Below are 144,179 nucleotides of genomic sequence, written 5' to 3'. Positions count from 1 at the left end.
CAAGTGTAAGCGTTAGCGGAGGCCAGAGCATTTACTTGTTTAGTAAAGGATAGAGTGGAGCTGAGGTAAAAGCCTAGAGTTTTTACCTCATTGGCCACTTCGATGAGGTTGCCGTCAATTATGAAGGAGGAATATTCATGGCCTAATTTTTTGAGGTTAGAGGGGGTACCCAGGAGGATGAGCTCTGTTTTGTCATCATTCAGGCATAGACCGCGTGTGGCCAACCATGCCTGGATGATGGGTAAACTCTATTCACCAAGGCCAAATCCTTAACGTAATCCCCTGAGAGTGGGAGGAGAATCTGAGTATCATCTACATAGTTGGTGTAGGTGATACCAAGATGGTCCAGATTGTCGAAAAAGGGGCTTAGTGAATATGTTGTACAGAGTAGGAGAGACGCAGGATCCCTGGGGCACCCTGCAGGTAATAGGAATAGGGTCTGCAGCTGCTGAAGGAGAGAAGACCCTCATGGTCCTATCACTTAAAAATGACTCAATCCAGGCTATGGCCTCTTTGGAAAAGTGTGTGGCTGAGTCTAGATGGCTGCATAATACCTTGTGATCCACAAGGTCAAATGCAGCTGAGAGGTCGAGGAGGAGAAGGAGGGCTGATTTTCCCTTGTCCCTTAGCTCGTCAACTTGGGCCTTCAGGTCAATGAGGGCGGTTTTTGTTCAATGTTGGGGACGGAAACCTGATTGACGTGCTCCTAAAAGGTGGTGTAGTTCCAAGTATTTCTGAATTTGTATGTATGCAACTTTGTCTAATATTTTTAAGAGAAAAGGTACTGTCGTGATTGGCCGGCAATTAGTTGGTATTAGAGGGTCTATGATTTGTTTTTTTAACAATGGGAGCACCCACAATTCTTTAAGATTGTTGGGGATGGTGCCAGTCGCGAATGAAGCATTAATGAGCTTAGATATGAAGGGAGCTAGATCCCTAGCTGCATCCTTGATAAGCTGGGCTGGACAAAGGTTGCACTGACAGTTGGAAGGTTTTAGAGAAAGTATGACTTTTTTTACCTCAAGAACAGAGGTTTAGAAAAGTTGAAGCGGGTGGGAGGGATGTCGGAAGGGTTTTGTTAGGAGGGGATGAGGAATTTAGAGATGCTTTTTGTATTGATATTTTATTTTGGAGGGTTGTTACTTTGTTAGAGAGCGCATGTTGGATGTCAAAGCACCAAATTATGTCTTTAGTGCAGGTGTCTGGCATAGGGGTTGGGGTCTCTAGTTCTTTGAGGATCATAAATAATTCCTTCATACTAGAATTGGCTTGAGAGATACGGTTGTTGTAGGATTCACGTTTGGCCAGGCAAATTTCTTTTTTGTAAAGGGATGAGATCTTGGTGAGTTTGGTTCTGTTTGCTTCAGAGTGGAGTAGTCTCCAGGAAGCCTCAGAGTTTCTTTTTTTTTGCCATAAGTTTTTTAGATGTGGTGTGAACTACTTGTTCAGATGGGTTTTAGGCTTACTTGGGAGTGGTCTGTCCAGACTTGAGGGGAGATGGAGGAGCTATTAGTGTAGCAGTTATATTCAGCCACCCAATCTAATATTCTCCCTTTGTTATGAGTAGGAGCGTTGGTTCTTTGGGTCAGGCCAAGTTCAGACAGGATGTTGGCAGTTGTTCACTTCTTGGATCACCCAGGTCAGCCCCACAACCACGGTAAAATCCACAGCGCTCTTCCCAGAGATGTAGTCCGGATACAGCATAGTGCAATCCACACCATACCCGGAGCAGCTGTCATGCTGGTACCTGTGACCCTGACCCCAACACACGCTGGGACCAACCTCCATCACTGCCAACATGACTGCTTCAGGTACCAGTTGTTCACTGAGCTGACTGTGCCCACACAGCTCTCCAAACACAGCACCCAGCTGTTCACTATGCTGACAGCACACACACGCTCTCCTGAAACAGCTTCCAGCTCTGGCTCGGATAGCATTCCATGCTGGGTGCCCCCACCAGATGTTACCTGCCGCTTTTTCTTTTCAGCAGCATTACTATCAGGACACACCTCCTCCTCTGAGGCTCACTTCAAACTCTTAGAGGCGTGCACCGGCGAACCGTTGTACAGTGCATGATGCTGTCCATGACCCTCAATGGCACATCATTTGACATCCTCAGCCATTAACAACGTCACAACATCCTCTCTGATTGGCCGCTGAAGCCTCAATGCCATCATTCGAGCCCCGGCCTCCAAGCTGCAAGGAGCTCTCAAACACTCTCTCAACATTCCAGAGGGAGGCATTCTACAAGCATTCCACAGCACCCAGGCTCACAACACAGGAACAGGGCGGAAAGCAAGAAATAACACATTACACAAAGAAAACAATGAGACAGCTTTCTTCATGATGCACATCTAGGTTTCTCCAAATAAGAGATGATGTGTCTGATTTTTAAGGGCCCCTTCTTAGGCATTCATACTTCCTTGTTTGCATGAAATGTGTTTATAAGCTGCTGAGCCACCTTGAAGACATTTTATGATCCTTGCTGTGTCACATACGAGGCTGGGCTCTGTCCACTTGAAGACCTCTTTCCAACTAAGTAGTGAAAAGGCAGTGTGGTCCTACTTTTTCGCATTAACATTAGGATTTTGGGCAGTAATGGGTTAATGGAAGCACATTGTTCAACCTTCCCCATTTCCAAAATGTTCTTCATGTGTGGTTGCATCATTTTCATGTGAGTTTTGCTGCCGTTTTAACAATTCGTGTGAAAATGTAGATTTTGGGCAGTAATGGGTTAATGACAGCATATTGGTGCACCTTTATCATTTCAAAATGTTCTTCATGTGTGTTTGCATCATTTTCAGGTGATTTTTGCTGCCAGTTTATATGTTAGGGTACGGTTCCGGACAGTTCCGGGTACTTTTTCATGTGAAAATGTAGATTTGGGGCAGTAATGGGTTAATGACAGCATATTGGTGGAGCTTTCTCATTTCAACATGTTCTTCATGTGTGTTTACATCATTTTCAGGTGAGTTTCACTGCCGTTTTATATGTTAGGGTAGCGTTCCGGCCCATTCCGGGAACTTTTTCGTGTTAAAATGTAGATTTTGGGCAGTAATGGGTTAATGACAGCATATTGGTGCACCTTTCTCATTTCAAAAGGTTCTTCATGTGTGTTTCCATTATTTTCAGGTGAGTTTTGCTGATATTTTATATGTTAGGGTACCGTTCCGGCCCGTTCCGGGTACTTTTTCGTGTGAAAATGTAGATTTTGGGCAGCAATGGGTTAATGACAGCATATTGGTGCACCTTTCTCATTTCAAAATGTACTTCATGTGTGTTTGCATCATTTTCAGGTGAGTTTTGCTGCCGTTTTATACATTAGGGTAGCGTTCCGGCCCGTTCCGGGAACTTTTTCGTGTTAAAATGTAGATTTTGGGCAGTAATGGGTTAATGACAACATATTGGTGCACCTTTCTCATTTCAAAATGTTCTGCATGTGTGTTTGCATCATTTTAAGGTGAGTTTTGCTGCCGTTTTATATATTAGGGTACCGTTCCGGCCCGTTCCGGGTACTTTTTAGTGATAAATGTAGATTTTGGGCAGTAATGGGTTAAGGACAGCCTATTGGTGCACCTTTCTCATTTCAAAATGTTCTTCATGTGTGTTTGCATCATTTTCAGGTGATTTGTGATGCCATTTTATATGTTAGGGTACCGTTCCGGCTCGTTCCGGGTACTTTTTCGTGTGAAAAAGTAGATTTTGGGCAGTAATGGGTTAATGACAGCATATTGGTGCACCTTTCTCATTTCAAAATGTACTTCATGTGTGTTTGCATCATTTTCAGGTGAGTTTCGCTGCCGTTTTATATATTAGGGTAGCGTTCCGGCCCGTTCCGGGAACTTTTTCGTGTTAAAATGTAGATTTTTTTTTGCAGTAATGGGTTAATGACAACATATTGGTGCACCTTTCTCATTTCAAAATGTTCTGCATGTGTGTTTGCATCATTTTAAGGTGATTTGTGCTGCCTTTTTATATGTTAGGTTACCGTTCCGGCCATTTCCGGGTACTTTTTCTTGTTAAAATGTAGATGTTGGGCAGTAATGGGTTAATGACAGCCTATTGGTGCACCTTTCTCATTTCAAAATGTTCTTCATGTGTGTTTGCATCATTTTCAGGTGATTTGTGCTGCCAGTTTATATGTTAGGGTACGGTTCCGGCCCGTTACGGGTACTTTTTCGTGTGAAAATGTAGATTTTGGGCAGTCATGTGTTAATGACAGCATATTGGTGGAGCTTTCTCATTTCAACATGTTCTTCATGTGTGTTTGCATCATTTTCAGGTGATTTTTGCTGCCGTTTTATATATTAGAGTAGCGTTCCGGCCCATTCCGGGAACTTTTTCGTGTTAAAATGTAGATTTTGGGCAGTAATGGGTTAATGACAGCATATTGGTGCACCTTTCTCATTTCAAAATGTTCTTCATGTGTGTTTGCATCATTTTCAGGTGATTTTGGCTGGCATTTTATTGTTAGGGTACCGTTCCGGCCTGTTCCGGGTATTTTTTCGTGTGAAAATGTAGATTTTGGGCAGTAATGGGTTAATGACAGCATATTGGTGCACCTTTCTCATTTCAAAAGGTTCTTCATGTGTGTTTCCATTATTTTCAGGTGAGTTTTGCTGATATTTTATATGTTAGGGTACCGTTCCGGCCCGTTCCTGGTACTTTTTCGTTTGAAAATGTAGATTTTGGGCAGTAATGGGTTAATGACAGCATATTGGTGGAGCTTTCTCATTTCAACATTTTCTTCATGTGTGCTTGCATCATTTTCATGTGAGTTTCGCTGCCGTTTTATATATTAGGGTACCGTTCCGGCCCGTTCTGGGTACTTTTTCGTGATAAAATGTAGATTTTGGGCATTAATGGGTTAATGACAACATACTGGTGCTCCTTTCTCATTTCAAAATGTTCTGCATGTGTGTTTGCATCATTTTTAGGTGATTTTTGCTGCCTTTTTATATGTTAGGGTACAGTTCCGGCACGTTCCGGGTACTTATTCGTGTTAAAATGTAGATTTTGGGCAGTAATGGGTTAATGACAGCATATTGGTGGAGCTTTCTCATTTCAACAATTTCAACATGTTCTTCATGTGTGCTTGCATCATTTTCATGTGAGTTTTGCTGCCGTTTTATATATTAGGGTACCGTTCCGGCCCGTTCCGGGTACTTTTTCGTGTTAAAATGTAGATTTTGGGCAGTAATGGGTTAATGACAGCATATTGGTGGAGCTTTCTCATTTCAACATGTTCTTCATGTGTGCTTGCATCATTTTCATGTGAGTTTTGCTGCCGTTTTATATATTAGGGTACCGTTCCGGCCCGTTCCGTGTACTTTTTAGTGATAAAATGTAGATTTTGGGCATTAATGGGTTAATGACAACATATTGGTGCACCTTTCTCATTTCAAAATGTTCTGGATGTGTGTTTGCATCATTTTCAGGTGATTTTTGCTGCCATTTTATATGTTAGGGTACCGTTCCGGCTCGTTCCGGGTACTTTTTCGTGTGAAAATGTAGATTTTGGGCAGTAATGGGTTAATGACAACATATTGGTGCACCTTTCTCATTTCAAAATGTTCTGCATGTGTGTTTGCATCATTTTCAGGTGATTTTTGCTGCCTTTTTATATGTTAGGGTACCGTTCCGGGTACTTTTTCGTGTTAAAATGTAGATTTTGGGCAGTAATGGGTTAATGACAGCCTATTGGTGCACCTTTCCCATTTCAAAATGTTCTTCATGTGTGTTTGCATCATTTTCAGGTGATTTGTGATGCCATTTTATATGTTAGGGTACCGTTCTGGCTCGTTCCGGTTACTTTTTCGTGTGAAAATGTAGATTTTGGGCAGTAATGGGTTAATGACAACATATTGGTGCACCTTTCTCATTTCAAAATGTTCTGCATGTGTGTTTGCATCAATTTCAGGTGATTTTAGCTGCCTTTTTATATGTTAGGGTACCGTTCCGGCCCGTTCCGGGTACTTTTTCGTGTTAAAATGTAGATTTTGGGCAGTAATGGGTTAATGACAGCCTATTGGTGCACCTTTCCCATTTCAAAATGTTCTTCATGTGTGTTTGCATCATTTTCAGGTGATTTGTGATGCCATTTTATATGTTAGGGTATCGTTCCGGCCCGTTCTGTGTACTTTTTCGTGATAAAATGTAGATTTTGGGCAGTAATGGGTTAATGAAAGCATATTGGTGGAGCTTTCTCATTTCAACATGTTCTTCATGTGTGCTTGCATCATTTTCATGTGAGTTTCGCTGCCGTTTTATATATTAGGGTAGCGTTCCGGCCCGTCCGGGTACTTTTTCGTGATAAAATGTAGATTTTGGGCAGTAATGGATTAATGACAGCATATTGGTGGAGCTTTCTCATTTCAACATGTTCTTCATGTGTGCTTGCATCATTTTCATGTGAGTTTCGCTGCCGTTTTATATATTAGGGTACCGTTCCGGCCCGTTCCGGGTACTTTTTCGTGATAAAATGTAGATTTTGGGCAGTAATGGGTTAATGACAACATATTGGTGGAGCTTTCTCATTTCAACATGTTCTTCATGTGTGCTTGCATCATTTTCATGTGAGTTTTGCGGCCGTTTTATATATTAGGGTACCGTTCCGGCCCGTTCCGGGTACTTTTTAGTGATAAAATGTAGATTTTGAGCAGTAATGGGTTAATGACAACATATTGGTGCACCTTTCTCATTTCAAAATGTTCTGCATGTGTGTTTGCATCATTTTCAGGTGATTTTTGCTGCCTTTTTATATGTTAGGGTACCGTTCCGGCCCGTTCCGGGTACTTTTTCATGTTAAAATGTAGATTGTGGGCAGTAATGGGTTAATGACAGCATATTGGTGCACCTTTCTCATTTCAAAATGTTCTTCATGTGTGTTTGCATCATTTTCATGTGAGTTTCGCTGCCGTGTTATATATTAGGGTAGCGTTCCGGCCCGTTCCGAGTACTTTTACGTGATACAATGTAGATTTTGGGCAGTAATGGGTTAATTACAACATATTGGTGCACCTTTCTCATTTCAAAATGTTCTGCATGTGTGTTTGCATCATTTTAAGGTGAGTTTTGCTGCCTTTTTATATATTAGGGTACCGTTCCGGCCCGTTCCGGGTACTTTTTCGTGTGAAAATGTAGATTTTGGGCAGTAATGGGTTAATGACAGCATATTGGTGCACCTTTCTCATTTCAAAATGTTCTTCATGGGTGTTTGCATGATTTTCAGGCGAATTTCGCTGTCGTTTTATATATTAGGGTAGCGTTCCGGCCCGTTCCGGATACTTTTTCGTGTGAAAATGCAGATTTTGGGCAGTAATGGGTTAATGACAGCATATTGGTGGAGCTTTCTCATTTCAACATGTTCTTCATGTGTGTTTACATCATTTTCAGGTGAGTTTCACTGCCGTTTTATATATTAGGGTAGCGTTCCGGCCCATTCCGGGAACTTTTTCGTGTTAAAATGTAGATTTTGGGCAGTAATGGGTTGATGACAGCATATTGGTGCCCCTTTCTCATTTCAAAATGTTCTTCATGTGTGTTTGCATCATTTTCAGGTGATTTTTGCTGGCATTTTATATGTTAGGGTACCGTTCGGGCCCGTTCCGGGTACTTTTTCGTGTGAAAATGTAGATTTTGGGCAGTAATGGGTTAATGACAGCATATTGGTGCACCTTTCTCATTTCAAAAGGTTCTTCATGTGTGTTTCCATTATTTTCAGGTGAGTTTTGCTGATATTTTATATGTTAGGGTACCGTTCCGGCCCGTTCCGGGTACTTTTTCGTGTGAAAATGTAGATTTTGGGCAGCAATGGGTTAATGACAGCATATTGGTGCACCTTTCTCATTTCAAAATGTACTTCATGTGTGTTTGCATCATTTTCAGGTGAGTTTTGCTGCCGTTTTATATATTAGGGTAGCGTTCCGGCCCGTTCCGGGAACTTTTTCGTGTTAAAATGTAGATTTTGGGCAGTAATGGGTTAATGACAACATATTGGTGCACCTTTCTCATTTCAAAATGTTCTGCATGTGTGTTTGCATCATTTTAAGGTGAGTTTTGCTGCCGTTTTATATATTAGGGTACCGTTCCGGCCCGTTCCGGGTACTTTTTAGTGATAAATGTAGATTTTGGGCAGTAATGGGTTAAGGACAGCCTATTGGTGCACCTTTCTCATTTCAAAATGTTCTTCATGTGTGTTTGCATCATTTTCAGGTGATTTGTGATGCCATTTTATATGTTAGGGTACCGTTCCGGCTCGTTCCGGGTACTTTTTCGTGTGAAAAAGTAGATTTTGGGCAGTAATGGGTTAATGACAGCATATTGGTGCACCTTTCTCATTTCAAAATGTACTTCATGTGTGGTTGCATCATTTTCAGGTGAGTTTCGCTGCCGTTTTATATATTAGGGTAGCGTTCCGGCCCGTTCCGGGAACTTTTTCGTGTTAAAATGTAGATTTTGGGCAGTAATGGGTTAATGACAACATATTGGTGCACCTTTCTCATTTCAAAATGTTCTGCATGTGTGTTTGCATCATTTTAAGGTGATTTGTGCTGCCTTTTTATATGTTAGGTTACCGTTCCGGCCATTTCCGGGTACTTTTTCGTGTTAAAATGTAGATGTTGGGCAGTAATGGGTTAATGACAGCCTATTGGTGCACCTTTCTCATTTCAAAATGTTCTTCATGTGTGTTTGCATCATTTTCAGGTGATTTGTGCTGCCAGTTTATATGTTAGGGTACGGTTCCGGCCCGTTACGGGTACTTTTTCGTGTGAAAATGTAGATTTTGGGCAGTCATGTGTTAATGACAGCATATTGGTGGAGCTTTTTCATTTCAACATGTTCTTCATGTGTGTTTGCATCATTTTCAGGTGATTTTTGCTGCCGTTTTATATATTAGAGTAGCGTTCCGGCCCATTCCGGGAACTTTTTCGTGTTAAAATGTAGATTTTGGGCAGTAATGGGTTAATGACAGCATATTGGTGCACCTTTCTCATTTCAAAATGTTCTTCATGTGTGTTTGCATCATTTTCAGGTGATTTTGGCTGGCATTTTATTGTTAGGGTACCGTTCCGGCCTGTTCCGGGTATTTTTTCGTGTGAAAATGTAGATTTTGGGCAGTAATGGGTTAATGACAGCATATTGGTGCACCTTTCTCATTTCAAAAGGTTCTTCATGTGTGTTTCCATTATTTTCAGGTGAGTTTTGCTGATATTTTATATGTTAGGGTACCGTTCCGGCCCGTTCCTGGTACTTTTTCGTTTGAAAATGTAGATTTTGGGCAGTAATGGGTTAATGACAGCATATTGGTGGAGCTTTCTCATTTCAACATTTTCTTCATGTGTGCTTGCATCATTTTCATGTGAGTTTCGCTGCCGTTTTATATATTAGGGTACCGTTCCGGCCCGTTCTGGGTACTTTTTCGTGATAAAATGTAGATTTTGGGCATTAATGGGTTAATGACAACATACTGGTGCTCCTTTCTCATTTCAAAATGTTCTGCATGTGTGTTTGCATCATTTTCAGGTGATTTTTGCTGCCTTTTTATATGTTAGGGTACAGTTCCGGCACGTTCCGGGTACTTATTCGTGTTAAAATGTAGATTTTGGGCAGTAATGGGTTAATGACAGCATATTGGTGGAGCTTTCTCATTTCAACAATTTCAACATGTTCTTCATGTGTGCTTGCATCATTTTCATGTGAGTTTTGCTGCCGTTTTATATATTAGGGTACCGTTCCGGCCCGTTCCGGGTACTTTTTCGTGTTAAAATGTAGATTTTGGGCAGTAATGGGTTAATGACAGCATATTGGTGGAGCTTTCTCATTTCAACATGTTCTTCATGTGTGCTTGCATCATTTTCATGTGAGTTTTGCTGCCGTTTTATATATTAGGGTACCGTTCCGGCCCGTTCCGTGTACTTTTTAGTGATAAAATGTAGATTTTGGGCATTAATGGGTTAATGACAACATATTGGTGCACCTTTCTCATTTCAAAATGTTCTGCATGTGTGTTTGCATCATTTTCAGGTGATTTTTGCTGCCATTTTATATGTTAGGGTACCGTTGCGGCTCGTTCCGGGTACTTTTTCGTGTGAAAATGTAGATTTTGGGCAGTAATGGGTTAATGACAACATATTGGTGCACCTTTCTCATTTCAAAATGTTCTGCATGTGTGTTTGCATCATTTTCAGGTGATTTTTGCTGCCTTTTTATATGTTAGGGTACCGTTCCGGGTACTTTTTCGTGTTAAAATGTAGATTTTGGGCAGTAATGGGTTAATGACAGCCTATTGGTGCACCTTTCCCATTTCAAAATGTTCTTCATGTGTGTTTGCATCATTTTCAGGTGATTTGTGATGCCATTTTATATGTTAGGGTACCGTTCCGGCTCGTTCCGGTTACTTTTTCGTGTGAAAATGTAGATTTTGGGCAGTAATGGGGTAATGACAACATATTGGTGCACCTTTCTCATTTCAAAATGTTCTGCATGTGTGTTTGCATCAATTTCAGGTGATTTTTGCTGCCTTTTTATATGTTAGGGTACCGTTCCGGCCCGTTCCGGGTACTTTTTCGTGTTAAAATGTAGATTTTGGGCAGTAATGGGTTAATGACAGCCTATTGGTGCACCTTTCCCATTTCAAAATGTTCTTCATGTGTGTTTGCATCATTTTCAGGTGATTTGTGATGCCATTTTATATGTTAGGGTATCGTTCCGGCCCGTTCTGTGTACTTTTTTGTGATAAAATGTAGATTTTGGGCAGTAATGGGTTAATGAAAGCATATTGGTGGAGCTTTCTCATTTCAACATGTTCTTCATGTGTGCTTGCATCATTTTCATGTGAGTTTCGCTGCCGTTTTATATATTAGGGTAGCGTTCCGGCCCGTCCGGGTACTTTTTCGTGATAAAATGTAGATTTTGGGCAGTAATGGATTAATGACAGCATATTGGTGGAGCTTTCTCATTTCAACATGTTCTTCATGTGTGCTTGCATCATTTTCATGTGAGTTTCCCTGCCGTTTTATATATTAGGGTACCGTTCCGGCCCGTTCCGGGTACTTTTTCGTGATAAAATGTAGATTTTGGGCAGTAATGGGTTAATGACAACATATTGGTGGAGCTTTCTCATTTCAACATGTTCTTCATGTGTGCTTGCATCATTTTCATGTGAGTTTTGCGGCCGTTTTATATATTAGGGTACCGTTCCGGCCCGTTCCGGGTACTTTTTAGTGATAAAATGTAGATTTTGAGCAGTAATGGGTTAATGACAACATATTGGTGCACCTTTCTCATTTCAAAATGTTCTGCATGTGTGTTTGCATCATTTTCAGGTGATTTTTGCTGCCTTTTTATATGTTAGGGTACCGTTCCGGCCCGTTCCGGGTACTTTTTCATGTTAAAATGTAGATTGTGGGCAGTAATGGGTTAATGACAGCATATTGGTGCACCTTTCTCATTTCAAAATGTTCTTCATGTGTGTTTGCATCATTTTCATGTGAGTTTCGCTGCCGTGTTATATATTAGGGTAGCGTTCCGGCCCGTTCCGAGTACTTTTACGTGATACAATGTAGATTTTGGGCAGTAATGGGTTAATGACAACATATTGGTGCACCTTTCTCATTTCAAAATGTTCTGCATGTGTGTTTGCATCATTTTAAGGTGAGTTTTGCTGCCGTTTTATATATTAGGGTAGCGTTCCGGCCCGTTCCGGGAACTTTTTCGTGTTAAAATGTAGATTTTGGCCAGTAATGGGTTAATGACAACATATTGGTGCACCTTTCTCATTTCAAAATGTTCTGCATGTGTGTTTGCATCATTTTAAGGTGATTTGTGCTGCATTTTTACATGTTAGGTTACCGTTCCGGCCATTTCCGGGAACTTTTTTTTCGTGTTAAAATGTAGATGTTGGGCAGTAATGGGTTAATGACAGCCTATTGGTGCACCTTTCTCATTTCAAAATGTTCTTCATGTGTGTTTGCATCATTTTCAGGTGATTTGTGCTGCCATTTTACATGTTAGAGTACCGTTCCGGCTCGTTCCAGGTACTTTTTCGTGTGAAATTTTAGATTTAGGGCAGTAATGGGTTAATGACAGCATATTGGTGGAGCGTTCTCATTTCAACATGTTCTTCATGTGTGTTTACATCATTTTCATGTGAGTTTTGCTGCGGTTTTATATATTAGGGTAGCGTTCCGGCCTGTTCCGTGTACTTTTTTGTGATAAAATGTAGATTTTGGGCAGTGATGGGTTAAAGACAGCATATTGGTGGAGCTTTCTCATTTCAACATGTTCTTCATGTGTGCTTGCATCATTTTCATGTGAGTTTTGCTGCGGTTTTATATATTAGGGTACCGTTCCGGCCCGTTCCGGGTACTTTTTAGTGATAAAATGTAGATTTTGGGCAGTAATGGGTTAATGACAGCATATTGGTGGAGCTTTCTCATTTCAACATGTTATTCATGTGTGCTTGCATCATTTTCAGGTGAGTTTAGCTGCCATTTTATATATTAGGGTAGCGTTCCGGCCTGTTCCGGGTACTTTTTCGTGATAAAATGTAGATTTTGGGCAGTAATGGGTTAATGACAGCATATTGGTGGAGCTTTCTCATTTCAACATGTTCTTCATGTGTGTTTACATCATTTTCATGTGAGTTTTGCTGTGGTTTTATATATTAGGGTAGCGTTCCGGCGTGTTCCGTGTACTTTTTTGTGATAAAATGTAGATTTTGGGCAGTGATGGGTTAAAGACAGCATATTGGTGGAGCTTTCTCATTTCAACATGTTCTTCATGTGTGCTTGCATCATTTTCATGTGAGTTTTGCTGCGGTTTTATATATTAGGGTACCGTTCCGGCCCGTTCCGGGTACTTTTTAGTGATAAAATGTAGATTTTGGGCAGTAATGGGTTAATGACAGCATATTGGTGGAGCTTTCTCATTTCAACATGTTATTCATGTGTGCTTGCATCATTTTCAGGTGAGTTTAGCTGCCATTTTATATATTAGGGTAGCGTTCCGGCCTGTTCCGGGTACTTTTTCGTGATAAAATGTAGATTTTGGGCAGTAATGGGTTAATGACAGCATATTGGTGGAGCTTTCTCATTTCAACATGTTCTTCATGTGTGCTTGCATCATTTTCATGTGAGTTTCGCTGCCGTTTTATATATTAGGGTAGCGTTCAGGCCCGTTCCGGGTACTTTTTCGTGATAAAATGTAGATTTTGGGCAGTAATGGGTTAATGACAGCATATTGGTGCACCTTTCTCATTTCAAAATGTTCTTCATGGGTGTTTGCATCATTTTCAGGTGAGTTTAGCTGCCGTTTCATATATTAGGGTAGTGTTCCGGCCCGTTCCGGGTACTTTTTCGTGTTAAAATGTAGATTTTGGGCAGTAATGGGTTAATGACAGCATATTGGTGCACCTTTCTCATTTCAAAATGTTCTTCATGTGTGTTTGCATCATTTTCAGGTGATTTTTGTTGCCATTTTACATGTTAGGGTACCGTTACGGCCCGTTCCGGGTACTTTTTCGTGTGAAAATGTAGATTTTGGGCAGTAATGGGTTAATGACAGCATATTGGTGGAGCTTTCTCATTTCAACATGTTCTTCATGTGTGGTTGCATAATTTTCAGGGGATTTTTGCTGCCATTTTATATGTTAGGGTACCGTTCCCGCCAGTTCCGGATACTTTTTAGTGATAAAATGTAGATTTTGGGCAGTAATGGGTTAATGACAGCATATTGGTGGAGCTTTTCCATTTCAACATGTTCTTCATGTGTGTTTGCATAATTTTCAGGTGATTTTTGCTGCCTTTTTATATGTTAGGGTACCGTTCCGGCTCGTTCCGGGTACTTTTTCGTGTGAAAATGTAGATTTTGGGCAGTAATGGGTTAATGACAACATATTGGTGCACCTTTCTCATTTCAAAATGTTCTGCATGTGTGTTTGCATCATTTTCAGGTGATTTTTGCTGCCTTTTTATATGTTAGGGTACCGTTCCGGCCCGTTCCGGGTACTTTTTCGTGTTAAAATGTAGATTTTGGGCAGTAATGGGTTAATGACAGCTTATTGGTGCACCTTTCCCATTTCAAAATGTTCTTCATGTGTGTTTGCATCATTTTCAGGTGATTTGTGATGCCATTTTATATGTTAGGGTATCGTTCCGGCCCGTTCTGTGTACTTTTTCGTGATAAAATGTAGATTTTGGGCAGTAATGGGTTAATGAAAGCATATTGGTGGAGCTTTCTCATTTCAACATGTTCTTCATGTGTGCTTGCATCATTTTCATGTGAGTTTCGCTGCCGTTTTATATATTAGGGTAGCGTTCCGGCCCGTCCGGGTACTTTTTCGTGATAAAATGTAGATTTTGGGCAGTAATGGATTAATGACAGCATATTGGTGGAGCTTTCTCATTTCAACATGTTCTTCATGTGTGCTTGCATCATTTTCATGTGAGTTTCGCTGCCGTTTTATATATTAGGGTACCGTTCCGGCCCGTTCCGGGTACTTTTTCGTGATAAAATGTAGATTTTGGGCAGTAATGGGTTAATGACAACATATTGGTGGAGCTTTCTCATTTCAACATGTTCTTCATGTGTGCTTGCATCATTTTCATGTGAGTTTTGCGGCCGTTTTATATATTAGGGTACCGTTCCGGCCCGTTCCGGGTACTTTTTAGTGATAAAATGTAGATTTTGAGCAGTAATGGGTTAATGACAACATATTGGTGCACCTTTCTCATTTCAAAATGTTCTGCATGTGTGTTTGCATCATTTTCAGGTGATTTTTGCTGCCTTTTTATATGTTAGGGTACCGTTCCGGCCCGTTCCGGGTACTTTTTCATGTTAAAATGTAGATTGTGGGCAGTAATGGGTTAATGACAGCATATTGGTGCACCTTTCTCATTTCAAAATGTTCTTCATGTGTGTTTGCATCATTTTCATGTGAGTTTCGCTGCCGTGTTATATATTAGGGTAGCGTTCCGGCCCGTTCCGAGTACTTTTACGTGATACAATGTAGATTTTGGGCAGTAATGGGTTAATGACAACATATTGGTGCACCTTTCTCATTTCAAAATGTACTTCATGTGTGCTTGCATCATTTTCAGGTGAGTTTCGCTGCCGTTTTATATATTAGGGTAGCGTTCCGGCCCGTTCCGGGAACTTTTTCGTGTTAAAATGTAGATTTTGGCCAGTAATGGGTTAATGACAACATATTGGTGCACCTTTCTCATTTCAAAATGTTCTGCATGTGTGTTTGCATCATTTTCAGGTGATTTTTGCTGCCTTTTTATATGTTAGGGTACCGTTCCGGCCCGTTCCGGGTACTTTTTCATGTTAAAATGTAGATTGTGGGCAGTAATGGGTTAATGACAGCATATTGGTGCACCTTTCTCATTTCAAAATGTTCTTCATGTGTGTTTGCATCATTTTCATGTGAGTTTCGCTGCCGTGTTATATATTAGGGTAGCGTTCCGGCCCGTTCCGAGTACTTTTACGTGATACAATGTAGATTTTGGGCAGTAATGGGTTAATGACAACATATTGGTGCACCTTTCTCATTTCAAAATGTTCTGCATGTGTGTTTGCATCATTTTCAGGTGATTTTTGCTGCCTTTTTATATGTTAGGGTACCGTTCCGGCCCGTTCCGGGTACTTTTTCATGTTAAAATGTAGATTGTGGGCAGTAATGGGTTAATGACAGCATATTGGTGCACCTTTCTCATTTCAAAATGTTCTTCATGTGTGCTTGCTCATTTTCATGTGAGTTTTGCTGCGGTTTTATATATTAGGGTAGCGTTCCGGCCCGTTCCGTGTACTTTTTTGTGATAAAATGTAGATTTTGGGCAGTGATGGGTTAAAGACAGCATATTGGTGGAGCTTTCTCATTTCAAAATGTTCTGCATGTGTGTTTGCATCATTTTAAGGTGAGTTTTGCTGCCGTTTTATATATTAGGGTACCGTTCCGGCCCGTTCCAGGTACTTTTTAGTGATAAAATGTAGATTTTGGGCAGTAATGGGTTAATGACAGCATATTGGTGGAGCTTTCTCATTTCAAAATCTTCTGCATGTGTGTTTGCATCATTTTCAGGTGATTTGTGATGCCGTTTTATATGTTAGGGTACCGTTCCGGTTCGTTCCGGGTACTTTTTCGTGTGAAAATGTAGATTTTGGGCAGTAATGGGTTAATGACAGCATATTGGTGGATCTTTCTCATTTCAAAATGTACTTCATGTGTGTTTGCATCATTTTCAGGTGAGTTTCGCTGCCGTTTTATATATTAGGGTAGCGTTCCGGCCCGTTCCGGGAACTTTTTCGTGTTAAAATGTAGATTTTGGCCAGTAATGGGTTAATGACAACATATTGGTGCACCTTTCTCATTTCAAAATGTTCTGCATGTGTGTTTGCATCATTTTAAGGTGATTTGTGCTGCCTTTTTATATGTTAGGGTACCGTTCCGGCCCGTTCCAGGTACTTTTTAGTGATAAAATGTAGATTTTGGGCAGTAATGGGTTAATGACAGCATATTGGTGGAGCTTTCTCATTTCAAAATGTTCTGCATGTGTGTTTGCATCATTTTAAGGTGAGTTTTGCTGCCGTTTTATATATTAGGGTACCGTTCCGGCCCGTTCCAGGTACTTTTTAGTGATAAAATGTAGATTTTGGGCAGTAATGGGTTAATGACAGCATATTGGTGGAGCTTTCTCATTTCAAAATCTTCTGCATGTGTGTTTGCATCATTTTCAGGTGATTTGTGATGCCGTTTTATATGTTAGGGTACCGTTCCGGTTCGTTCCGGGTACTTTTTCGTGTGAAAATGTAGATTTTGGGCAGTAATGGGTTAATGACAGCATATTGGTGGATCTTTCTCATTTCAAAATGTACTTCATGTGTGTTTGCATCATTTTCAGGTGAGTTTCGCTGCCGTTTTATATATTAGGGTAGCGTTCCGGCCCGTTCCGGGAACTTTTTCGTGTTAAAATGTAGATTTTGGGCAGTAATGGGTTAATGACAGCATATTGGTGGATCTTTCTCATTTCAACATGTTCTTCATGTGTGCTTGCATCATTTTCATGTGAGTTTTGCGGCCGTTTTATATATTAGGGTACCGTTCCGGCCCGTTCCGGGTACTTTTTAGTGATAAAATGTAGATTTTGAGCAGTAATGGGTTAATGACAACATATTGGTGCACCTTTCTCATTTCAAAATGTTCTGCATGTGTGTTTGCATCATTTTCAGGTGATTTTTGCTGCCTTTTTATATGTTAGGGTACCGTTCCGGCCCGTTCCGGGTACTTTTTCATGTTAAAATGTAGATTGTGGGCAGTAATGGGTTAATGACAGCATATTGGTGCACCTTTCTCATTTCAAAATGTTCTTCATGTGTGTTTGCATCATTTTCATGTGAGTTTCGCTGCCGTGTTATATATTAGGGTAGCGTTCCGGCCCGTTCCGAGTACTTTTACGTGATACAATGTAGATTTTGGGCAGTAATGGGTTAATGACAACATATTGGTGCACCTTTCTCATTTCAAAATGTACTTCATGTGTGCTTGCATCATTTTCAGGTGAGTTTCGCTGCCGTTTTATATATTAGGGTAGCGTTCCGGCCCGTTCCGGGAACTTTTTCGTGTTAAAATGTAGATTTTGGCCAGTAATGGGTTAATGACAACATATTGGTGCACCTTTCTCATTTCAAAATGTTCTGCATGTGTGTTTGCATCATTTTCAGGTGATTTTTGCTGCCTTTTTATATGTTAGGGTACCGTTCCGGCCCGTTCCGGGTACTTTTTCATGTTAAAATGTAGATTGTGGGCAGTAATGGGTTAATGACAGCATATTGGTGCACCTTTCTCATTTCAAAATGTTCTTCATGTGTGTTTGCATCATTTTCATGTGAGTTTCGCTGCCGTGTTATATATTAGGGTAGCGTTCCGGCCCGTTCCGAGTACTTTTACGTGATACAATGTAGATTTTGGGCAGTAATGGGTTAATGACAACATATTGGTGCACCTTTCTCATTTCAAAATGTTCTGCATGTGTGTTTGCATCATTTTCAGGTGATTTTTGCTGCCTTTTTATATGTTAGGGTACCGTTCCGGCCCGTTCCGGGTACTTTTTCATGTTAAAATGTAGATTGTGGGCAGTAATGGGTTAATGACAGCATATTGGTGCACCTTTCTCATTTCAAAATGTTCTTCATGTGTGCTTGCTCATTTTCATGTGAGTTTTGCTGCGGTTTTATATATTAGGGTAGCGTTCCGGCCCGTTCCGTGTACTTTTTTGTGATAAAATGTAGATTTTGGGCAGTGATGGGTTAAAGACAGCATATTGGTGGAGCTTTCTCATTTCAAAATGTTCTGCATGTGTGTTTGCATCATTTTAAGGTGAGTTTTGCTGCCGTTTTATATATTAGGGTACCGTTCCGGCCCGTTCCAGGTACTTTTTAGTGATAAAATGTAGATTTTGGGCAGTAATGGGTTAATGACAGCATATTGGTGGAGCTTTCTCATTTCAAAATCTTCTGCATGTGTGTTTGCATCATTTTCAGGTGATTTGTGATGCCGTTTTATATGTTAGGGTACCGTTCCGGTTCGTTCCGGGTACTTTTTCGTGTGAAAATGTAGATTTTGGGCAGTAATGGGTTAATGACAGCATATTGGTGGATCTTTCTCATTTCAAAATGTACTTCATGTGTGTTTGCATCATTTTCAGGTGAGTTTCGCTGCCGTTTTATATATTAGGGTAGCGTTCCGGCCCGTTCCGGGAACTTTTTCGTGTTAAAATGTAGATTTTGGCCAGTAATGGGTTAATGACAACATATTGGTGCACCTTTCTCATTTCAAAATGTTCTGCATGTGTGTTTGCATCATTTTAAGGTGATTTGTGCTGCATTTTTACATGTTAGGTTACCGTTCCGGCCATTTCCGGGAATTTTTTTTTCGTGTTAAAATGTAGATGTTGGGCAGTAATGGGTTAATGACAGCCTATTGGTGCACCTTTCTCATTTCAAAATGTTCTTCATGTGTGTTTGCATCATTTTCAGGTGATTTGTGCTACCATTTTACATGTTAGAGTACCGTTCCGGCTCGTTCCAGGTACTTTTTCGTGTGAAATTTTAGATTTAGGGCAGTAATGGGTTAATGACAGCATATTGGTGGAGCGTTCTCATTTCAACATGTTCTTCATGTGTGTTTACATCATTTTCATGTGAGTTTTGCTGCGGTTTTATATATTAGGGTAGCGTTCCGGCCTGTTCCGTGTACTTTTTTGTGATAAAATGTAGATTTTGGGCAGTGATGGGTTAAAGACAGCATATTGGTGGAGCTTTCTCATTTCAACATGTTCTTCATGTGTGCTTGCATCATTTTCATGTGAGTTTTGCTGCGGTTTTATATATTAGGGTACCGTTCCGGCCCGTTCCGGGTACTTTTTAGTGATAAAATGTAGATTTTGGGCAGTAATGGGTTAATGACAGCATATTGGTGGAGCTTTCTCATTTCAACATGTTATTCATGTGTGCTTGCATCATTTTCAGGTGAGTTTAGCTGCCATTTTATATATTAGGGTAGCGTTCCGGCCTGTTCCGGGTACTTTTTCGTGATAAAATGTAGATTTTGGGCAGTAATGGGTTAATGACAGCATATTGGTGGAGCTTTCTCATTTCAACATGTTCTTCATGTGTGCTTCCATCATTTTCATGTGAGTTTCGCTGCCGTTTTATATATTAGGGTAGCGTTCAGGCCCGTTCCGGGTACTTTTTCGTGATAAAATGTAGATTTTGGGCAGTAATGGGTTAATGACAGCATATTGGTGCACCTTTCTCATTTCAAAATGTTCTTCATGGGTGTTTGCATCATTTTCAGGTGAGTTTAGCTGCCGTTTCATATATTAGGGTAGTGTTCCGGCCCGTTCCGGGTACTTTTTCGTGTTAAAATGTAGATTTTGGGCAGTAATGGGTTAATGACAGCATACTGGTGCACCTTTCTCATTTCAAAATGTTCTTCATGTGTGTTTGCATCATTTTCAGGTGATTTTTGTTGCCATTTTACATGTTAGGGTACCGTTACGGCCCGTTCCGGGTACTTTTTCGTGTGAAAATGTAGATTTTGGGCAGTAATGGGTTAATGACAGCATATTGGTGGAGCTTTCTCATTTCAACATGTTCTTCATGTGTGGTTGCATAATTTTCAGGGGATTTTTGCTGCCATTTTATATGTTAGGGTACCGTTCCCGCCAGTTCCGGATACTTTTTAGTGATAAAATGTAGATTTTGGGCAGTAATGGGTTAATGACAGCATATTGGTGGAGCTTTTCCATTTCAACATGTTATTCATGTGTGCTTGCATCATTTTCAGGTGAGTTTAGCTGCCATTTTATATATTAGGGTAGCGTTCCGGCTCGTTCCGGGTACTTTTTCGTGATAAAATGTAGATTTTGGGCAGTAATGGGTTAATGACAGCATATTGGTGGAGCTTTCTCATTTCAACATGTTCTTCATGTGTGCTTGCATCATTTTCATGTGAGTTTCGCTGCCGTTTTATATATTAGGGTAGCGTTCAGGCCCGTTCCGGGTACTTTTTCGTGATAAAATGTAGATTTTGGGCAGTAATGGGTTAATGACAGCATATTGGTGCACCTTTCTCATTTCAAAATGTTCTTCATGGGTGTTTGCATCATTTTCAGGTGAGTTTAGCTGCCGTTTCATATATTAGGGTAGTGTTCCGGCCCGTTCCGGGTACTTTTTCGTGTTAAAATGTAGATTTTGGGCAGTAATGGGTTAATGACAGCATACTGGTGCACCTTTCTCATTTCAAAATGTTCTTCATGTGTGTTTGCATCATTTTCAGGTGATTTTTGTTGCCATTTTACATGTTAGGGTACCGTTACGGCCCGTTCCGGGTACTTTTTCGTGTGAAAATGTAGATTTTGGGCAGTAATGGGTTAATGACAGCATATTGGTGGAGCTTTCTCATTTCAACATGTTCTTCATGTGTGGTTGCATAATTTTCAGGGGATTTTTGCTGCCATTTTATATGTTAGGGTACCGTTCCCGCCAGTTCCGGATACTTTTTAGTGATAAAATGTAGATTTTGGGCAGTAATGGGTTAATGACAGCATATTGGTGGAGCTTTTCCATTTCAACATGTTCTTCATGTGTGTTTGCATAATTTTCAGGTGATTTTTGCTGCCTTTTTATATGTTAGGGTACCGTTCCGGCTCGTTCCGGGTACTTTTTCGTGTGAAAATGTAGATTTTGGGCAGTAATGGGTTAATGACAAGATATTGGTGCACCTTTCTCATTTCAAAATGTTCTGCATGTGTGTTTGCATCATTTTCAGGTGATTTTTGCTGCCTTTTTATATGTTAGGGTACCGTTCCGGCCCGTTCCGGGTACTTTTTCGTGTTAAAATGTAGATTTTGGGCAGTAATGGGTTAATGACAGCTTATTGGTGCACCTTTCCCATTTCAAAATGTTCTTCATGTGTGTTTGCATCATTTTCAGGTGATTTGTGATGCCATTTTATATGTTAGGGTATCGTTCCGGCCCGTTCTGTGTACTTTTTCGTGATAAAATGTAGATTTTGGGCAGTAATGGGTTAATGAAAGCATATTGGTGGAGCTTTCTCATTTCAACATGTTCTTCATGTGTGCTTGCATCATTTTCATGTGAGTTTCGCTGCCGTTTTATATATTAGGGTAGCGTTCCGGCCCGTCCGGGTACTTTTTCGTGATAAAATGTAGATTTTGGGCAGTAATGGATTAATGACAGCATATTGGTGGAGCTTTCTCATTTCAACATGTTCTTCATGTGTGCTTGCATCATTTTCATGTGAGTTTCGCTGCCGTTTTATATATTAGGGTACCGTTCCGGCCCGTTCCGGGTACTTTTTCGTGATAAAATGTAGATTTTGGGCAGTAATGGGTTAATGACAACATATTGGTGGAGCTTTCTCATTTCAACATGTTCTTCATGTGTGCTTGCATCATTTTCATGTGAGTTTTGCGGCCGTTTTATATATTAGGGTACCGTTCCGGCCCGTTCCGGGTACTTTTTAGTGATAAAATGTAGATTTTGAGCAGTAATGGGTTAATGACAACATATTGGTGCACCTTTCTCATTTCAAAATGTTCTGCATGTGTGTTTGCATCATTTTCAGGTGATTTTTGCTGCCTTTTTATATGTTAGGGTACCGTTCCGGCCCGTTCCGGGTACTTTTTCATGTTAAAATGTAGATTGTGGGCAGTAATGGGTTAATGACAGCATATTGGTGCACCTTTCTCATTTCAAAATGTTCTTCATGTGTGTTTGCATCATTTTCATGTGAGTTTCGCTGCCGTGTTATATATTAGGGTAGCGTTCCGGCCCGTTCCGAGTACTTTTACGTGATACAATGTAGATTTTGGGCAGTAATGGGTTAATGACAACATATTGGTGCACCTTTCTCATTTCAAAATGTACTTCATGTGTGTTTGCATCATTTTCAGGTGAGTTTCGCTGCCGTTTTATATATTAGGGTAGCGTTCCGGCCCGTTCCGGGAACTTTTTCGTGTTAAAATGTAGATTTTGGCCAGTAATGGGTTAATGACAACATATTGGTGCACCTTTCTCATTTCAAAATGTTCTGCATGTGTGTTTGCATCATTTTAAGGTGATTTGTGCTGCATTTTTACATGTTAGGTTACCGTTCCGGCCATTTCCGGGTACTTTTTCGTGTTAAAATGTAGATGTTGGGCAGTAATGGGTTAATGACAGCCTATTGGTGCACCTTTCTCATTTCAAAATGTTCTTCATGTGTGTTTGCATCATTTTCAGGTGATTTGTGCTGCCATTTTACATGTTAGAGTACCGTTCCGGCTCGTTCCAGGTACTTTTTCGTGTGAAATTTTAGATTTAGGGCAGTAATGGGTTAATGACAGCATATTGGTGGAGCGTTCTCATTTCAACATGTTCTTCATGTGTGTTTACATCATTTTCATGTGAGTTTTGCTGCGGTTTTATATATTAGGGTAGCGTTCCGGCCCGTTCCGTGTACTTTTTTGTGATAAAATGTAGATTTTGGGCAGTGATGGGTTAAAGACAGCATATTGGTGGAGCTTTCTCATTTCAACATGTTCTTCATGTGTGCTTGCTCATTTTCATGTGAGTTTTGCTGCGGTTTTATATATTAGGGTAGCGTTCCGGCCCGTTCCGTGTACTTTTTTGTGATAAAATGTAGATTTTGGGCAGTGATGGGTTAAAGACAGCATATTGGTGGAGCTTTCTCATTTCAAAATGTTCTGCATGTGTGTTTGCATCATTTTAAGGTGAGTTTTGCTGCCGTTTTATATATTAGGGTACCGTTCCGGCCCGTTCCAGGTACTTTTTAGTGATAAAATGTAGATTTTGGGCAGTAATGGGTTAATGACAGCATATTGGTGGAGCTTTCTCATTTCAAAATGTTCTGCATGTGTGTTTGCATCATTTTCAGGTGATTTGTGATGCCGTTTTATATGTTAGGGTACCGTTCCGGTTCGTTCCGGGTACTTTTTCGTGTGAAAATGTAGATTTTGGGCAGTAATGGGTTAATGACAGCATATTGGTGGATCTTTCTCATTTCAAAATGTACTTCATGTGTGTTTGAATCATTTTCAGGTGAGTTTCGCTGCCGTTTTATATATTAGGGTAGCGTTCCGGCCCGTTCCGGGAACTTTTTCGTGTTAAAATGTAGATTTTGGCCAGTAATGGGTTAATGACAACATATTGGTGCACCTTTCTCATTTCAAAATGTTCTGCATGTGTGTTTGCATCATTTTAAGGTGATTTGTGCTGCATTTTTACATGTTAGGTTACCGTTCCGGCCATTTCCGGGAACTTTTCTTTCGTGTTAAAATGTAGATGTTGGGCAGTAATGGGTTAATGACAGCCTATTGGTGCACCTTTCTCATTTCAAAATGTTCTTCATGTGTGTTTGCATCATTTTCAGGTGATTTGTGCTGCCATTTTACATGTTAGAGTACCGTTCCGGCTCGTTCCAGGTACTTTTTCGTGTGAAATTTTAGATTTAGGGCAGTAATGGGTTAATGACAGCATATTGGTGGAGCGTTCTCATTTCAACATGTTCTTCATGTGTGTTTACATCATTTTCATGTGAGTTTTGCTGCGGTTTTATATATTAGGGTAGCGTTCCGGCCTGTTCCGTGTACTTTTTTGTGATAAAATGTAGATTTTGGGCAGTGATGGGTTAAAGACAGCATATTGGTGGAGCTTTCTCATTTCAACATGTTCTTCATGTGTGCTTGCATCATTTTCATGTGAGTTTTGCTGCGGTTTTATATATTAGGGTACCGTTCCGGCCCGTTCCGGGTACTTTTTAGTGATAAAATGTAGATTTTGGGCAGTAATGGGTTAATGACAGCATATTGGTGGAGCTTTCTCATTTCAACATGTTATTCATGTGTGCTTGCATCATTTTCAGGTGAGTTTAGCTGCCATTTTATATATTAGGGTAGCGTTCCGGCCTGTTCCGGGTACTTTTTCGTGATAAAATGTAGATTTTGGGCAGTAATGGGTTAATGACAGCATATTGGTGGAGCTTTCTCATTTCAACATGTTCTTCATGTGTGCTTGCATCATTTTCATGTGAGTTTCGCTGCCGTTTTATATATTAGGGTAGCGTTCAGGCCCGTTCCGGGTACTTTTTCGTGATAAAATGTAGATTTTGGGCAGTAATGGGTTAATGACAGCATATTGGTGCACCTTTCTCATTTCAAAATGTTCTTCATGGGTGTTTGCATCATTTTCAGGTGAGTTTAGCTGCCGTTTCATATATTAGGGTAGTGTTCCGGCCCGTTCCGGGTACTTTTTCGTGTTAAAATGTAGATTTTGGGCAGTAATGGGTTAATGACAGCATATTGGTGCACCTTTCTCATTTCAAAATGTTCTTCATGTGTGTTTGCATCATTTTCAGGTGATTTTTGTTGCCATTTTACATGTTAGGGTACCGTTACGGCCCGTTCCGGGTACTTTTTCGTGTGAAAATGTAGATTTTGGGCAGTAATGGGTTAATGACAGCATATTGGTGGAGCTTTCTCATTTCAACATGTTCTTCATGTGTGGTTGCATAATTTTCAGGGGATTATTGCTGCCATTTTATATGTTAGGGTACCGTTCCCGCCAGTTCCGGATACTTTTTAGTGATAAAATGTAGATTTTGGGCAGTAATGGGTTAATGACAGCATATTGGTGGAGCTTTTCCATTTCAACATGTTCTTCATGTGTGTTTGCATAATTTTCAGGTGATTTTTGCTGCCTTTTTATATGTTAGGGTACCGTTCCGGCCCGTTCCGGGTACTTTTTCGTGTTAAAATGTAGATTTTGGGCAGTAATGGGTTAATGACAGCCTATTGGTGCACCTTTCCCATTTCAAAATGTTCTTCATGTGTGTTTGCATCATTTTCAGGTGATTTGTGATGCCATTTTATATGTTAGGGTACCGTTCCGGCTCGTTCCGGGTACTTTTTCGTGTGAAAATGTAGATTTTGGGCAGTAATGGGTTAATGACAACATATTGGTGCACCTTTCTCATTTCAAAATGTTCTGCATGTGTGTTTGCATCATTTTCAGGTGATTTTTGCTGCCTTTTTATATGTTAGGGTACCGTTCCGGCCCGTTCCGGGTACTTTTTCGTGTTAAAATGTAGATTTTGGGCAGTAATGGGTTAATGACAGCTTATTGGTGCACCTTTCCCATTTCAAAATGTTCTTCATGTGTGTTTGCATCATTTTCAGGTGATTTGTGATGCCATTTTATATGTTAGGGTATCGTTCCGGCCCGTTCTGTGTACTTTTTCGTGATAAAATGTAGATTTTGGGCAGTAATGGGTTAATGAAAGCATATTGGTGGAGCTTTCTCATTTCAACATGTTCTTCATGTGTGCTTGCATCATTTTCATGTGAGTTTCGCTGCCGTTTTATATATTAGGGTAGCGTTCCGGCCCGTCCGGGTACTTTTTCGTGATAAAATGTAGATTTTGGGCAGTAATGGATTAATGACAGCATATTGGTGGAGCTTTCTCATTTCAACATGTTCTTCATGTGTGCTTGCATCATTTTCATGTGAGTTTCGCTGCCGTTTTATATATTAGGGTACCGTTCCGGCCCGTTCCGGGTACTTTTTCGTGATAAAATGTAGATTTTGGGCAGTAATGGGTTAATGACAACATATTGGTGGAGCTTTCTCATTTCAACATGTTCTTCATGTGTGCTTGCATCATTTTCATGTGAGTTTTGCGGCCGTTTTATATATTAGGGTACCGTTCCGGCCCGTTCCGGGTACTTTTTAGTGATAAAATGTAGATTTTGAGCAGTAATGGGTTAATGACAACATATTGGTGCACCTTTCTCATTTCAAAATGTTCTGCATGTGTGTTTGCATCATTTTCAGGTGATTTTTGCTGCCTTTTTATATGTTAGGGTACCGTTCCGGCCCGTTCCGGGTACTTTTTCATGTTAAAATGTAGATTGTGGGCAGTAATGGGTTAATGACAGCATATTGGTGCACCTTTCTCATTTCAAAATGTTCTTCATGTGTGTTTGCATCATTTTCATGTGAGTTTCGCTGCCGTGTTATATATTAGGGTAGCGTTCCGGCCCGTTCCGAGTACTTTTACGTGATACAATGTAGATTTTGGGCAGTAATGGGTTAATGACAACATATTGGTGCACCTTTCTCATTTCAAAATGTTTTGCATGTGTGTTTGCATCATTTTAAGGTGAGTTTTGCTGCCGTTTTATATATTAGGGTACCGTTCCGGCCCGTTCCGGGTACTTTTTAGTGATAAAAAGTAGATTTTGGGCAGTAATGGGTTAATGACAACATATTGGTGCACCTTTCTCATTTCAAAATGTTCTGCATGTGTGTTTGCATCATTTTCAGGTGATTTGTGATGCCGTTTTATATGTTAGGGTACCGTTCCGGTTCGTTCCGGGTACTTTTTCGTGTGAAAATGTAGATTTTGGGCAGTAATGGGTTAATGACAGCATATTGGTGGATCTTTCTCATTTCAAAATGTACTTCATGTGTGTTTGCATCATTTTCAGGTGAGTTTCGCTGCCGTTTTATATATTAGGGTAGCGTTCCGGCCCGTTCCGGGAACTTTTTCGTGTTAAAATGTAGATTTTGGCCAGTAATGGGTTAATGACAACATATTGGTGCACCTTTCTCATTTCAAAATGTTCTTCATGTGTGTTTGCATCATTTTCAGGTGATTTGTGCTGCCATTTTACATGTTAGAGTACCGTTCCGGCTCGTTCCAGGTACTTTTTCGTGTGAAATTTTAGATTTAGGGCAGTAATGGGTTAATGACAGCATATTGGTGGAGCGTTCTCATTTCAACATGTTCTTCATGTGTGTTTACATCATTTTCATGTGAGTTTTGCTGCGGTTTTATATATTAGGGTAGCGTTCCGGCCCGTTCCGTGTACTTTTTTGTGATAAAATGTAGATTTTGGGCAGTGATGGGTTAAAGACAGCATATTGGTGGAGCTTTCTCATTTCAACATGTTCTTCATGTGTGCTTGCTCATTTTCATGTGAGTTTTGCTGCGGTTTTATATATTAGGGTAGCGTTCCGGCCCGTTCCGTGTACTTTTTTGTGATAAAATGTAGATTTTGGGCAGTGATGGGTTAAAGACAGCATATTGGTGGAGCTTTCTCATTTCAAAATGTTCTGCATGTGTGTTTGCATCATTTTAAGGTGAGTTTTGCTGCCGTTTTATATATTAGGGTACCGTTCCGGCCCGTTCCAGGTACTTTTTAGTGATAAAATGTAGATTTTGGGCAGTAATGGGTTAATGACAGCATATTGGTGGAGCTTTCTCATTTCAAAATGTTCTGCATGTGTGTTTGCATCATTTTCAGGTGATTTGTGATGCCGTTTTATATGTTAGGGTACCGTTCCGGTTCGTTCCGGGTACTTTTTCGTGTGAAAATGTAGATTTTGGGCAGTAATGGGTTAATGACAGCATATTGGTGGATCTTTCTCATTTCAAAATGTACTTCATGTGTGTTTGCATCATTTTCAGGTGAGTTTTGCTGCCGTTTTATATATTAGGGTAGCGTTCCGGCCCGTTCCGGGAACTTTTTCGTGTTAAAATGTAGATTTTGGCCAGTAATGGGTTAATGACAACATATTGGTGCACCTTTCTCATTTCAAAATGTTCTGCATGTGTGTTTGCATCATTTTAAGGTGATTTGTGCTGCATTTTTACATGTTAGGTTACCGTTCCGGCCATTTCCGGGAACTTTTTTTTCGTGTTAAAATGTAGATGTTGGGCAGTAATGGGTTAATGACAGCCTATTGGTGCACCTTTCTCATTTCAAAATGTTCTTCATGTGTGTTTGCATCATTTTCAGGTGATTTGTGCTGCCATTTTACATGTTAGAGTACCGTTCCGGCTCGTTCCAGGTACTTTTTCGTGTGAAATTTTAGATTTAGGGCAGTAATGGGTTAATGACAGCATATTGGTGGAGCGTTCTCATTTCAACATGTTCTTCATGTGTGTTTACATCATTTTCATGTGAGTTTTGCTGCGGTTTTATATATTAGGGTAGCGTTCCGGCCTGTTCCGTGTACTTTTTTGTGATAAAATGTAGATTTTGGGCAGTGATGGGTTAAAGACAGCATATTGGTGGAGCTTTCTCATTTCAACATGTTCTTCATGTGTGCTTGCATCATTTTCATGTGAGTTTTGCTGCGGTTTTATATATTAGGGTACCGTTCCGGCCCGTTCCGGGTACTTTTTAGTGATAAAATGTAGATTTTGGGCAGTAATGGGTTAATGACAGCATATTGGTGGAGCTTTCTCATTTCAACATGTTATTCATGTGTGCTTGCATCATTTTCAGGTGAGTTTAGCTGCCATTTTATATATTAGGGTAGCGTTCCGGCCTGTTCCGGGTACTTTTTCGTGATAAAATGTAGATTTTGGGCAGTAATGGGTTAATGACAGCATATTGGTGGAGCTTTCTCATTTCAACATGTTCTTCATGTGTGCTTGCATCATTTTCATGTGAGTTTCGCTGCCGTTTTATATATTAGGGTAGCGTTCAGGCCCGTTCCGGGTACTTTTTCGTGATAAAATGTAGATTTTGGGCAGTAATGGGTTAATGACAGCATATTGGTGCATCTTTCTCATTTCAAAATGTTCTTCATGGGTGTTTGCATCATTTTCAGGTGAGTTTAGCTGCCGTTTCATATATTAGGGTAGTGTTCCGGCCCGTTCCGGGTACTTTTTCGTGTTAAAATGTAGATTTTGGGCAGTAATGGGTTAATGACAGCATATTGGTGCACCTTTCTCATTTCAAAATGTTCTTCATGTGTGTTTGCATCATTTTCAGGTGATTTTTGTTGCCATTTTACATGTTAGGGTACCGTTACGGCCCGTTCCGGGTACTTTTTCGTGTGAAAATGTAGATTTTGGGCAGTAATGGGTTAATGACAGCATATTGGTGGAGCTTTCTCATTTCAACATGTTCTTCATGTGTGGTTGCATAATTTTCAGGGGATTTTTGCTGCCATTTTATATGTTAGGGTACCGTTCCCGCCAGTTCCGGATACTTTTTAGTGATAAAATGTAGATTTTGGGCAGTAATGGGTTAATGACAGCATATTGGTGGAGCTTTTCCATTTCAACATGTTCTTCATGTGTGTTTGCATAATTTTCAGGTGATTTTTGCTGCCTTTTTATATGTTAGGGTACCGTTCCGGCCCGTTCCGGGTACTTTTTCGTGTTAAAATGTAGATTTTGGGCAGTAATGGGTTAATGACAGCCTATTGGTGCACCTTTCCCATTTCAAAATGTTCTTCATGTGTGTTTGCATCATTTTCAGGTGATTTGTGATGCCATTTTATATGTTAGGGTACCGTTCCGGCTCGTTCCGGGTACTTTTTCGTGTGAAAATGTAGATTTTGGGCAGTAATGGGTTAATGACAACATATTGGTGCACCTTTCTCATTTCAAAATGTTCTGCATGTGTGTTTGCATCATTTTCAGGTGATTTTTGCTGCCTTTTTATATGTTAGGGTACCGTTCCGGCCCGTTCCGGGTACTTTTTCGTGTTAAAATGTAGATTTTGGGCAGTAATGGGTTAATGACAGCTTATTGGTGCACCTTTCCCATTTCAAAATGTTCTTCATGTGTGTTTGCATCATTTTCAGGTGATTTGTGATGCCATTTTATATGTTAGGGTATCGTTCCGGCCCGTTCTGTGTACTTTTTCGTGATAAAATGTAGATTTTGGGCAGTAATGGGTTAATGAAAGCATATTGGTGGAGCTTTCTCATTTCAACATGTTCTTCATGTGTGCTTGCATCATTTTCATGTGAGTTTCGCTGCCGTTTTATATATTAGGGTAGCGTTCCGGCCCGTCCGGGTACTTTTTCGTGATAAAATGTAGATTTTGGGCAGTAATGGATTAATGACAGCATATTGGTGGAGCTTTCTCATTTCAACATGTTCTTCATGTGTGCTTGCATCATTTTCATGTGAGTTTTGCGGCCGTTTTATATATTAGGGTACCGTTCCGGCCCGTTCCGGGTACTTTTTAGTGATAAAATGTAGATTTTGAGCAGTAATGGGTTAATGACAACATATTGGTGCACCTTTCTCATTTCAAAATGTTCTGCATGTGTGTTTGCATCATTTTCAGGTGATTTTTGCTGCCTTTTTATATGTTAGGGTACCGTTCCGGCCCGTTCCGGGTACTTTTTCATGTTAAAATGTAGATTGTGGGCAGTAATGGGTTAATGACAACATATTGGTGCACCTTTCTCATTTCAAAATGTTCTTCATGTGTGTTTGCATCATTTTCATGTGAGTTTCGCTGCCGTGTTATATATTAGGGTAGCGTTCCGGCCCGTTCCGAGTACTTTTACGTGATACAATGTAGATTTTGGGCAGTAATGGGTTAATGACAACATATTGGTGCACCTTTCTCATTTCAAAATGTTCTGCATGTGTGTTTGCATCATTTTAAGGTGAGTTTTGCTGCCGTTTTATATATTAGGGTACCGTTCCGGCCCGTTCCGGGTACTTTTTAGTGATAAAAAGTAGATTTTGGGCAGTAATGGGTTAATGACAACAAATTGGTGCACCTTTGTCATTTCAAAATGTTCTGCATGTGTGTTTGCATCATTTTCAGGTGATTTGTGATGCCGTTTTATATGTTAGGGTACCGTTCCGGTTCGTTCCGGGTACTTTTTCGTGTGAAAATGTAGATTTTGGGTAGTAATGGGTTAATGACAGCATATTGGTGGATCTTTCTCATTTCAAAATGTACTTCATGTGTGTTTGCATCATTTTCAGGTGAGTTTCGCTGCCGTTTTATATATTAGGGTAGCGTTCCGGCCCGTTCCGGGAACTTTTTCGTGTTAAAATGTAGATTTTGGCCAGTAATGGGTTAATGACAACATATTGGTGCACCTTTCTCATTTCAAAATGTTCTGCATGTGTGTTTGCATCATTTTAAGGTGATTTGTGCTGCATTTTTACATGTTAGGTTACCGTTCCGGCCATTTCCGGGTACTTTTTCGTGTTAAAATGTAGATGTTGGGCAGTAATGGGTTAATGACAGCCTATTGGTGCACCTTTCTCATTTCAAAATGTTCTTCATGTGTGTTTGCATCATTTTCAGGTGATTTGTGCTGCCATTTTACATGTTAGAGTACCGTTCCGGCTCGTTCCAGGTACTTTTTCGTGTGAAATTTTAGATTTAGGGCAGTAATGGGTTAATGACAGCATATTGGTGGAGCGTTCTCATTTCAACATGTTCTTCATGTGTGTTTACATCATTTTCATGTGAGTTTTGCTGCGGTTTTATATATTAGGGTAGCGTTCCGGCCCGTTCCGTGTACTTTTTTGTGATAAAATGTAGATTTTGGGCAGTGATGGGTTAAAGACAGCATATTGGTGGAGCTTTCTCATTTCAACATGTTCTTCATGTGTGCTTGCTCATTTTCATGTGAGTTTTGCTGCGGTTTTATATATTAGGGTAGCGTTCCGGCCCGTTCCGTGTACTTTTTTGTGATAAAATGTAGATTTTGGGCAGTGATGGGTTAAAGACAGCATATTGGTGGAGCTTTCTCATTTCAAAATGTTCTGCATGTGTGTTTGCATCATTTTAAGGTGAGTTTTGCTGCCGTTTTATATATTAGGGTACCGTTCCGGCCCGTTCCAGGTACTTTTTAGTGATAAAATGTAGATTTTGGGCAGTAATGGGTTAATGACAGCATATTGGTGGAGCTTTCTCATTTCAAAATGTTCTGCATGTGTGTTTGCATCATTTTCAGGTGATTTGTGATGCCGTTTTATATGTTAGGGTACCGTTCCGGTTCGTTCCGGGTACTTTTTCGTGTGAAAATGTAGATTTTGGGCAGTAATGGGTTAATGACAGCATATTGGTGGATCTTTCTCATTTCAAAATGTACTTCATGTGTGTTTGCATCATTTTCAGGTGAGTTTCGCTGCCGTTTTATATATTAGGGTAGCATTCCGGCCCGTTCCGGGAACTTTTTCGTGTTAAAATGTAGATTTTGGCCAGTAATGGGTTAATGACAACATATTGGTGCACCTTTCTCATTTCAAAATGTTCTGCATGTGTGTTTGCATCATTTTAAGGTGATTTGTGCTGCATTTTTACATGTTAGGTTACCGTTCCGGCCATTTCCGGGAACTTTTTTTTCGTGTTAAAATGTAGATGTTGGGCAGTAATGGGTTAATGACAGCCTATTGGTGCACCTTTCTCATTTCAAAATGTTCTTCATGTGTGTTTGCATCATTTTCAGGTGATTTGTGCTGCCATTTTACATGTTAGAGTACCGTTCCGGCTCGTTCCAGGTACTTTTTCGTGTGAAATTTTAGATTTAGGGCAGTAATGGGTTAATGACAGCATATTGGTGGAGCGTTCTCATTTCAACATGTTCTTCATGTGTGTTTACATCATTTTCATGTGAGTTTTGCTGCGGTTTTATATATTAGGGTAGCGTTCCGGCCTGTTCCGTGTACTTTTTTGTGATAAAATGTAGATTTTGGGCAGTGATGGGTTAAAGACAGCATATTGGTGGAGCTTTCTCATTTCAACATGTTCTTCATGTGTGCTTGCATCATTTTCATGTGAGTTTTGCTGCGGTTTTATATATTAGGGTACCGTTCCGGCCCGTTCCGGGTACTTTTTAGTGATAAAATGTAGATTTTGGGCAGTAATGGGTTAATGACAGCATATTGGTGGAGCTTTCTCATTTCAACATGTTATTCATGTGTGCTTGCATCATTTTCAGGTGAGTTTAGCTGCCATTTTATATATTAGGGTAGCGTTCCGGCCTGTTCCGGGTACTTTTTCGTGATAAAATGTAGATTTTGGGCAGTAATGGGTTAATGACAGCATATTGGTGGAGCTTTCTCATTTCAACATGTTCTTCATGTGTGCTTGCATCATTTTCATGTGAGTTTCGCTGCCGTTTTATATATTAGGGTAGCGTTCAGGCCCGTTCCGGGTACTTTTTCGTGATAAAATGTAGATTTTGGGCAGTAATGGGTTAATGACAGCATATTGGTGCACCTTTCTCATTTCAAAATGTTCTTCATGGGTGTTTGCATCATTTTCAGGTGAGTTTAGCTGCCGTTTCATATATTAGGGTAGTGTTCCGGCCCGTTCCGGGTACTTTTTCGTGTTAAAATGTAGATTTTGGGCAGTAATGGGTTAATGACAGCATATTGGTGCACCTTTCTCATTTCAAAATGTTCTTCATGTGTGTTTGCATCATTTTCAGGTGATTTTTGTTGCCATTTTACATGTTAGGGTACCGTTACGGCCCGTTCCGGGTACTTTTTCGTGTGAAAATGTAGATTTTGGGCAGTAATGGGTTAATGACAGCATATTGGTGGAGCTTTCTCATTTCAACATGTTCTTCATGTGTGGTTGCATAATTTTCAGGGGATTTTTGCTGCCATTTTATATGTTAGGGTACCGTTCCCGCCAGTTCCGGATACTTTTTAGTGATAAAATGTAGATTTTGGGCAGTAATGGGTTAATGACAGCATATTGGTGGAGCTTTTCCATTTCAACATGTTCTTCATGTGTGTTTGCATAATTTTCAGGTGATTTTTGCTGCCTTTTTATATGTTAGGGTACCGTTCCGGCCCGTTCCGGGTACTTTTTCGTGTTAAAATGTAGATTTTGGGCAGTAATGGGTTAATGACAGCCTATTGGTGCACCTTTCCCATTTCAAAATGTTCTTCATGTGTGTTTGCATCATTTTCAGGTGATTTGTGATGCCATTTTATATGTTAGGGTACCGTTCCGGCTCGTTCCGGGTACTTTTTCGTGTGAAAATGTAGATTTTGGGCAGTAATGGGTTAATGACAACATATTGGTGCACCTTTCTCATTTCAAAATGTTCTGCATGTGTGTTTGCATCATTTTCAGGTGATTTTTGCTGCCTTTTTATATGTTAGGGTACCGTTCCGGCCCGTTCCGGGTACTTTTTCGTGTTAAAATGTAGATTTTGGGCAGTAATGGGTTAATGACAGCTTATTGGTGCACCTTTCCCATTTCAAAATGTTCTTCATGTGTGTTTGCATCATTTTCAGGTGATTTGTGATGCCATTTTATATGTTAGGGTATCGTTCCGGCCCGTTCTGTGTACTTTTTCGTGATAAAATGTAGATTTTGGGCAGTAATGGGTTAATGAAAGCATATTGGTGGAGCTTTCTCATTTCAACATGTTCTTCATGTGTGCTTGCATCATTTTCATGTGAGTTTCGCTGCCGTTTTATATATTAGGGTAGCGTTCCGGCCCGTCCGGGTACTTTTTCGTGATAAAATGTAGATTTTGGGCAGTAATGGATTAATGACAGCATATTGGTGGAGCTTTCTCATTTCAACATGTTCTTCATGTGTGCTTGCATCATTTTCATGTGAGTTTCGCTGCCGTTTTATATATTAGGGTACCGTTCCGGCCCGTTCCGGGTACTTTTTCGTGATAAAATGTAAATTTTTGGGCAGTAATGGGTTAATGACAACATATTGGTGGAGCTTTCTCATTTCAACATGTTCTTCATGTGTGCTTGCATCATTTTCATGTGAGTTTTGCGGCCGTTTTATATATTAGGGTACCGTTCCGGCCCGTTCCGGGTACTTTTTAGTGATAAAATGTAGATTTTGAGCAGTAATGGGTAATGACAACATATTGGTGCACCTTTCTCATTTCAAAATGTTCTGCATGTGTGTTTGCATCATTTTCAGGTGATTTTTGCTGCCTTTTTATATGTTAGGGTACCGTTCCGGCCCGTTCCGGGTACTTTTTCATGTTAAAATGTAGATTGTGGGCAGTAATGGGTTAATGACAGCATATTGGTGCACCTTTCTCATTTCAAAATGTTCTTCATGTGTGTTTGCATCATTTTCATGTGAGTTTCGCTGCCGTGTTATATATTAGGGTAGCGTTCCGGCCCGTTCCGAGTACTTTTACGTGATACAATGTAGATTTTGGGCAGTAATGGGTTAATGACAACATATTGGTGCACCTTTCTCATTTCAAAATGTTTTGCATGTGTGTTTGCATCATTTTAAGGTGAGTTTTGCTGCCGTTTTATATATTAGGGTACCGTTCCGGCCCGTTCCGGGTACTTTTTAGTGATAAAAAGTAGATTTTGGGCAGTAATGGGTTAATGACAACATATTGGTGCACCTTTCTCATTTCAAAATGTTCTGCATGTGTGTTTGCATCATTTTCAGGTGATTTGTGATGCCGTTTTATATGTTAGGGTACCGTTCCGGTTCGTTCCGGGTACTTTTTCGTGTGAAAATGTAGATTTTGGGCAGTAATGGGTTAATGACAGCATATTGGTGGATCTTTCTCATTTCAAAATGTACTTCATGTGTGTTTGCATCATTTTCAGGTGAGTTTCGCTGCCGTTTTATATATTAGGGTAGCGTTCCGGCCCGTTCCGGGAACTTTTTCGTGTTAAAATGTAGATTTTGGCCAGTAATGGGTTAATGACAACATATTGGTGCACCTTTCTCATTTCAAAATGTTCTTCATGTGTGTTTGCATCATTTTCAGGTGATTTGTGCTGCCATTTTACATGTTAGAGTACCGTTCCGGCTCGTTCCAGGTACTTTTTCGTGTGAAATTTTAGATTTAGGGCAGTAATGGGTTAATGACAGCATATTGGTGGAGCGTTCTCATTTCAACATGTTCTTCATGTGTGTTTACATCATTTTCATGTGAGTTTTGCTGCGGTTTTATATATTAGGGTAGCGTTCCGGCCCGTTCCGTGTACTTTTTTGTGATAAAATGTAGATTTTGGGCAGTGATGGGTTAAAGACAGCATATTGGTGGAGCTTTCTCATTTCAACATGTTCTTCATGTGTGCTTGCTCATTTTCATGTGAGTTTTGCTGCGGTTTTATATATTAGGGTAGCGTTCCGGCCCATTCCGTGTACTTTTTTGTGATAAAATGTAGATTTTGGGCAGTGATGGGTTAAAGACAGCATATTGGTGGAGCTTTCTCATTTCAAAATGTTCTGCATGTGTGTTTGCATCATTTTAAGGTGAGTTTTGCTGCCGTTTTATATATTAGGGTACCGTTCCGGCCCGTTCCAGGTACTTTTTAGTGATAAAATGTAGATTTTGGGCAGTAATGGGTTAATGACAGCATATTGGTGGAGCTTTCTCATTTCAAAATGTTCTGCATGTGTGTTTGCATCATTTTCAGGTGATTTGTGATGCCGTTTTATATGTTAGGGTACCGTTCCGGTTCGTTCCGGGTACTTTTTCGTGTGAAAATGTAGATTTTGGGCAGTAATGGGTTAATGACAGCATATTGGTGGATCTTTCTCATTTCAAAATGTACTTCATGTGTGTTTGCATCATTTTCAGGTGAGTTTTGCTGCCGTTTTATATATTAGGGTAGCGTTCCGGCCCGTTCCGGGAACTTTTTCGTGTTAAAATGTAGATTTTGGCCAGTATTGGGTTAATGACAACATATTGGTGCACCTTTCTCATTTCAAAATGTTCTGCATGTGTGTTTGCATCATTTTAAGGTGATTTGTGCTGCATTTTTACATGTTAGGTTACCGTTCCGGCCATTTCCGGGAACTTTTTTTTCGTGTTAAAATGTAGATGTTGGGCAGTAATGGGTTAATGACAGCCTATTGGTGCACCTTTCTCATTTCAAAATGTTCTTCATGTGTGTTTGCATCATTTTCAGGTGATTTGTGCTGCCATTTTACATGTTAGAGTACCGTTCCGGCTCGTTCCAGGTACTTTTTCGTGTGAAATTTTAGATTTAGGGCAGTAATGGGTTAATGACAGCATATTGGTGGAGCGTTCTCATTTCAACATGTTCTTCATGTGTGTTTACATCATTTTCATGTGAGTTTTGCTGCGGTTTTATATATTAGGGTAGCGTTCCGGCCTGTTCCGTGTACTTTTTTGTGATAAAATGTAGATTTTGGGCAGTGATGGGTTAAAGACAGCATATTGGTGGAGCTTTCTCATTTCAACATGTTCTTCATGTGTGCTTGCATCATTTTCATGTGAGTTTTGCTGCGGTTTTATATATTAGGGTACCGTTCCGGCCCGTTCCGGGTACTTTTTAGTGATAAAATGTAGATTTTGGGCAGTAATGGGTTAATGACAGCATATTGGTGGAGCTTTCTCATTTCAACATGTTATTCATGTGTGCTTGCATCATTTTCAGGTGAGTTTAGCTGCCATTTTATATATTAGGGTAGCGTTCCGGCCTGTTCCGGGTACTTTTTCGTGATAAAATGTAGATTTTGGGCAGTAATGGGTTCATGACAGCATATTGGTGGAGCTTTCTCATTTCAACATGTTCTTCATGTGTGCTTGCATCATTTTCATGTGAGTTTCGCTGCCGTTTTATATATTAGGGTAGCGTTCAGGCCCGTTCCGGGTACTTTTTCGTGATAAAATGTAGATTTTGGGCAGTAATGGGTTAATGACAGCATATTGGTGCACCTTTCTCATTTCAAAATGTTCTTCATGGGTGTTTGCATCATTTTCAGGTGAGTTTAGCTGCCGTTTCATATATTAGGGTAGTGTTCCGGCCCGTTCCGGGTACTTTTTCGTGTTAAAATGTAGATTTTGGGCAGTAATGGGTTAATGACAGCATATTGGTGCACCTTTCTCATTTCAAAATGTTCTTCATGTGTGTTTGCATCATTTTCAGGTGATTTTTGTTGCCATTTTACATGTTAGGGTACCGTTACGGCCCGTTCCGGGTACTTTTTCGTGTGAAAATGTAGATTTTGGGCAGTAATGGGTTAATGACAGCATATTGGTGGAGCTTTCTCATTTCAACATGTTCTTCATGTGTGGTTGCATAATTTTCAGGGGATTTTTGCTGCCATTTTATATGTTAGGGTACCGTTCCCGCCAGTTCCGGATACTTTTTAGTGATAAAATGTAGATTTTGGGCAGTAATGGGTTAATGACAGCATATTGGTGGAGCTTTTCCATTTCAACATGTTCTTCATGTGTGTTTGCATAATTTTCAGGTGATTTTTGCTGCCTTTTTATATGTTAGGGTACCGTTCCGGCCCGTTCCGGGTACTTTTTCGTGTTAAAATGTAGATTTTGGGCAGTAATGGGTTAATGACAGCCTATTGGTGCACCTTTCCCATTTCAAAATGTTCTTCATGTGTGTTTGCATAATTTTCAGGTGATTTGTGATGCCATTTTATATGTTAGGGTACCGTTCCGGCTCGTTCCGGGTACTTTTTCGTGTGAAAATGTAGATTTTGGGCAGTAATGGGTTAATGACAACATATTGGTGCACCTTTCTCATTTCAAAATGTTCTGCATGTGTGTTTGCATCATTTTCAGGTGATTTTTGCTGCCTTTTTATATGTTAGGGTACCGTTCCGGCCCGTTCCGGGTACTTTTTCGTGTTAAAATGTAGATTTTGGGCAGTAATGGGTTAATGACAGCTTATTGGTGCACCTTTCCCATTTCAAAATGTTCTTCATGTGTGTTTGCATCATTTTCAGGTGATTTGTGATGCCATTTTATATGTTAGGGTATCGTTCCGGCCCGTTCTGTGTACTTTTTCGTGATAAAATGTAGATTTTGGGCAGTAATGGGTTAATGAAAGCATATTGGTGGAGCTTTCTCATTTCAACATGTTCTTCATGTGTGCTTGCATCATTTTCATGTGAGTTTCGCTGCCGTTTTATATATTAGGGTAGCGTTCCGGCCCGTCCGGGTACTTTTTCGTGATAAAATGTAGATTTTGGGCAGTAATGGATTAATGACAGCATATTGGTGGAGCTTTCTCATTTCAACATGTTCTTCATGTGTGCTTGCATCATTTTCATGTGAGTTTCGCTGCCGTTTTATATATTAAGGTACCGTTCCGGCCCGTTCCGGGTACTTTTTCGTGATAAAATGTAGATTTTGGGCAGTAATGGGTTAATGACAACATATTGGTGGAGCTTTCTCATTTCAACATGTTCTTCATGTGTGCTTGCATCATTTTCATGTGAGTTTTGCGGCCGTTTTATATATTAGGGTACCGTTCCGGCCCGTTCCGGGTACTTTTTAGTGATAAAATGTAGATTTTGAGCAGTAATGGGTTAATGACAACATATTGGTGCACCTTTCTCATTTCAAAATGTTCTGCCTGTGTGTTTGCATCATTTTCAGGTGATTTTTGCTGCCTTTTTATATGTTAGGGTACCGTTCCGGCCCGTTCCGGGTACTTTTTCATGTTAAAATGTAGATTGTGGGCAGTAATGGGTTAATGACAGCATATTGGTGCACCTTTCTCATTTCAAAATGTTCTTCATGTGTGTTTGCATCATTTTCATGTGAGTTTCGCTGCCGTGTTATATATTAGGGTAGCGTTCCGGCCCGTTCCGAGTACTTTTACGTGATACAATGTAGATTTTGGGCAGTAATGGGTTAATGACAACATATTGGTGCACCTTTCTCATTTCAAAATGTTCTGCATGTGTGTTTGCATCATTTTAAGGTGAGTTTTGCTGCCGTTTTATATATTAGGGTACCGTTCCGGCCCGTTCCGGGTACTTTTTAGTGATAAAAAGTAGATTTTGGGCAGTAATGGGTTAATGACAACAAATTGGTGCACCTTTCTCATTTCAAAATGTTCTGCATGTGTGTTTGCATCATTTTCAGGTGATTTGTGATGCCGTTTTATATGTTAGGGTACCGTTCCGGTTCGTTCCGGGTACTTTTTCGTGTGAAAATGTAGATTTTGGGCAGTAATGGGTTAATGACAGCATATTGGTGGATCTTTCTCATTTCAAAATGTACTTCATGTGTGTTTGCATCATTTTCAGGTGAGTTTCGCTGCCGTTTTATATATTAGGGTAGCGTTCCGGCCCGTTCCGGGAACTTTTTCGTGTTAAAATGTAGATTTTGGCCAGTAATGGGTTAATGACAACATATTGGTGCACCTTTCTCATTTCAAAATGTTCTGCATGTGTGTTTGCATCATTTTAAGGTGATTTGTGCTGCATTTTTACATGTTAGGTTACCGTTCCGGCCATTTCCGGGTACTTTTTCGTGTTAAAATGTAGATGTTGGGCAGTAATGGGTTAATGACAGCCTATTGGTGCACCTTTCTCATTTCAAAATGTTCTTCATGTGTGTTTGCATCATTTTCAGGTGATTTGTGCTGCCATTTTACATGTTAGAGTACCGTTCCGGCTCGTTCCAGGTACTTTTTCGTGTGAAATTTTAGATTTAGGGCAGTAATGGGTTAATGACAGCATATTGGTGGAGCGTTCTCATTTCAACATGTTCTTCATGTGTGTTTACATCATTTTCATGTGAGTTTTGCTGCGGTTTTATATATTAGGGTAGCGTTCCGGCCCGTTCCGTGTACTTTTTTGTGATAAAATGTAGATTTTGGGCAGTGATGGGTTAAAGACAGCATATTGGTGGAGCTTTCTCATTTCAACATGTTCTTCATGTGTGCTTGCTCATTTTCATGTGAGTTTTGCTGCGGTTTTATATATTAGGGTAGCGTTCCGGCCCGTTCCGTGTACTTTTTTGTGATAAAATGTAGATTTTGGGCAGTGATGGGTTAAAGACAGCATATTGGTGGAGCTTTCTCATTTCAAAATGTTCTGCATGTGTGTTTGCATCATTTTAAGGTGAGTTTTGCTGCCGTTTTATATATTAGGGTACCGTTCCGGCCCGTTCCAGGTACTTTTTAGTGATAAAATGTAGATTTTGGGCAGTAATGGGTTAATGACAGCATATTGGTGGAGCTTTCTCATTTCAAAATGTTCTGCATGTGTGTTTGCATCATTTTCAGGTGATTTGTGATGCCGTTTTATATGTTAGGGTACCGTTCCGGTTCGTTCCGGGTACTTTTTCGTGTGAAAATGTAGATTTTGGGCAGTAATGGGTTAATGACAGCATATTGGTGGATCTTTCTCATTTCAAAATGTACTTCATGTGTGTTTGCATCATTTTCAGGTGAGTTTCGCTGCCGTTTTATATATTAGGGTAGCGTTCCGGCCCGTTCCGGGAACTTTTTCGTGTTAAAATGTAGATTTTGGCCAGTAATGGGTTAATGACAACATATTGGTGCACCTTTCTCATTTCAAAATGTTCTGCATGTGTGTTTGCATCATTTTAAGGTGATTTGTGCTGCATTTTTACATGTTAGGTTACCGTTCCGGCCATTTCCGGGAACTTTTTTTTCGTGTTAAAATGTAGATGTTGGGCAGTAATGGGTTAATGACAGCCTATTGGTGCACCTTTCTCATTTCAAAATGTTCTTCATGTGTGTTTGCATCATTTTCAGGTGATTTGTGCTGCCATTTTACATGTTAGAGTACCGTTCCGGCTCGTTCCAGGTACTTTTTCGTGTGAAATTTTAGATTTAGGGCAATAATGGGTTAATGACAGCATATTGGTGGAGCGTTCTCATTTCAACATGTTCTTCATGTGTGTTTACATCATTTTCATGTGAGTTTTGCTGCGGTTTTATATATTAGGGTAGCGTTCCGGCCTGTTCCGTGTACTTTTTTGTGATAAAATGTAGATTTTGGGCAGTGATGGGTTAAAGACAGCATATTGGTGGAGCTTTCTCATTTCAACATGTTCTTCATGTGTGCTTGCATCATTTTCATGTGAGTTTTGCTGCGGTTTTATATATTAGGGTACCGTTCCGGCCCGTTCCGGGTACTTTTTAGTGATAAAATGTAGATTTTGGGCAGTAATGGGTTAATGACAGCATATTGGTGGAGCTTTCTCATTTCAACATGTTATTCATGTGTGCTTGCATCATTTTCAGGTGAGTTTAGCTGCCATTTTATATATTAGGGTAGCGTTCCGGCCTGTTCCGGGTACTTTTTCGTGATAAAATGTAGATTTTGGGCAGTAATGGGTTAATGACAGCATATTGGTGGAGCTTTCTCATTTCAACATGTTCTTCATGTGTGCTTGCATCATTTTCATGTGAGTTTCGCTGCCGTTTTATATATTAGGGTAGCGTTCAGGCCCGTTCCGGGTACTTTTTCGTGATAAAATGTAGATTTTGGGCAGTAATGGGTTAATGACAGCATATTGGTGCACCTTTCTCATTTCAAAATGTTCTTCATGGGTGTTTGCATCATTTTCAGGTGAGTTTAGCTGCCGTTTCATATATTAGGGTAGTGTTCCGGCCCGTTCCGGGTACTTTTTTTTGTTAAAATGTAGATTTTGGGCAGTAATGGGTTAATGACAGCATATTGGTGCACCTTTCTCATTTCAAAATGTTCTTCATGTGTGTTTGCATCATTTTCAGGTGATTTTTGTTGCCATTTTACATGTTAGGGTACCGTTACGGCCCGTTCCGGGTACTTTTTCGTGTGAAAATGTAGATTTTGGGCAGTAATGGGTTAATGACAGCATATTGGTGGAGCTTTCTCATTTCAACATGTTCTTCATGTGTGGTTGCATAATTTTCAGGGGATTTTTGCTGCCATTTTATATGTTAGGGTACCGTTCCCGCCAGTTCCGGATACTTTTTAGTGATAAAATGTAGATTTTGGGCAGTAATGGGTTAATGACAGCATATTGGTGGAGCTTTTCCATTTCAACATGTTCTTCATGTGTGTTTGCATAATTTTCAGGTGATTTTTGCTGCCTTTTTATATGTTAGGGTACCGTTCCGGCCCGTTCCGGGTACTTTTTCGTGTTAAAATGTAGATTTTGGGCAGTAATGGGTTAATGACAGCCTATTGGTGCACCTTTCCCATTTCAAAATGTTCTTCATGTGTGTTTGCATCATTTTCAGGTGATTTGTGATGCCATTTTAAATGTTAGGGTACCGTTCCGGCTCGTTCCGGGTACTTTTTCGTGTGAAAATGTAGATTTTGGGCAGTAATGGGTTAATGACAACATATTGGTGCACCTTTCTCATTTCAAAATGTTCTGCATGTGTGTTTGCATCATTTTCAGGTGATTTTTGCTGCCTTTTTATATGTTAGGGTACCGTTCCGGCCCGTTCCGGGTACTTTTTCGTGTTAAAATGTAGATTTTGGGCAGTAATGGGTTAATGACAGCTTATTGGTGCACCTTTCCCATTTCAAAATGTTCTTCATGTGTGTTTGCATCATTTTCAGGTGATTTGTGATGCCATTTTATATGTTAGGGTATCGTTCCGGCCCGTTCTGTGTACTTTTTCGTGATAAAATGTAGATTTTGGGCAGTAATGGGTTAATGAAAGCATATTGGTGGAGCTTTCTCATTTCAACATGTTCTTCATGTGTGCTTGCATCATTTTCATGTGAGTTTCGCTGCCGTTTTATATATTAGGGTAGCGTTCCGGCCCGTCCGGGTACTTTTTCGTGATAAAATGTAGATTTTGGGCAGTAATGGATTAATGACAGCATATTGGTGGAGCTTTCTCATTTCAACATGTTCTTCATGTGTGCTTGCATCATTTTCATGTGAGTTTCGCTGCCGTTTTATATATTAAGGTACCGTTCCGGCCCGTTCCGGGTACTTTTTCGTGATAAAATGTAGATTTTGGGCAGTAATGGGTTAATGACAACATATTGGTGGAGCTTTCTCATTTCAACATGTTCTTCATGTGTGCTTGCATCATTTTCATGTGAGTTTTGCGGCCGTTTTATATATTAGGGTACCGTTCCGGCCCGTTCCGGGTACTTTTTAGTGATAAAATGTAGATTTTGAGCAGTAATGGGTTAATGACAACATATTGGTGCACCTTTCTCATTTCAAAATGTTCTGCATGTGTGTTTGCATCATTTTCAGGTGATTTTTGCTGCCTTTTTATATGTTAGGGTACCGTTCCGGCCCGTTCCGGGTACTTTTTCATGTTAAAATGTAGATTGTGGGCAGTAATGGGTTAATGACAGCATATTGGTGCACCTTTCTCATTTCAAAATGTTCTTCATGTGTGTTTGCATCATTTTCATGTGAGTTTCGCTGCCGTGTTATATATTAGGGTAGCGTTCCGGCCCGTTCCGAGTACTTTTACGTGATACAATGTAGATTTTGGGCAGTAATGGGTTAATGACAACATATTGGTGCACCTTTCTCATTTCAAAATGTTCTGCATGTGTGTTTGCATCATTTTAAGGTGAGTTTTGCTGCCGTTTTATATATTAGGGTACCGTTCCGGCCCGTTCCGGGTACTTTTTAGTGATAAAAAGTAGATTTTGGGCAGTAATGGGTTAATGACAACAAATTGGTGCACCTTTCTCATTTCAAAATGTTCTGCATGTGTGTTTGCATCATTTTCAGGTGATTTGTGATGCCGTTTTATATGTTAGGGTACCGTTCCGGTTCGTTCCGGGTACTTTTTCGTGTGAAAATGTAGATTTTGGGCAGTAATGGGTTAATGACAGCATATTGGTGGATCTTTCTCATTTCAAAATGTACTTCATGTGTGTTTGCATCATTTTCAGGTGAGTTTCGCTGCCGTTTTATATATTAGGGTAGCGTTCCGGCCCGTTCCGGGAACTTTTTCGTGTTAAAATGTAGATTTTGGCCAGTAATGGGTTAATGACAACATATTGGTGCACCTTTCTCATTTCAAAATGTTCTGCATGTGTGTTTGCATCATTTTAAGGTGATTTGTGCTGCATTTTTACATGTTAGGTTACCGTTCCGGCCATTTCCGGGTACTTTTTCGTGTTAAAATGTAGATGTTGGGCAGTAATGGGTTAATGACAGCCTATTGGTGCACCTTTCTCATTTCAAAATGTTCTTCATGTGTGTTTGCATCATTTTCAGGTGATTTGTGCTGCCATTTTACATGTTAGAGTACCGTTCCGGCTCGTTCCAGGTACTTTTTCGTGTGAAATTTTAGATTTAGGGCAGTAATGGGTTAATGACAGCATATTGGTGGAGCGTTCTCATTTCAACATGTTCTTCATGTGTGTTTACATCATTTTCATGTGAGTTTTGCTGCGGTTTTATATATTAGGGTAGCGTTCCGGCCCGTTCCGTGTACTTTTTTGTGATAAAATGTAGATTTTGGGCAGTGATGGGTTAAAGACAGCATATTGGTGGAGCTTTCTCATTTCAACATGTTCTTCATGTGTGCTTGCTCATTTTCATGTGAGTTTTGCTGCGGTTTTATATATTAGGGTAGCGTTCCGGCCCGTTCCGTGTACTTTTTTGTGATAAAATGTAGATTTTGGGCAGTGATGGGTTAAAGACAGCATATTGGTGGAGCTTTCTCATTTCAAAATGTTCTGCATGTGTGTTTGCATCATTTTAAGGTGAGTTTTGCTGCCGTTTTATATATTAGGGTACCGTTCCGGCCCGTTCCAGGTACTTTTTAGTGATAAAATGTAGATTTTGGGCAGTAATGGGTTAATGACAGCATATTGGTGGAGCTTTCTCATTTCAAAATGTTCTGCATGTGTGTTTGCATCATTTTCAGGTGATTTGTGATGCCGTTTTATATGTTAGGGTACCGTTCCGGTTCGTTCCGGGTACTTTTTCGTGTGAAAATGTAGATTTTGGGCAGTAATGGGTTAATGACAGCATATTGGTGGATCTTTCTCATTTCAAAATGTACTTCATGTGTGTTTGCATCATTTTCAGGTGAGTTTCGCTGCCGTTTTATATATTAGGGTAGCGTTCCGGCCCGTTCCGGGAACTTTTTCGTGTTAAAATGTAGATTTTGGCCAGTAATGGGTTAATGACAACATATTGGTGCACCTTTCTCATTTCAAAATGTTCTGCATGTGTGTTTGCATCATTTTAAGGTGATTTGTGCTGCATTTTTACATGTTAGGTTACCGTTCCGGCCATTTCCGGGAACTTTTTTTTCGTGTTAAAATGTAGATGTTGGGCAGTAATGGGTTAATGACAGCCTATTGGTGCACCTTTCTCATTTCAAAATGTTCTTCATGTGTGTTTGCATCATTTTCAGGTGATTTGTGCTGCCATTTTACATGTTAGAGTACCGTTCCGGCTCGTTCCAGGTACTTTTTCGTGTGAAATTTTAGATTTAGGGCAGTAATGGGTTAATGACAGCATATTGGTGGAGCGTTCTCATTTCAACATGTTCTTCATGTGTGTTTACATCATTTTCATGTGAGTTTTGCTGCGGTTTTATATATTAGGGTAGCGTTCCGGCCTGTTCCGTGTACTTTTTTGTGATAAAATGTAGATTTTGGGCAGTGATGGGTTAAAGACAGCATATTGGTGGAGCTTTCTCATTTCAACATGTTCTTCATGTGTGCTTGCATCATTTTCATGTGAGTTTTGCTGCGGTTTTATATATTAGGGTACCGTTCCGGCCCGTTCCGGGTACTTTTTAGTGATAAAATGTAGATTTTGGGCAGTAATGGGTTAATGACAGCATATTGGTGGAGCTTTCTCATTTCAACATGTTATTCATGTGTGCTTGCATCATTTTCAGGTGAGTTTAGCTGCCATTTTATATATTAGGGTAGCGTTCCGGCCTGTTCCGGGTACTTTTTCGTGATAAAATGTAGATTTTGGGCAGTAATGGGTTAATGACAGCATATTGGTGGAGCTTTCTCATTTCAACATGTTCTTCATGTGTGCTTGCATCATTTTCATGTGAGTTTCGCTGCCGTTTTATATATTAGGGTAGCGTTCAGGCCCGTTCCGGGTACTTTTTCGTGATAAAATGTAGATTTTGGGCAGTAATGGGTTAATGACAGCATATTGGTGCACCTTTCTCATTTCAAAATGTTCTTCATGGGTGTTTGCATCATTTTCAGGTGAGTTTAGCTGCCGTTTCATATATTAGGGTAGTGTTCCGGCCCGTTCCGGGTACTTTTTCGTGTTAAAATGTAGATTTTGGGCAGTAATGGGTTAATGACAGCATATTGGTGCACCTTTCTCATTTCAAAATGTTCTTCATGTGTGTTTGCATCATTTTCAGGTGATTTTTGTTGCCATTTTACATGTTAGGGTACCGTTACGGCCCGTTCCGGGTACTTTTTCGTGTGAAAATGTAGATTTTGGGCAGTAATGGGTTAATGACAGCATATTGGTGGAGCTTTCTCATTTCAACATGTTCTTCATGTGTGGTTGCATAATTTTCAGGGGATTTTTGCTGCCATTTTATATGTTAGGGTACCGTTCCCGCCAGTTCCGGATACTTTTTAGTGATAAAATGTAGATTTTGGGCAGTAATGGGTTAATGACAGCATATTGGTGGAGCTTTTCCATTTCAACATGTTCTTCATGTGTGTTTGCATAATTTTCAGGTGATTTTTGCTGCCTTTTTATATGTTAGGGTACCGTTCCGGCCCGTTCCGGGTACTTTTTCGTGTTAAAATGTAGATTTTGGGCAGTAATGGGTTAATGACAGCCTATTGGTGCACCTTTCCCATTTCAAAATGTTCTTCATGTGTGTTTGCATCATTTTCAGGTGATTTGTGATGCCATTTTATATGTTAGGGTACCGTTCCGGCTCGTTCCGGGTACTTTTTCGTGTGAAAATGTAGATTTTGGGCAGTAATGGGTTAATGACAACATATTGGTGCACCTTTCTCATTTCAAAATGTTCTGCATGTGTGTTTGCATCATTTTCAGGTGATTTTTGCTGCCTTTTTATATGTTAGGGTACCGTTCCGGCCCGTTCCGGGTACTTTTTCGTGTTAAAATGTAGATTTTGGGCAGTAATGGGTTAATGACAGCTTATTGGTGCACCTTTCCCATTTCAAAATGTTCTTCATGTGTGTTTGCATCATTTTCAGGTGATTTGTGATGCCATTTTATATGTTAGGGTATCGTTCCGGCCCGTTCTGTGTACTTTTTCGTGATAAAATGTAGATTTTGGGCAGTAATGGGTTAATGAAAGCATATTGGTGGAGCTTTCTCATTTCAACATGTTCTTCATGTGTGCTTGCATCATTTTCATGTGAGTTTCGCTGCCGTTTTATATATTAGGGTAGCGTTCCGGCCCGTCCGGGTACTTTTTCGTGATAAAATGTAGATTTTGGGCAGTAATGGATTAATGACAGCATATTGGTGGAGCTTTCTCATTTCACCATGTTCTTCATGTGTGCTTGCATCATTTTCATGTGAGTTTCGCTGCCGTTTTATATATTAGGGTACCGTTCCGGCCCGTTCCGGGTACTTTTTCGTGATAAAATGTAAATTTTTGGGCAGTAATGGGTTAATGACAACATATTGGTGGAGCTTTCTCATTTCAACATGTTCTTCATGTGTGCTTGCATCATTTTCATGTGAGTTTTGCGGCCGTTTTATATATTAGGGTACCGTTCCGGCCCGTTCCGGGTACTTTTTAGTGATAAAATGTAGATTTTGAGCAGTAATGGGTTAATGACAACATATTGGTGCACCTTTCTCATTTCAAAATGTTCTGCATGTGTGTTTGCATCATTTTCAGGTGATTTTTGCTGCCTTTTTATATGTTAGGGTACCGTTCCGGCCCGTTCCGGGTACTTTTTCATGTTAAAATGTAGATTGTGGGCAGTAATGGGTTAATGACAGCATATTGGTGCACCTTTCTCATTTCAAAATGTTCTTCATGTGTGTTTGCATCATTTTCATGTGAGTTTCGCTGCCGTGTTATATATTAGGGTAGCGTTCCGGCCCGTTCCGAGTACTTTTACGTGATACAATGTAGATTTTGGGCAGTAATGGGTTAATGACAACATATTGGTGCACCTTTCTCATTTCAAAATGTTCTGCATGTGTGTTTGCATCATTTTAAGGTGAGTTTTGCTGCCGTTTTATATATTAGGGTACCGTTCCGGCCCGTTCCGGGTACTTTTTAGTGATAAAAAGTAGATTTTGGGCAGTAATGGGTTAATGACAACATATTGGTGCACCTTTCTCATTTCAAAATGTTCTGCATGTGTGTTTGCATCATTTTCAGGTGATTTGTGATGCCGTTTTATATGTTAGGGTACCGTTCCGGTTCGTTCCGGGTACTTTTTCGTGTGAAAATGTAGATTTTGGGCAGTAATGGGTTAATGACAGCATATTGGTGGATCTTTCTCATTTCAAAATGTACTTCATGTGTGTTTGCATCATTTTCAGGTGAGTTTTGCTGCCGTTTTATATATTAGGGTAGCGTTCCGGCCCGTTCCGGGAACTTTTTCGTGTTAAAATGTAGATTTTGGCCAGTAATGGGTTAATGACAACATATTGGTGCACCTTTCTCATTTCAAAATGTTCTTCATGTGTGTTTGCATCATTTTCAGGTGATTTGTGCTGCCATTTTACATGTTAGAGTACCGTTCCGGCTCGTTCCAGGTACTTTTTCGTGTGAAATTTTAGATTTAGGGCAGTAATGGGTTAATGACAGCATATTGGTGGAGCGTTCTCATTTCAACATGTTCTTCATGTGTGTTTACATCATTTTCATGTGAGTTTTGCTGCGGTTTTATATATTAGGGTAGCGTTCCGGCCCGTTCCGTGTACTTTTTTGTGATAAAATGTAGATTTTGGGCAGTGATGGGTTAAAGACAGCATATCGGTGGAGCTTTCTCATTTCAACATGTTCTTCATGTGTGCTTGCTCATTTTCATGTGAGTTTTGCTGCGGTTTTATATATTAGGGTAGCGTTCCGGCCCGTTCCGTGTACTTTTTTGTGATAAAATGTAGATTTTGGGCAGTGATGGGTTAAAGACAGCATATTGGTGGAGCTTTCTCATTTCAAAATGTTCTGCATGTGTGTTTGCATCATTTTAAGGTGAGTTTTGCTGCCGTTTTATATATTAGGGTACCGTTCCGGCCCGTTCCAGGTACTTTTTAGTGATAAAATGTAGATTTTGGGCAGTAATGGGTTAATGACAGCATATTGGTGGAGCTTTCTCATTTCAAAATGTTCTGCATGTGTGTTTGCATCATTTTCAGGTGATTTGTGATGCCGTTTTATATGTTAGGGTACGTTCCGGTTCGTTCCGGTTACTTTTTCGTGTGAAAATGTAGATTTTGGGCAGTAATGGGTTAATGACAGCATATTGGTGGATCTTTCTCATTTCAAAATGTACTTCATGTGTGTTTGCATCATTTTCAGGTGAGTTTCGCTGCCGTTTTATATATTAGGGTAGCGTTCCGGCCCGTTCCGGGAACTTTTTCGTGTTAAAATGTAGATTTTGGCCAGTAATGGGTTAATGACAACATATTGGTGCACCTTTCTCATTTCAAAATGTTCTGCATGTGTGTTTGCATCATTTTAAGGTGATTTGTGCTGCATTTTTACATGTTAGGTTACCGTTCCGGCCATTTCCGGGAACTTTTTTTTCGTGTTAAAATGTAGATGTTGGGCAGTAATGGGTTAATGACAGCCTATTGGTGCACCTTTCTCATTTCAAAATGTTCTTCATGTGTGTTTGCATCATTTTCAGGTGATTTGTGCTGCCATTTTACATGTTAGAGTACCGTTCCGGCTCGTTCCAGGTACTTTTTCGTGTGAAATTTTAGATTTAGGGCAGTAATGGGTTAATGACAGCATATTGGTGGAGCGTTCTCATTTCAACATGTTCTTCATGTGTGTTTACATCATTTTCATGTGAGTTTTGCTGCGGTTTTATATATTAGGGTACCGTTCCGGCCCGTTCCGGGTACTTTTTAGTGATAAAATGTAGATTTTGGGCAGTAATGGGTTAATGACAGCATATTGGTGGAGCTTTCTCATTTCAACATGTTATTCATGTGTGCTTGCATCATTTTCAGGTGAGTTTAGCTGCCATTTTATATATTAGGGTAGCGTTCCGGCCTGTTCCGGGTACTTTTTCGTGATAAAATGTAGATTTTGGGCAGTAATGGGTTAATGACAGCATATTGGTGGAGCTTTCTCATTTCAACATGTTCTTCATGTGTGCTTGCATCATTTTCATGTGAGTTTCGCTGCCGTTTTATATATTAGGGTAGCGTTCAGGCCCGTTCCGGGTACTTTTTCGTGATAAAATGTAGATTTTGGGCAGTAATGGGTTAATGACAGCATATTGGTGCACCTTTCTCATTTCAAAATGTTCTTCATGGGTGTTTGCATCATTTTCAGGTGAGTTTAGCTGCCGTTTCATATATTAGGGTAGTGTTCCGGCCCGTTCCGGGTACTTTTTCGTGTTAAAATGTAGATTTTGGGCAGTAATGGGTTAATGACAGCATATTGGTGCACCTTTCTCATTTCAAAATGTTCTTCATGTGTGTTTGCATCATTTTCAGGTGATTTGTGTTGCCATTTTACATGTTAGGGTACCGTTACGGCCCGTTCCGGGTACTTTTTCGTGTGAAAATGTAGATTTTGGGCAGTAATGGGTTAATGACAGCATATTGGTGGAGCTTTCTCATTTCAACATGTTCTTCATGTGTGGTTGCATAATTTTCAGGGGATTTTTGCTGCCATTTTATATGTTAGGGTACCGTTCCCGCCAGTTCCGGATACTTTTTAGTGATAAAATGTAGATTTTGGGCAGTAATGGGTTAATGACAGCATATTGGTGGAGCTTTTCCATTTCAACATGTTCTTCATGTGTGTTTGCATAATTTTCAGGTGATTTTTGCTGCCTTTTTATATGTTAGGGTACCGTTCCGGCCCGTTCCGGGTACTTTTTCGTGTTAAAATGTAGATTTTGGGCAGTAATGGGTTAATGACAGCCTATTGGTGCACCTTTCCCATTTCAAAATGTTCTTCATGTGTGTTTGCATCATTTTCAGGTGATTTGTGATGCCATTTTATATGTTAGGGTACCGTTCCGGCTCGTTCCGGGTACTTTTTCGTGTGAAAATGTAGATTTTGGGCAGTAATGGGTTAATGACAGCTTATTGGTGCACCTTTCCCATTTCAAAATGTTCTTCATGTGTGTTTGCATCATTTTCAGGTGATTTGTGATGCCATTTTATATGTTAGGGTATCGTTCCGGCCCGTTCTGTGTACTTTTTCGTGATAAAATGTAGATTTTGGGCAGTAATGGGTTAATGAAAGCATATTGGTGGAGCTTTCTCATTTCAACATGTTCTTCATGTGTGCTTGCATCATTTTCATGTGAGTTTCGCTGCCGTTTTATATATTAGGGTAGCGTTCCGGCCCGTCCGGGTACTTTTTCGTGATAAAATGTAGATTTTGGGCAGTAATGGATTAATGACAGCATATTGGTGGAGCTTTCTCATTTCAACATGTTCTTCATGTGTGCTTGCATCATTTTCATGTGAGTTTCGCTGCCGTTTTATATATTAGGGTACCGTTCCAGCCCGTTCCGGGTACTTTTTCGTGATAAAATGTAGATTTTGGGCAGTAATGGGTTAATGACAACATATTGGTGGAGCTTTCTCATTTCAACATGTTCTTCATGTGTGCTTGCATCATTTTCATGTGAGTTTTGCGGCCGTTTTATATATTAGGGTACCGTTCCGGCCCGTTCCGGGTACTTTTTAGTGATAAAATGTAGATTTTGAGCAGTAATGGGTTAATGACAACATATTGGTGCACCTTTCTCATTTCAAAATGTTCTGCATGTGTGTTTGCATCATTTTCAGGTGATTTTTGCTGCCTTTTTATATGTTAGGGTACCGTTCCGGCCCGTTCCGGGTACTTTTTCATGTTAAAATGTAGATTGTGGGCAGTAATGGGTTAATGACAGCATATTGGTGCACCTTTCTCATTTCAAAATGTTCTTCATGTGTGTTTGCATCATTTTCATGTGAGTTTCGCTGCCGTGTTATATATTAGGGTAGCGTTCCGGCCCGTTCCGAGTACTTTTACGTGATACAATGTAGATTTTGGGCAGTAATGGGTTAATGACAACATATTGGTGCACCTTTCTCATTTCAAAATGTTCTGCATGTGTGTTTGCATCATTTTCAGGTGATTTGTGATGCCGTTTTATATGTTAGGGTACCGTTCCGGTTCGTTCCGGGTACTTTTTCGTGTGAAAATGTAGATTTTGGGCAGTAATGGGTTAATGACAGCATATTGGTGGATCTTTCTCATTTCAAAATGTACTTCATGTGTGTTTGCATCATTTTCAGGTGAGTTTCGCTGCCGTTTTATATATTAGGGTAGCGTTCCGGCCCATTCCGGGAACTTTTTCGTGTTAAAATGTAGATTTTGGCCAGTAATGGGTTAATGACAACATATTGGTGCACCTTTCTCATTTCAAAATGTTCTGCATGTGTGTTTGCATCATTTTAAGGTGATTTGTGCTGCATTTTTACATGTTAGGTTACCGTTCCGGCCATTTCCGGGTACTTTTTCGTGTTAAAATGTAGATGTTGGGCAGTAATGGGTTAATGACAGCCTATTGGTGCACCTTTCTCATTTCAAAATGTTCTTCATGTGTGTTTGCATCATTTTCAGGTGATTTGTGCTGCCATTTTACATGTTAGAGTACCGTTCCGGCTCGTTCCAGGTACTTTTTCGTGTGAAATTTTAGATTTAGGGCAGTAATGGGTTAATGACAGCATATTGGTGGAGCGTTCTCATTTCAACATGTTCTTCATGTGTGTTTACATCATTTTCATGTGAGTTTTGCTGCGGTTTTATATATTAGGGTAGCGTTCCGGCCCGTTCCGTGTACTTTTTTGTGATAAAATGTAGATTTTGGGCAGTGATGGGTTAAAGACAGCATATTGGTGGAGCTTTCTCATTTCAAAATGTTCTGCATGTGTGTTTGCATCATTTTAAGGTGAGTTTTGCTGCCGTTTTATATATTAGGGTACCGTTCCGGCCCGTTCCAGGTACTTTTTAGTGATAAAATGTAGATTTTGGGCAGTAATGGGTTAATGACAGCATATTGGTGGAGCTTTCTCATTTCAAAATGTTCTGCATGTGTGTTTGCATCATTTTCAGGTGATTTGTGATGCCGTTTTATATGTTAGGGTACCGTTCCGGTTCGTTCCGGTTACTTTTTCGTGTGAAAATGTAGATTTTGGGCAGTAATGGGTTAATGACAGCATATTGGTGGATCTTTCTCATTTCAAAATGTACTTCATGTGTGTTTGCATCATTTTCAGGTGAGTTTCGCTGCCGTTTTATATATTAGGGTAGCGTTCCGGCCCGTTCCGGGAACTTTTTCGTGTTAAAATGTAGATTTTGGCCAGTAATGGGTTAATGACAACATATTGGTGCACCTTTCTCATTTCAAAATGTTCTGCATGTGTGTTTGCATCATTTTAAGGTGATTTGTGCTGCATTTTTACATGTTAGGTTACCGTTCCGGCCATTTCCGGGAACTTTTTTTTCGTGTTAAAATGTAGATGTTGGGCAGTAATGGGTTAATGACAGCCTATTGGTGCACCTTTCTCATTTCAAAATGTTCTTCATGTGTGTTTGCATCATTTTCAGGTGATTTGTGCTGCCATTTTACATGTTAGAGTACCGTTCCGGCTCGTTCCAGGTACTTTTTCGTGTGAAATTTTAGATTTAGGGCAGTAATGGGTTAATGACAGCATATTGGTGGAGCGTTCTCATTTCAACATGTTCTTCATGTGTGTTTACATCATTTTCATGTGAGTTTTGCTGCGGTTTTATATATTAGGGTACCGTTCCGGCCCGTTCCGGGTACTTTTTAGTGATAAAATGTAGATTTTGGGCAGTAATGGGTTAATGACAGCATATTGGTGGAGCTTTCTCATTTCAACATGTTATTCATGTGTGCTTGCATCATTTTCAGGTGAGTTTAGCTGCCATTTTATATATTAGGGTAGCGTTCCGGCCTGTTCCGGGTACTTTTTCGTGATAAAATGTAGATTTTGGGCAGTAATGGGTTAATGACAGCATATTGGTGGAGCTTTCTCATTTCAACATGTTCTTCATGTGTGCTTGCATCATTTTCATGTGAGTTTCGCTGCCGTTTTATATATTAGGGTAGCGTTCAGGCCCGTTCCGGGTACTTTTTCGTGATAAAATGTAGATTTTGGGCAGTAATGGGTTAATGACAGCATATTGGTGCACCTTTCTCATTTCAAAATGTTCTTCATGGGTGTTTGCATCATTTTCAGGTGAGTTTAGCTGCCGTTTCATATATTAGGGTAGTGTTCCGGCCCGTTCCGGGTACTTTTTCGTGTTAAAATGTAGATTTTGGGCAGTAATGGGTTAATGACAGCATATTGGTGCACCTTTCTCATTTCAAAATGTTCTTCATGTGTGTTTGCATCATTTTCAGGTGATTTTTGTTGCCATTTTACATGTTAGGGTACCGTTACGGCCCGTTCCGGGTACTTTTTCGTGTGAAAATGTAGATTTTGGGCAGTAATGGGTTAATGACAGCATATTGGTGGAGCTTTCTCATTTCAACATGTTCTTCATGTGTGGTTGCATAATTTTCAGGGGATTTTTGCTGCCATTTTATATGTTAGGGTACCGTTCCCGCCAGTTCCGGATACTTTTTAGTGATAAAATGTAGATTTTGGGCAGTAATGGGTTAATGACAGCATATTGGTGGAGCTTTTCCATTTCAACATGTTCTTCATGTGTGTTTGCATAATTTTCAGGTGATTTTTGCTGCCTTTTTATATGTTAGGGTACCGTTCTGGCCCGCTCCGGGTACTTTTTTGTGATAAAATGTAGATTTTGGGCAGTAATGGCTTAATGACAGCATATTGGTGCACCTTTCTCATTTCATAATAATCTTCATGTGCGTTTGCATCATTTTCAGGTTTTTTTGTTGCCTTTTTATATTTTAGGGGAGCGTACCGGCCCGTTCCGGGTACTTTTTCGTGTGAAAATGTAGATTTTGGGCAGTAATGGGTTAATGATAGCATATTGGTGCACCTTTCTCATTTCAAAATGTTCTTCATGTGTGTTTGCATCATTTTCAGGCGAGTTTCGCTGGAGTTTTATATATTAGGCTACCGTTCTGGGTACTTTTTTGTGTGAAAATGTAGATTTTGTGCAGTAATGAGTTAATGACAGCATATTGGTGCACCTTTCTCATTTAAAAATTTTCTTCATGTGTGTTTGCATCATTTTCAGGTGATTTTTGCTGCCATTTTATATGTTAGGGTACCCTTCCGGACCGTTCCGGGTACTTTTTCGTGACAAAATGTAGATTTTGGGCAGTAATGAGTTAATGACAGCATATTGGTGCACCTTTCTCATTTCAAAATGTTCTTCATGTGTGTTTGCATCATTTTCAGGTAATTTTTGCTGCCTTTTTATATGTTAGGGTACCGTTCCGGCCCGTTCCGGGTACATATTCGTGTGAAAATGTAGATTTTGGGCAGAAATGGGTTAATGACAACATATTGGTGGACCTTTCCCATTTCAAAATGTTCTTCATGTGTGTTTACATCATTTTCAGGTGATTTTTGCTGCCTTCTTATATGTTAGGGTACCGTTCCGGCCCGTTCCGTGTACTTTTTCGTGTGAAAATGTAGATTTTGGCCAGTAATGGGTTAATGACAGCATATTGGTGCACCGTTCTCATTTCAAAATGTTCTTCATGAGTGTTTGCATCATTTTCATGCGACTTTCGCTGGCGTTTTATATATTAGGGTAGCATTCCGGCCCGTTCCGTGTGCTTTTTCGTGATAAAATGTACATTTTGGGCAGTAATGGGTTAATGACAGCCTATTTGTGCACCATTCTCATTTCAAAATGTCCTTCATGTGTGTTTGCATCATTTTCAGGTGAGTTTTGCTGCCATTTTATATCTTAGGATACCGTTCCGGCCTGTTCGGGGTACTTTTTCGTGTGAACATGTAGATTTTGGGCAGTAATGGATTAATGACAGCATATTGGTGGAGCTTTCTCATTTCAACATGTTCTTCATGTGTGCTTGCATCATTTTCATGTGAGTTTAGCTGCCGTTTTATATATTAGGGTACCGTTCCGGCCCGTTCCGGGTACTTTTTCGTGATAAAATGTAGATTTTGGGCAGTAATGGGTTAATGACAACATATTGGTGGAGCTTTCTCATTTCAACATGTTCTTCATGTGTGCTTGCATCATTTTCATGTGAGTTTTGCGGCCGTTTTATATATTAGGGTACCGTTCCGGCCCGTTCCGGGTACTTTTTAGTGATAAAATGTAGATTTTGAGCAGTAATGGGTTAATGACAACATATTGGTGCACCTTTCTCATTTCAAAATGTTCTGCATGTGTGTTTGCATCATTTTCAGGTGATTTTTGCTGCCTTTTTATATGTTAGGGTACCGTTCCGGCCCGTTCCGGGTACTTTTTCATGTTAAAATGTAGATTGTGGGCAGTAATGGGTTAATGACAGCATATTGGTGCACCTTTCTCATTTCAAAATGTTCTTCATGTGTGTTTGCATCATTTTCATGTGAGTTTCGCTGCCGTGTTATATATTAGGGTAGCGTTCCGGCCCGTTCCGAGTACTTTTACGTGATACAATGTAGATTTTGGGCAGTAATGGGTTAATGACAACATATTGGTGCACCTTTCTCATTTCAAAATGTTCTGCATGTGTGTTTGCATCATTTTAAGGTGAGTTTTGCTGCCGTTTTATATATTAGGGTACCGTTCCGGCCCGTTCCGTGTACTTTTTAGTGATAAAAAGTAGATTTTGGGCAGTAATGGGTTAATGACAGCATATTGGTGGATCTTTCTCATTTCAAAATGTACTTCATGTGTGTTTGCATCATTTTCAGGTGAGTTTCGCTGCTGTTTTATATATTAGGGTAGCGTTCCGGCCCGTTCCGGGAACTTTTTCGTGTTAAAATGTAGATTTTGGCCAGTAATGGGTTAATGACAACATATTGGTGCACCTTTCTCATTTCAAAATGTTCTGCATGTGTGTTTGCATCATTTTCAGGTGATTTGTGCTGCATTTTTACATGTTAGGTTACCGTTCCGGCCATTTCCGGGTACTTTTTCGTGTTAAAATGTAGATGTTGGGCAGTAATGGGTTAATGACAGCCTATTGATGCACCTTTCTCATTTCAAAATGTTCTTCATGTGTGTTTGCATCATTTTCAGGTGATTTGTGCTGCCATTTTACATGTTAGAGTACCGTTCCCGCTCGTTCCAGGTACTTTTTCGTGTGAAATTTTAGATTTAGGGCAGTAACGGGTTAATGACAGCATATTGGTGGAGCGTTCTCATTTCAACATGTTCTTCATGTGTGTTTACATCATTTTCATGTGAGTTTTGCTGCGGTTTTATATATTAGGGAAGCGTTCCGGCCCGTTCCGTGTACTTTTTTGTGATAAAATGTAGATTTTGGGCAGTGATGGGTTAAAGACAGCATATTGGTGGAGCTTTCTCATTTCAACATGTTCTTCATGTGTGCTTGCTCATTTTCATGTGAGTTTTGCTGCGGTTTTATATATTAGGGTACCGTTCCGGCCCGTTCCGGGTACTTTTTAGTGATAAAATGTAGATTTTGGGCAGTAATGGGTTAATGACAGCATATTGGTGGAGCTTTCTCATTTCAACATGTTATTCATGTGTGCTTGCATCATTTTCAGGTGAGTTTAGCTGCCATTTTATATATTAGGGTAGCGTTCCGGCCTGTTCCGGGTACTTTTTCGTGATAAAATGTAGATTTTGGGCAGTAATGGGTTAATGACAGCATATTGGTGGAGCTTTCTCATTTCAACATGTTCTTCATGTGTGCTTGCATCATTTTCATGTGAGTTTCACTGCCGTTTTATATATTAGGGTAGCGTTCAGGCCCGTTCCGGGTACTTTTTCGTGATAAAATGTAGATTTTGGGCAGTAATGGTTTAATGACAACATATTGGTGCACCTTTCCCATTTCAAAATGTTCTTCGTGTGTGTTTGCATCATTTTCAGGTGATTTTTGCTGCCTTTTTATATGTTAGGGTACCGTTTTGGACGTTCCGGGTACTTTTTCGTGTGAAAATGTAGATTTTGGGCAGTAATGGGTTAATGATAGCATATTGGTGCACCTTTCTCATTTCAAAATGTTCTTCATGTGTGTTTGCATCATTTTCAGGCGAGTTTCGCTGGAGTTTTATATATTAGGCTACCGTTCTGTGTACTTTTTTGTGTGAAAATGTAGATTTTGTGCAGTAATGAGTTAATGACAGCATATTGGTGCACCTTTCTCATTTAAAAATTTTCTTCATGTGTGTTTGCATCATTTTCAGGTGATTTTTGCTGCCATTTTATATGTTAGGGTACCGTTCCGGACCGTTCCGGGTACTTTTTCGTGACAAAATGTAGATTTTGGGCAGTAATGAGTTAATGACAGCATATTGGTGCACCTTTCTCATTTCAAAATGTTCTTCATGTGTGTTTGCATCATTTTCAGGTAATTTTTGCTGCCTTCTTATATGTTAGGGTACCGTTCCGGCCCGTTCCGTGTACTTTTTCGTGTGAAAATGTAGATTTTGGCCAGTAATGGGTTAATGACAGCATATTGGTGCACCGTTCTCATTTCAAAATGTTCTTCATGAGTGTTTGCATCATTTTCATGCGGCTTTCGCTGGCGTTTTATATATTAGGGTAGCATTCCGGCCCGTTCCGTGTGCTTTTTCGTGATAAAATGTACATTTTGGGAAGTAATGGGTTAATGACAGCCTATTTGTGCACCATTCTCATTTCAAAATGTCCTTCATGTGTGTTTGCATCATTTTCAGGTGAGTTTTGCTGCCATTTTATATCTTAGGATACCGTTCCGGCCTGTTCGGGGTACTTTTTCGTGTGAAAATGTAGATTTTGGGCAGTAATGGATTAATGACAGCATATTGGTGGAGCTTTCTCATTTCAACATGTTCTTCATGTGTGCTTGCATCATTTTCATGTGAGTTTCGCTGCCGTTTTATATATTAGAGTACCGTTCCGGCCCGTTCCGAGTACTTTTTCGTCATAAAATGTAGATTTTGGGCAGTAATGGGTTAATGACAACATATTGGTGGAGCTTTCTCATTTCAACATGTTCTTCATGTGTGCTTGCATCATTTTCATGTGAGTTTTGCGGCCGTTTTATATATAAGGGTACCGTTCCGGCCCGTTCCGGGTACTTTTTAGTGATAAAATGTAGATTTTGAGCAGTAATGGGTTAATGACAACATATTGGTGCACCTTTCTCATTTCAAAATGTTCTGCATGTGTGTTTGCATCATTTTCAGGTGATTTTTGCTGCCTTTTTATATGTTAGGGTACCGTTCCGGCCCGTTCCGGGTACTTTTTCATGTTAAAATGTAGATTGTGGGCAGTAATGGGTTAATGACAGCATATTGGTGCACCTTTCTCATTTCAAAATGTTCTTCATGTGTGTTTGCATCATTTTCAGGTGAGTTTCGCTGCCGTTTTATATATTAGGGTAGCGTTCCGGCCCGTTCCGGGAACTTTTTCGTGTTAAAATGTAGATTTTGGCCAGTAATGGGTTAATGACAACATATTGGTGCACCTTTCTCATTTCAAAATGTTCTGCATGTGTGTTTGCATCATTTTCAGGTGATTTGTGCTGCATTTTTACATGTTAGGTTACCGTTCCGGCCATTTCCGGGTACTTTTTCGTGTTAAAATGTAGATGTTGGGCAGTAATGGGTTAATGACAGCCTATTGATGCACCTTTCTCATTTCAAAATGTTCTTCATGTGTGTTTGCATCATTTTCAGGTGATTTGTGCTGCCATTTTACATGTTAGAGTACCGTTCCGGCTCGTTCCAGGTACTTTTTTGTGTGAAATTTTAGATTTAGGGCAGTAATGGGTTAATGACAGCATATTGGTGGAGCGTTCTCATTTCAACATGTTCTTCATGTGTGTTTACATCATTTTCATGTGAGTTTTGCTGCGGTTTTATATATTAGGGTAGCGTTCCGGCCCGTTCCGGGTGCTTTTTCGTGATAAAATGTAGATTTTGGGCAGTAGTGGGTTAATAACAGCATATTTGTGCACCGTTCTCATTTCGAAATGTTCTTCATGTGTGTTTGCATCATTTTCATGCGAGTTTCACTGGCGTTTTATATATTAGGGTAGCGTTCCGGCCCGTTCCGGGTGCTTTTTCGTGATAAAATGTAGATTTTGGGCAGTAATGGATTAATGACAGCATATTTGTGCACCTTTCTCATTTCAAAATGTCCTTCATGTGTGTTTGCATCATTTTCAGGTGATTTTTGCTGCCTTTTCATATGTTAGGGTACCGATCCCGCCCGTTCCGGGTACTTTTTCGTGATAAAATGTAGATTTCGGGCAGTAATGGGTTAATGACAGCATATTTGTGCACCTTTCTCATTGCAAAATGTCCTTCCTGTGTGTTTGCATCATTTTCAGGTGAGGTTCGCTGCCGTTTTATATATTTGGGTAGCGTTCCGGCCCGTTCCGGGTACTTTTTCGTGATAAAATGTAGATTTTGGGCAGTAATGGGTTAATGACAGCATATTTGTGCACCTTTCTCATTTCAAAATGTTCTTCATGTGTGTTTGCATCATTTTCAGGTGATTTTTGCTGCCATTTTATATGTTAGGGTACTGTTCTGGCCCGCCCTGGGTACTTTTTTGTGATAAAATGTAGATTTTGGGCAGTAATGGGTTAATGACAGCATATTGGTGCACCTTTCACATTTCAAAATGTTCTTCATGTGTGTTTGCATCATTTTCAGGTGTTTTTTGCTGCCTTTTTATATGTTAGGGTACCGTTCCGGCCCGTTCCGGGTACTTTTTCGTGTGAAAATGTAGATTTTGGGCAGTAATGGTTTAATGACAGCCTATTGGTGCACCTTTCACATTTCAAAATGTTCTTCATGTGTGTTTGCATCATTTTCAGGCGAGTTTCGCTGCCGTTTTATGTATTAGGGCAGCGTTCCGGCCCGTTCCGGGTACTTTTTCGTGATAAAATGTAGATTTTGGGCAGTAATGGGTTAATGACAGCATATTGGTGCACCTTTCTCATTTCAAAATGTTTTTCATGTGTGTTTGCATCATTTTCAGGTGATTTTTGCTGCCATTTTATATGTTAGGGTCCCGTTCAGACCCGTTCCGGGTACTTTTTTGTGATAAAATGTAGATTTTGGCCAGTAATGGGATAATGACAACATATTGGTGGAGCTTTCTCATTTCAATATGTTCTTCATGTGTGATTGCATCATTTTCAGGTGAGTTTCACTGGCGTTTTATATATTAGGGAAGTGTTCCGGCCCGTTCCGGGTGCTTTTTCGTGATAAAATGTAGATTTTGGGCAGTAATGGGTTAATGACAGCATATTGGTGCACCTTTCTCATTTCAAAATGTTTTTCATGTGTGTTTGCATCATTTTCAGGTGAGTTTACTGCCGTTTTATATATTAGGGTAGCGTTCCGGCTCGTTCCGGGTTTTTTTTTGTGATAAAATGTAGATTTTGGGCAGTAATGGGTTAATGACAGCATATTGGTGCACCTTTCACATTTCAAAATGTTCTTCATGTGTGATTGCATCATTTTCAGGTGAGTTTCGCTACCGTTTTATATATTAGGGTAGCGTTCCGGCCCGTTCCGGATACTTTTTCGTGTGAAAATGTAGATTTTGGGCAGTAATGGGTTAATGACAGCATATTGGTGCACCATTCTCATTTCAAAATGTTCATCATGTGTGTTTGCATCATTTTCATGCGAGTTTCACTGGCGTTTTATATATTAGGTAGCGTTCCGGCCCGTTCCGGGTGCTTTTTCGTGATAAAATGTAGATTTTGGGCAGTAATGGATTAATGACAGCATATTTGTGCACCTTTCACATTTCAAAATGTTCTTCATGTGTGTTTGCATCATTTTCAGGTGATTTTTGCTGCCTTTTCATATGTTAGGGTACCGTTCCGGCCCGTTCCGGGTACTTTTTCGTGTGAAAATGTAGATTTTGGGCAGTAATGGTTTAATGACAGCCTATTGGTGCACCTTTCACATTTCAAAATGTTCTTCATGTGTGTTTGCATCATTTTCAGGCGAGTTTCGCTGCCGTTTTATGTATTAGGGCAGCGTTCCAGCCCGTTCCGGGTACTTTTTCGTGATAAAATGTAGATTTTGGGCAGTAATGGATTAATAACAGCATATTTGTGCACCTTTCTCATTTCAAAATGTCCTTCATGTGTGTTTGCAAAATTTTCAGGTGATTTTTGCTGCCTTTTCATATGTTAGGGTACCGTTCCGGCCCGTTCCGGGTACTTTTTCGTGATAAAATGTAGATTTCGGGCAGTGATGGGTTAATGACAGCATATTTGTGCACCTTTCTCATTTCAAAATGTCCTTCCTGTGTGTTTGCATCATTTTCAGGCGAGGTTCGCTGCCGTTTTATATATTAGGGTAGCGTTCCGGCCCGTTCCGGGTACTTTTTCGTGATAAAATGTAGATTTTGGGCAGTAATGGGTTAATGACAGCATATTTGTGCACCTTTCTCATTTCAAAATGTTCTTCATGTGTGTTTGCATCATTTTCAGGTGATTTTTGCTGCCATTTTATATGTTAGGGTACTGTTCTGGCCCGCCCTGGGTACTTTTTTGTGATAAAATGTAGATTTTGGGCAGTAATGGGTTAATGACAGCATATTGGTGCACCTTTCCATTTCAAAATGTTCTTCATGTGTGTTTGCATCATTTTCAGGTGTTTTTTGCTGCCTTTTTATATGTTAGGGTACCGTTCCGGGTACTTTTTCGTGTGAAAATGTAGATTTTGGGCAGTAATGGTTTAATGACAGCCTATTGGTGCACCTTTCACATTTCAAAATGTTCTTCATGTGTGTTTGCATCATTTTTAGGCGAGTTTCGCTGCCGTTTTATGTATTAGGGCAGCGTTCCGGCCCGTTCCGGGTACTTTTTCGTGATAAAATGTAGATTTTGGGCAGTAATGGTTTAATGACAGCATATTGGTGCACCTTTCTCATTTCAAAATGTTTTTCATGTGTGTTTGCATCATTTTCAGGTGAGTTTACTGCCGTTTTATATATTAGGGTAGCGTTCCGGCCCGTTCCGGATACTTTTTCGTGTGAAAATGCAGATTTTGGGCAGTAATGGGTTAATGACAGCATATTGGTGCACCTTTCACATTTCAAAATGTTCTTCATGTGTGATTGCATCATTTTCAGGTGAGTTTCGCTGCCGTTTTATATATTAGAGTAGCGTTCCGGCCCGTTCCGGATACTTTTTCGTGTGAAAATGTAGATTTTGGGCAGTAATGGGTTAATGACAGCATATTGTTGCACCTTTCTCATTTCAAAATGTTCTTCATGTGTGTTTGCATCATTTTCATGCGAGTTTCACTGGCGTTTTATATATTAGGGTAGCGTTCCAGCCCGTTCCGGGTTCTTTTTTGCATGATAAAATGTAGATTTTGGGCAGTAATGGATTAATGACAGCATATTTGTGCACATTTCTCATTTCAAAATGTCCTTCATGTGTGTTTGCATCATTTCCAGATGATTTTTGATGCCATTTTATATGTTAGGGTACCGTTGCGGCCCGTTCCGTGTACTTTTTTGTGATAAAATGTAGATTTTGGGCAGTAATGGGTTAATGACAGCATATTGAGGAGCTTCCTCATTTCAACATATTCTTCATGTGTGTTTGCATCATTTTCAGGTGAGTTTCGCTGCCACTTTATATATTAGGATAGCGTTCCGGCCCGTCCCGGGTACTTTTTCGTGATAAAATGTAGATTTTGGGCAGTAATGGGTTAATGACAGCATATTGGTGGAGCTTTCTCATTTCAACATGTTCTTCATGTGTGTTTGCATCATTTTCAGGTGAGTTTCGCTGCCGTTTTATATATTAGGGTAGCGTTCCGGCCCGTTCCGTGTACTTTTTCGTGATAAAATGTAGATTTTGGGCAGTAATGGGTTAATGACAGCATATTGGTGGAGCTTTCTCATTTCATCATATTCTTCATGTGTGTTTGCATCATTTTCAGGTGAGTTTCGCTGCCGTTTTATACATTAGGGTAGCGTTCCGGCCCGTTCCGGGTACTTTTTCTTGAAAAAATGTAGATTTTGGGCAGTAATGGTTTAATGACAATATATTGGTGCACCTTTCCCATTTCAAAATGTTCTTCGTGTGTGTTTGCATCATTTTCAGGTGATTTTTGCTGCCTTTTTATATGTTAGGGTACCGTTTTGGACGTTCCGGGTACTTTTTCGTGTGAAAATGTAGATTTTGGGCAGTAATGGGTTAATGATAGCATATTGGTGCACCTTTCTCATTTCAAAATGTTCTTCATGTGTGTTTGCATCATTTTCAGGCGAGTTTCGCTGGAGTTTTATATATTAGGCTACCGTTCTGGGTACTTTTTTGTGTGAAAATGTAGATTTTGTGCAGTAATGAGTTAATGACAGCATATTGGTGCACCTTTCTCATTTAAAAATTTTCTTCATGTGTGTTTGCATCATTTTCAGGGGATTTTTGCTGCCATTTTATATGTTAGGGTACCGTTCCGGACCGTTCCGGGTACTTTTTCGTGACAAAATGTAGATTTTGGGCAGTAATGAGTTAATGACAGCATATTGGTGCACCTTTTTCATTTCAAAATGTTCTTCATGTGTGTTTGCATCATTTTCAGGTAATTTTTGCTGCCTTTTTATATGTTAGGGTACCGTTCCGGCCCGTTCCGGGTACATATTCGTGTGAAAATGTAGATTTTGGGCAGAAATGGGTTAATGACAACATATTGGTGGACCTTTCCCATTTCAAAATGTTCTTCATGTGTGTTTACATCATTTTCAGGTGATTTTTGCTGCCTTCTTATATGTTAGGGTACCGTTCCGGCCCGTTCCGTGTACTTTTTCGTGTGAAAATGTAGATTTTGGCCAGTAATGGGTTAATGACAGCATATTGGTGCACCGTTCTCATTTCAAAATGTTCTTCATGAGTGTTTGCATCATTTTCATGCGACTTTCGCTGGCGTTTTATATATTAGGGTAGCATTCCGGCCCGTTCCGTGTGCTTTTTCGTGATAAAATGTACATTTTGGGCAGTAATGGGTTAATGACAGCCTATTTGTGCACCATTCTCATTTCAAAATGTCCTTCATGTGTGTTTGCATCATTTTCAGGTGAGTTTTGCTGCCATTTTATATCTTAGGATACCGTTCCGGCCTGTTCGGGGTACTTTTTCGTGTGAAAATGTAGATTTTGGGCAGTAATGGATTAATGACAGCATATTGGTGGAGCTTTCTCATTTCAACATGTTCTTCATGTGTGCTTGCATCATTTTCATGTGAGTTTAGCTGCCGTTTTATATATTAGGGTACCGTTCCGGCCCGTTCCGGGTACTTTTTCGTGATAAAATGTAGATTTTGGGCAGTAATGAGTTAATGACAACATATTGGTGGAGCTTTCTCATTTCAACATGTTCTTCATGTGTGCTTGCATCATTTTCATGTGAGTTTTGCAGCCGTTTTATATATTAGGGTACCGTTCCAGCCCGTTCCGGGTACTTTTTAGTGATAAAATGTAGATTTTGAGCAGTAATGGGTTAATGACAACATATTGGTGCACCTTTCTCATTTCAAAATGTTCTGCATGTGTGTTTGCATCATTTTCAGGTGATTTTTGCTGCCTTTTTATATGTTAGGGTACCGTTCCGGCCCGTTCCGGGTACTTTTTCATGTTAAAATGTAGATTGTGGGCAGTAATGGGTTAATGACAGCATATTGGTGCACCTTTCTCATTTCAAAATGTTCTTCATGTGTGTTTGCATCATTTTCATGTGAGTTTCGCTGCCGTGTTATATATTAGGGTAGCGTTCCGGCCCGTTCCGAGTACTTTTACGTGATACAATGTAGATTTTGGGCAGTAATGGGTTAATGACAACATATTGGTGCACCTTTCTCATTTCAAAATGTTCTGCATGTGTGTTTGCATCATTTTAAGGTGAGTTTTGCTGCCGTTTTATATATTAGGGTACCGTTCCGGCCTGTTCCGTGTACTTTTTAGTGATAAAAAGTAGATTTTGGGCAGTAATGGGTTAATGACAGCATATTGGTGGATCTTTCTCATTTCAAAATGTACTTCATGTGTGTTTGCATCATTTTCAGGTGAGTTTCGCTGCTGTTTTATATATTAGGGTAGCGTTCCGGCCCGTTCCGGGAACTTTTTCGTGTTAAAATGTAGATTTTGGCCAGTAATGGGTTAATGACAACATATTGGTGCACCTTTCTCATTTCAAAATGTTCTGCATGTGTGTTTGCATCATTTTCAGGTGATTTGTGCTGCATTTTTACATGTTAGGTTACCGTTCCGGCCATTTCCGGGTACTTTTTCGTGTTAAAATGTAGATGTTGGGCAGTAATGGGTTAATGACAGCCTATTGATGCACCTTTCTCATTTCAAAATGTTCTTCATGTGTGTTTGCATCATTTTCAGGTGATTTGTGCTGCCATTTTACATGTTAGAGTACCGTTCCCGCTCGTTCCAGGTACTTTTTCGTGTGAAATTTTAGATTTAGGGCAGTAATGGGTTAATGACAGCATATTGGTGGAGCGTTCTCATTTCAACATGTTCTTCATGTGTGTTTACATCATTTTCATGTGAGTTTTGCTGCGGTTTTATATATTAGGGAAGCGTTCCGGCCCGTTCCGTGTACTTTTTTGTGATAAAATGTAGATTTTGGGCAGTGATGGGTTAAAGACAGCATATTGGTGGAGCTTTCTCATTTCAACATGTTCTTCATGTGTGCTTGCTCATTTTCATGTGAGTTTTGCTGCGGTTTTATATATTAGGGTACCGTTCCGGCCCGTTCCGGGTACTTTTTAGTGATAAAATGTAGATTTTGGGCAGTAATGGGTTAATGACAGCATATTGGTGGAGCTTTCTCATTTCAACATGTTATTCATGTGTGCTTGCATCATTTTCAGGTGAGTTTAGCTGCCATTTTATATATTAGGGTAGCGTTCCGGCCTGTTCCGTGTACTTTTTCGTGATAAAATGTAGATTTTGGGCAGTAATGGGTTAATGACAGCATATTGGTGGAGCTTTCTCATTTCAACATGTTCTTCATGTGTGCTTGCATCATTTTCATGTGAGTTTCGCTGCCGTTTTATATATTAGGGTAGCGTTCAGGCCCGTTCCGGGTACTTTTTCGTGATAAAATGTAGATTTTGGGCAGTAATGGGTTAATGACAGCATATTGGTGCACCTTTCTCATTTCAAAATGTTCTTCATGGGTGTTTGCATCATTTTCAGGTGAGTTTAGCTGCCGTTTCATATATTAGGGTAGTGTTCCGGCCCGTTCCGGGTACTTTTTCGTGTTAAAATGTAGATTTTGGGCAGTAATGGGTTAATGACAGCATATTGGTGCACCTTTCTCATTTCAAAATGTTCTTCATGTGTGTTTGCATCATTTTCAGGTGATTTTTGTTGCCATTTTACATGTTAGGGTACCGTTACGGCCCGTTCCGGGTACTTTTTCGTGTGAAAATGTAGATTTTGGGCAGTAATGGGTTAATGACAGCATATTGGTGGAGCTTTCTCATTTCAACATGTTCTTCATGTGTGGTTGCATAATTTTCAGGGGATTTTTGCTGCCATTTTATATGTTAGGGTACCGTTCCCGCCAGTTCCGGATACTTTTTAGTGATAAAATGTAGATTTTGGGCAGTAATGGGTTAATGACAGCATATTGGTGGAGCTTTTCCATTTCAACATGTTCTTCATGTGTGTTTGCATAATTTTCAGGTGATTTTTGCTGCCTTTTTATATGTTAGGGTACCGTTCCGGCCCGTTCCGGGTACTTTTTCGTGTTAAAATGTAGATTTTGGGCAGTAATGGGTTAATGACAGCCTATTGGTGCACCTTTCCCATTTCAAAATGTTCTTCATGTGTGTTTGCATCATTTTCAGGTGATTTGTGATGCCATTTTATATGTTAGGGTACCGTTCCGGCTCGTTCCGGGTACTTTTTCGTGTGAAAATGTAGATTTTGGGCAGTAATGGGTTAATGACAACATATTGGTGCACCTTTCTCATTTCAAAATGTTCTGCATGTGTGTTTGCATCATTTTCAGGTGATTTTTGCTGCCTTTTTATATGTTAGGGTACCGTTCCGGCCCGTTCCGGGTACTTTTTCGTGTTAAAATGTAGATTTTGGGCAGTAATGGGTTAATGACAGCTTATTGGTGCACCTTTCCCATTTCAAAATGTTCTTCATGTGTGTTTGCATCATTTTCAGGTGATTTGTGATGCCATTTTATATGTTAGGGTATCGTTCCGGCCCGTTCTGTGTACTTTTTCGTGATAAAATGTAGATTTTGGGCAGTAATGGGTTAATGAAAGCATATTGGTGGAGCTTTCTCATTTCAACATGTTCTTCATGTGTGCTTGCATCATTTTCATGTGAGTTTCGCTGCCGTTTTATATATTAGGGTAGCGTTCCGGCCCGTCCGGGTACTTTTTCGTGATAAAATGTAGATTTTGGGCAGTAATGGATTAATGACAGCATATTGGTGGAGCTTTCTCATTTCAACATGTTCTTCATGTGTGCTTGCATCATTTTCATGTGAGTTTCGCTGCCGTTTTATATATTAGGGTACCGTTCCGGCCCGTTCCGGGTACTTTTTCGTGATAAAATGTAGATTTTGGGCAGTAATGGGTTAATGACAACATATTGGTGGAGCTTTCTCATTTCAACATGTTCTTCATGTGTGCTTGCATCATTTTCATGTGAGTTTTGCGGCCGTTTTATATATTAGGGTACCGTTCCGGCCCGTTCCGGGTACTTTTTAGTGATAAAATGTAGATTTTGAGCAGTAATGGGTTAATGACAACATATTGGTGCACCTTTCTCATTTCAAAATGTTCTGCATGTGTGTTTGCATCATTTTCAGGTGATTTTTGCTGCCTTTTTATATGTTAGGGTACCGTTCCGGCCCGTTCCGGGTACTTTTTCATGTTAAAATGTAGATTGTGGGCAGTAATGGGTTAATGACAGCATATTGGTGCACCTTTCTCATTTCAAAATGTTCTTCATGTGTGTTTGCATCATTTTCATGTGAGTTTCGCTGCCGTGTTATATATTAGGGTAGCGTTCCGGCCCGTTCCGAGTACTTTTACGTGATACAATGTAGATTTTGGGCAGTAATGGGTTAATGACAACATATTGGTGCACCTTTCTCATTTCAAAATGTTCTGCATGTGTGTTTGCATCATTTTAAGGTGAGTTTTGCTGCCGTTTTATATATTAGGGTACCGTTCCGGCCCGTTCCGGGTACTTTTTAGTGATAAAATGTAGATTTTGGGCAGTAATGGGTTAATGACAGCATATTGGTGGATCTTTCTCATTTCAAAATGTACTTCATGTGTGTTTGCATCATTTTCAGGTGAGTTTCGCTGCCGTTTTATATATTAGGGTAGCGTTCCGGCCCGTTCCGGGAACTTTTTCGTGTTAAAATGTAGATTTTGGCCAGTAATGGGTTAATGACAACATATTGGTGCACCTTTCTCATTTCAAAATGTTCTGCATGTGTGTTTGCATCATTTTAAGGTGATTTGTGCTGCATTTTTACATGTTAGGTTACCGTTCCGGCCATTTCCGGGTACTTTTTCGTGTTAAAATGTAGATGTTGGGCAGTAATGGGTTAATGACAGCCTATTGGTGCACCTTTCTCATTTCAAAATGTTCTTCATGTGTGTTTGCATCATTTTCAGGTGATTTGTGCTGCCATTTTACATGTTAGAGTACCGTTCCGGCTCGTTCCAGGTACTTTTTCGTGTGAAATTTTAGATTTAGGGCAGTAATGGGTTAATGACAGCATATTGGTGGAGCGTTCTCATTTCAACATGTTCTTCATGTGTGTTTACATCATTTTCATGTGAGTTTTGCTGCGGTTTTATATATTAGGGTAGCGTTCCGGCCCGTTCCGTGTACTTTTTTGTGATAAAATGTAGATTTTGGGCAGTGATGGGTTAAAGACAGCATATTGGTGGAGCTTTCTCATTTCAACATGTTCTTCATGTGTGCTTGCTCATTTTCATGTGAGTTTTGCTGCGGTTTTATATATTAGGGTACCGTTCCGGCCCGTTCCGGGTACTTTTTAGTGATAAAATGTAGATTTTGGGCAGTAATGGGTTAATGACAGCATATTGGTGGAGCTTTCTCATTTCAACATGTTATTCATGTGTGCTTGCATCATTTTCAGGTGAGTTTAGCTGCCATTTTATATATTAGGGTAGCGTTCCGGCCTGTTCCGGGTACTTTTTCGTGATAAAATGTAGATTTTGGGCAGTAATGGGTAAATGACAGCATATTGGTGAAGCTTTATCATTTCAACATGTTCTTCATGTGTGCTTGCATCATTTTCATGTGAGTTTCGCTGCCGTTTTATATATTAGGGTAGCGTTCAGGCCCGTTCCGGGTACTTTTTCGTGATAAAATGTAGATTTTGGGCAGTAATGGGTTAATGACAGCATATTGGTGCACCTTTCTCATTTCAAAATGTTCTTCATGGGTGTTTGCATCATTTTCAGGTGAGTTTAGCTGCCGTTTCATATATTAGGGTAGTGTTCCGGCCCGTTCCGGGTACTTTTTCGTATTAAAATGTAGATTTTGGGCAGTAATGGGTTAATGACAGCATATTGGTGCACCTTTCTCATTTCAAAATGTTCTTCATGTGTGTTTGCATCATTTTCAGGTGATTTTTGTTGCCATTTTACATGTTAGGGTACCATTACGGCCCGTTCCGGGTACTTTTTCGTGTGAAAATGTAGATTTTGGGCAGTAATGGGTTAATGACAGCATATTGGTGGAGCTTTCTCATTTCAACATGTTCTTCATGTGTGTTTGCATAATTTTCAGGGGATTTTTGCTGCCATTTTATATGTTAGGGTACCGTTCCCGCCAGTTCCGGATACTTTTTAGTGATAAAATGTAGATTTTGGGCAGTAATGGGTTAATGACAGCATATTGGTGGATCTTTCTCATTTCAAAATGTACTTCATGTGTGTTTGCATCATTTTCAGGTGAGTTTCGCTGCCGTTTTATATATTAGGGTAGCGTTCCGGCCCGTTCCGGGAACTTTTTCGTGTTAAAATGTAGATTTTGGCCAGTAATGGGTTAATGACAACATATTGGTGCACCTTTCTCATTTCAAAATGTTCTGCATGTGTGTTTGCATTATTTTAAGGTGATTTGTGCTGCATTTTTACATGTTAGGTTACCGTTCCGGCCATTTCCGGGTACTTTTTCGTGTTAAAATGTAGATGTTGGGCAGTAATGGGTTAATGACAGCCTATTGGTGCACCTTTCTCATTTCAAAATGTTCTTCATGTGTGTTTGCATCATTTTCAGGTGATTTGTGCTGCCATTTTACATGTTAGAGTACCGTTCCGGCTCGTTCCAGGTACTTTTTCGTGTGAAATTTTAGATTTAGGGCAGTAATGGGTTAATGACAGCATATTGGTGGAGCGTTCTCATTTCAACATGTTCTTCATGTGTGTTTACATCATTTTCATGTGAGTTTTGCTGCGGTTTTATATATTAGGGTAGCGTTCCGGCCCGTTCCATGTACTTTTTTGTGATAAAATGTAGATTTTGGGCAGTGATGGGTTAAAGACAGCATATTGGTGGAGCTTTCTCATTTCAACATGTTCTTCATGTGTGCTTGCTCATTTTCATGTGAGTTTTGCTGCGGTTTTATATATTAGGGTACCGTTCCGGCCCGTTCCGGGTACTTTTTAGTGATAAAATGTAGATTTTGGGCAGTAATGGGTTAATGACAGCATATTGGTGGAGCTTTCTCATTTCAACATGTTATTCATGTGTGCTTGCATCATTTTCAGGTGATTTGTGATGCCATTTTATATGTTAGGGTACCGTTCCGGCTCGTTCCGGGTACTTTTTCGTGTGAAAAAGTAGATTTTGGGCAGTAATGGGTTAATGACAGCATATTGATGCACCTTTCTCATTTCAAAATGTACTTCATGTGTGTTTGCATCATTTTCAGGTGAGTTTCGCTGCCGTTTTATATATTAGGGTAGCGTTCCGGCCCGTTCCGGGAACATTTTCGTGTTAAAATGTAGATTTTGGGCAGTAATGGGTTAATGACAGCATATTGGTGGAGCTTTCTCATTTCAACATGTTCTTCATGTGTGTTTACATCATTTTCAGGTGAGTTTCTCTGCCGTTTTATATATTAGGGTAGCGTTCCGGCCTGTTCCGGGAACTTTTTCGTGTTAAAATGTAGATTTTGGGCAGTAATGGGTTAATAACAGCATATTGGTGGAGCTTTTCCATTTCAACATGTTCTTCATGTGTGTTTGCATCATTTTAAGGTGATTTGTGCTGCCTTTTTATATGTTAGGTTACCGTTCCGGCCATTTCTGGATACTTTTTCGTGTTAAAATGTAGATGTTGGGCAGTAATGGGTTAATGACAGCCTATTGGTGCACCTTTCTCATTTCAAAATGTTCTTCATCTGTGTTTGCATCAATTTCAGGTGATTTGTGCTGCCATTTTATATGTTAGGGTACCGTTCTGGCCCGTTCCGGGTACTTCTTTGTGTTAAAATGTAGATTTTGGGCAGTAATGGGTTAATGACAGCCTATCGGTGCACCTTTCTCATTTCAAAATGTTCTTCATGTGTGTTTGCATCATTTTCAGGTGATTTTTGCTGCCAGTTTATATGTTAGGGTACGGTTCCGGCTCGTTCCGGGTACTTTTTCGTGTGAAAATGTAGATTTTGGGCAGTCATGTGTTAATGACAGCATATTGGTGGAGCTTTCTCATTCCAACATGTTCTTCCTGTGTGTTTACATCATTTTCAGATGAGTTTTGCTGGCGTTTTATATATTAGAGTAGCGTTCCGGCAGATTCCGGGAACTTTTTCGTGTTAAAATGTAGATTTTGGGCAGTAATGGGTTAATGACAGCATATTGGTGCACCTTTCTCATTTCAAAAGGTTCTTCATGTGCGTTTCCATTATTTTCAGGTGAGTTTTACTGATATTTTATATGTTAGGGTATCGTTCCGGCCCGTTCCTGGTACTTTTTCGTTTGAAAATGTAGATTTTGGGCAGTAATGGGTTAATGACAGCATATCGGTGGAGCTTTCTCATTTCAACATGTTCTTCATGTGTGCTTGCATCATTTTCATGTGAGTTTCGCTGCAATTTTATATATTAGGGTACCGTTCCGGCCATTCCGGGTACTTTTTCGTGATAAAATGTAGATTTTGGGCATTAATGGGTTAATGACAACATACTGGTGCACCTTTCTCATTTCAAAATGTTCTGCATGTGTGTTTGCATCATTTTCAGGTGATTTTTGCTGCCATTTTACATGTTAGGGTACCGTTACGGCCCGTTCCGGGTACTTTTTCGTGTGAAAATGTAGATTTTGGGCAGTAATGGGTTAATGACAGCATATTGGTGCACCTTTCACATTTCAAAATGTTCTTCATGTGTGTTTGCATGATTTTCAGGCGAGTTTCGCTGTCGTTTTATATATTAGGGTAGCGTTCCGGCCCGTTCGGGGTACTTTTTCATGATAAAATGTAGATTTTGGGCAGCAATGGGTTAATGACAGCATATTTGTGCACCTTTCTCATTTCAAAATGTTCTTCATGTGAGTTTTCATCATTTTCAGGTGATTTTTGCTGCCATTTTATATGTTAGGGTACCGTTCTGGCCCGCTCCGGGTACTTTTTTGTGATAAAATGTAGATTTTGGGCAGTAATGGCTTAATGACAGCATATTGGTGCACCTTTCTCATTTCATAATAATCTTCATGTGCGTTTGCATCATTTTCAGGTTTTTTTGTTGCCTTTTTATATTTTAGGGGAGCGTACCGGCCCGTTCCGGGTACTTTTTCGTGTGAAAATGTAGATTTTGGGCAGTAATGGGTTAATGATAGCATATTGGTGCACCTTTCTCATTTCAAAATGTTCTTCATGTGTGTTTGCATCATTTTCAGGCGAGTTTCGCTGGAGTTTTATATATTAGGCTACCGTTCTGGGTACTTTTTTGTGTGAAAATGTAGATTTTGTGCAGTAATGAGTTAATGACAGCATATTGGTGCACCTTTCTCATTTAAAAATTTTCTTCATGTGTGTTTGCATCATTTTCAGGTGATTTTTGCTGCCATTTTATATGTTAGGGTACCCTTCCGGACCGTTCCGGGTACTTTTTCGTGACAAAATGTAGATTTTGGGCAGTAATGAGTTAATGACAGCATATTGGTGCACCTTTCTCATTTCAAAATGTTCTTCATGTGTGTTTGCATCATTTTCAGGTAATTTTTGCTGCCTTTTTATATGTTAGGGTACCGTTCCGGCCCGTTCCGGGTACATATTCGTGTGAAAATGTAGATTTTGGGCAGAAATGGGTTAATGACAACATATTGGTGGACCTTTCCCATTTCAAAATGTTCTTCATGTGTGTTTACATCATTTTCAGGTGATTTTTGCTGCCTTCTTATATGTTAGGGTACCGTTCCGGCCCGTTCCGTGTACTTTTTCGTGTGAAAATGTAGATTTTGGCCAGTAATGGGTTAATGACAGCATATTGGTGCACCGTTCTCATTTCAAAATGTTCTTCATGAGTGTTTGCATCATTTTCATGCGACTTTCGCTGGCGTTTTATATATTAGGGTAGCATTCCGGCCCGTTCCGTGTGCTTTTTCGTGATAAAATGTACATTTTGGGCAGTAATGGGTTAATGACAGCCTATTTGTGCACCATTCTCATTTCAAAATGTCCTTCATGTGTGTTTGCATCATTTTCAGGTGAGTTTTGCTGCCATTTTATATCTTAGGATACCGTTCCGGCCTGTTCGGGGTACTTTTTCGTGTGAACATGTAGATTTTGGGCAGTAATGGATTAATGACAGCATATTGGTGGAGCTTTCTCATTTCAACATGTTCTTCATGTGTGCTTGCATCATTTTCATGTGAGTTTAGCTGCCGTTTTATATATTAGGGTACCGTTCCGGCCCGTTCCGGGTACTTTTTCGTGATAAAATGTAGATTTTGGGCAGTAATGGGTTAATGACAACATATTGGTGGAGCTTTCTCATTTCAACATGTTCTTCATGTGTGCTTGCATCATTTTCATGTGAGTTTTGCGGCCGTTTTATATATTAGGGTACCGTTCCGGCCCGTTCCGGGTACTTTTTAGTGATAAAATGTAGATTTTGAGCAGTAATGGGTTAATGACAACATATTGGTGCACCTTTCTCATTTCAAAATGTTCTGCATGTGTGTTTGCATCATTTTCAGGTGATTTTTGCTGCCTTTTTATATGTTAGGGTACCGTTCCGGCCCGTTCCGGGTACTTTTTCATGTTAAAATGTAGATTGTGGGCAGTAATGGGTTAATGACAGCATATTGGTGCACCTTTCTCATTTCAAAATGTTCTTCATGTGTGTTTGCATCATTTTCATGTGAGTTTCGCTGCCGTGTTATATATTAGGGTAGCGTTCCGGCCCGTTCCGAGTACTTTTACGTGATACAATGTAGATTTTGGGCAGTAATGGGTTAATGACAACATATTGGTGCACCTTTCTCATTTCAAAATGTTCTGCATGTGTGTTTGCATCATTTTAAGGTGAGTTTTGCTGCCGTTTTATATATTAGGGTACCGTTCCGGCCCGTTCCGTGTACTTTTTAGTGATAAAAAGTAGATTTTGGGCAGTAATGGGTTAATGACAGCATATTGGTGGATCTTTCTCATTTCAAAATGTACTTCATGTGTGTTTGCATCATTTTCAGGTGAGTTTCGCTGCTGTTTTATATATTAGGGTAGCGTTCCGGCCCGTTCCGGGAACTTTTTCGTGTTAAAATGTAGATTTTGGCCAGTAATGGGTTAATGACAACATATTGGTGCACCTTTCTCATTTCAAAATGTTCTGCATGTGTGTTTGCATCATTTTCAGGTGATTTGTGCTGCATTTTTACATGTTAGGTTACCGTTCCGGCCATTTCCGGGTACTTTTTCGTGTTAAAATGTAGATGTTGGGCAGTAATGGGTTAATGACAGCCTATTGATGCACCTTTCTCATTTCAAAATGTTCTTCATGTGTGTTTGCATCATTTTCAGGTGATTTGTGCTGCCATTTTACATGTTAGAGTACCGTTCCCGCTCGTTCCAGGTACTTTTTCGTGTGAAATTTTAGATTTAGGGCAGTAACGGGTTAATGACAGCATATTGGTGGAGCGTTCTCATTTCAACATGTTCTTCATGTGTGTTTACATCATTTTCATGTGAGTTTTGCTGCGGTTTTATATATTAGGGAAGCGTTCCGGCCCGTTCCGTGTACTTTTTTGTGATAAAATGTAGATTTTGGGCAGTGATGGGTTAAAGACAGCATATTGGTGGAGCTTTCTCATTTCAACATGTTCTTCATGTGTGCTTGCTCATTTTCATGTGAGTTTTGCTGCGGTTTTATATATTAGGGTACCGTTCCGGCCCGTTCCGGGTACTTTTTAGTGATAAAATGTAGATTTTGGGCAGTAATGGGTTAATGACAGCATATTGGTGGAGCTTTCTCATTTCAACATGTTATTCATGTGTGCTTGCATCATTTTCAGGTGAGTTTAGCTGCCATTTTATATATTAGGGTAGCGTTCCGGCCTGTTCCGGGTACTTTTTCGTGATAAAATGTAGATTTTGGGCAGTAATGGGTTAATGATAGCATATTGGTGGAGCTTTCTCATTTCAACATGTTCTTCATGTGTGCTTGCATCATTTTCATGTGAGTTTCACTGCCGTTTTATATATTAGGGTAGCGTTCAGGCCCGTTCCGGGTACTTTTTCGTGATAAAATGTAGATTTTGGGCAGTAATGGTTTAATGACAACATATTGGTGCACCTTTCCCATTTCAAAATGTTCTTCGTGTGTGTTTGCATCATTTTCAGGTGATTTTTGCTGCCTTTTTATATGTTAGGGTACCGTTTTGGACGTTCCGGGTACTTTTTCGTGTGAAAATGTAGATTTTGGGCAGTAATGGGTTAATGATAGCATATTGGTGCACCTTTCTCATTTCAAAATGTTCTTCATGTGTGTTTGCATCATTTTCAGGCGAGTTTCGCTGGAGTTTTATATATTAGGCTACCGTTCTGTGTACTTTTTTGTGTGAAAATGTAGATTTTGTGCAGTAATGAGTTAATGACAGCATATTGGTGCACCTTTCTCATTTAAAAATTTTCTTCATGTGTGTTTGCATCATTTTCAGGTGATTTTTGCTGCCATTTTATATGTTAGGGTACCGTTCCGGACCGTTCCGGGTACTTTTTCGTGACAAAATGTAGATTTTGGGCAGTAATGAGTTAATGACAGCATATTGGTGCACCTTTCTCATTTCAAAATGTTCTTCATGTGTGTTTGCATCATTTTCAGGTAATTTTTGCTGCCTTCTTATATGTTAGGGTACCGTTCCGGCCCGTTCCGTGTACTTTTTCGTGTGAAAATGTAGATTTTGGCCAGTAATGGGTTAATGACAGCATATTGGTGCACCGTTCTCATTTCAAAATGTTCTTCATGAGTGTTTGCATCATTTTCATGCGGCTTTCGCTGGCGTTTTATATATTAGGGTGGCATTCCGGCCCGTTCCGTGTGCTTTTTCGTGATAAAATGTACATTTTGGGAAGTAATGGGTTAATGACAGCCTATTTGTGCACCATTCTCATTTCAAAATGTCCTTCATGTGTGTTTGCATCATTTTCAGGTGAGTTTTGCTGCCATTTTATATCTTAGGATACCGTTCCGGCCTGTTCGGGGTACTTTTTCGTGTGAAAATGTAGATTTTGGGCAGTAATGGATTAATGACAGCATATTGGTGGAGCTTTCTCATTTCAACATGTTCTTCATGTGTGCTTGCATCATTTTCATGTGAGTTTCGCTGCCGTTTTATATATTAGAGTACCGTTCCGGCCCGTTCCGAGTACTTTTTCGTCATAAAATGTAGATTTTGGGCAGTAATGGGTTAATGACAACATATTGGTGGAGCTTTCTCATTTCAACATGTTCTTCATGTGTGCTTGCATCATTTTCATGTGAGTTTTGCGGCCGTTTTATATATTAGGGTACCGTTCCGGCCCGTTCCGGGTACTTTTTAGTGATAAAATGTAGATTTTGAGCAGTAATGGGTTAATGACAACATATTGGTGCACCTTTCTCATTTCAAAATGTTCTGCATGTGTGTTTGCATCATTTTCAGGTGATTTTTGCTGCCTTTTTATATGTTAGGGTACCGTTCCGGCCCGTTCCGGGTACTTTTTCATGTTAAAATGTAGATTGTGGGCAGTAATGGGTTAATGACAGCATATTGGTGCACCTTTCTCATTTCAAAATGTTCTTCATGTGTGTTTGCATCATTTTCAGGTGAGTTTCGCTGCCGTTTTATATATTAGGGTAGCGTTCCGGCCCGTTCCGGGAACTTTTTCGTGTTAAAATGTAGATTTTGGCCAGTAATGGGTTAATGACAACATATTGGTGCACCTTTCTCATTTCAAAATGTTCTGCATGTGTGTTTGCATCATTTTCAGGTGATTTGTGCTGCATTTTTACATGTTAGGTTACCGTTCCGGCCATTTCCGGGTACTTTTTCGTGTTAAAATGTAGATGTTGGGCAGTAATGGGTTAATGACAGCCTATTGATGCACCTTTCTCATTTCAAAATGTTCTTCATGTGTGTTTGCATCATTTTCAGGTGATTTGTGCTGCCATTTTACATGTTAGAGTACCGTTCCGGCTCGTTCCAGGTACTTTTTTGTGTGAAATTTTAGATTTAGGGCAGTAATGGGTTAATGACAGCATATTGGTGGAGCGTTCTCATTTCAACATGTTCTTCATGTGTGTTTACATCATTTTCATGTGAGTTTTGCTGCGGTTTTATATATTAGGGTAGCGTTCCGGCCCGTTCCGGGTGCTTTTTCGTGATAAAATGTAGATTTTGGGCAGTAGTGGGTTAATAACAGCATATTTGTGCACCGTTCTCATTTCGAAATGTTCTTCATGTGTGTTTGCATCATTTTCATGCGAGTTTCACTGGCGTTTTATATATTAGGGTAGCGTTCCGGCCCGTTCCGGGTGCTTTTTCGTGATAAAATGTAGATTTTGGGCAGTAATGGATTAATGACAGCATATTTGTGCACCTTTCTCATTTCAAAATGTCCTTCATGTGTGTTTGCATCATTTTCAGGTGATTTTTGCTGCCTTTTCATATGTTAGGGTACCGATCCCGCCCGTTCCGGGTACTTTTTCGTGATAAAATGTAGATTTCGGGCAGTAATGGGTTAATGACAGCATATTTGTGCACCTTTCTCATTGCAAAATGTCCTTCCTGTGTGTTTGCATCATTTTCAGGTGAGGTTCGCTGCCGTTTTATATATTTGGGTAGCGTTCCGGCCCGTTCCGGGTACTTTTTCGTGATAAAATGTAGATTTTGGGCAGTAATGGGTTAATGACAGCATATTTGTGCACCTTTCTCATTTCAAAATGTTCTTCATGTGTGTTTGCATCATTTTCAGGTGATTTTTGCTGCCATTTTATATGTTAGGGTACTGTTCTGGCCCGCCCTGGGTACTTTTTTGTGATAAAATGTAGATTTTGGGCAGTAATGGGTTAATGACAGCATATTGGTGCACCTTTCACATTTCAAAATGTTCTTCATGTGTGTTTGCATCATTTTCAGGTGTTTTTTGCTGCCTTTTTATATGTTAGGGTACCGTTCCGGCCCGTTCCGGGTACTTTTTCGTGTGAAAATGTAGATTTTGGGCAGTAATGGTTTAATGACAGCCTATTGGTGCACCTTTCACATTTCAAAATGTTCTTCATGTGTGTTTGCATCATTTTCAGGCGAGTTTCGCTGCCGTTTTATGTATTAGGGCAGCGTTCCGGCCCGTTCCGGGTACTTTTTCGTGATAAAATGTAGATTTTGGGCAGTAATGGGTTAATGACAGCATATTGGTGCACCTTTCTCATTTCAAAATGTTTTTCATGTGTGTTTGCATCATTTTCAGGTGATTTTTGCTGCCATTTTATATGTTAGGGTCCCGTTCAGACCCGTTCCGGGTACTTTTTTGTGATAAAATGTAGATTTTGGCCAGTAATGGGATAATGACAACATATTGGTGGAGCTTTCTCATTTCAATATGTTCTTCATGTGTGATTGCATCATTTTCAGGTGAGTTTCACTGGCGTTTTATATATTAGGGAAGTGTTCCGGCCCGTTCCGGGTGCTTTTTCGTGATAAAATGTAGATTTTGGGCAGTAATGGGTTAATGACAGCATATTGGTGCACCTTTCTCATTTCAAAATGTTTTTCATGTGTGTTTGCATCATTTTCAGGTGAGTTTACTGCCGTTTTATATATTAGGGTAGCGTTCCGGCTCGTTCCGGGTTTTTTTTTGTGATAAAATGTAGATTTTGGGCAGTAATGGGTTAATGACAGCATATTGGTGCACCTTTCACATTTCAAAATGTTCTTCATGTGTGATTGCATCATTTTCAGGTGAGTTTCGCTACCGTTTTATATATTAGGGTAGCGTTCCGGCCCGTTCCGGATACTTTTTCGTGTGAAAATGTAGATTTTGGGCAGTAATGGGTTAATGACAGCATATTGGTGCACCATTCTCATTTCAAAATGTTCATCATGTGTGTTTGCATCATTTTCATGCGAGTTTCACTGGCGTTTTATATATTAGGTAGCGTTCCGGCCCGTTCCGGGTGCTTTTTCGTGATAAAATGTAGATTTTGGGCAGTAATGGATTAATGACAGCATATTTGTGCACCTTTCACATTTCAAAATGTTCTTCATGTGTGTTTGCATCATTTTCAGGTGATTTTTGCTGCCTTTTCATATGTTAGGGTACCGTTCCGGCCCGTTCCGGGTACTTTTTCGTGTGAAAATGTAGATTTTGGGCAGTAATGGTTTAATGACAGCCTATTGATGCACCTTTCACATTTCAAAATGTTCTTCATGTGTGTTTGCATCATTTTCAGGCGAGTTTCGCTGCCGTTTTATGTATTAGGGCAGCGTTCCAGCCCGTTCCGGGTACTTTTTCGTGATAAAATGTAGATTTTGGGCAGTAATGGATTAATAACAGCATATTTGTGCACCTTTCTCATTTCAAAATGTCCTTCATGTGTGTTTGCAAAATTTTCAGGTGATTTTTGCTGCCTTTTCATATGTTAGGGTACCGTTCCGGCCCGTTCCGGGTACTTTTTCGTGATAAAATGTAGATTTCGGGCAGTGATGGGTTAATGACAGCATATTTGTGCACCTTTCTCATTTCAAAATGTCCTTCCTGTGTGTTTGCATCATTTTCAGGCGAGGTTCGCTGCCGTTTTATATATTAGGGTAGCGTTCCGGCCCGTTCCGGGTACTTTTTCGTGATAAAATGTAGATTTTGGGCAGTAATGGGTTAATGACAGCATATTTGTGCACCTTTCTCATTTCAAAATGTTCTTCATGTGTGTTTGCATCATTTTCAGGTGATTTTTGCTGCCATTTTATATGTTAGGGTACTGTTCTGGCCCGCCCTGGGTACTTTTTTGTGATAAAATGTAGATTTTGGGCAGTAATGGGTTAATGACAGCATATTGGTGCACCTTTCCATTTCAAAATGTTCTTCATGTGTGTTTGCATCATTTTCAGGTGTTTTTTGCTGCCTTTTTATATGTTAGGGTACCGTTCCGGGTACTTTTTCGTGTGAAAATGTAGATTTTGGGCAGTAATGGTTTAATGACAGCCTATTGGTGCACCTTTCACATTTCAAAATGTTCTTCATGTGTGTTTGCATCATTTTTAGGCGAGTTTCGCTGCCGTTTTATGTATTAGGGCAGCGTTCCGGCCCGTTCCGGGTACTTTTTCGTGATAAAATGTAGATTTTGGGCAGTAATGGTTTAATGACAGCATATTGGTGCACCTTTCTCATTTCAAAATGTTTTTCATGTGTGTTTGCATCATTTTCAGGTGAGTTTACTGCCGTTTTATATATTAGGGTAGCGTTCCGGCCCGTTCCGGATACTTTTTCGTGTGAAAATGCAGATTTTGGGCAGTAATGGGTTAATGACAGCATATTGGTGCACCTTTCACATTTCAAAATGTTCTTCATGTGTGATTGCATCATTTTCAGGTGAGTTTTGCTGCCGTTTTATATATTAGAGTAGCGTTCCGGCCCGTTCCGGATACTTTTTCGTGTGAAAATGTAGATTTTGGGCAGTAATGGGTTAATGACAGCATATTGTTGCACCGTTCTCATTTCAAAATGTTCTTCATGTGTGTTTGCATCATTTTCATGCGAGTTTCACTGGCGTTTTATATATTAGGGTAGCGTTCCAGCCCGTTCCGGGTTCTTTTTTGCATGATAAAATGTAGATTTTGGGCAGTAATGGATTAATGACAGCATATTTGTGCACATTTCTCATTTCAAAATGTCCTTCATGTGTGTTTGCATCATTTCCAGATGATTTTTGATGCCATTTTATATGTTAGGGTACCGTTGCGGCCCGTTCCGTGTACTTTTTTGTGATAAAATGTAGATTTTGGGCAGTAATGGGTTAATGACAGCATATTGAGGAGCTTCCTCATTTCAACATATTCTTCATGTGTGTTTGCATCATTTTCAGGTGAGTTTCGCTGCCACTTTATATATTAGGATAGCGTTCCGGCCCGTCCCGGGTACTTTTTCGTGATAAAATGTAGATTTTGGGCAGTAATGGGTTAATGACAGCATATTGGTGGAGCTTTCTCATTTCAACATGTTCTTCATGTGTGTTTGCATCATTTTCAGGTGAGTTTCGCTGCCGTTTTATATATTAGGGTAGCGTTCCGGCCCGTTCCGTGTACTTTTTCGTGATAAAATGTAGATTTTGGGCAGTAATGGGTTAATGACAGCATATTGGTGGAGCTTTCTCATTTCATCATATTCTTCATGTGTGTTTGCATCATTTTCAGGTGAGTTTCGCTGCCGTTTTATACATTAGGGTAGCGTTCCGGCCCGTTCCGGGTACTTTTTCTTGAAAAAATGTAGATTTTGGGCAGTAATGGTTTAATGACAATATATTGGTGCACCTTTCCCATTTCAAAATGTTCTTCGTGTGTGTTTGCATCATTTTCAGGTGATTTTTGCTGCCTTTTTATATGTTAGGGTAACGTTTTGGACGTTCCGGGTACTTTTTCGTGTGAAAATGTAGATTTTGGGCAGTAATGGGTTAATGATAGCATATTGGTGCACCTTTCTCATTTCAAAATGTTCTTCATGTGTGTTTGCATCATTTTCAGGCGAGTTTCGCTGGAGTTTTATATATTAGGCTACCGTTCTGGGTACTTTTTTGTGTGAAAATGTAGATTTTGTGCAGTAATGAGTTAATGACAGCATATTGGTGCACCTTTCTCATTTAAAAATTTTCTTCATGTGTGTTTGCATCATTTTCAGGGGATTTTTGCTGCCATTTTATATGTTAGGGTACCGTTCCGGACCGTTCCGGGTACTTTTTCGTGACAAAATGTAGATTTTGGGCAGTAATGAGTTAATGACAGCATATTGGTGCACCTTTTTCATTTCAAAATGTTCTTCATGTGTGTTTGCATCATTTTCAGGTAATTTTTGCTGCCTTTTTATATGTTAGGGTACCGTTCCGGCCCGTTCCGGGTACATATTCGTGTGAAAATGTAGATTTTGGGCAGAAATGGGTTAATGACAACATATTGGTGGACCTTTCCCATTTCAAAATGTTCTTCATGTGTGTTTACATCATTTTCAGGTGATTTTTGCTGCCTTCTTATATGTTAGGGTACCGTTCCGGCCCGTTCCGTGTACTTTTTCGTGTGAAAATGTAGATTTTGGCCAGTAATGGGTTAATGACAGCATATTGGTGCACCGTTCTCATTTCAAAATGTTCTTCATGAGTGTTTGCATCATTTTCATGCGACTTTCGCTGGCGTTTTATATATTAGGGTAGCATTCCGGCCCGTTCCGTGTGCTTTTTCGTGATAAAATGTACATTTTGGGCAGTAATGGGTTAATGACAGCCTATTTGTGCACCATTCTCATTTCAAAATGTCCTTCATGTGTGTTTGCATCATTTTCAGGTGAGTTTTGCTGCCATTTTATATCTTAGGATACCGTTCCGGCCTGTTCGGGGTACTTTTTCGTGTGAAAATGTAGATTTTGGGCAGTAATGGATTAATGACAGCATATTGGTGGAGCTTTCTCATTTCAACATGTTCTTCATGTGTGCTTGCATCATTTTCATGTGAGTTTTGCAGCCGTTTTATATATTAGGGTACCGTTCCAGCCCGTTCCGGGTACTTTTTAGTGATAAAATGTAGATTTTGAGCAGTAATGGGTTAATGACAACATATTGGTGCACCTTTCTCATTTCAAAATGTTCTGCATGTGTGTTTGCATCATTTTCAGGTGATTTTTGCTGCCTTTTTATATGTTAGGGTACCGTTCCGGCCCGTTCCGGGTACTTTTTCATGTTAAAATGTAGATTGTGGGCAGTAATGGGTTAATGACAGCATATTGGTGCACCTTTCTCATTTCAAAATGTTCTTCATGTGTGTTTGCATCATTTTCATGTGAGTTTCGCTGCCGTGTTATATATTAGGGTAGCGTTCCGGCCCGTTCCGAGTACTTTTACGTGATACAATGTAGATTTTGGGCAGTAATGGGTTAATGACAACATATTGGTGCACCTTTCTCATTTCAAAATGTTCTGCATGTGTGTTTGCATCATTTTAAGGTGAGTTTTGCTGCCGTTTTATATATTAGGGTACCGTTCCGGCCTGTTCCGTGTACTTTTTAGTGATAAAAAGTAGATTTTGGGCAGTAATGGGTTAATGACAGCATATTGGTGGATCTTTCTCATTTCAAAATGTACTTCATGTGTGTTTGCATCATTTTCAGGTGAGTTTCGCTGCTGTTTTATATATTAGGGTAGCGTTCCGGCCCGTTCCGGGAACTTTTTCGTGTTAAAATGTAGATTTTGGCCAGTAATGGGTTAATGACAACATATTGGTGCACCTTTCTCATTTCAAAATGTTCTGCATGTGTGTTTGCATCATTTTCAGGTGATTTGTGCTGCATTTTTACATGTTAGGTTACCGTTCCGGCCATTTCCGGGTACTTTTTCGTGTTAAAATGTAGATGTTGGGCAGTAATGGGTTAATGACAGCCTATTGATGCACCTTTCTCATTTCAAAATGTTCTTCATGTGTGTTTGCATCATTTTCAGGTGATTTGTGCTGCCATTTTACATGTTAGAGTACCGTTCCCGCTCGTTCCAGGTACTTTTTCGTGTGAAATTTTAGATTTAGGGCAGTAATGGGTTAATGACAGCATATTGGTGGAGCGTTCTCATTTCAACATGTTCTTCATGTGTGTTTACATCATTTTCATGTGAGTTTTGCTGCGGTTTTATATATTAGGGAAGCGTTCCGGCCCGTTCCGTGTACTTTTTTGTGATAAAATGTAGATTTTGGGCAGTGATGGGTTAAAGACAGCATATTGGTGGAGCTTTCTCATTTCAACATGTTCTTCATGTGTGCTTGCTCATTTTCATGTGAGTTTTGCTGCGGTTTTATATATTAGGGTACCGTTCCGGCCCGTTCCGGGTACTTTTTAGTGATAAAATGTAGATTTTGGGCAGTAATGGGTTAATGACAGCATATTGGTGGAGCTTTCTCATTTCAACATGTTATTCATGTGTGCTTGCATCATTTTCAGGTGAGTTTAGCTGCCATTTTATATATTAGGGTAGCGTTCCGGCCTGTTCCGGGTACTTTTTCGTGATAAAATGTAGATTTTGGGCAGTAATGGGTTAATGACAGCATATTGGTGGAGCTTTCTCATTTCAACATGTTCTTCATGTGTGCTTGCATCATTTTCATGTGAGTTTCACTGCCGTTTTATATATTAGGGTAGCGTTCAGGCCCGTTCCGGGTACTTTTTCGTGATAAAATGTAGATTTTGGGCAGTAATGGTTTAATGACAACATATTGGTGCACCTTTCCCATTTCAAAATGTTCTTCCTGTGTGTTTGCATCAATTTCAGGTGATTTTTGCTGCCTTTTTATATGTTAGGGTACCGTTTTGGACGTTCCGGGTACTTTTTCGTGTGAAAATGTAGATTTTGGGCAGTAATGGGTTAATGATAGCATATTGGTGCACCTTTCTCATTTCAAAATGTTCTTCATGTGTGTTTGCATCATTTTCAGGCGAGTTTCGCTGGAGTTTTATATATTAGGCTACCGTTCTGTGTACTTTTTTGTGTGAAAATGTAGATTTTGTGCAGTAATGAGTTAATGACAGCATATTGGTGCACCTTTCTCATTTAAAAATTTTCTTCATGTGTGTTTGCATCATTTTCAGGTGATTTTTGCTGCCATTTTATATGTTAGGGTACCGTTCCGGACCGTTCCGGGTACTTTTTCGTGACAAAATGTAGATTTTGGGCAGTAATGAGTTAATGACAGCATATTGGTGCACCTTTCTCATTTCAAAATGTTCTTCATGTGTGTTTGCATCATTTTCAGGTAATTTTTGCTGCCTTCTTATATGTTAGGGTACCGTTCCGGCCCGTTCCGTGTACTTTTTCGTGTGAAAATGTAGATTTTGGCCAGTAATGGGTTAATGACAGCATATTGGTGCACCGTTCTCATTTCAAAATGTTCTTCATGAGTGTTTGCATCATTTTCATGCGGCTTTCGCTGGCGTTTTATATATTAGGGTAGCATTCCGGCCCGTTCCGTGTGCTTTTTCGTGATAAAATGTACATTTTGGGAAGTAATGGGTTAATGACAGCCTATTTGTGCACCATTCTCATTTCAAAATGTCCTTCATGTGTGTTTGCATCATTTTCAGGTGAGTTTTGATGCCATTTTATATCTTAGGGTACCGTTCCGGCCCGTTCCGAGTACTTTTTCGTCATAAAATGTAGATTTTGGGCAGTAATGGGTTAATGACAACATATTGGTGGAGCTTTCTCATTTCAACATGTTCTTCATGTGTGCTTGCATCATTTTCATGTGAGTTTTGCGGCCGTTTTATATATTAGGGTACCGTTCCGGCCCGTTCCGGGTACTTTTTAGTGATAAAATGTAGATTTTGAGCAGTAATGGGTTAATGACAACATATTGGTGCACCTTTCTCATTTCAAAATGTTCTGCATGTGTGTTTGCATCATTTTCAGGTGATTTTTGCTGCCTTTTTATATGTTAGGGTACCGTTCCGGCCCGTTCCGGGTACTTTTTCATGTTAAAATGTAGATTGTGGGCAGTAATGGGTTAATGACAGCATATTGGTGCACCTTTCTCATTTCAAAATGTTCTTCATGTGTGTTTGCATCATTTTCATGTGAGTTTCGCTGCCGTGTTATATATTAGGGTAGCGTTCCGGCCCGTTCCGAGTACTTTTACGTGATACAATGTAGATTTTGGGCAGTAATGGGTTAATGACAACATATTGGTGCACCTTTCTCATTTCAAAATGTTCTGCATGTGTGTTTGCATCATTTTAAGGTGAGTTTTGCTGCCGTTTTATATATTAGGGTACCGTTCCGGCCCGTTCCGGGTACTTTTTAGTGATAAAAAGTAGATTTTGGGCAGTAATGGGTTAATGACAGCATATTGGTGGATCTTTCTCATTTCAAAATGTACTTCATGTGTGTTTGCATCATTTTCAGGTGAGTTTCGCTGCCGTTTTATATATTAGGGTAGCGTTCCGGCCCGTTCCGGGAACTTTTTCGTGTTAAAATGTAGATTTTGGCCAGTAATGGGTTAATGACAACATATTGGTGCACCTTTCTCATTTCAAAATGTTCTGCATGTGTGTTTGCATCATTTTCAGGTGATTTGTGCTGCATTTTTACATGTTAGGTTACCGTTCCGGCCATTTCCGGGTACTTTTTCGTGTTAAAATGTAGATGTTGGGCAGTAATGGGTTAATGACAGCCTATTGATGCACCTTTCTCATTTCAAAATGTTCTTCATGTGTGTTTGCATCATTTTCAGGTGATTTGTGCTGCCATTTTACATGTTAGAGTACCGTTCCGGCTCGTTCCAGGTACTTTTTTGTGTGAAATTTTAGATTTAGGGCAGTAATGGGTTAATGACAGCATATTGGTGGAGCGTTCTCATTTCAACATGTTCTTCATGTGTGTTTACATCATTTTCATGTGAGTTTTGCTGCGGTTTTATATATTAGGGTAGCGTTCCGGCCCGTTCCGTGTACTTTTTTGTGATAAAATGTAGATTTTGGGCAGTGATGGGTTAAAGACAGCATATTGGTGGAGCTTTCTCATTTCAACATGTTCTTCATGTGTGCTTGCTCATTTTCATGTGAGTTTTGCTGCGGTTTTATATATTAGGGTACCGTTCCGGCCCGTTCCGGGTACTTTTTAGTGATAAAATGTAGATTTTGGGCAGTAATGGGTTAATGACAGCATATTGGTGGAGCTTTCTCATTTCAACATGTTATTCATGTGTGCTTGCATCATTTTCAGGTGAGTTTAGCTGCCATTTTATATATTAGGGTAGCGTTCCGGCCTGTTCCGGGTACTTTTTCGTGATAAAATGTAGATTTTGGGCAGTAATGGGTTAATGACAGCATATTGGTGGAGCTTTCTCATTTCAACATGTTCTTCATGTGTGCTTGCATCATTTTCATGTGAGTTTCGCTGCCGTTTTATATATTAGGGTAGCGTTCAGGCCCGTTCCGGGTACTTTTTCGTGATAAAATGTAGATTTTGGCCAGTAATGGGTTAATGACAGCATATTGGTGCACCTTTCTCATTTCAAAATGTTCTTCATGGGTGTTTGCATCATTTTCAGGTGAGTTTAGCTGCCGTTTCATATATTAGGGTAGTGTTCCGGCCCGTTCCGGGTACTTTTTCGTGTTAAAATGTAGATTTTGGGCAGTAATGGGTTAATGACAGCATATTGGTGCACCTTTCTCATTTCAAAATGTTCTTCATGTGTGTTTGCATCATTTTCAGGTGATTTTTGTTGCCATTTTACATGTTAGGGTACCGTTACGGCCGGTTCCGGGTACTTTTTCGTGTTAAAATGTAGATTTTGGGCAGTAATGGGTTAATGACAGCATATTGGTGGAGCTTTCTCATTTCAACATGTTCTTCATGTGTGCTTGCATCATTTTCATGTGAGTTTTGCTGCCGTTTTATATATTAGGGTACCGTTCCGGCTCGTTCCGGGAACTTTTTCGTGTGAAAAAGTAGATTTTGGGCAGTAATGGGTTAATGACAGCATATTGGTGCACCTTTCTCATTTCAAAATGTACTTCATGTGTGTTTGCATCATTTTCAGGTGAGTTTCGCTGCCGTTTTATATATTAGGGTAGCGTTCCGGCCCGTTCCGGGAACTTTTTCGTGTTAAAATGTAGATTTTGGGCAGTAATGGGTTAATGACAACATATTGGTGCACCTTTCTCATTTCAAAATGTTCTGCATGTGTGTTTGCATCATTTTAAGATGATTTGTGCTGCCTTTTTATATGTTAGGTTACCGTTCCGGCCATTTCCGGGTACTTTTTCGTGTTAAAATGTAGATTTTGGGCAGTAATGGATTAATGACAGCCTATTGGTGCACCTTTCTCATTTCAAAATGTTCTTCATGTGTGTTTGCATTATTTTCAGGTGAGTTTTGCTGATATTTTATATGTTAGGGTACCGTTCTGGCCCGTTCCTGGTACTTTTTCGTTTGAAAATGTAGATTTTGGGCAGTAATGGGTTAATGACAGCATATTGGTGGAGCTTTCTCATTTCAACATGTTCTTCATGTGTGCTTGCATCATTTTCATGTGAGTTTCGCTGCCGTTTTATATATTAGGGTACCGTTCCGGCCCGTTCCGGATACTTTTTCGTGATAAAATGTAGATTTTGGGCATTAATGGGTTAATGACAACATACTGGTGCTCCTTTCTCATTTCAAAATGTTCTGCATGTGTGTTTGCATCATTTTCAGGTGATTTTTGCTGCCTTTTTATATGTTAGGGTACAGTTCCGGCACGTTCCGGGTACTTATTCGTGTTAAAATGTAGATTTTGGGCAGTAATGGGATAATGACAACATATTGGTGGAGGTTTCTCATTTCAACATGTTCTTCATGTGTGATTGCATCATTTTCAGGTGAGTTTCGCTGGCGTTTTATATATTAGGGAAGCGTTCCGCCCCGTTCCGGGTGCTTTTTCGTGATAAAATGTAGATTTTGGGCAGTAATGGGTTAATGACAGCATAACTCATTTCAAAATCTTTTTCATGTGTGTTTGCATCATTTTCAGGTGAGTTTACTGCCGTTTTATATATTAGGGTAGCGTTCCGGCTCGTTCCGTGTACTTTTTCGTGATAAAATGTAGATTTTGGGCAGTAATGGGTTAATGACAGCATATTGGTGCACCTTTCACATTTCAAAATGTTCTTCATGTGTGATTGCATCATTTTCAGGTGAGTTTCGCTGCAGTTTTATATATTAGGGTAGCGTTCCGGCCCGTTCCGGATACTTTTTCGTGTGAAAATGTAGATTTTGGGCAGTAATGGGTTAATGACAGCATATTGATGCACCGTTCTCATTTCAAAATGTTTCATGTGTGTTTGCATCATTTTCAGGCGAGTTTCACTGGCGTTTTATATATTAGGGTAGCGTTCCGGCCCGTTCCGGGTTCTTTTTCGTGATAAAATGTAGATTTTGGGCAGTAATGGATTAATGACAGCCTATTTGTGCAACTTTCTCATTTTAAAATGTCCTTCATGTGTGTTTGCATCATTTTCATGCGAGTTTCACTGGCGTTTTATATATTAGGGTAGCGTTCCGGCCCTTTCCGGGTGCTTTTTCGTGATAAAATGTAGATTTTGGGCAGTAATGGGTTAATGACAGCATATTGGTGCACCTTTCACATTTCAAAATGTTCTTTATGTGTGATTGCATCATTTTCAGGTGAGTTTCGCTGGCGTTTTATATATTAGGGTAGCGTTCCGGCCCGTTCCGGGTGCTTTTTCGTGATAAAATGTAGATTTTGGGCAGTAGTGGGTTAATAACAGCATATTTGTGCACCGTTCTCATTTCGAAATGTTCTTCATGTGTGTTTGCATCATTTTCATGCGAGTTTCACTGGCGTTTTATATATTAGGGTAGCGTTCCGGCCCGTTCCGGGTGCTTTTTCGTGATAAAATGTAGATTTTGGGCAGTAATGGATTAATGACAGCATATTTGTGCACCTTTCTCATTTCAAAATGTCCTTCATGTGTGTTTGCATCATTTTCAGGTGATTTTTGCTGCCTTTTCATATGTTAGGGTACCGATCCCGCCCGTTCCGGGTACTTTTTCGTGATAAAATGTAGATTTCGGGCAGTAATGGGTTAATGACAGCATATTTGTGCACCTTTCTCATTTCAAAATGTCCTTCCTGTGTGTTTGCATCATTTTCAGGTGAGGTTCGCTGCCGTTTTATATATTTGGGTAGCGTTCCGGCCCGTTCCGGGTACTTTTTCGTGATAAAATGTAGATTTTGGGCAGTAATGGGTTAATGACAGCATATTTGTGCACCTTTCTCATTTCAAAATGTTCTTCATGTGTGTTTGCATCATTTTCAGGTGATTTTTGCTGCCATTTTATATGTTAGGGTACTGTTCTGGCCCGCCCTGGGTACTTTTTTGTGATAAAATGTAGATTTTGGGCAGTAATGGGTTAATGACAGCATATTGGTGCACCTTTCACATTTCAAAATGTTCTTCATGTGTGTTTGCATCATTTTCAGGTGTTTTTTGCTGCCTTTTTATATGTTAGGGTACCGTTCCGGCCCGTTCCGGGTACTTTTTCGTGTGAAAATGTAGATTTTGGGCAGTAATGGTTTAATGACAGCCTATTGGTGCACCTTTCACATTTCAAAATGTTCTTCATGTGTGTTTGCATCATTTTCAGGCGAATTTCGCTGCCGTTTTATGTATTAGGGCAGCGTTCCGGCCCGTTCCGGGTACTTTTTCGTGATAAAATGTAGATTTTGGGCAGTAATGGGTTAATGACAGCATATTGGTGCACCTTTCTCATTTCAAAATGTTTTTCATGTGTGTTTGCATCATTTTCAGGTGATTTTTGCTGCCATTTTATATGTTAGGGTCCCGTTCAGACCCGTTCCGGGTACTTTTTTGTGATAAAATGTAGATTTTGGCCAGTAATGGGATAATGACAACATATTGGTGGAGCTTTCTCATTTCAACATGTTCTTCATGTGTGATTGCATCATTTTCAGGTGAGTTTCACTGGCGTTTTATATATTAGGGAAGTGTTCCGGCCCGTTCCGGGTGCTTTTTCGTGATAAAATGTAGATTTTGGGCAGTAATGGGTTAATGACAGCATATTGGTGCACCTTTCTCATTTCAAAATGTTTTTCATGTGTGTTTGCATCATTTTCAGGTGAGTTTACTGCCGTTTTATATATTAGGGTAGCGTTCCGGCTCGTTCCGGGTTTTTTTTTGTGATAAAATGTAGATTTTGGGCAGTAATGGGTTAATGACAGCATATTGGTGCACCTTTCACATTTCAAAATGTTCTTCATGTGTGATTGCATCATTTTCAGGTGAGTTTCGCTACCGTTTTATATATTAGGGTAGCGTTCCGGCCCGTTCCGGATACTTTTTCGTGTGAAAATGTAGATTTTGGGCAGTAATGGGTTAATGACAGCATATTGGTGCACCATTCTCATTTCAAAATGTTCTTCATGTGTGTTTGCATCATTTTCATGCGAGTTTCACTGGCGTTTTATATATTAGGTAGCGTTCCGGCCCGTTCCGGGTGCTTTTTCGTGATAAAATGTAGATTTTGGGCAGTAATGGATTAATGACAGCATATTTGTGCACCTTTCACATTTCAAAATGTTCTTCATGTGTGTTTGCATCATTTTCAGGTGATTTTTGCTGCCTTTTCATATGTTAGGGTACCGTTCCGGCCCGTTCCGGGTACTTTTTCGTGTGAAAATGTAGATTTTGGGCAGTAATGGTTTAATGACAGCCTATTGGTGCACCTTTCACATTTCAAAATGTTCTTCATGTGTGTTTGCATCATTTTCAGGCGAGTTTCGCTGCCGTTTTATGTATTAGGGCAGCGTTCCAGCCCGTTCCGGGTACTTTTTCGTGATAAAATGTAGATTTTGGGCAGTAATGGATTAATAACAGCATATTTGTGCACCTTTCTCATTTCAAAATGTCCTTCATGTGTGTTTGCAAAATTTTCAGGTGATTTTTGCTGCCTTTTCATATGTTAGGGTACCGTTCCGGCCCGTTCCGGGTACTTTTTCGTGATAAAATGTAGATTTCGGGCAGTGATGGGTTAATGACAGCATATTTGTGCACCTTTCTCATTTATATGTTAGGGTACCGTTCCGGGTACTTTTTCGTGTGAAAATGTAGATTTTGGGCAGTAATGGTTTAATGACAGCCTATTGGTGCACCTTTCACATTTCAAAATGTTCTTCATGTGTGTTTGCATCATTTTTAGGCGAGTTTCGCTGCCGTTTTATGTATTAGGGCAGCGTTCCGGCCCGTTCCGGGTACTTTTTCGTGATAAAATGTAGATTTTGGGCAGTAATGGTTTAATGACAGCATATTGGTGCACCTTTCTCATTTCAAAATGTTTTTCATGTGTGTTTGCATCATTTTCAGGTGAGTTACTGCCGTTTTATATATTAGGGTAGCGTTCCGGCCCGTTCCGGATACTTTTTCGTGTGAAAATGTAGATTTTGGGCAGTAATGGGTTAATGACAGCATATTGTTGCACCGTTCTCATTTCAAAATGTTCTTCATGTGTGTTTGCATCATTTTCATGCGAGTTTCACTGGCGTTTTATATATTAGGGTAGCGTTCCAGCCCGTTCCGGGTTCTTTTTTGCATGATAAAATGTAGATTTTGGGCAGTAATGGATTAATGACAGCATATTTGTGCACATTTCTCATTTCAAAATGTCCTTCATGTGTGTTTGCATCATTTCCAGATGATTTTTGATGCCATTTTATATGTTAGGGTACCGTTGCGGCCCGTTCCGTGTACTTTTTTGTGATAAAATGTAGATTTTGGGCAGTAATGGGTTAATGACAGCATATTGAGGAGCTTCCTCATTTCAACATATTCTTCATGTGCGTTTGCATCATTTTCAGGTGAGTTTCGCTGCCACTTTATATATTAGGATAGCGTTCCGGCCCGTTCCGGGTACTTTTTCGTGTGAAAAAGTAGATTTTGGGCAGTAATGGGTTAATGACAGCATATTGGTGGAGCTTTCTCATTTCAACATGTTCTTCATGTGTGTTTGCATCATTTTCAGGTGAGTTTCGCTGCCGTTTTATATATTAGGGTAGCGTTCCGGCCCGTTCCGTGTACTTTTTCGTGATAAAATGTAGATTTTGGGCAGTAATGGGTTAATGACAGCATATTGGTGGAGCTTTCTCATTTCATCATATTCTTCATGTGTGTTTGCATCATTTTCAGGTGAGTTTCGCTGCCGTTTTATACATTAGGGTAGCGTTCCGGTCCGTTCCGGGTACTTTTTCTTGAAAAAATGTAGATTTTGGGCAGTAATGGTTTAATGACAATATATTGGTGCACCTTTCCCATTTCAAAATGTTCTTCGTGTGTGTTTGCATCATTTTCAGGTGATTTTTGCTGCCTTTTTATATGTTAGGGTACCGTTTTGGACGTTCCGGGTACTTTTTCGTGTGAAAATGTAGATTTTGGGCAGTAATGGGTTAATGATAGCATATTGGTGCACCTTTCTCATTTCAAAATGTTCTTCATGTGTGTTTGCATCATTTTCAGGCGAGTTTCGCTGGAGTTTTATATATTAGGCTACCGTTCTGGGTACTTTTTTGTGTGAAAATGTAGATTTTGTGCAGTAATGAGTTAATGACAGCATATTGGTGCACCTTTCTCATTTAAAAATTTTCTTCATGTGTGTTTGCATCATTTTCAGGTGATTTTTGCTGCCATTTTATATGTTAGGGTACCGTTCCGGACCGTTCCGGGTACTTTTTCGTGACAAAATGTAGATTTTGGGCAGTAATGAGTTAATGACAGCATATTGGTGCACCTTTCTCATTTCAAAATGTTCTTCATGTGTGTTTGCATCATTTTCAGGTAATTTTTGCTGCCTTTTTATATGTTAGGGTACCGTTCCGGCCCGTTCCGGGTACATATTCGTGTGAAAATGTAGATTTTGGGCAGAAATGGGTTAATGACAACATATTGGTGGACCTTTCCCATTTCAAAATGTTCTTCATGTGTGTTTACATCATTTTCAGGTAATTTTTGCTGCCTTCTTATATGTTAGGGTACCGTTCCGGCCCGTTCCGTGTACTTTTTCGTGTGAAAATGTAGATTTTGGCCAGTAATGGGTTAATGACAGCATATTGGTGCACCGTTCTCATTTCAAAATGTTCTTCATGAGTGTTTGCATCATTTTCATGCGACTTTCGCTGGCGTTTTATATATTAGGGTAGCATTCCGGCCCGTTCCGTGTGCTTTTTCGTGATAAAATGTACATTTTGGGCAGTAATGGGTTAATGACAGCCTATTTGTGCACCATTCTCATTTCAAAATGTCCTTCATGTGTGTTTGCATCATTTTCAGGTGAGTTTTGCTGCCATTTTATATCTTAGGATACCGTTCCGGCCTGTTCGGGGTACTTTTTCGTGTGAAAATGTAGATTTTGGGCAGTAATGGATTAATGACAGCATATTGGTGGAGCTTTCTCATTTCAACATGTTCTTCATGTGTGCTTGCATCATTTTCATGTGAGTTTAGCTGCCGTTTTATATATTAGGGTACCGTTCCGGCCCGTTCCGGGTACTTTTTCGTGATAAAATGTAGATTTTGGGCAGTAATGGGTTAATGACAACATATTGGTGGAGCTTTCTCATTTCAACATGTTCTTCATGTGTGCTTGCATCATTTTCATGTGAGTTTTGCGGCCGTTTTATATATTAGGGTACCGTTCCGGCCCGTTCCGGGTACTTTTTAGTGATAAAATGTAGATTTTGAGCAGTAATGGGTTAATGACAACATATTGGTGCACCTTTCTCATTTCAAAATGTTCTGCATGTGTGTTTGCATCATTTTCGGGTGATTTTTGCTGCCTTTTTATATGTTAGGGTACCGTTCCGGCCCGTTCCGGGTACTTTTTCATGTTAAAATGTAGATTGTGGGCAGTAATGGGTTAATGACAGCATATTGGTGCACCTTTCTCATTTCAAAATGTTCTTCATGTGTGTTTGCATCATTTTCATGTGAGTTTCGCTGCCGTGTTATATATTAGGGTAGCGTTCCGGCCCGTTCCGAGTACTTTTACGTGATACAATGTAGATTTTGGGCAGTAATGGGTTAATGACAACATATTGGTGCACCTTTCTCATTTCAAAATGTTCTGCATGTGTGTTTGCATCATTTTAAGGTGAGTTTTGCTGCCGTTTTATATATTAGAGTACCGTTCCGGCCCGTTCCGTGTACTTTTTAGTGATAAAAAGTAGATTTTGGGCAGTAATGGGTTAATGACAGCATATTGGTGGATCTTTCTCATTTCAAAATGTACTTCATGTGTGTTTGCATCATTTTCAGGTGAGTTTCGCTGCCGTTTTATATATTAGGGTAGCGTTCCGGCCCGTTCCGGGAACTTTTTCGTGTTAAAATGTAGATTTTGGCCAGTAATGGGTTAATGACAACATATTGGTGCACCTTTCTCATTTCAAAATGTTCTGCATGTGTGTTTGCATCATTTTCAGGTGATTTGTGCTGCATTTTTACATGTTAGGTTACCGTTCCGGTCATTTCCGGGTACTTTTTCGTGTTAAAATGTAGATGTTGGGCAGTAATGGGTTAATGACAGCCTATTGATGCACCTTTCTCATTTCAAAATGTTCTTCATGTGTGTTTGCATCATTTTCAGGTGATTTGTGCTGCCATTTTACATGTTAGAGTACCGTTCCGGCTCGTTCCAGGTACTTTTTTGTGTGAAATTTTAGATTTAGGGCAGTAATGGGTTAATGACAGCATATTGGTGGAGCGTTCTCATTTCAACATGTTCTTCATGTGTGTTTACATCATTTTCATGTGAGTTTTGCTGCGGTTTTATATATTAGGGTAGCGTTCCGGCCCGTTCCGTGTACTTTTTTGTGATAAAATGTAGATTTTGGGCAGTGATGGGTTAAAGACAGCATATTGGTGGAGCTTTCTCATTTCAACATGTTCTTCATGTGTGCTTGCTCATTTTCATGTGAGTTTTGCTGCGGTTTTATATATTAGGGTACCGTTCCGGCTCGTTCCGGGTACTTTTTAGTGATAAAATGTAGATTTTGGGCAGTAATGGGTTAATGACAGCATATTGGTGGAGCTTTCTCATTTCAACATGTTATTCATGTGTGCTTGCATCATTTTCAGGTGAGTTTAGCTGCCATTTTATATATTAGGGTAGCGTTCCGGCCTGTTCCGGGTACTTTTTCGTGATAAAATGTAGATTTTGGGCAGTAATGGGTTAATGACAGCATATTGGTGGAGCTTTCTCATTTCAACTTGTTCTTCATGTGTGCTTGCATCATTTTCATGTGAGTTTCGCTGCCGTTTTATATATTAGGGTAGCGTTCAGGCCCGTTCCGGGTACTTTTTCGTGATAAAATGTAGATTTTGGCCAGTAATGGGTTAATGACAGCATATTGGTGCACCTTTCTCATTTCAAAATGTTCTTCATGGGTGTTTGCATCATTTTCAGGTGAGTTTAGCTGCCGTTTTATATATTAGGGTACCGTTCCGGCCCGTTCCGAGTACTTTTTCGTCATAAAATGTAGATTTTGGGCAGTAATGGGTTAATGACAACATATTGGTGGAGCTTTCTCATTTCAACATGTTCTTCATGTGTGCTTGCATCATTTTCATGTGAGTTTTGCGGCCGTTTTATATATTAGGGTACCGTTCCGGCCCGTTCCGGGTACTTTTTAGTGATAAAATGTAGATTTTGAGCAGTAATGGGTTAATGACAACATATTGGTGCACCTTTCTCATTTCAAAATGTTCTGCATGTGTGTTTGCATCATTTTCAGGTGATTTTTGCTGCCTTTTTATATGTTAGGGTACCGTTCCGGCCCGTTCCGGGTACTTTTTCATGTTAAAATGTAGATTGTGGGCAGTAATGGGTTAATGACAGCATATTGGTGCACCTTTCTCATTTAAAAATGTTCTTCATGTGTGTTTGCATCATTTTCATGTGAGTTTCGCTGCCGTGTTATATATTAGGGTAGCGTTCCGGCCCGTTCCGAGTACTTTTACGTGATACAATGTAGATTTTGGGCAGTAATGGGTTAATGACAACATATTGGTGCACCTTTCTCATTTCAAAATGTTCTGCATGTGTGTTTGCATCATTTTAAGGTGAGTTTTGCTGCCGTTTTATATATTAGGGTACCGTTCCGGCCCGTTCCGGGTACTTTTTAGTGATAAAAAGTAGATTTTGGGCAGTAATGGGTTAATGACAGCATATTGGTGGATCTTTCTCATTTCAAAATGTACTTCATGTGTGTTTGCATCATTTTCAGGTGAGTTTCGCTGCCGTTTTATATATTAGGGTAGCGTTCCGGCCCGTTCCGGGAACTTTTTCGTGTTAAAATGTAGATTTTGGCCAGTAATGGGTTAATGACAACATATTGGTGCACCTTTCTCATTTCAAAATGTTCTGCATGTGTGTTTGCATCATTTTCAGGTGATTTGTGCTGCATTTTTACATGTTAGGTTACCGTTCCGGCCATTTCCGGGTACTTTTTCGTGTTAAAATGTAGATGTTGGGCAGTAATGGGTTAATGACAGCCTATTGATGCACCTTTCTCATTTCAAAATGTTCTTCATGTGTGTTTGCATCATTTTCAGGTGATTTGTGCTGCCATTTTACATGTTAGAGTACCGTTCCGGCTCGTTCCAGGTACTTTTTTGTGTGAAATTTTAGATTTAGGGCAGTAATGGGTTAATGACAGCATATTGGTGGAGCGTTCTCATTTCAACATGTTCTTCATGTGTGTTTACATCATTTTCATGTGAGTTTTGCTGCGGTTTTATATATTAGGGTAGCGTTCCGGCCCGTTCCGTGTACTTTTTTGTGATAAAATGTAGATTTTGGGCAGTGATGGGTTAAAGACAGCATATTGGTGGAGCTTTCTCATTTCAACATGTTCTTCATGTGTGCTTGCTCATTTTCATGTGAGTTTTGCTGCGGTTTTATATATTAGGGTACCGTTCCGGCCCGTTCCGGGTACTTTTTGTGATAAAATGTAGATTTTGGGCAGTAATGGGTTAATGACAGCATATTGGTGGAGCTTTCTCATTTCAACATGTTATTCATGTGTGCTTGCATCATTTTCAGGTGAGTTTAGCTGCCATTTTATATATTAGGGTAGCGTTCCGGCCTGTTCCGGGTACTTTTTCGTGATAAAATGTAGATTTTGGGCAGTAATGGGTTAATGACAGCATATTGGTGGAGCTTTCTCATTTCAACATGTTCTTCATGTGTGCTTGCATCATTTTCATGTGAGTTTCGCTGCCGTTTTATATATTAGGGTAGCGTTCAGGCCCGTTCCGGGTACTTTTTCGTGATAAAATGTAGATTTTGGCCAGTAATGGGTTAATGACAGCATATTGGTGCACCTTTCTCATTTCAAAATGTTCTTCATGGGTGTTTGCATCATTTTCAGGTGAGTTTAGCTGCCGTTTCATATATTAGGGTAGTGTTCCGGCCCGTTCCGGGTACTTTTTCGTGTTAAAATGTAGATTTTGGGCAGTAATGGGTTAATGACAGCATATTGGTGCACCTTTCTCATTTCAAAATGTTCTTCATGTGTGTTTGCATCATTTTCAGGTGATTTTTGTTGCCATTTTACATGTTAGGGTACCGTTACGGCCCGTTCCGGGTACTTTTTCGTGTGAAAATGTAGATTTTGGGCAGTAATGGGTTAATGACAGCATATTGGTGGAGCTTTCTCATTTCAACATGTTCTTCATGTGTGTTTGCATAATTTTCAGGGGATTTTTGCTGCCATTTTATATGTTAGGGTACCGTTCCCGCCAGTTCCGGATACTTTTTAGTGATAAAATGTAGATTTTGGGCAGTAATGGGTTAATGACAACATATTTGTACACCTTTCTCATTTCAAAATGTTCTGCATGTGTCTTTGCATCATTTTAAGGTGATTTGTGCTGCATTTTTACATGTTAGGTTACCGTTCCGGCCATTTCCGGGTACTTTTTCGTGTTAAAATGTAGATGGTGGGCAGTAATGGGTTAATAACAGCGTATTGGTGCACCTTTCTCATTTCAAAATGTTCTTCATGTGTGTTTGCATCATTTTCAGGTGATTTGTGCTGCCATTTTACATGTTAGAGTACCGTTCCGGGTACTTTTTCGTGTGAAATTGTAGATTTAGGGCAGTAATGGGTTAATGACAGCCTATTGGTGCACCTTTCTCATTTCAAAATGTTCTTCATGTGTGTTTGCAGCATTTTCAGGTGATTTGTGATGCCATTTTATATGTTAGGGTACCGTTCCGGCTCGTTCCGGGTACTTTTTCTTGTGAAAAAGTAGATTTTGGGCAGTAATGGGTTAATGACAGCATATTGATGCACCTTTCTCATTTCAAAATGTACTTCATGTGTGTTTGCATCATTTTCAGGTGAGTTTCGCTGCCGTTTTATATATTAGGGTAGCGTTCCGGCCCGTTCCGGGAACTTTTTCGTGTTAAAATGTAGATTTTGGGCAGTAATGGGTTAATGACAACATATTGGTGCGCCTTTCTCATTTCAAAATGTTCTGCATGTGTGTTTGCATCATTTTAAGGTGATTTGTGCTGCCTTTTTATATGTTAGGTTACCGTTCCGGCCATTTCCGGATACTTTTTCGTGTTAAAATGTAGATGTTGGGCAGTAATGGGTTAATGACAGCCTATTGGTGCACCTTTCTCATTTCAAAATGTTCTTCATCTGTGTTTGCATCAATTTCAGGTGATTTGTGCTGCCATTTTATATGTTAGGGTACTGTTCTGGCCCGTTCCGGGTACTTCTTTGTGTTAAAATGTAGATTTTGGGCAGTAATGGGTTAATGACAGCCTATCGGTGCACCTTTCTCATTTCAAAATGTTCTTCATGTGTGTTTGCATCATTTTCAGGTGATTTTTGCTGCCAGTTTATATGTTAGGGTACGGTTCCGGCTCGTTCCGGGTACTTTTTCGTGTGAAAATGTAGATTTTGGGCAGTCATGTGTTAATGACAGCATATTGGTGGAGCTTTCTCATTCCAACATGTTCTTCCTGTGTGTTTACATCATTTTCAGATGAGTTTTGCTGGCGTTTTATATATTAGAGTAGCGTTCCGGCCCATTCCGGGAACTTTTTCGTGTTAAAATGTAGATTTTGGGCAGTAATGGGTTAATGACAGCATATTGGTGCACCTTTCTCATTTCAAAAGGTTCTTCATGTGCGTTTCCATTATTTTCAGGTGAGTTTTACTGATATTTTATATGTTAGGGTATCGTTCCGGCCCGTTCCTGGTACTTTTTCGTTTGAAAATGTAGATTTTGGGCAGTAATGGGTTAATGACAGCATATCGGTGGAGCTTTCTCATTTCAACATGTTCTTCATGTGTGCTTGCATCATTTTCATGTGAGTTTCGCTGCAATTTTATATATTAGGGTACCGTTCCGGCCCATTCCGGGTACTTTTTCGTGATAAAATGTAGATTTTGGGCATTAATGGGTTAATGACAACATACTGGTGCACCTTTCTCATTTCAAAATGTTCTGCATGTGTGTTTGCATCATTTTCAGGTGATTTTTGCTGCCATTTTACATGTTAGGGTACCGTTACGGCCCGTTCCGGGTACTTTTTCGTGTGAAAATGTAGATTTTGGGCAGTAATGGGTTAATGACAGCATATTGGTACACCTTTCACATTTCAAAATGTTCTTCATGTGTGTTTGCATGATTTTCAGGCGAGTTTCGCTGTCGTTTTATATATTAGGGTAGCGTTCCGGCCCGTTCCGGGTACTTTTTCATGATAAAATGTAGATTTTGGGCAGCAATGGGTTAATGACAGCATATTTGTGCACCTTTCTCATTTCAAAATGTTCTTCATGTGAGTTTTCATCATTTTCAGGTGATTTTTGCTGCCATTTTATATGTTAGGGTACCGTTCTGGCCCGCTCCGGGTACTTTTTTGTGATAAAATGTAGATTTTGGGCAGTAATGGCTTAATGACAGCATAATGGTGCACCTTTCTCATTTCATAATATTCTTCATGTGCGTTTGCATCATTTTCAGGTGTTTTTTGCTGCCTTTTTATATTTTAGGGGAGCGTACCGGCCCGTTCCGGGTACTTTTTCGTGATAAATTGTAGATTTTGGGCAGTAATGGGTTAATGACAGCATATTGGTGCACCTTTCTCATTTCAAAATGTTCTTCATGTGTGTTTGCATCATTTTCAGGTGAGTTTCACTGGCGTTTTATATATTAGGGTACCGTTCCGGCCCGTTCCGGATACTTTTTCGTGTGAAAATGTAGATTTTGTGCAGTAATGGGTTAATGACAGCATATTGGTGCACCTTTCTCATTTCAAAATGTTCTTCATGTGTGTTTGAATCATTTTCAGGTGATTTTTGGTGCCATTTTATATGTTAGGGTACCATTCCGGACCGTTCCGGGTACTTTTTTGTGTGAAAATGTAGATTTTGGGCAGTAATGGGTTAATGACAGCATATTGGTGCACCTTTCTCATTTCAAAATGTTCTTCATGTGTGTTTGCATCATTTTCAGGCGAGGTTCGCTGACGTTTTATATATTAGGGTAGCGTTCCGGCTCGCTCCGGGTGCTTTTTCGTGATAAAATGTAGATTTTGGGCAGTAATGGATTAATGACAGCATATTTGTGCACCTTTCTCATTTCAAAATGTTCTTCATGTGTGTTTGCATCATTTTCAGGTGAGTTTTACTGCAATTTTATATATTAGGGTAGCGTTCCGGCTTGTTCCGGGTACTTTTTCGGGATAAAATGTAGATTTTGGGCAGTAATGGGTTAATGACAGCATATTGGTGGAGCTTTCTCATTTCAACATGTTCTTCATGTGTGCTTGCATCATTTTCATGTGAGTTTTGCGGCCGTTTTATATATTAGGGTACCGTTCCGGCCCGTTCCGGGTACTTTTTAGTGATAAAATGTAGATTTTGAGCAGTAATGGGTTAATGACAACATATTGGTGCACCTTTCTCATTTCAAAATGTTCTGCATGTGTGTTTGCATCATTTTCAGGTGATTTTTGCTGCCTTTTTATATTTTAGGGTACCGTTCCGGCCCGTTCCGGGTACTTTTTCGTGTTAAAATGTAGATTGTGGGCAGTAATGGGTTAATGACAGCATATTGGTGCACCTTTCTCATTTCAAAATGTTCTTCACGTGTGTTTGCATCATTTTCATGTGAGTTTCGCTGCCGTTTTATATATTAGGGTAGCGTTCCGGCCCGTTCCGAGAATTTTTCGTGTTAAAATGTAGATTTTGGGCACTAATGGGTTAATGACAACATATTGGTGCACCTTTCTCATTTCAAAATGTTCTGTATGTGTGTTTGCATCATTTTAAGGTGAGTTTTGCTGCCGTTTTATATATTAGGGTACCGTTCCGGCCCGTTCCGTGTACTTTTTAGTGATAAAAAGTAGATTTTGGGCAGTAATGGGTTAATGACAACATATTGGTGCACCTTTCTCATTTCAAAATGTTCTGCATGTGTGTTTGCATCATTTTCAGGTGATTTGTGATGCCGTTTTATATGTTAGGGTACCGTTCCGGCTCGTTCCGGGTACTTTTTCGTGTGAAAATGTAGATTTTGGGCAGTAATGGGTTAATGACAGCATATTGGTGGATCTTTCTCATTTCAAAATGTACTTCATGTGTGTTTGCATCATTTTCAGGTGAGTTTCGCTGCCGTTTTATATATTAGGGTAGCGTTCCGGCCCGTTCCGGGAACTTTTTCGTGTTAAAATGTAGATTTTGGCCAGTAATGGGTTAATGACAACATATTGGTGCACCTTTCTCATTTCAAAATGTTCTGCATGTGTGTTTGCATCATTTTAAGGTGATTTGTGCTGCATTTTTACATGTTAGGTTACCGTTCCGGCCATTTCCGGGTACTTTTTCGTGTTAAAATGTAGATGTTGGGCAGTAATGGGTTAATGACAGCCTATTGGTGCACCTTTCTCATTTCAAAATGTTCTTCATGTGTGTTTGCATCATTTTCAGGTGATTTGTGCTGCCATTTTACATGTTAGAGTACCGTTCCGGCTCGTTCCGGGTACTTTTTTGTGTGAAATTTTAGATTTAGGGCAGTAATGGGTTAATGACAGCATATTGGTGGAGCGTTCTCATTTCAACATGTTCTTCATGTGTGTTTACATCATTTTCATGTGAGTTTTGCTGCGGTTTTATATATTAGGGTAGCGTTCCGGCCCGTTCCGTGTACTTTTTTGTGATAAAATGTAGATTTTGGGCAGTGATGGGTTAAAGACAGCATATTGGTGGAGCTTTCTCATTTCAACATGTTCTTCATGTGTGCTTGCTCATTTTCATGTGAGTTTTGCTGTGGTTTTATATATTAGGGTACCGTTCCGGCCCGTTCCGGGTACTTTTTAGTGATAAAATGTAGATTTTGGGCAGTAATGGGTTAATGACAGCATATTGGTGGAGCTTTCTCATTTCAACATGTTATTCAGGTGTGCTTGCATCATTTTCAGGTGATTTTAGCTGCCATTTTATATATTAGGGTAGCGTTCCGGCCTGTTCCGGGTACTTTTTCGTGATAAAATGTAGATTTTGGGCAGTAATGGGTTAATGACAGCATATTGGTGGAACTTTCTCATTTCAACATGTTCTTCATGTGTGCTTGCATCATTTTCATGTGAGTTTCGCTGCCGTTTTATATATTAGTGTAGCGTTCAGGCCCGTTCCGGGTACTTTTTCGTGATAAAATGTAGATTTTGGGCAGTAATGGGTTAATGACAGCATATTGGTGCACCTTTCTCATTTCAAAATGTTCTTCATGGGTGTTTGCATCATTTTCAGGTGAGTTTAGCTGCCGTTTCATATATTAGGGTAGTGTTCCGGCCCGTTCCGGGTACTTTTTCGTGTTAAAATGTAGATTTTGGGCAGTAATGGGTTAATGACAGCATATTGGTGCACCTTTCTCATTTCAAAATGTTCTTCATGTGTGTTTGCATCATTTTCAGGTGATTTTTGTTGCCATTTTACATGTTAGGGTACCGTTACGGCCCGTTCCGCGTACTTTTTCGTGTGAAAATGTAGATTTTGGGCAGTAATGGGTTAATGACAGCATATTGGTGGAGCTTTCTCATTTCAACATGTTCTTCATGTGTGTTTGCATAATTTTCAGGGGATTTTTGCTGCCATTTTATATGTTAGGGTACCGTTCCCGCCAGTTCCGGATACTTTTTTAGTGATAAAATGTAGATTTTGGGCAGTAATGGGTTAATGACAGCATATTGGTGGAGCTTTCCCATTTCAACATGTTCTTCTTGTATGCTTGCATCATTTTCAGGTGAGATTCGCTGCCGTTTTATATATTAGGGTAGCGTTCCGGCCCGTTCCGGGTACTTTTTCGTGTTAAAATGTAGATGTTGGGCAGTAATGGGTTAATGACAGCCTATTGGTGCACCTTTCTCATTTCAAAATGTTCTTCATGTGTGTTTGCATCATTTTCAGGTGATTTGTGCTGCCAGTTTATATGTTAGGGTACGGTTCCGGCCCGTTCCGGGTACTTTTTCGTGTGAAAATGTAGCTTTTGGGCAGTCATGTGTTAATGACAGCATATTGGTGGAGCTTTCTCATTTCAACATGTTCTTCATGTCTGTTTGCATCATTTTCAGGTGATTTTTGCTGCCGTTTTATATATTAGAGTAGCGTTCCGGCCCATTCCGGGAACTTTTTCGTGTTAAAATGTAGATTTTGGGCAGTAATGGGTTAATGACAGCATATTGGTGCACCTTTCTCATTTCAAAAGGTTCTTCATGTGTGTTTCCATTATTTTCAGGTGAGTTTTGCTGATATTTTATATGTTAGGGTACCGTTCCGGCCCGTTCCTGGTACTTTTTCGTTTGAAAATGTAGATTTTGGGCAGTAATGGGTTAATGACAACATACTGGTGCACCTTTCTCATTTCAAAATGTTCTGCATGTGTGTTTGCATCATTTTCAGGTGATTTTTGCTGCCTTTTTATATGTTAGGGTACAGTTCCGGCACGTTCCAGGTACTTTTTCGTGATAAAATGTAGATTTTGGGCAGTAATGGGTTAATGACAGCATATTGGTGGAGCTTTCTCATTTCAACATGTACTTCATGTGTGCTTGCATCATTTTCATGTGAGTTTCGCTGCCTTTTTATATATTAGGGTACCGTTCCGGCTCGTTCCGGGTACTTTTTCGTGTGAAAAAGTAGATTTTGGGCAGTAATGGGTTAATGACAGCATATTGGTGCACCTTTCTCATTTCAAAATGTACTTCATGTGTGTTTGCATCATTTTCAGGTGAGTTTCGCTGCCGTTTTATATATTAGGGTAGCGTTCCGGCCCGTTCCGGGAACTTTTTCGTGTTAAAATGTAGATTTTGGGCAGTAATGGGTTAATGACAACATATTGGTGCACCTCTCTCATTTCAAAATGTTCTGCATGTGTGTTTGCATCATTTTAAGGTGATTTGTGCTGCCTTTTTATATGTTAGGTTACCGTTCCGGCCACTTCCGGGTACTTTTTCGTGTTAAAATGTAGATGTTGGGCAGTAATGGGTTAATGACAGCCTATTGGTGCACCTTTCTCATTTCAAAATGTTCTTTGTGTGTGTTTGCATCATTTTCAGGTGATTTGTGCTGCCATTTTATATGTTAGGGTACCGTTCTGGCCCGTTCCGGGTACTTCTTTGTGTTAAAATGTAGATTTTGGGCAGTAATGGATTAATGACAGCCTATTGGTGCACCTTTCACCTTTCAAAATGTTCTTCATGTGTGATTGCATCATTTTCAGGTGAGTTTCGCTGCCGTTTTATATATTAGGGTAGCGTTCCGGCCCGTTCCGGATACTTTTTCGTGTGAAAATGTAGATTTTGGGCAGTAATGGGTTAATGACAGCATATTGGTGCACCATTCTCATTTCAAAATGTTCTTCATGTGTGTTTGCATCATTTTCATGCGAGTTTCACTGGCGTTTTATATATTAGGTAGCGTTCCGGCCCGTTCCGCGTGCTTTTTCGTGATAAAATGTAGATTTTGGGCAGTAATGGATTAATGACAGCATATTTGTGCACCTTTCTCATTTCAAAATGTCCTTCATGTGTGTTTGCATCATTTTCAGGTGATTTTTGCTGCCTTTTCATATGTTAGGGTACCGTTCCGGCCCGTTCCGGGTACTTTTTCGTGTGAAAATGTAGATTTTGGGCAGTAATGGTTTAATGACAGCCTATTGGTGCACCTTTCACATTTCAAAATGTTCTTCATGTGTGTTTGCATCATTTTCAGGCGAGTTTCGCTGCCGTTTTATGTATTAGGGTACCGTTCCGGCCCGTTCCGGGTACTTTTTCGTGATAAAATGTAGATTTTGGGCAGTAATGGATTAATAACAGCATATTTGTGCACCTTTCTCATTTCAAAATGTCCTTCATGTGTGTTTGCAAAATTTTCAGGTGATTTTTGCTGCCTTTTCATATGTTAGGGTACCGTTCCGGCCCGTTCCGGGTACTTTTTCGTGATAAAATGTAGATTTCGGGCAGTAATGGGTTAATGACAGCATATTTGTGCACCTTTCTCATTTCAAAATGTCCTTCCTGTGTGTTTGCATCATTTTCAGGCGAGGTTCGCTGCCGTTTTATATATTAGGGTAGCGTTCCGGCCCGTTCCGGGTACTTTTTCGTGATAAAATGTAGATTTTGGGCAGTAATGGGTTAATGACAGCATATTTGTGCACCTTTCTCATTTCAAAATGTTCTTCATGTGTGTTTGCATCATTTTCAGGTGATTTTTGCTGCCATTTTATATGTTAGGGTACTGTTCTGGCCCGCCCTGGGTACTTTTTTGTGATAAAATGTAGATTTTGGGCAGTAATGGGTTAATGACAGCATATTGGTGCACCTTTCCATTTCAAAATGTTCTTCATGTGTGTTTGCATCATTTTCAGGTGTTTTTTGCTGCCTTTTTATATGTTAGGGTACCGTTCCGGCCCGTTCCGGGTACTTTTTCGTGTGAAAATGTAGATTTTGGGCAGTAATGGTTTAATGACAGCCTATTGGTGCACCTTTCACATTTCAAAATGTTCTTCATGTGTGTTTGCATCATTTTTAGGCGAGTTTCGCTGCCGTTTTATGTATTAGGGCAGCGTTCCGGCCCGTTCCGGGTACTTTTTCGTGATAAAATGTAGATTTTGGGCAGTAATGGTTTAATGACAGCCTATTGGTGCACCTTTCTCATTTCAAAATGTTCTTCATGTGTGTTTGCATCATTTTCAGGTGATTTGTGCTGCCATTTTACATGTTAGAGTACCGTTCCGGCTCGTTCCGGGTACTTTTTTGTGTGAAATTTTAGATTTAGGGCAGTAATGGGTTAATGACAGCATATTGGTGGAGCGTTCTCATTTCAACATGTTCTTCATGTGTGTTTACATCATTTTCATGTGAGTTTTGCTGCGGTTTTATATATTAGGGTAGCGTTCTGGCCCGTTCCGTGTACTTTTTTGTGATAAAATGTAGATTTTGGGCAGTGATGGGTTAAAGACAGCATATTGGTGGAGCTTTCTCATTTCAACATGTTCTTCATGTGTGCTTGCTCATTTTCATGTGAGTTTTGCTGTGGTTTTATATATTAGGGTACCGTTCCGGCCCGTTCCGGGTACTTTTTAGTGATAAAATGTAGATTTTGGGCAGTAATGGGTTAATGACAGCATATTGGTGGAGCTTTCTCATTTCAACATGTTATTCAGGTGTGCTTGCATCATTTTCAGGTGATTTTAGCTGCCATTTTATATATTAGGGTAGCGTTCCGGCCTGTTCCGGGTACTTTTTCGTGATAAAATGTAGATTTTGGGCAGTAATGGGTTAATGACAGCATATTGGTGGAACTTTCTCATTTCAACATGTTCTTCATGTGTGCTTGCATCATTTTCATGTGAGTTTCGCTGCCGTTTTATATATTAGGGTAGCGTTCAGGCCCGTTCCGGGTACTTTTTCGTGATAAAATGTAGATTTTGGGCAGTAATGGGTTAATGACAGCATATTGGTGCGCCTTTCTCATTTCAAAATGTCCTTCATGTGTGTTTGCATCATTTACAGGTGAGTTTTGCTGCAATTTTATATGTTAGGGTACCGTTCCGGCCTTTTCTGGGTACTTTTTCGTGTGAAAATGTAGATTTTGGGCAGTAATGGTTTAATGACAGCCTAGTGGTGCACCTTTCACATTTCAAAATGTTCTTCATGTGTGTTTGCATCATTTTCAGGCGGGTTTCGCTGCCGTTTTATGTATTAGGGCAGCGTTCCGGCCCGTTCCGGGTACTTTTTCGTGATAAAATGTAGATTTTGGGCAGTAATGGGTTAATGACAGCATATTGGTGCACCTTTCACATTTCAACATGTTCTTCATGTGTGTTTGCATCATTTTCAGGTGATTTTTGCTGCCATTTTATATGTTAGGGTCCCGTTCAGACCAGTTCCGGGTACTTTTTTGTGATAAAATGTAGATTTTGGGCAGTAATGGGATAATGACAGCATATTGGTGGAGCTTTCTCATTTCAACATGTTCTTCATGTGTGATTGCATCATTTTCAGGTGAGTTTCGCTGGCGTTTTATATATTAGGGTAGCGTTTCGGCCCGTTCCGGGTGCTTTTTCGTGATAAAATGTAGATTTTGGGCAGTAATGAGTTAATGACAGCATATTGGCGCACCTTTCACATTTCAAAATGTTCTTCATGTGTGTTTGCATGATTTTCAAGCGAGTTTCGCTGCCGTTTTATATATTAGGATAACGTTCCGGCCCGTTCCGGGTACTTTTTCGTGATAAAATGTAGATTTTGGGCAGTAATGGGTTAATGACAGCATATTTGTGCACCTTTCTCATTTCAAAATGTTCTTCATATGAGTTTGCATCATTTTCAGGTGATTTTTGCTGCCATTTTATATGTTAGGGTACCGTTCTGGCCTGCTCCGGGTACTTTTTTGTGATAAAATGTAGATTTTGGGCAGTAATGGCTTAATGACAGCATATTGGCACACCTTTCACATTTCAAAATGTTCTTCATGTGTGTTTGCATGATTTTCAGGCGAGTTTCGCTGCCGTTTTATATATTAATGTACCGTTCCGGCACGTTCCTGGTACTTTTTCGTGTGAAAATGTAGATTTTGGGCAGTAATGGGTTAATGACAGCATATTGGTGCACCTTTCACATTTCAAAATGTTCTTCATGTGTGATTGCATCATTTTCAGGTGGGTTTCGCAGCCGTTTTATATATTAGGGTAGCGTTCCGGCCCGTTCCGTATACTTTTTCGTGTGAAAATGTAGATTTTGGGCAGTAATAGGTTAATGACAGCATATTGGTGCACCGTTCTCATTTCAAAATGTTCTTCATGTGTGTTTGCATCATTTTCATGCGAGTTTCACTGGCGTTTTATATATTAGGGTAGCCTTCCGGCCCGTTCCGGGTGCTTTTTCGTGATAAAATGTAGATTTTGGGCAGTAATGGATTAATGACAGCATATTTGTGCACCTTTCTCATTTTAAAATGTCCTTCCTGTGTGTTTGCATCATTTTCAGGCGAGGTTCGCTGCCGTTTTATATATTAGGGTAGCGTTCCGGCCCGTTCCGGGTACTTTTTCGTGATAAAATGTAGATTTTGGGCAGTAATGGGTTAATGACAGCATATTTGTGCACCTTTCTCATTTCAAAATGTTCTTCATGTGTGTTTGCATCATTTTCAGGTGATTTTTGCTGCCATTTTATATGTTAGGGTACAGTTCCGGCCCGCCCTGGGTACTTTTTTGTGATAAAATGTAGATTTTGGGCAGTAATGCGTTAATGACAGCATATTGGTGCACCTTTCACATTTGAAAATGTTCTTCATGTGTGATTGCATCATTTTCAGGTGAGTTTCGCTGCCGTTTTATATATTAGGGTAGCGTTCCGGCCCGTTCCGGATACTTTTTCGTGTGAAAATGTAGATTTTGGGTAGTAATGGGTTAATGACAGCATATCGGTGCACCATTCTCATTTCAAAATGTTCTTCATGTGTGTTGGCATCATTTTCATGCAAGTTTCACTGGCGTTTTATATATTAGGTAGCGTTCCGGCCCGTTCCGGATACTTTTTCGTGTGAAAATGTAGATTTTGGGTAGTAATGGGTTAATGACAGCATATTGGTGCACCATTCTCATTTCAAAATGTTCTTCATGTGTGTTTGCATCATTTTCAGGTGATTTTTGCTGCCTTTTCATATGTTAGGGTAGCGTTCCGGCCCGTTCCGGGTGCTTTTTCGTCATAAAATGTAGATTTTGGGCAGCAGTGGGTTAATGACAGCATATTTGTGCACCTTTCTCATTTCAAAATGTTCTTCATATGTGTTTGCATCATTTTCAGGTGAGTTTTGCTGCAGTTTTATATATTAGGGGAGCGTTCCGGCTTGTTCCGGGTACTTTTTCGTGATAAAATGTAGATTTTGGGCAGTAATGGGTTAATGACAGCATATTGGTGGAGCTTTCTCATTTCAACATATTCTTCATGTGTGCTTGCATCATTTTCAGGTGAGTTTTGCTGCCATTTTATATGTTAGGGTAGCGTTCCAGCCTGTTCTGGGTACTTTTTTGTGTGAAAATGTAGATTTTGGACAGTTATGGGTTAATGACAGCATATTGGTGCACCGTTCACATTTCAAAATGTTCTTCATGTGTGTTTGCATCATTTTCAGGTGATTTTTGCTGCCATTTTATATATTAGGGTACAGTTCTGGCCCGCCCTGGGTACTTTTTTGTGATAAAATGTAGATTTTGGGCAGTAATGCGTTAATGACAGCATATTGGTGCACCTTTCACATTTCAAAATGTTCTTCATGTGTGTTTGCATCATTTTCAGGCGAGTTTCGCTGCCGTTTTATGTATTAGGGCAGCGTTCCGGCCCGTTCCGGGTACTTTTCCGTGATAAAATGTAGATTTTGGGCAGTAATGGATTAATGACAGCATATTTGTGCACCTTTCACATTTCAAAATGTCCTTCCTGTGTGTTAGCAACATTTTCAGGTGAGTTCCGCTGCCGTTTTATATGTTAGGGTACCGTTCCGGCCCGTTAAAGGGTACTTTTTCGTGTGAAAATGTAGATTTTGGGCAGTAATGGGTTAATGACAGCCTATTGGTGCACCTTTCACATTTCAAAATGTTCTTCATGTGTGTTTGCATCATTTTCAGGCAAGTTTCGCTGCCGTTTTATGTATTAGGGCAGCGTTCCGGCCCGTTCCGGGTACTTTTTTGTGATAAAATGTAGATTTTGGGCAGTAATGGATTAATGACAGCATATTTGTGCACCTTTCACATTTCAAAATGTCCTTCCTGTGTGTTAGCAACATTTTCAGGTGAGTTCCGCTGCCGTTTTATATGTTAGGGTACCGTTCCGGCCCGTTAAAGGGTACTTTTTCGTGTGAAAATGTAGATTTTGGGCAGTAATGGGTTAATGACAGTATATTTGTGCACTTTTCTCATTTAAAAATGTTTTTCATGTGTGTTTGCATCATTTTCAGGTGATTTTTGCTGCCATTTTATATGTTAGGGTCCCGTTCAGACCCGTTCCGTGTACTTTTTCGTGATAAAATGTAGATTTTGGGCAGTAATGGGATAATGACAACATATTGGTGGAGGTTTCTCATTTCAACATGTTCTTCATGTGTGATTGCATCATTTTCAGGTGAGTTTTGCTGCCGTTTTATATATTAGGGTAGCGTTCCGGCCCGTTCCGGATACTTTTTCGTGTGAAAATGTAGATTTTGGGCAGTAATGGGTTAATGACAGCATATTGGTGCTCTTTTCACATTTCAAAATGTTCTTCATGTGTGATTGCATCATTTTCAGGTGAGTTTTGCTGCCGTTTTATATATTAGGGTAGCGTTCCGGCCCGTTCTGGATACTTTTTCGTGTGAAAATGTATATTTTGGGCAGTAATGGGTTAATGACAGCATATTGGTGCACCTTTCACATTTCAAAATGTTCTTCATGTGTGTTTGCATCATTTTCAGGCGAGTTTCGCTGCCGTTTTATGTATGAGGGCAGCGTTCCGGCCCGTTCCGGGTACTTTTTCGTGATAAAATGTAGATTTTGGGCAGTAATGGGTTAATGACAGCATATTGGTGCACCTTTCTCATTTCAAAATGTTTTTCATGTGTGTTTGCATCATTTTCAGGTGAGTTTACTGCCGTTTTATATATTAGGGTAGCGTTCCGGCCCATCCGGATACTTTTTCGTGTGAAAATGCAGATTTTGGGCAGTAATGGGTTAATGACAGCATATTGGTGCACCTTTCACATTTGAAAATGTTCTTCATGTGTGATTGCATCATTTTCAGGTGAGTTTCGCTGCCGTTTTATATATTAGGGTAGCGTTCCGGCCCGTTCCGGATACTTTTTCGTGTGAAAATGTAGATTTTGGGTAGTAATGGGTTAATGACAGCATATCGGTGCACCATTCTCATTTCAAAATGTTCTTCATGTGTGTTGGCATCATTTTCATGCAAGTTTCACTGGCGTTTTATATATTAGGTAGCGTTCCGGCCCGTTCCGGATACTTTTTCGTGTGAAAATGTAGATTTTGGGTATTAATGGGTTAATGACAGCATATCGGTGCACCATTCTCATTTCAAAATGTTCTTCATGTGTGTTGGCATCATTTTCATGCAAGTTTCACTGGCGTTTTATATATTAGGTAGCGTTCCGGCCCGTTCCGGATACTTTTTCGTGTGAAAATGTAGATTTTGGGTAGTAATGGGTTAATGACAGCATATTGGTGCACCATTCTCATTTCAAAATGTTCTTCATGTGTGTTTGCATCATTTTCAGGTGATTTTTGCTGCCTTTTCATATGTTAGGGTAGCGTTCCGGCCCGTTCCGGGTGCTTTTTCGTCATAAAATGTAGATTTTGGGCAGCAGTGGGTTAATGACAGCATATTTGTGCACCTTTCTCATTTCAAAATGTTCTTCATATGTGTTTGCATCATTTTCAGGTGAGTTTTGCTGCAGTTTTATATATTAGGGGAGCGTTCCGGCTTGTTCCGGGTACTTTTTCGTGATAAAATGTAGATTTTGGGCAGTAATGGGTTAATGACAGCATATTGGTGGAGCTTTCTCATTTCAACATATTCTTCATGTGTGCTTGCATCATTTTCAGGTGAGTTTTGCTGCCATTTTATATGTTAGGGTAGCGTTCCAGCCTGTTCTGGGTACTTTTTTGTGTGAAAATGTAGATTTTGGACAGTTATGGGTTAATGACAGCATATTGGTGCACCGTTCACATTTCAAAATGTTCTTCATGTGTGTTTGCATCATTTTCAGGTGATTTTTGCTGCCATTTTATATATTAGGGTACAGTTCTGGCCCGCCCTGGGTACTTTTTTGTGATAAAATGTAGATTTTGGGCAGTAATGCGTTAATGACAGCATATTGGTGCACCTTTCACATTTCAAAATGTTCTTCATGTGTGTTTGCATCATTTTCAGGCGAGTTTCGCTGCCGTTTTATGTATTAGGGCAGCGTTCCGGCCCGTTCCGGGTACTTTTCCGTGATAAAATGTAGATTTTGGGCAGTAATGGATTAATGACAGCATATTTGTGCACCTTTCACATTTCAAAATGTCCTTCCTGTGTGTTAGCAACATTTTCAGGTGAGTTCCGCTGCCGTTTTATATGTTAGGGTACCGTTCCGGCCCGTTAAAGGGTACTTTTTCGTGTGAAAATGTAGATTTTGGGCAGTAATGGGTTAATGACAGCCTATTGGTGCACCTTTCACATTTCAAAATGTTCTTCATGTGTGTTTGCATCATTTTCAGGCAAGTTTCGCTGCCGTTTTATGTATTAGGGCAGCGTTCCGGCCCGTTCCGGGTACTTTTTTGTGATAAAATGTAGATTTTGGGCAGTAATGGATTAATGACAGCATATTTGTGCACCTTTCACATTTCAAAATGTCCTTCCTGTGTGTTAGCAACATTTTCAGGTGAGTTCCGCTGCCGTTTTATATGTTAGGGTACCGTTCCGGCCCGTTAAAGGGTACTTTTTCGTGTGAAAATGTAGATTTTGGGCAGTAATGGGTTAATGACAGTATATTTGTGCACTTTTCTCATTTAAAAATGTTTTTCATGTGTGTTTGCATCATTTTCAGGTGATTTTTGCTGCCATTTTATATGTTAGGGTCCCGTTCAGACCCGTTCCGTGTACTTTTTCGTGATAAAATGTAGATTTTGGGCAGTAATGGGATAATGACAACATATTGGTGGAGGTTTCTCATTTCAACATGTTCTTCATGTGTGATTGCATCATTTTCAGGTGAGTTTTGCTGCCGTTTTATATATTAGGGTAGCGTTCCGGCCCGTTCCGGATACTTTTTCGTGTGAAAATGTAGATTTTGGGCAGTAATGGGTTAATGACAGCATATTGGTGCTCTTTTCACATTTCAAAATGTTCTTCATGTGTGATTGCATCATTTTCAGGTGAGTTTTGCTGCCGTTTTATATATTAGGGTAGCGTTCCGGCCCGTTCTGGATACTTTTTCGTGTGAAAATGTATATTTTGGGCAGTAATGGGTTAATGACAGCATATTGGTGCACCTTTCACATTTCAAAATGTTCTTCATGTGTGTTTGCATCATTTTCAGGCGAGTTTCGCTGCCGTTTTATGTATGAGGGCAGCGTTCCGGCCCGTTCCGGGTACTTTTTCGTGATAAAATGTAGATTTTGGGCAGTAATGGGTTAATGACAGCATATTGGTGCACCTTTCTCATTTCAAAATGTTTTTCATGTGTGTTTGCATCATTTTCAGGTGAGTTTACTGCCGTTTTATATATTAGGGTAGCGTTCCGGCCCATCCGGATACTTTTTCGTGTGAAAATGCAGATTTTGGGCAGTAATGGGTTAATGACAGCATATTGGTGCACCTTTCACATTTGAAAATGTTCTTCATGTGTGATTGCATCATTTTCAGGTGAGTTTCGCTGCCGTTTTATATATTAGGGTAGCGTTCCGGCCCGTTCCGGATACTTTTTCGTGTGAAAATGTAGATTTTGGGTAGTAATGGGTTAATGACAGCATATCGGTGCACCATTCTCATTTCAAAATGTTCTTCATGTGTGTTGGCATCATTTTCATGCAAGTTTCACTGGCGTTTTATATATTAGGTAGCGTTCCGGCCCGTTCCGGATACTTTTTCGTGTGAAAATGTAGATTTTGGGTAGTAATGGGTTAATGACAGCATATTGGTGCACCATTCTCATTTCAAAATGTTCTTCATGTGTGTTTGCATCATTTTCAGGTGATTTTTGCTGCCTTTTCATATGTTAGGGTAGCGTTCCGGCCCGTTCCGGGTGCTTTTTCGTCATAAAATGTAGATTTTGGGCAGCAGTGGGTTAATGACAGCATATTTGTGCACCTTTCTCATTTCAAAATGTTCTTCATATGTGTTTGCATCATTTTCAGGTGAGTTTTGCTGCAGTTTTATATATTAGGGGAGCGTTCCGGCTTGTTCCGGGTACTTTTTCGTGATAAAATGTAGATTTTGGGCAGTAATGGGTTAATGACAGCATATTGGTGGAGCTTTCTCATTTCAACATATTCTTCATGTGTGCTTGCATCATTTTCAGGTGAGTTTTGCTGCCATTTTATATGTTAGGGTAGCGTTCCAGCCTGTTCTGGGTACTTTTTTGTGTGAAAATGTAGATTTTGGACAGTTATGGGTTAATGACAGCATATTGGTGCACCGTTCACATTTCAAAATGTTTTTCATGTGTGTTTGCATCATTTTCATTCGAGTTTCACTAGCGTTTTATATATTAGGGTAGCGTTCCGGCCCGTTCCGGGTTGCTTTTTCGTGACAAAATGTAGATTTTGGGCAGTAATGGATTAATAACAGCATATTTGTGCACCTTTCTCATTTCAAAATGTCCTTCCTGTGTGTTTGCATCATTTTCAGGCGAGGTTCGCTGCCGTTTTATATATTAGGGTACCGTTCCGGCCCGTTCCGGGTACTTTTTCGTGATAAAATGTAGATTTTGGGCAGTAATGGGTTAATGACAGCATATTTGTGCACCTTTCTCATTTCAAAATGTTCTTCATGTGTGTTTGCATCATTTTCAGGTGATTTTTGCTGCCATTCTATATGTTAGGGTACTGTTCTGGCCCGCCCTGAGTACTTTTTTGTGATAAAATGTAGATTTTGGGCAGTAATGGGTTAATGACAGCATATTGGTGCACCTTTCCATTTCAAAATGTTCTTCATGTGTGTTTGCATCATTTTCAGGTGTTTTTTGCTGCCTTTTTATATGTTAGGGTACCGTTCCGGCCCGTTCCGGGTACTTTTTCGTGTGAAAATGTAGATTTTGGGCAGTAATGGTTTAATGACAGCTTATTGGTGCACCTTTCACATTTCAAAATGTTCTTCATGTGTGTTTGCATCATTTTCAGGCGAGTTTCGCTGCCGTTTTATGTATTAGGGCAGCGTTCCGGCCCGTTCCGGGTACTTTTTCGTGATAAAATGTAGATTTTGGGCAGTAATGGGTTAATGACAGCATATTGGTGCACCTTTCTCATTTCAAAATGTTTTTCATGTGTGTTTGCATCATTTTCAGGTGAGTTTACTGCCGTTTTATATATTAGGGTAGCGTTCCGGCCCATTCCGGATACTTTTTCGTGTCAATGCAGATTTTGGGCAGAATGGGTTAATGACAGCATATAGGTGCACCTTTCACATTTCAAAATGTTCTTCATGTGTGATTGCATCATTTTCAGGTGAGTTTCGCTGCCGTTTTATATATTAGGGTAGCGTTCCGGCCCATTCCGGATACTTTTTCGTGTGTAAATGCAGATTTTGGGCAGTAATGGGTTAATGACAGCATATTGGTGCACCTTTTCACATTTCAAAATGTTCTTCATGTGTGTTTGCATCATTTTCAGGCGAGTTTCGCTGCCGTTTTATGTATTAGGGCAGCGTTCCGGCCCGTTCCGGGTACTTTTTCGTGATAAAATGTAGATTTTGGGCAGTAATGGGTTAATGACAGCATATTGGTGCACCTTTCTCATTTCAAAATGTTTTTCATGTGTGTTTGCATCATTTTCAGGTGAGTTTACTGCCGTTTTATATATTAGGGTAGCGTTCCGGCCTATTCCTGATACTTTTTCGTGTGTAAATGCAGATTTTGGGCAGTAATGGGTTAATGACAGCATATTGGTGCACCTTTCACATTTCAAAATGTTCTTCATGTGTGATTGCATCATTTTCAGGTGAGTTTCGCTGCCGTTTTATATATTAGGGTAGCGTTCCGGCCCGTTCCGGATACTTTTTCGTGTGAAAATGTAGATTTTGGGCAGTAATGGGTTAATGACAGCATATTGGTGCACCGTTCTCATTTCAAAATGTTCTTCATGTGTGTTTGCATCATTTTCTTGCGAGTTTCACTGGCGTTTTATATATTAGGGTAGCGTTCCGGCCCGTTCCGGGTACTTTTTCGTGTGAAAATGTAGATTTTGGGCAGTAATGGATTAATGACAGCATATTTGTGCACCTTTCTCATTTCAAAATGTCCTTCATGTGTGTTTGCATCATTTTCAGGTGAGTTTTGCTGCAATTTTATATATTAGGGTACCGTTCCGGCCTTTTCTGGGTACTTTTTCGTGATAAAATGTAGATTTTGGGCAGTAATGGGTTAATGACAGCATATTGGTGCACCTTTCTCATTTCAAAATGTTTTTCATGTGTGTTTGCATCATTTTCAGGTGAGTTTACTGCCGTTTTATATATTAGGGTAGCGTTCCGGCCCATCCGGATACTTTTTCGTGTGAAAATGCAGATTTTGGGCAGTAATGGGTTAATGACAGCATATTGGTGCACCTTTCACATTTGAAAATGTTCTTCATGTGTGATTGCATCATTTTCAGGTGAGTTTCGCTGCCGTTTTATATATTAGGGTAGCGTTCCGGCCCGTTCCGGATACTTTTTCGTGTGAAAATGTAGATTTTGGGTAGTAATGGGTTAATGACAGCATATTGGTGCACCATTCTCATTTCAAAATGTTCTTCATGTGTGTTGGCATCATTTTCATGCAAGTTTCACTGGCGTTTTATATATTAGGTAGCGTTCCGGCCCGTTCCGGGTGCTTTTTCGTGATAAAATGTAGATTTTGGGCAGTAATGGATTAATGACAGCATATTTGTGCACCTTTCTCACTTCAAAATGTCCTTCATGTGTGTTTGCATCATTTTCAGGTGATTTTTGCTGCCTTTTCATATGTTAGGGTAGCGTTCCGGCCCGTTCCGGGTGCTTTTTCGTCATAAAATGTAGATTTTGGGCAGCAGTGGGTTAATGACAGCATATTTGTGCACCTTTCTCATTTCAAAATGTTCTTCATATGTGTTTGCATTATTTTCAGGTGAGTTTTGCTGCAGTTTTATATATTAGGGTAGCGTTCCGGCTTGTTCCGGGTACTTTTTAGTGTGAAAATGTAGATTTTGGACAGTTATGGGTTAATGACAGCATATTGGTGCACCGTTCTCATTTCAAAATGTTTTTCATGTGTGTTTGCATCATTTTCATGCGAGTTTCACTGGCGTTTTATATATTAGGGTAGCGTTCCGGCCCGTTCCGGGTGCTTTTTCGTGACAACATGTAGATTTTGGGCAGTAATGGATTAATAACAGCATATTTGTGCACCTTTCTCATTTCAAAATGTCCTTCATGTGTGTTTGCGTCATTTTCAGGTGATTTTTGCTGCCTTTTCATATGTTAGGGTACCGTTCCCGCCCGTTCCGGGTACTTTTTCGTGATAAAATGTAGATTTCGGGCAGTAATGGGTTAATGACAGCATATTTGTGCACCTTTCTCATTTCAAAATGTCCTTCCTGTGTGTTTGCATCATTTTCAGGCGAGGTTCGCTGCCGTTTTATATATTAGGGTAGCGTTCCGGTCCGTTCCGGGTACTTTTTCGTGATAAAATGTAGATTTTGGGCAGTAATGGGTTAATGACAGCATATTTGCGCACCTTTCTCATTTCAAAATGTTCTTCATGTGTGTTTGCATCATTTTCAGGTGATTTTTGCTGCCATTCTATATGTTAGGGTACTGTTCTGGCCCGCCCTGAGAACTTTTTTGTGATAAAATGTAGATTTTGGGCAGTAATGGGTTAATGACAGCATATTGGTGCACCTTTCCATTTCAAAATGTTCTTCATGTGTGTTTGCATCATTTTCAGGTGTTTTTTGCTGCCTTTTTATATGTTAGGGTACCGTTCCGGCCCGTTCCGGGTACTTTTTCGTGTGAAAATGTAGATTTTGGGCAGTAATGGTTTAATGACAGCTTATTGGTGCACCTTTCACATTTCAAAATGTTCTTCATGTGTGTTTGCATCATTTTCAGGCGAGTTTCGCTGCCGTTTTATATATTAGGGTAGCGTTCCGGCCCGTTCCGGATACTTTTTCGTGTGAAAATGTAGATTTTGGGTAGTAATGGGTTAATGACAGCATATCGGTGCACCATTCTCATTTCAAAATGTTCTTCATGTGTGTTGGCATCATTTTCATGCAAGTTTCACTGGCGTTTTATATATTAGGTAGCGTTCCGGCCCGTTCCGGATACTTTTTCGTGTGAAAATGTAGATTTTGGGTAGTAATGGGTTAATGACAGCATATTGGTGCACCATTCTCATTTCAAAATGTTCTTCATGTGTGTTTGCATCATTTTCAGGTGATTTTTGCTGCCTTTTCATATGTTAGGGTAGCGTTCCGGCCCGTTCCGGGTGCTTTTTCGTCATAAAATGTAGATTTTGGGCAGCAGTGGGTTAATGACAGCATATTTGTGCACCTTTCTCATTTCAAAATGTTCTTCATATGTGTTTGCATCATTTTCAGGTGAGTTTTGCTGCAGTTTTATATATTAGGGGAGCGTTCCGGCTTGTTCCGGGTACTTTTTCGTGATAAAATGTAGATTTTGGGCAGTAATGGGTTAATGACAGCATATTGGTGGAGCTTTCTCATTTCAACATATTCTTCATGTGTGCTTGCATCATTTTCAGGTGAGTTTTGCTGCCATTTTATATGTTAGGGTAGCGTTCCAGCCTGTTCTGGGTACTTTTTTGTGTGAAAATGTAGATTTTGGACAGTTATGGGTTAATGACAGCATATTGGTGCACCGTTCACATTTCAAAATGTTTTTCATGTGTGTTTGCATCATTTTCATTCGAGTTTCACTAGCGTTTTATATATTAGGGTAGCGTTCCGGCCCGTTCCGGGTTGCTTTTTCGTGACAAAATGTAGATTTTGGGCAGTAATGGATTAATAACAGCATATTTGTGCACCTTTCACATTTGAAAATGTCCTTCATGTGTGTTTGCATCATTTTCAGGTGATTTTTGCTGCCTTTTCATATGTTAGGGTACCGTTCTGGCCCGTTCCGGGTACTTTTTCGTGATAAAATGTAGATTTCGGGCAGTAATGGGTTAATGACAGCATATTTGTGCACCTTTCTCATTTCAAAATGTCCTTCCTGTGTGTTTGCATCATTTTCAGGCGAGGTTCGCTGCCGTTTTATATATTAGGGTACCGTTCCGGCCCGTTCCGGGTACTTTTTCGTGATAAAATGTAGATTTTGGGCAGTAATGGGTTAATGACAGCATATTTGTGCACCTTTCTCATTTCAAAATGTTCTTCATGTGTGTTTGCATCATTTTCAGGTGATTTTTGCTGCCATTCTATATGTTAGGGTACTGTTCTGGCCCGCCCTGAGTACTTTTTTGTGATAAAATGTAGATTTTGGGCAGTAATGGGTTAATGACAGCATATTGGTGCACCTTTCCATTTCAAAATGTTCTTCATGTGTGTTTGCATCATTTTCAGGTGTTTTTTGCTGCCTTTTTATATGTTAGGGTACCGTTCCGGCCCGTTCCGGGTACTTTTTCGTGTGAAAATGTAGATTTTGGGCAGTAATGGTTTAATGACAGCTTATTGGTGCACCTTTCACATTTCAAAATGTTCTTCATGTGTGTTTGCATCATTTTCAGGCGAGTTTCGCTGCCGTTTTATGTATTAGGGCAGCGTTCCGGCCCGTTCCGGGTACTTTTTCGTGATAAAATGTAGATTTTGGGCAGTAATGGGTTAATGACAGCATATTGGTGCACCTTTCTCATTTCAAAATGTTTTTCATGTGTGTTTGCATCATTTTCAGGTGAGTTTACTGCCGTTTTATATATTAGGGTAGCGTTCCGGCCCATTCCGGATACTTTTTCGTGTCAATGCAGATTTTGGGCAGAATGGGTTAATGACAGCATATAGGTGCACCTTTCACATTTCAAAATGTTCTTCATGTGTGATTGCATCATTTTCAGGTGAGTTTCGCTGCCGTTTTATATATTAGGGTAGCGTTCCGGCCCATTCCGGATACTTTTTCGTGTGTAAATGCAGATTTTGGGCAGTAATGGGTTAATGACAGCATATTGGTGCACCTTTTCACATTTCAAAATGTTCTTCATGTGTGTTTGCATCATTTTCAGGCGAGTTTCGCTGCCGTTTTATGTATTAGGGCAGCGTTCCGGCCCGTTCCGGGTACTTTTTCGTGATAAAATGTAGATTTTGGGCAGTAATGGGTTAATGACAGCATATTGGTGCACCTTTCTCATTTCAAAATGTTTTTCATGTGTGTTTGCATCATTTTCAGGTGAGTTTACTGCCGTTTTATATATTAGGGTAGCGTTCCGGCCTATTCCTGATACTTTTTCGTGTGTAAATGCAGATTTTGGGCAGTAATGGGTTAATGACAGCATATTGGTGCACCTTTCACATTTCAAAATGTTCTTCATGTGTGATTGCATCATTTTCAGGTGAGTTTCGCTGCCGTTTTATATATTAGGGTAGCGTTCCGGCCCGTTCCGGATACTTTTTCGTGTGAAAATGTAGATTTTGGGCAGTAATGGGTTAATGACAGCATATTGGTGCACCGTTCTCATTTCAAAATGTTCTTCATGTGTGTTTGCATCATTTTCTTGCGAGTTTCACTGGCGTTTTATATATTAGGGTAGCGTTCCGGCCCGTTCCGGGTACTTTTTCGTGTGAAAATGTAGATTTTGGGCAGTAATGGATTAATGACAGCATATTTGTGCACCTTTCTCATTTCAAAATGTCCTTCATGTGTGTTTGCATCATTTTCAGGTGAGTTTTGCTGCAATTTTATATGTTAGGGTACCGTTCCGGCCTTTTCTGGGTACTTTTTCGTGATAAAATGTAGATTTTGGGCAGTAATGGGTTAATGACAGCATATTGGTGCACCTTTCTCATTTCAAAATGTTTTTCATGTGTGTTTGCATCATTTTCAGGTGAGTTTACTGCCGTTTTATATATTAGGGTAGCGTTCCGGCCCATCCGGATACTTTTTCGTGTGAAAATGCAGATTTTGGGCAGTAATGGGTTAATGACAGCATATTGGTGCACCTTTCACATTTGAAAATGTTCTTCATGTGTGATTGCATCATTTTCAGGTGAGTTTCGCTGCCGTTTTATATATTAGGGTAGCGTTCCGTCCCGTTCCGGATACTTTTTCGTGTGAAAATGTAGATTTTGGGTAGTAATGGGTTAATGACAGCATATTGGTGCACCATTCTCATTTCAAAATGTTCTTCATGTGTGTTGGCATCATTTTCATGCAAGTTTCACTGGCGTTTTATATATTAGGTAGCGTTCCGGCCCGTTCCGGGTGCTTTTTCGTGATAAAATGTAGATTTTGGGCAGTAATGGATTAATGACAGCATATTTGTGCACCTTTCTCACTTCAAAATGTCCTTCATGTGTGTTTGCATCATTTTCAGGTGATTTTTGCTGCCTTTTCATATGTTAGGGTAGCGTTCCGGCCCGTTCCGGGTGCTTTTTCGTCATAAAATGTAGATTTTGGGCAGCAGTGGGTTAATGACAGCATATTTGTGCACCTTTCTCATTTCAAAATGTTCTTCATATGTGTTTGCATTATTTTCAGGTGAGTTTTGCTGCAGTTTTATATATTAGGGTAGCGTTCCGGCTTGTTCCGGGTACTTTTTAGTGTGAAAATGTAGATTTTGGACAGTTATGGGTTAATGACAGCATATTGGTGCACCGTTCTCATTTCAAAATGTTTTTCATGTGTGTTTGCATCATTTTCATGCGAGTTTCACTGGCGTTTTATATATTAGGGTAGCGTTCCGGCCCGTTCCGGGTGCTTTTTCGTGACAACATGTAGATTTTGGGCAGTAATGGATTAATAACAGCATATTTGTGCACCTTTCTCATTTCAAAATGTCCTTCATGTGTGTTTGCGTCATTTTCAGGTGATTTTTGCTGCCTTTTCATATGTTAGGGTACCGTTCCCGCCCGTTCCGGGTACTTTTTCGTGATAAAATGTAGATTTCGGGCAGTAATGGGTTAATGACAGCATATTTGTGCACCTTTCTCATTTCAAAATGTCCTTCCTGTGTGTTTGCATCATTTTCAGGCGAGGTTCGCTGCCGTTTTATATATTAGGGTAGCGTTCCGGTCCGTTCCGGGTACTTTTTCGTGATAAAATGTAGATTTTGGGCAGTAATGGGTTAATGACAGCATATTTGCGCACCTTTCTCATTTCAAAATGTTCTTCATGTGTGTTTGCATCATTTTCAGGTGATTTTTGCTGCCATTCTATATGTTAGGGTACTGTTCTGGCCCGCCCTGAGAACTTTTTTGTGATAAAATGTAGATTTTGGGCAGTAATGGGTTAATGACAGCATATTGGTGCACCTTTCCATTTCAAAATGTTCTTCATGTGTGTTTGCATCATTTTCAGGTGTTTTTTGCTGCCTTTTTATATGTTAGGGTACCGTTCCGGCCCGTTCCGGGTACTTTTTCGTGTGAAAATGTAGATTTTGGGCAGTAATGGTTTAATGACAGCTTATTGGTGCACCTTTCACATTTCAAAATGTTCTTCATGTGTGTTTGCATCATTTTCAGGCGAGTTTCGCTGCCGTTTTATGTATTAGGGCAGCGTTCCGGCCCATTCCGGGTACTTTTTCGTGATAAAATGTAGATTTTGGGCAGTAATGGGTTAATGACAGCATATTGGTGCACCTTTCTCATTTCAAAATGTTTTTCATGTGTGTTTGCATCATTTTCAGGTGAGTTTACTGCCGTTTTATATATTAAGGTAGCGTTCCGGCCCATTCCGGATACTTTTTCGTGTGTAAATGCAGGTTTTGGGCAGTAATGGGTTAATGACAGCATATTGGTGCACCTTTCACATTTCAAAATGTTCTTCATGTGTGATTGCATCATTTTCAGGTGAGTTTCGCTGCCGTTTTATATATTAGGGTAGCGTTCCGGCCCATTCCAGATACTTTTTCGTGTGTAAATGCAGATTTTGGGCAGTAATGGGTTAATGACAGCATATTGGTGCACCTTTCACATTTCAAAATGTTCTTCATGTGTGTTTGCATCATTTTCAGGCGAGTTTCGCTGCCGTTTTATGTATTAGGGCAGCGTTCCGGCCCGTTCCGGGTACTTTTTCGTGATAAAATGTAGATTTTGGGCAGTAATGGGTTAATGACAGCATATTGGTGCACCTTTCTCATTTCAAAATGATTTTCATGTGTGTTTGCATCATTTTCAGGTGAGTTTACTGCCGTTTTATATATTAGGGTAGCGTTCCGGCCCATTCCGGATACTTTTTCGTGTGTAAATGCAGATTTTGGGCAGTAATGGGTTAATGACAGCATATTGGTGCACCTTTCACATTTCAAAATGTTCTTCATGTGTGATTGCATCATTTTCAGGTGAGTTTCGCTGCCGTTTTATATATTAGGGTAGAGTTCCGGCCCGTTCCGGATACTTTTTCGTGTGAAAATGTAGATTTTGGGCAGTAATGGGTTAATGACAGCATATTGGTGCACCGTTCTCATTTCAAAATGTTCTTCATGTGTGTTTGCATCATTTTCTTGCGAGTTTCACTGGCGTTTTATATATTAGGGTAGCGTTCCGGCCCGTTCCGGGTGCTTTTTCGTGATAAAATGTAGATTTTGGGCAGTAATGGATTAATGACAGCATATTTGTGCACCTTTCTCATTTCAAAATGTCCTTCATGTGTGTTTGCATCATTTTCAGGTGAGTTTTGCTGCAATTTTATATGTTAGGGTACCGTTCCGGCCTTTTCTGGGTACTTTTTCGTGTGAAAATGTAGATTTTGGGCAGTAATGGTTTAATGACAGCATATTGGTGCACCTTTCACATTTCAACATGTTCTTCATGTGTGTTAGCAACATTTTCAGGTGAGTTCCGCTGCCGTTTTATATGTTAGGGTACCGTTCAGGCCCGTTCCGTATACTTTTTCGTGTGAAAATGTAGATTTTGGGCAGTAATGGGTTAATGACAGCATATGTGTGCACTTTTCTCATTTCAAAATGTTTTTCATGTGTGTTTGCATCATTTTCAGGTGATTTTTGCTGCCATTTTATATGTTAGGGTCCCGTTCAGACCAGTTCCGGGTACTTTTTTGTGATAAAATGTAGATTTTGGGCAGTAATGGGATAATGACAGCATATTGGTGGAGCTTTCTCATTTCAACATGTTCTTCATGTGTGATTGCATCATTTTCAGGTGAGTTTTGCTGGCGTTTTATATATTAGGGTAGCGTTTCGGCCCGTTCCGGGTGCTTTTTCATGATAAAATGTAGATTTTGGGCAGTAATGAGTTAATGACAGCATATTGGCGCACCTTTCACATTTCAAAATGTTCTTCATGTGTGTTTGCATGATTTTCAAGCGAGTTTCGCTGCCGTTTTATATATTAGGATACCGTTCCGGCCCGTTCCGGGTACTTTTTCGTGATAAAATGTAGATTTTGGGCAGTAATGGGTTAATGACAGCATATTTGTGCACCTTTCTCATTTCAAAATGTTCTTCATGTGAGTTTGCATCATTTTCAGGTGATTTTTGCTGCCATTTTATATGTTAGGGTACCGTTCTGGCCTGCTCCGGGTACTTTTTTGTGATAAAATGTAGATTTTGGGCAGTAATGGCTTAATGACAGCATATTGGCACACCTTTCACATTTCAAAATGTTCTTCATGTGTGTTTGCATGATTTTCAGGCGAGTTTTGCTGCCGTTTTATATATTAATGTACCGTTCCGGCCCGTTCCTGGTACTTTTTCGTGTGAAAATGTAGATTTTGGGCAGTAATGGGTTAATGACAGCATATTGGTGCACCTTTCACATTTCAAAATGTTCTTCATGTGTGATTGCATCATTTTCCGGTGGGTTTCGCTGCCGTTTTATATATTAGGGTAGCGTTCCGGCCCGTTCCGTATACTTTTTCGTGTGAAAATGTAGGTTTTGGGCAGTAATAGGTTAATGACAGCATATTGGTGCACCGTTCTCATTTCAAAATGTTCTTCATGTGTGTTTGCATCATTTTCATGCGAGTTTCACTGGCGTTTTATATATTAGGGTAGCCTTCCGGCCCGTTCCGGGTGCTTTTTCGTGATAAAATGTAGATTTTGGGCAGTAATGGATTAATGACAGCATATTTGTGCACCTTTCTCATTTGAAAATGTCCTTCCTGTGTGTTTGCATCATTTTCAGGCGAGGTTCGCTGCCGTTTTATATATTAGGGTAGCGTTCCGGCCCGTTCCGGGTACTTTTTCGTGATAAAATGTAGATTTTGGGCAGTAATGGATTAATGACAGCATATTTGTGCACCTTTCACATTTCAAAATGTCCTTCCTGTGTGTTAGCAACATTTTCAGGTGAGTTCCGCTGCCGTTTTATATGTTAGGGTACCGTTCCGGCCCGTTAAAGGGTACTTTTTCGTGTGAAAATGTAGATTTTGGGCAGTAATGGGTTAATGACAGCCTATTGGTGCACCTTTCACATTTCAAAATGTTCTTCATGTGTGTTTGCATCATTTTCAGGCAAGTTTCGCTGCCGTTTTATGTATTAGGGCAGCGTTCCGGCCCGTTCCGGGTACTTTTTCGTGATAAAATGTAGATTTTGGGCAGTAATGGATTAATGACAGCATATTTGTGCACCTTTCACATTTCAAAATGTCCTTCCTGTGTGTTAGCAACATTTTCAGGTGAGTTCCGCTGCCGTTTTATATGTTAGGGTACCGTTCCGGCCCGTTAAAGGGTACTTTTTCGTGTGAAAATGTAGATTTTGGGCAGTAATGGGTTAATGACAGTATATTTGTGCACTTTTCTCATTTAAAAATGTTTTTCATGTGTGTTTGCATCATTTTCAGGCGCGAGTTTCGCTGCCGTTTTATGTATTAGGGCAGCGTTCCGGCCCGTTCCAGGTACTTTTTCGTGATAAAATGTAGATTTTGGGCAGTAATGGATTAATGACAGCATATTTGTGCACCTTTCTCATTTCAAAATGTCCTTCCTGTGTGTTAGCAACATTTTCAGGTGAGTTCCGCTGCCGTTTTATATGTTAGGGTACCGTTCCGGCCCGTTAAAGGGTACTTTTTCGTGTGAAAATGTAGATTTTGGGCAGTAATGGGTTAATGACAGCCTATTGGTGCACCTTTCACATTTCAAAATGTTCTTCATGTGTGTTTGCATCATTTTCAGGCAAGTTTCGCTGCCGTTTTATGTATTAGGGCAGCGTTCCGGCCCGTTCCGGGTACTTTTTCGTGATAAAATGTAGATTTTGGGCAGTAATGGATTAATGACAGCATATTTGTGCACCTTTCACATTTCAAAATGTCCTTCCTGTGTGTTAGCAACATTTTCAGGTGAGTTCCGCTGCCGTTTTATATGTTAGGGTACCGTTCCGGCCCGTTAAAGGGTACTTTTTCGTGTGAAAATGTAGATTTTGGGCAGTAATGGGTTAATGACAGTATTTTTGTGCACTTTTCTCATTTAAAAATGTTTTTCATGTGTGTTTGCATCATTTTCAGGATTATTTTTGCTGCCATTTTATATGTTAGGGTCCCGTTCAGACCCGTTCCGGGTACTTTTTTGTGATAAAATGTAGATTTTGGGCAGTAATGGGATAATGACAACATATTGGTGGAGGTTTCTCATTTCAACATGTTCTTCATGTGTGATTGCATCATTTTCAGGTGAGTTTCGCTGGCGTTTTATATATTAGGGAAGCGTTCCGCCCCGTTCCGGGTGCTTTTTCGTGATAAAATGTAGATTTTGGGCAGTAATGGGTTAATGACAGCATATTGGTGCACCTTTCTCATTTCAAAATGTTTTTCATGTGTGTTTGCATCATTTTCAGGTGAGTTTACTGTCGTTTTATATATTAGGGTAGCGTTCCGGCTCGTTCCGTGTACTTTTTCGTGATAAAATGTAGATTTTGGGCAGTAATGGGTTAATGACAGCATACTGGTGCACCTTTCACATTTCAAAATGTTCTTCATGTGTGATTGCATCATTTTCAGGTGAGTTTCGCTGCCGTTTTATATATTAGGGTAGCGTTCCGGCCCGTTCCGGATACTTTTTCGTGTGAAAATGTAGATTTTGGGCAGTAATGGGTTAATGACAGCATATTGGTGCTCTTTTCACATTTCAAAATGTTCTTCATGTGTGATTGCATCATTTTCAGGTGAGTTTTGCTGCCGTTTTATATATTAGGGTAGCGTTCCGGCCCGTTCTGGATACTTTTTCGTGTGAAAATGTATATTTTGGGCAGTAATGGGTTAATGACAGCATATTGGTGCACCTTTCACATTTCAAAATGTTCTTCATGTGTGTTTGCATCATTTTCAGGCGAGTTTCGCTGCCGTTTTATGTATTAGGGCAGCGTTCCGGCCCGTTCCGGGTACTTTTTCGTGATAAAATGTAGATTTTGGGCAGTAATGGGTTAATGACAGCATATTGGTGCACCTTTCACATTTGAAAATGTTCTTCATGTGTGATTGCATCATTTTCAGGTGAGTTTCGCTGCCGTTTTATATATTAGGGTAGCGTTCCGGCCCGTTCCGGATACTTTTTCGTGTGAAAATGTAGATTTTGGGTAGTAATGTGTTAATGACAGCATATTGGTGCACCATTCTCATTTCAAAATGTTCTTCATGTGTGTTGGCATCATTTTCATGCAAGTTTCACTGGCGTTTTATATATTAGGTAGCGTTCCGGCCCGTTCCGGATACTTTTTCGTGATAAAATGTAGATTTTGGGCAGTAATGGGTTAATGACAGCATATTGGTGCACCTTTCTCATTTCAAAATGTTTTTCATGTGTGTTTGCATCATTTTCAGGTGAGTTTACTGCCGTTTTATATATTAGGGTAGCGTTCCGGCCTATTCCGGATACTTTTTCGTGTGTAAATGCAGATTTTGGGCAGTAATGGGTTAATGACAGCATATTGGTGCACCTTTCACATTTCAAAATGTTCTTCATGTGTGATTGCATCATTTTCAGGTGAGTTTCGCTGCCGTTTTATATATTAGGGTAGCGTTCCGGCCCGTTCCGGATACTTTTTCGTGTGAAAATGTAGATTTTGGGCAGTAATGGGTTAATGACAGCATATTGGTGCACCGTTCTCATTTCAAAATGTTCTTCATGTGTGTTTGCATCATTTTCTTGCGAGTTTCACTGGCGTTTTATATATTAGGGTAGCGTTCCGGCCCGTTCCGGGTACTTTTTCGTGTGAAAATGTAGATTTTGGGCAGTAATGGATTAATGACAGCATATTTGTGCACCTTTCTCATTTCAAAATGTCCTTCATGTGTGTTTGCATCATTTTCAGGTGAGTTTTGCTGCAATTTTATATGTTAGGGTACCGTTCCGGCCTTTTCTGGGTACTTTTTCGTGATAAAATGTAGATTTTGGGCAGTAATGGGTTAATGACAGCATATTGGTGCACCTTTCTCATTTCAAAATGTTTTTCATGTGTGTTTGCATCATTTTCAGGTGAGTTTACTGCCGTTTTATATATTAGGGTAGCGTTCCGGCCCATCCGGATACTTTTTCGTGTGAAAATGCAGATTTTGGGCAGTAATGGGTTAATGACAGCATATTGGCACACCTTTCACATTTCAAAATGTTCTTCATGTGTGTTTGCATGATTTTCAGGCGAGTTTTGCTGCCGTTTTATATATTAATGTACCGTTCCGGCCCGTTCCTGGTACTTTTTCGTGTGAAAATGTAGATTTTGGGCAGTAATGGGTTAATGACAGCATATTGGTGCACCTTTCACATTTCAAAATGTTCTTCATGTGTGATTGCATCATTTTCAGGTGGGTTTCGCTGCCGTTTTATATATTAGGGTAGCGTTCCGGCCCGTTCCGTATACTTTTTCGTGTGAAAATGTAGGTTTTGGGCAGTAATAGGTTAATGACAGCATATTGGTGCACCGTTCTCATTTCAAAATGTTCTTCATGTGTGTTTGCATCATTTTCATGCGAGTTTCACTGGCGTTTTATATATTAGGGTAGCCTTCCGGCCCGTTCCGGGTGCTTTTTCGTGATAAAATGTATATTTTGGGCAATAATGGATTAATGACAGCATATTTGTGCACCTTTCTCATTTGAAAATGTCCTTCCTGTGTGTTTGCATCATTTTCAGGCGAGGTTCGCTGCCATTTTATATATTAGGGTAGCGTTCCGGCCCGTTCCGGGTACTTTTTCGTGATAAAATGTAGATTTTGGGCAGTAATGGATTAATGACAGCATATTTGTGCACCTTTCACATTTCAAAATGTCCTTCCTGTGTGTTAGCAACATTTTCAGGTGAGTTCCGCTGCCGTTTTATATGTTAGGGTACCGTTCCGGCCCGTTAAAGGGTACTTTTTCGTGTGAAAATGTAGATTTTGGGCAGTAATGGGTTAATGACAGCCTATTGGTGCACCTTTCACATTTCAAAATGTTCTTCATGTGTGTTTGCATCATTTTCAGGCAAGTTTCGCTGCCGTTTTATGTATTAGGGCAGCGTTCCGGCCCGTTCCGGGTACTTTTTCGTGATAAAATGTAGATTTTGGGCAGTAATGGATTAATGACAGCATATTTGTGCACCTTTCACATTTCAAAATGTCCTTCCTGTGTGTTAGCAACATTTTCAGGTGAGTTCCGCTGCCGTTTTATATGTTAGGGTACCGTTCCGGCCCGTTAAAGGGTACTTTTTCGTGTGAAAATGTAGATTTTGGGCAGTAATGGGTTAATGACAGTATATTTGTGCACTTTTCTCATTTAAAAATGTTTTTCATGTGTGTTTGCATCATTTTCAGGCGAGTTTCGCTGCCGTTTTATGTATTAGGGCAGCGTTCCGGCCCGTTCCAGGTACTTTTTCGTGATAAAATGTAGATTTTGGGCAGTAATGGATTAATGACAGCATATTTGTGCACCTTTCTCATTTCAAAATGTCCTTCCTGTGTGTTAGCAACATTTTCAGGTGAGTTCCGCTGCCGTTTTATATGTTAGGGTACCGTTCCGGCCCGTTAAAGGGTACTTTTTCGTGTGAAAATGTAGATTTTGGGCAGTAATGGGTTAATGACAGCCTATTGGTGCACCTTTCACATTTCAAAATGTTCTTCATGTGTGTTTGCATCATTTTCAGGCAAGTTTCGCTGCCGTTTTATGTATTAGGGCAGCGTTCCGGCCCGTTCCGGGTACTTTTTCGTGATAAAATGTAGATTTTGGGCAGTAATGGATTAATGACAGCATATTTGTGCACCTTTCACATTTCAAAATGTCCTTCCTGTGTGTTAGCAACATTTTCAGGTGAGTTCCGCTGCCGTTTTATATGTTAGGGTACCGTTCCGGCCCGTTAAAGGGTACTTTTTCGTGTGAAAATGTAGATTTTGGGCAGTAATGGGTTAATGACAGTATTTTTGTGCACTTTTCTCATTTAAAAATGTTTTTCATGTGTGTTTGCATCATTTTCAGGTGATTTTTGCTGCCATTTTATATGTTAGGGTCCCGTTCAGACCCGTTCCGGGTACTTTTTTGTGATAAAATGTAGATTTTGGGCAGTAATGGGATAATGACAACATATTGGTGGAGGTTTCTCATTTCAACATGTTCTTCATGTGTGATTGCATCATTTTCAGGTGAGTTTCGCTGGCGTTTTATATATTAGGGAAGCGTTCCGCCCCGTTCCGGGTGCTTTTTCGTGATAAAATGTAGATTTTGGGCAGTAATGGGTTAATGACAGCATATTGGTGCACCTTTCTCATTTCAAAATGTTTTTCATGTGTGTTTGCATCATTTTCAGGTGAGTTTACTGTCGTTTTATATATTAGGGTAGCGTTCCGGCTCGTTCCGTGTACTTTTTCGTGATAAAATGTAGATTTTGGGCAGTAATGGGTTAATGACAGCATACTGGTGCACCTTTCACATTTCAAAATGTTCTTCATGTGTGATTGCATCATTTTCAGGTGAGTTTCGCTGCCGTTTTATATATTAGGGTAGCGTTCCGGCCCGTTCCGGATACTTTTTCGTGTGAAAATGTAGATTTTGGGCAGTAATGGGTTGATGACAGCATATTGGTGCTCTTTTCACATTTCAAAATGTTCTTCATGTGTGATTGCATCATTTTCAGGTGAGTTTTGCTGCCGTTTTATATATTAGGGTAGCGTTCCGGCCCGTTCCGGGTGCTTTTTCGTGACAACATGTAGATTTTGGGCAGTAATGGATTAATAACAGCATATTTGTGCACCTTTCTCATTTCAAAATGTCCTTCATGTGTGTTTGCGTCATTTTCAGGTGATTTTTGCTGCCTTTTCATATGTTAGGGTACCGTTCCGGCCCGTTCCGGGTACTTTTTCGTGATAAAATGTAGATTTCGGGCAGTAATGGGTTAATGACAGCATATTTGTGCACCTTTCTCATTTCAAAATGTCCTTCCTGTGTGTTTGCATCATTTTCAGGCGAGGTTCGCTGCCGTTTTATATATTAGGGTAGCGTTCCGGTCCGTTCCGGGTACTTTTTCGTGATAAAATGTAGATTTTGGGCAGTAATGGGTTAATGACAGCATATTTGTGCACCTTTCTCATTTCAAAATGTTCTTCATGTGTGTTTGCATCATTTTCAGGTGATTTTTGCTGCCATTCTATATGTTAGGGTACTGTTCTGGCCCGCCCTGAGAACTTTTTTGTGATAAAATGTAGATTTTGGGCAGTAATGGGTTAATGACAGCATATTGGTGCACCTTTCCATTTCAAAATGTTCTTCATGTGTGTTTGCATCATTTTCAGGTGTTTTTTGCTGCCTTTTTATATGTTAGGGTACCGTTCCGGCCCGTTCCGGGTACTTTTTCGTGTGAAAATGTAGATTTTGGGCAGTAATGGTTTAATGACAGCTTATTGGTGCACCTTTCACATTTCAAAATGTTCTTCATGTGTGTTTGCATCATTTTCAGGCGAGTTTCGCTGCCGTTTTATGTATTAGGGCAGCGTTCCGGCCCATTCCGGGTACTTTTTCGTGATAAAATGTAGATTTTGGGCAGTAATGGGTTAATGACAGCATATTGGTGCACCTTTCTCATTTCAAAATGTTTTTCATGTGTGTTTGCATCATTTTCAGGTGAGTTTACTGCCGTTTTATATATTAAGGTAGCGTTCCGGCCCATTCCGGATACTTTTTCGTGTGTAAATGCAGATTTTGGGCAGTAATGGGTTAATGACAGCATATTGGTGCACCTTTCACATTTCAAAATGTTCTTCATGTGTGATTGCATCATTTTCAGGTGAGTTTCGCTGCCGTTTTATATATTAGGGTAGCGTTCCGGCCCATTCCAGATACTTTTTCGTGTGTAAATGCAGATTTTGGGCAGTAATGGGTTAATGACAGCATATTGGTGCACCTTTCACATTTCAAAATGTTCTTCATGTGTGTTTGCATCATTTTCAGGCGAGTTTCGCTGCCGTTTTATGTATTAGGGCAGCGTTCCGGCCCGTTCCGGGTACTTTTTCGTGATAAAATGTAGATTTTGGGCAGTAATGGGTTAATGACAGCATATTGGTGCACCTTTCTCATTTCAAAATGATTTTCATGTGTGTTTGCATCATTTTCAGGTGAGTTTACTGCCGTTTTATATATTAGGGTAGCGTTCCGGCCCATTCCGGATACTTTTTCGTGTGTAAATGCAGATTTTGGGCAGTAATGGGTTAATGACAGCATATTGGTGCACCTTTCACATTTCAAAATGTTCTTCATGTGTGATTGCATCATTTTCAGGTGAGTTTCGCTGCCGTTTTATATATTAGGGTAGAGTTCCGGCCCGTTCCGGATACTTTTTCGTGTGAAAATGTAGATTTTGGGCAGTAATGGGTTAATGACAGCATATTGGTGCACCGTTCTCATTTCAAAATGTTCTTCATGTGTGTTTGCATCATTTTCTTGCGAGTTTCACTGGCGTTTTATATATTAGGGTAGCGTTCCGGCCCGTTCCGGGTGCTTTTTCGTGATAAAATGTAGATTTTGGGCAGTAATGGATTAATGACAGCATATTTGTGCACCTTTCTCATTTCAAAATGTCCTTCATGTGTGTTTGCATCATTTTCAGGTAGGTTTTGCTGCAATTTTATATGTTAGGGTACCGTTCCGGCCTTTTCTGGGTACTTTTTCGTGTGAAAATGTAGATTTTGGGCAGTAATGGTTTAATGACAGCATATTGGTGCACCTTTCACATTTCAACATGTTCTTCATGTGTGTTAGCAACATTTTCAGGTGAGTTCCGCTGCCGTTTTATATGTTAGGGTACCGTTCAGGCCCGTTCCGTATACTTTTTCGTGTGAAAATGTAGATTTTGGGCAGTAATGGGTTAATGACAGCATATGTGTGCACTTTTCTCATTTCAAAATGTTTTTCATGTGTGTTTGCATCATTTTCAGGTGATTTTTGCTGCCATTTTATATGTTAGGGTCCCGTTCAGACCAGTTCCGGGTACTTTTTTGTGATAAAATGTAGATTTTGGGCAGTAATGGGATAATGACAGCATATTGGTGGAGCTTTCTCATTTCAACATGTTCTTCATGTGTGATTGCATCATTTTCAGGTGAGTTTTGCTGGCGTTTTATATATTAGGGTAGCGTTTCGGCCCGTTCCGGGTGCTTTTTCATGATAAAATGTAGATTTTGGGCAGTAATGAGTTAATGACAGCATATTGGCGCACCTTTCACATTTCAAAATGTTCTTCATGTGTGTTTGCATGATTTTCAAGCGAGTTTCGCTGCCGTTTTATATATTAGGATACCGTTCCGGCCCGTTCCGGGTACTTTTTCGTGATAAAATGTAGATTTTGGGCAGTAATGGGTTAATGACAGCATATTTGTGCACCTTTCTCATTTCAAAATGTTCTTCATGTGAGTTTGCATCATTTTCAGGTGATTTTTGCTGCCATTTTATATGTTAGGGTACCGTTCTGGCCTGCTCCGGGTACTTTTTTGTGATAAAATGTAGATTTTGGGCAGTAATGGCTTAATGACAGCATATTGGCACACCTTTCACATTTCAAAATGTTCTTCATGTGTGTTTGCATGATTTTCAGGCGAGTTTTGCTGCCGTTTTATATATTAATGTACCGTTCCGGCCCAATCCTGGTACTTTTTCGTGTGAAAATGTAGATTTTGGGCAGTAATGGGTTAATGACAGCATATTGGTGCACCTTTCACATTTCAAAATGTTCTTCATGTGTGATTGCATCATTTTCAGGTGGGTTTCGCTGCCGTTTTATATATTAGGGTAGCGTTCCGGCCCGTTCCGTATACTTTTTCGTGTGAAAATGTAGGTTTTGGGCAGTAATAGGTTAATGACAGCATATTGGTGCACCGTTCTCATTTCAAAATGTTCTTCATGTGTGTTTGCATCATTTTCATGCGAGTTTCACTGGCGTTTTATATATTAGGGTAGCCTTCCGGCCCGTTCCGGGTGCTTTTTCGTGATAAAATGTAGATTTTGGGCAGTAATGGATTAATGACAGCATATTTGTGCACCTTTCTCATTTGAAAATGTCCTTCCTGTGTGTTTGCATCATTTTCAGGCGAGGTTCGCTGCCGTTTTATATATTAGGGTAGCGTTCCGGCCCGTTCCGGGTACTTTTTCGTGATAAAATGTAGATTTTGGGCAGTAATGGATTAATGACAGCATATTTGTGCACCTTTCACATTTCAAAATGTCCTTCCTGTGTGTTAGCAACATTTTCAGGTGAGTTCCGCTGCCGTTTTATATGTTAGGGTACCGTTCCGGCCCGTTAAAGGGTACTTTTTCGTGTGAAAATGTAGATTTTGGGCAGTAATGGGTTAATGACAGCCTATTGGTGCACCTTTCACATTTCAAAATGTTCTTCATGTGTGTTTGCATCATTTTCAGGCAAGTTTCGCTGCCGTTTTATGTATTAGGGCAGCGTTCCAGCCCGTTCCGGGTACTTTTTCGTGATAAAATGTAGATTTTGGGCAGTAATGGATTAATGACAGCATATTTGTGCACCTTTCACATTTCAAAATGTCCTTCCTGTGTGTTAGCAACATTTTCAGGTGAGTTCCGCTGCCGTTTTATATGTTAGGGTACCGTTCCGGCCCGTTAAAGGGTACTTTTTCGTGTGAAAATGTAGATTTTGGGCAGTAATGGGTTAATGACAGTATATTTGTGCACTTTTCTCATTTAAAAATGTTTTTCATGTGTGTTTGCATCATTTTCAGGCGAGTTTCGCTGCCGTTTTATGTATTAGGGCAGCGTTCCGGCCCGTTCCAGGTACTTTTTCGTGATAAAATGTAGATTTTGGGCAGTAATGGATTAATGACAGCATATTTGTGCACCTTTCTCATTTCAAAATGTCCTTCCTGTGTGTTAGCAACATTTTCAGGTGAGTTCCGCTGCCGTTTTATATGTTAGGGTACCGTTCCGGCCCGTTAAAGGGTACTTTTTCGTGTGAAAATGTAGATTTTGGGCAGTAATGGGTTAATGACAGCCTATTGGTGCACCTTTCACATTTCAAAATGTTCTTCATGTGTGTTTGCATCATTTTCAGGCAAGTTTCGCTGCCGTTTTATGTATTAGGGCAGCGTTCCGGCCCGTTCCGGGTACTTTTTCGTGATAAAATGTAGATTTTGGGCAGTAATGGATTAATGACAGCATATTTGTGCACCTTTCACATTTCAAAATGTCCTTCCTGTGTGTTAGCAACATTTTCAGGTGAGTTCCGCTGCCGTTTTATATGTTAGGGTACCGTTCCGGCCCGTTAAAGGGTACTTTTTCGTGTGAAAATGTAGATTTTGGGCAGTAATGGGTTAATGACAGTATTTTTGTGCACTTTTCTCATTTAAAAATGTTTTTCATGTGTGTTTGCATCATTTTCAGGTGATTTTTGCTGCCATTTTATATGTTAGGGTCCCGTTCAGACCCGTTCCGGGTACTTTTTTGTGATAAAATGTAGATTTTGGGCAGTAATGGGATAATGACAACATATTGGTGGAGGTTTCTCATTTCAACATGTTCTTCATGTGTGATTGCATCATTTTCAGGTGAGTTTCGCTGGCGTTTTATATATTAGGGAAGCGTTCCGCCCCGTTCCGGGTGCTTTTTCGTGATAAAATGTAGATTTTGGGCAGTAATGGGTTAATGACAGCATATTGGTGCACCTTTCTCATTTCAAAATGTTTTTCATGTGTGTTTGCATCATTTTCAGGTGAGTTTACTGTCGTTTTATATATTAGGGTAGCGTTCCGGCTCGTTCCGTGTACTTTTTCGTGATAAAATGTAGATTTTGGGCAGTAATGGGTTAATGACAGCATACTGGTGCACCTTTCACATTTCAAAATGTTCTTCATGTGTGATTGCATCATTTTCAGGTGAGTTTCGCTGCCGTTTTATATATTAGGGTAGCGTTCCGGCCCGTTCCGGATACTTTTTCGTGTGAAAATGTAGATTTTGGGCAGTAATGGGTTAATGACAGCATATTGGTGCTCTTTTCACATTTCAAAATGTTCTTCATGTGTGATTGCATCATTTTCAGGTGAGTTTTGCTGCCGTTTTATATATTAGGGTAGCGTTCCGGCCCGTTCTGGATACTTTTTCGTGTGAAAATGTATATTTTGGGCAGTAATGGGTTAATGACAGCATATTGGTGCACCTTTCACATTTCAAAATGTTCTTCATGTGTGTTTGCATCATTTTCAGGCGAGTTTCGCTGCCGTTTTATGTATTAGGGCAGCGTTCCGGCCCGTTCCGGGTACTTTTTCGTGATAAAATGTAGATTTTGGGCAGTAATGGGTTAATGACAGCATATTGGTGCACCTTTCACATTTGAAAATGTTCTTCATGTGTGATTGCATCATTTTCAGGTGAGTTTCGCTGCCGTTTTATATATTAGGGTAGCGTTCCGGCCCGTTCCGGATACTTTTTCGTGTGAAAATGTAGATTTTGGGTAGTAATGTGTTAATGACAGCATATTGGTGCACCATTCTCATTTCAAAATGTTCTTCATGTGTGTTGGCATCATTTTCATGCAAGTTTCACTGGCGTTTTATATATTAGGTAGCGTTCCGGCCCGTTCCGGATACTTTTTCGTGTGAAAATGTAGATTTTGGGTAGTAATGGGTTAATGACAGCATATTGGTGCACCATTCTCATTTCAAAATGTTCTTCATGTGTGTTTGCATCATTTTCAGGTGATTTTTGCTGCCTTTTCATATGTTAGGGTAGCGTTCCGGCCCATCCGGATACTTTTTCGTCTGAAAATGCAGATTTTGGGCAGTAATGGGTTAATGACAGCATATTGGTGCACCTTTCACATTTGAAAATGTTCTTCATGTGTGATTACATCATTTTCAGGTGAGTTTCGCTGCCGTTTTATATATTAGGGTAGCGTTCCGGCCCGTTCCGGATACTTTTTCGTGTGAAAATGTAGATTTTGGGTAGTAATGTGTTAATGACAGCATATTGGTGCACCATTCTCATTTCAAAATGTTCTTCATGTGTGTTGGCATCATTTTCATGCAAGTTTCACTGGCGTTTTATATATTAGGTAGCGTTCCGGCCCGTTCCGGATACTTTTTCGTGTGAAAATGTAGATTTTGGGTAGTAATGGGTTAATGACAGCATATTGGTGCACCATTCTCATTTCAAAATGTTCTTCATGTGTGTTTGCATCATTTTCAGGTGATTTTTGCTGCCTTTTCATATGTTAGGGTAGCGTTCCGGCCCGTTCCGGGTGCTTTTTCGTCATAAAATGTAGATTTTGGGCAGCAGTGGGTTAATGACAGCATATTTGTGCACCTTTCTCATTTCAAAATGTTCTTCATATGTGTTTGCATCATTTTCAGGTGAGTTTTGCTGCAGTTTTATATATTAGGGTAGCGTTCCGGCTTGTTCCGGGTACTTTTTCGTGATAAACTGTAGATTTTGGGCAGTAATGGGTTAATGACAGCATATTGGTGGAGCTTTCTCATTTCAACATATTCTTCATGTGTGCTTGCATCATTATCAGGTGAGTTTTTCTGCCATTTTATATGTTAGGGTAGCGTTCCAGCCTGTTCTGAGTACTTTTTTGTGTGAAAATGTAGATTTTGGACAGTTATGGGTTAATGACAGCATATTGGTGCACCGTTCTCATTTCAAAATGTTTTTCATGTGTGTTTGCATCATTTTCATGCGAGTTTCACTGGCGTTTTATATATTAGGGTAGCGTTCCGGCCCGTTCCGGGTGCTTTTTCGTGACAACATGTAGATTTTGGGCAGTAATGGATTGATAACAGCATATTTGTGCACCTTTCTCATTTCAAAATGTCCTTCATGTGTGTTTGCATCATTTTCAGGTGATTTTTGCTGCCTTTTCATATGTTAGGGTACCGTTCCGGCCCGTTCCGGGTACTTTTTCGTGATAAAATGTAGATTTCGGGCAGTAATGGGTTAATGACAGCATATTTGTGCACCTTTCTCATTTCAAAATGTCCTTCCTGTGTGTTTGCATCATTTTCAGGCGAGGTTCGCTGCCGTTTTATATATTAGGGTAGCGTTCCGGCCCGTTCCGGGTACTTTTTCGTGATAAAATGTAGATTTTGGGCAGTAATGGGTTAATGGCAGCATATTGGTGCACCTTTCTCATTTCAAAATGTTTTTCATGTGTGTTTGCATCATTTTCAGGTGAGTTTACTGCCGTTTTATATATTAAGGTAGCGTTCCGGCCCATTCCGGATACTTTTTCGTGTGTAAATGCAGATTTTGGGCAGTAATGGGTTAATGACAGCATATTGGTGCACCTTTCCATTTCAAAATGTTCTTCATGTGTGTTTGCATCATTTTCAGGTGTTTTTTGCTGCCTTTTTATATGTTAGGGTTCCGTTCCGGCCCGTTCCGGGTACTTTTTCGTGTGAAAATGTAGATTTTGGGCAGTAATGGTTTAATGACAGCTTATTGGTGCACCTTTCACATTTCAAAATGTTCTTCATGTGTGTTTGCATCATTTTCAGGCGAGTTTCGCTGCCGTTTTATGTATTAGGGCAGCGTTCCGGCCCGTTCCGGGTACTTTTTCGTGATAAAATGTAGATTTTGGGCAGTAATGGGTTAATGACAGCATATTGGTGCACCTTTCTCATTTCAAAATGTTTTTCATGTGTGTTTGCATCATTTTCAGGTGAGTTCAGGTGGTGCCGTTTTATATATTAGGGTAGCGTTCCGGCCCATTCCGGATACTTTTTCGTGTGTAAATGCAGATTTTGGGCAGTAATGGGTTAATGACAGCATATTGGTGCACCGTTCTCATTTCAAAATGTTCTTCATGTGTGTTTGCATCATTTTCATGCGAGTTTCACTGGCGTTTTATATATTAGGGTAGCCTTCCGGCCCGTTCCGGGTGCTTTTTCGTGATAAAATGTAGATTTTGGGCAGTAATGGATTAATGACAGCATATTTGTGCACCTTTCTCATTTTAAAATGTCCTTCCTGTGTGTTTGCATCATTTTCAGGCGAGGTTCGCTGCCGTTTTATATATTAGGGTAGCGTTCCGGCCCGTTCCGGGTACTTTTTCGTGATAAAATGTAGATTTTGGGCAGTAATGGGTTAATGACAGCATATTTGTGCACCTTTCTCATTTCAAAATGTTCTTCATGTGTGTTTGCATCATTTTCAGGTGATTTTTGCTGCCATTTTATATGTTAGGGTACTGTTCTGGCCCGCCCTGGGTACTTTTTTGTGATAAAATGTAGATTTTGGGCAGTAATGCGTTAATGACAGCATATTGGTGCACCTTTCACATTTCAAAATGTTCTTCATGTGTGTTTGCATCATTTTCAGGCGAGTTTCGCTGCCGTTTTATGTATTAGGGCAGCGTTCCGGCCCGTTCCGGGTACTTTTCCGTGATAAAATGTAGATTTTGGGCAGTAATGGATTAATGACAGCATATTTGTGCACCTTTCACATTTCAAAATGTCCTTCCTGTGTGTTAGCAACATTTTCAGGTGAGTTCCGCTGCCGTTTTATATGTTAGGGTACCGTTCCGGCCCGTTAAAGGGTACTTTTTCGTGTGAAAATGTAGATTTTGGGCAGTAATGGGTTAATGACAGCCTATTGGTGCACCTTTCACATTTCAAAATGTTCTTCATGTGTGTTTGCATCATTTTCAGGCAAGTTTCGCTGCCGTTTTATGTATTAGGGCAGCGTTCCGGCCCGTTCCGGGTACTTTTTTGTGATAAAATGTAGATT

Source organism: Ambystoma mexicanum, chromosome 10, assembly GCF_040938575.1.
Source record: "Ambystoma mexicanum isolate Mex_15411 chromosome 10, UKY_AmexF1_1, whole genome shotgun sequence".
NCBI lineage: Eukaryota > Metazoa > Chordata > Amphibia > Caudata > Ambystomatidae > Ambystoma > Ambystoma mexicanum.
Note: the sequence above shows the minus strand (reverse complement) of the source record.